We start from the raw sequence: 144,179 nt of genomic DNA, 5'->3' as shown, positions 1-144,179 counted from the left end.
TCCTCGTATCATGTGGTCGCGACCGAAGCCACCATATACCGGGTGTTGGGTGAGGGAGAAGCAGAGAGCACCGTCGCACGCGAACCGCCTCACGCGAACCGCCGCACGCGAACCGCCGCAAAGGAGTCGACTCGACCCGTAGAGCGTGGCCAAAAGTGAAGCGCAGGGTGCATGGAAGGTGCACTACAGAATTCATTGTCGTGGAAGGGCCTAAATCGACGGCAATTCCTCGTCGGAGTGCTCTCCGCCGCGAAGCCCCTTCACGCCGAGGGCAGACTCGTCTCCACTCCAAGCGCCGGTGAGAATCCTATCGAGTGCTTAGTTGTCGTCTCCATTTCGCTTGGGCTGGTTGGATTAGGAGATGGGGGTCATTTGCACGGGGATCGTGTGCTCTGGCGATGGCGCCATCGTGGTGACCCTACACCATCGCGCTCTGGTCATGGGGGAAGACGAAGAACCATGGCCGTGGATGTAATCTCGAATGGCTAGGATTGGGCCCGGGTGCTGGACTCGGGTGGGTGGACGTGGTCCGTCCGATCTGTCGCAAGGGCGTATGGGGGTGAACCCTGGGCCATTTAGAACGTGATCGTTGATGCCCCGGGGAACATATAGGATTAGCTCTCTGGCGTTTTAAATCATAGTCGTCGATCCTAGATCCATTGGCCGTGCGTGCGTACCGGTTGGAAGAAAGATTTTCTAATCCTGGCCGTTAGCACAATCCAACGGTCAGGATGTTCCTGTACCCCTTCGCTATGCAGAATTTATAAAAGAACCCTCGGAATGTAGTGGAATCAATCCGCCGTCCACAACCATTGTTAAATAATTACAACCGCACCCTGGAATTTGTAGATTCAACCTCGAGCTCTCTAATAATTATGTCAGTGGTCCAGAAATTTCGGTTTAATGATAAAATTAATTCTAAAGTGATTTTTAATATAGAAATAATTCCAGAATCTTGTTTAATTCATAAGTAATTCCTTTTAACTCATTTTTATTCATTCTAATTGAATTAATCTTATATTAATATTGTTTATCATCTAGTAACTTTGTATTACCATGAAACCTATGATTAAAATCTTGTACCTCCTTTGTTTTATAGTAAACACCTAAACCTTCGGAAAATCATAACTTTTTAACCGCAACTCCATTTTTAGTGGTTCTCGAACCTAGATCTCGTTACGATGCGTAGATTATTATTTTGCATTCTATTCTGATGTTTGGTGTGATGTTAATTTTGCCTATAACATGTTTGTTTGTATTGCTACGAGTAGCAGCGAGGTTATGTGTCACTGGAAGAGCAAGTTGGTACCTGGGAATCTCAAGTCTAAGGCAAGTTGTGCCCTTGATCACTCTTTACCCAATAATGTTCCTGTCAATCACTGTGACATGCTCAGTTTAATTTGATGGGACCTAATTGGTTTCCCTAGACTTGTTTATCCCACACCTTGTTTACCACTGAACTCTTGGGTAGTTTTGTTATTGCTCTACCTGGTTTTGGGGATTAATATTACATTATGATGATGTTCCAATTATGTTGTTGTTTTAATTATTGTTCATGATAAGATCATCATGTTAATTGGAACATGGAGAACCACCCGGGAAAATAGTGCTATCATAAGGGTGGTATGGGACACCCTTAGTTGACTAATTAGGAAAGCTAGTGGAGGACTACCTTACTCGAAAGGGGCAAGGGCGGTTAAGGAGCTGTGTATAGGGAGGTTCTCGGGTCGATCATGCTACGATGGCTTTTCGGACGAGGGATTCCTATATTTCCCTTCTCAGGAACCGTAGCGGGTTTTCTGAAGCTAGTGGAACCTTGTAAAGGCCTCATAGTGGATCCCTAGCCATTCATCTTGGAAGTGTCTAAGGGCTTTGCAAACCCTAGCTAGACGGGATACACGACTTGTGGGTAAGGATGCGCAACCTCTCCAGAGTGTAAAACTGGTATATGAGTCGTGCTCACGGTCATGAGCGACTCGGACACTCACATTATTAATTTTGATCTCTTACTTATTTGGGTTGGTATCTACTTATACTTAGTAACTGCTAATAAAATTTTGACCAAATTTAAAAGCAATGCTCAGCTTTAACCATCTCCTTTGGTAAGCCTTACACTTCACATGAGCTCCCACCTTTGGTGAGTTCATGCACATTATTCCCCACAACTTGTTGAGCGATGAACGTATGTGAGCTCACCCTTGTTGTACTCACATCTCCCGCAAGGTCAAGAATAGGTTCCACAGGATGAGAAGCATGAATGATGTTGTGATGAGTTTGTGAGTGGTCTAGGCCGTCGTCTCCTAGTCAACTTTGGTTGATGGATCGTTGTCTTCATATGATGTAATTATGTATCTATTTTGTACAGAACTCCGTTATATATTAATGTTGTGACATTCGTTTTTGTACCATGAGTCATCATATGTGTGAGACTTGGTCCTAGCACACATGTGAATCGCGCCCGGGTTTGGCCCCTAAATCCGGGTGTGACAGTACTTAAGAGTTATTACATCATTTGGAGTTCAAAAGCAGTAACCATTGTTTTGTTGCAGCGGAAAATAAACTAAAGAAGATACTGGGTAACGAGGCGAAGCCTGGCCAAGTCACTCCTCTTGGTCCTATCCTGCTGAGGTAGCATCCCATTTGATTTTCCAGTCCGGTGGCATGGTGGATGGCCATGTCACACCAGCAACCATTTCATTCAAGGAAGTACCTATAAAATTATGCCGCAAGCAAGGCTGAATATACTAATACTCAGCTAGACTTACCAGGTATGAGGAGTCTACTCTTCTACCTCTAGACCATGAAGTTGTTTGGCTGAGGGATTTTGTTTGTCAAAAGGACTAGCTGAGTCTACGTCAAATTTTTAGCTTTTCATGTTCTAGAGTAATACTTTTAGACTAGATGAGCACCTAGCTATTCACACATGGTATCAATCATTAAGCCGATCAACATCTCTTTGCAAGTAACCTCATTTCCACTTATTACTCAATGCAGTATAATGGATCAAGCAGTCTCATTAGCTATGAAAATAGACGATTCAAATCGAGTTTTAACCTAGCAAGGTAAACCTAAACACACAACATGTAGGAGCACTCCGCCCCCCCCCCACATCAATCATCCCCATAGATTCTTCGTCAACGGAACATGTCCCGCCTCCCTTGGCATACAATGCTCCACTGACCCTGGCTGTCGCTGTGCAGTGACCGCACTTGTACCCACCATATCCGAAATGGGAACCCAAATGTTTAGAGCAAGTGGGGGATATGTCTGTAGGCAGGTTCAATTATGTACTAGGCTTACCAATTTACCATATTTCTCGGCATGTGCTTAGTACTTTCAAATGCTTGACACAGGTATCCGCATGTTAATCCTTATTCCAATTCCATCTCATAGACAAGGCATCCACCAGAGATCCGTGTCCATAGACAATCATATTCCTATTATCGAAACGAATACACCTGTTGGTACAGTATCTTGCTTTTGAATCCTTCGGGGTATCAAAAACAAGACAACATAAATTAATACGTTGTCTGCTTCTTCCTTCATTTAACCTTTTTCCAAAGGTCATATGAAAGAAGAAGGTGACAAATAAAGAATTTGTACATCTCTAACAAGAATACAAAATGCATATAATAAAGAACAAGCCATCTAACTTAAGTGCAGATTCATCTCAAATTTCATTCTTGGCAAGATGATGAACAATTGCAAGCATACCTTCGGCCTTTACACAAATGAGAGCTCGAAGGTAACTTTTGAAGTTGAACAAATGAGAGTCTTCTCTCTAGACCAAAAGGTGAGGTTATGTATGACCCTGTTCATCTATTTATAGGGAAGAGGTACAACTTTGTATGAAATTACAAGTATGTCCACAAAGCTTGTACATATGGTTTACAAATGTCACAAGGGTATTATTGTCTTCTATTTCTACTATCTTGACATCAGAATCTCATAAACACCTTCTTCTGGCTTTGTTTGACTTCTATCTTTGTCTTCCCATATTGTTATGACAAAGCTAATGCCTTCATCTTTTTCTTGATTTGTTCCGAAGGTGGCTATTGTCGAAGCACCTGCAACATTTAGAGATGCATCAGGAAATAGTGGTTAATTGTGTTTTTAGGACCTTCGAAAGACGAAGGCCCCCAACAGTAGCCCCTCGCAGTATTAGTTCGTTTCCTCGCAACGAACTCAGACTACGAAACAAATGAAGGCCTTGTGCCGAAGGTCTGAAAAAACACCTTCCATCGCTAAACAACGAAATTTCTAAAATGTGGGGCACTCTACAGTGGTAGTTTGCGTATAAATAGCATGGACATCGTAAAATATTTATCGTTTCATTCTGTTGTTTTGTTGCTTTGAGCCATTAAGAGTAACACATGTTTTAGCTACGGTTGTTTTTAGTTTGGGCTAAGATGGCCGAGGGGAGAAAGAGTGAATAGCTTGCGCTTGCTGGGTTTTACGAGGCCATGGAGAAAAGTAATACTGCAAAGATTACTAACGAGATATTGGCCGGGAAGTCGGATGATTCCAAGGATAGTGAGGATTTTGATTTTGAGAGTGATGCTGATGATGCCAAAGAACGACCTTGGAGGCCAAGCCATGTTAACTTTGGGAAATCAACTGTGAAGAGAGATCATATTGAAGCTTGAAAGGTAAATATTTTCACGATGTTTCCATAGTGTGGCCTGGTGGTGAGAGAAGTGTTCCTCTTCTCGAGAAAGATGAAGTAGTTGTTTACTGAAGCTTTTTGAAGGCTGGGTTGCGCTTTCCTCTTCACAAAATGTTGGTCGAGGTCCTAAAAAGATTCAAAATATACCTTCGTCAGCTTACCCCTGAAGCTCTGATTAAGGTTGGGATTTTCATCTAGGTAGTAATGAGTCAGGGCTTGGAGCCAAATGTTGACTGTTTTTGTAATATTCGCGAGTTTTTTATCAAACAAAAGCAACTGGAAAAGGGTAGTATCATAACAACTTTGGTTGTTATACCTTCGTGTACCGGTCAGATGTTAGGCACACTGTCCCAACCTTTCGACAGAAATGGCCAGGTTTATGGATGAAGCAATGGTTCTATGTGAAAAATGACTTGTGCAAGAGGGAGGACATCAGGAGTGTAATTCAGTGGCCAATCCGATCTTGCTTCGGCATAAAAATGCCATCTATTGTGAAAATAGAAAAGTCCCAAGCTTGCATGGTAGCATTTAATGTTGTGTGTAGTTACATTAGCACCACAGATTTGGTCCAAGAGCATATAAATTTTAAAGTTCGGCCCCTTGTCAATGAATGGGAAATGCCGAAGGAGGTTGATGACGGTTCAAGCCAGAGTGCCAGAAAAGGTGGTTTGGTATATCTGAAATATACATATCGATACAGAAATCAGTTTGGTGAACCCGATGATGAATGGCTTGAAGTTATTGAGGAAACTTGTGATGAAATGTTGGGGGCTTATATAGGGATGGCAGCGGGTCAGATTTTGTTCGGGTATAATAATACCCGACCCGAAATTGTACCCGAGACTTCTACAAATATCCATACCCACCAAGCCAATCGGGCGAGAAACTGTACCTGTACCCGTGCCCATCGGGTATCCACCGGGTATCGGGTATCCAGTGGATATGTTATTGTAGACTAAATAACATTCGGTCAGTGTTATAATAAATGCATAAAATATTTTAGTTTCCATCTAAGCACCAATGCAACACGAGAATGACTATATTTGGCTACACGTCGATACATTATCTCAACTCATAGTTATCACATCCATTAAATTTAAATTTGAGTACAGAGAATAAAAACTTAATGAGTTCATGCCAGTTGACAGTCATAACATTGTCAATGTCTCATTGGTCTCGATTACATTACAGTTGACTGTTAACACAACACAAATTAATATTCATTAATCAACAACACATGCGGGTGAGTTTTTCTAGTGAATGTAGCACATTTTTAGTGGATGTAGCACATTTAAAGAGGTATATTGATATTTCGGGTATCCACTGAATACCCGTGGGTAAAGTATTTTACCCATACCCGACCCGATGTATTTCGGGTATCCGACCCGATAGGACCCACAGGTGAGTTTTTCTACCCGTATCCATATCCGCCAGGCACGAAACCCGCGTGTATCCATACCCACGGGTCCAACTGCCATCCCTAGGCTTATATGAAGGCTGAAGATGAAGCTATGAATACCGCTTTTGGTGTTATTGGTTTTATTTATCCTAACTACTGTTTTCCTGTCCAAAGGAAAGGTCAAAAGAGGAAAAGTGCTTTAAAATCCCCTTCGAGTGCTCTAGAGCAGAAAAGAGTGAAAATTTTGGCAAATCGGTCGAAATTGTACTATACCAAAAGGAAGGTAGTAAAACCTGCATTCTTACTACTGAGGCAGATGAGACGAAGCCTGTGTCCGCGAAGGTAACATACCTTGATTTTTACTCTGACTGGCTTAATTTTTATTAAGGTATTTATTTTATTTTGAATTTTTAATATAGGAAACAGAAAAAGTTGAAGGGGAGGAAGTAACTGAAATTCCAATTCGGGATGAAGAACCTTTGGCCAGCACAGAGCTGAAGGTGTCGAGCAGTGCGCAGGAGCAACCGAAGCTAACATCTGCTGCAATAGGGACCCCTCGAAAGGGAAAAAGAATGGCCAATGTGCTGAAGGTTGTTCTGAAACCTACAAAGATGGCTTCGCCCAAGGCGCTAAAGATTACCCAAAGTTCTCTTAGCACTCCTTTCGTTGGAAATGTTGTTAAGGAAAAGGATCAAGAGAAAATTGAAGCTTCTAAGGTTGAAGGTTTGGCAGAGGGAGAGACTTCACTAGTGCCCGAAGAAGTGCTACCCACGCCCCATGAATATATTATTCACCACGCTTTAGATGGAAAACTGACTTCTAAACAAATTGCTAAAGTTCAGCATTATGTCGAGGATTTAAAGTATCCTCCGGGCTCTCTTGTATACAGAAGTAATGATGAGGATGACTATATATACTGCCTACCGGATAGCAGAGAGATTGAAGTATGTCATGAGATGATGGATACAATGGGCTATCCGAAGCTTGGCCTCGGATTATCTGCTATACCTAAAGACCATCTTGCGGACTGTCTAGCATACAATAATTTGAAGGTTAGCATACATTTCTCTCACCCATTTTTATCACGATAACCCAGGCATTTGTTGTGCTACTTATTTTCTCTTTATTTTTCCATTATCATAGACTTATTCTGAGCAAAGTTTTGAAGGCTCAGAAGGACGCCGAGGATGAAAGTACTAGGATAGCCTTCGGGAACTTACGATAAGAGGTCATCGACCTTCAACGACAAGCTAAAGAGAAAGATAATATTTTAATTTCTCTAGTCAGTAAGCTAAAGGAAAGTCGTGCTGAACTTGAAAAAATTTCTAAAGAGGAAAAATACAAAAGTTTTGAAACTAGAAGATGAGAAGAAGGCTAGTGCAAAACGCATTGCCGACCTCGAGTCTCTGTTGAGGACACAAGCTGAGTCACACAAATATGAGATGTTGAAGCTGAAAGAAAAAATGGATGAAGTAAATGGAAATTTTGAAGTTGAAAAAGCGAAGCGTGAAATAGCGACAGAGTCAAGAAAAATGTTGATGAGCTTCGAAAATCGAAGGAGCAATGCTTTTCTTTTGCTACACAATGTTGTGGGAAATTGAAGAGTATGTTTTCTACTGTGGGCACTTTTTCTAGCGACGAAAAGTTTATTCGCGGCGACACCGAAGGGGCAATAAAATTGATTGAAGGTGAAGCCTTTGACGAAGTTTTTATTGGTCAGTGAGATTTTTGTGCTTGCATGGGTGCACGGGGAGCAGTGTCGTTGCTTGAAAAACCTAGTTGCGAGCACGCGAAAGCTATGATTCAACCGAAATTTAAGGTTTCGGCTATTGATATCAAGGACCCTTCGGTAGAAGCCATTGCACTGGGGGGAATTTTATTCCGACATCTGGCTTGCTGGCGGGAGGGAAATAGCAGATAAAGCTATCAAAGATAGTGAGAGAGCTGTTCGTTTTGAATGCTAAATCTTATCCTTCGATTCTTATGTAGTATTTTTTTAACAAATTACATTTTGGTTTTATAGGCTCACTGAGCCGCCAAAGCTACTAAATCACGAAGAAGCTTTGCGGCTGGAGAAACTGATAGGTACACTGTTTTGTCGTGTGAGTTCTAGCTTTGTGACATCTATGATATATAACATGAATAATTTCTTGTACAACAACCCTTTCCCCACCACCAGAACCGTACGATCCTGAAAATGATCCAAAATTGAAAGATATCCTTGCTAAATTAAAAGTGGTATATAACGCAATAGACGAAGCTATTGATAAAGTTCAGAATGAAGCAGCCTAAAAAGTTTTGAATGAAGACTAAGAAGCTTTTGTAAAAACATTTTTAAGTATATGTTTGTTGTGTGTACGAACAATTGTGTGGAATGTATATTCTAAGTAAATATTCCTTGATATTTCTTTATGTAGCGTGAAATAAGTATATGTACCATTTTGAGCCAAAGACAAAAAAACACCTTCCCTTCTTTTCACGTTTGATAGAGAAATGCTCTCTTACCCGAAGGTCTACTTTAGTCAATAATGTGTTGGAAAGATACCTAGCTACTGAAGAAGAAGAATTTTCCCTTCTTTGCCCTTCTGCCTCCACTATATAATTTTTATAATGGTATAAAAATCATATACAAAGCAAAAGGACGTCATCAAATTTAAATGCGGCTTTATCTTTTGGATCTGACTTTGCATTCCGTAGAGCACTGCTTCGGAGTCCTTTTTCACCTGTACTTGGGGGAGAAATTCCCCTTCTTTTTTCTCTATATTTATGAATAATGATGTGCATGATTTTATGATGAAATGGTGGTATGATGCATGATGTTTGGTGCAAGATGATGATGGTAAAAAGGGAAAGAAAACAGGTGTGTCTCTGTAAGATTTTGAATCATGACTCTGCATTCCCTTAGGAATGACTTGAAGTCCTTATCACCTTTACTAGGTGCTTCATATGAGCTCTGCATCCCCTTGGGAATGACTTTGGAGCTTTTAAACCTTTACTATGTGTTTTTATTGAGCTCTGCATCCACTTAGTAACGACTTCGGAGCTTTTGCACCTTTACTAGATGTTTTCATTGAGCCCTGCGTCCCCTTTATGAATGACTTCAGAGCTTTTGCACCTTTACTAGGTGTTTTCATTGAGCTTTGCATCCCCTTAGGAACGACTTCATAGCTTTTGCACCTTTGCTTTTGTTACACTCGATAGTGTAACCTCAGATTTATTATAGAGTGCCGAAGGATATACCTTCTTGATGTTTCTTGGTACAGAAATGTAACGGGAAAACTGAAATTACAATAGATTTTTTTGAACAGCTTTGGTTGTTTGATCCAGCCCCTCAGGCGTTTCAGTAGATGTGCTTCGATTCTGGTACAATACTGTTGATTGTTTTGGCCTTAGATTGTTCCCTTGCGTCTCGCTGTGATTTGTTTTGCGCAAAAAACTGCTGCTGGATTTGAAGTTGTCCTGGATGTTGTTGCTCATATGACGAAGGTGCTGGTGCAAATGGAAGTGAATTGCCGAAGCAACTGAGCCTGAGGTTTGTGAAATTGATTGTTGGTTGCGAACATATTCTAGAATGTATGGGAATAGTACGGAGCAGTGTGAAGGACCTGCGTTGGTTGATTCTGTCGTGCTTCAGCTTCGGTGATTTTCTTCTACTTCTGGATTGTGACTTGACAGGCTCTTGTTGTATGCCCCTTGTCTTCTCCAAAGAAAAGGCATAACATTTTCCTTGGTTGAAAGTTGAATCTTCCTCCAAAACTCCTTCCTCCTCATCCACCTCTTGGGGCTAGTGGTCTGTAGGTATTTTGTGATTGTTGTTGTTCTTAGGTTCCTGTAAGTTGAGGTTGATTTTGTTGTCCCTGAGTGTGATTGTTTTTGTCTTCATTCTGATTTGAATTATGTATGGTCCTGATATGTCTTGGGTTGAACCATCCATCGAAGCCCCTAGTCATCTCAAAATATCTCAAGTCTTCCTCCTTCCTCTGACGAAAGTGATTGTCCGCTCTAATATACTCATCCATCTTCTGAAGAAGCTTTTTTAAGGTCTGAGAGGGCTTCCTAGCAACATTTTGAGCCAACGGTCCTGGACGAAGCCCCTTGATCATGGCCTCGGTAACTATTTCATTTGGTACTATTGGTGCTTGAGCCCCAAGGTGGAGGAATCTTCGAACATAAGATTTCAAGTATTCGTCATGATCTTGTGTACATTGGAAAAGGGCCTAGGCTGTGACTGGCTTCATCTAGAATTCTTGAAAGCTTGTGATCAACATGCCCTTTAATTTCTGCCGAGAGGCTATTGTTCCTAGTCGAAGAGAAGAATATCATCTTTGAGCAGCACTCCTTATTGCCATGACAAAGGACTTGGCCATGATGGTAGTGTTGCCTCCTTATGATGATATTGTTGCTTCATAACTCATCAAGAATTGCTTTGGATCAGAGTGACCGTTATACATAGACAATTGAGGTGGTTTGTACGAAGGTGGCCATGGTACTGCCTGCAACTCTGTAGCTAAAGGAGAAGCATCATCGTAAGGAAAAATTGTCATGATTAAAGGCTTCATACCACATGTCTTCATGATTTTGGCCTTCATGCCGAAGGTATTCCTGATTCCGGTGATGTTCTTGACGCTCAGTATCATGTGAAATATTTCGCATCTCTTCTGTCGCATCATCAATCTTCTTCTATAGTTTAGAAAGTCAAAGCATCTTCTCTTTTTGCTTTTCAACTTGTTGATGGATGGCTTCGAGATTACTGGTCTCATGGTCCAATGTGTCATCATGTGGAATTAGACTGGTGGTCTTCCTTTTTGGGCTTTGTGTCTCTCTTAAGAGAATTCCATATTGGTTAGGATCAAGGGGCGTGAGAATGGGACTGGGTACTGTCGTCTTTTTTGGTGGCATGACGAAACAACTCGTTGTTGTAAATGAGTTCACTGGAGGTGGGCGCCAATGTTGGTCTCTTGCTTTTGAATCCTATGGGATATCAAAAACAGGACAACATAAATTAATACGTTGTTTGCTTCTTCCTTCATTTAACCTTTTTCTGAAGGTCATATGAAAGCAGAAGGTGACAAATAAAGAATTTGTATATCTCTAACAAGAATAGAAAATGCATATAATAAAGAACAAGTCATCTAACTTAACTGCATATTCATCTCAAATTTCATTCCTGGCAATATGATAAACAATTACAAGCATACCTTTAGCCTTTACAAAAATGAGAGCTCGAAGGTAACTTTAGAAGTTGAACAAATGAGAGTCTTCTTCTCTCCGACCAATAGGTGAGGTTATGCATTACACTGTTCATCTATTTATAGGGAAGAGGTATAACTTCTTATGAAATTACAAGTATGTCCACAAATCTTGTACATATGGTTTACAAATGTCACAAAGGTATTATTGTCTTCTATTTCTACTATGTTAACATCAGAATCTCATAAACACCTTCTTTTGGCTTCGTTTGACTTCTATCTTCATCTTCTCGTATTGTTATGATGAAGCTAATGTCTTCATCTTTTTCTTGATTTGTTCTGAAGTTGGCTATTTCTGAAGCACCTACAACATTTAGAGATGCATCAGGAAATAGTGGTTAACTATGTTTTTGAGGACCTTCGAAAGACGAAGGACCCCATCAATAGCCAAATTCCTAACCTCGCACGAGTGCTAGAAAAATCACTCGACTTCTACTGAGATCTTTAATTAGCATATCAACTACTTGACCTAGGATACTAGTATTCATCTCATAAAGGAACCTGAGTTCATGCATCTAGGGTTTCAAACAACTCCTATACTTAAGAGCACAATTCAAGCCTACAAACATAATTGCAGTAAAATAGCATAATAAGGTTTATGCATAAAAATCGGGGCTTGCCTTCAAGTGTTGGTGCTGCGGGGAGATCTTCTGTGGATAGCTTGGGAGCAGGTTCCTGGAGTTCCTCTTGCTCAACTCCTTGCTCCAGAATCAGCACGTACTCTCCGTCAGCGAGGTTGCAATCTAATGAATGCAAAGTATGAGATATATATATATATGCTCATGATATGAAAAATGTTTATTGAGGATGCACGGTGAAGTGACACTAATTTACTTAGCAAAGTGAGGGTTTATACTCATTAGAGTAAGCCTTTATAGGAATTTGCATTTAGGGTGTCCATAATAAGATTTGACCATATGGAGAAGGGTGGATTAAGACTTAGACTATTTTCCTAACATAGTAGTTAGGGATCCGATGGGTTTTGCTGAAATTATTTAACTAACATTAGTTAACCCTTAATCCTCTTTTTCTTATTCTATTAAGCTTCTAAATTATGGTTTGAACTACAACCTTTTTTTAGAAAATTCTAAAAACTATGTAAACCTTTTAGTGACTTCTTAATGTATAAAATAGGTTGTCCGAGAAGTTTGGGGTCAAAAGTAATTGGGGTTAGCCCAGAACAAAAATAACAAAATCTAGGGCAGAGGGGGCACATTACACTACATCTCTTATCTAACAGTGGCAACTACCCCAATGGGTATTGTCGGTGTTTAGAGTCTGACTGCACACCCAGGGTAACCCCTCACGGTGCTTTTGGGTAGGACAGTGTTGTTGACTGTAACTCAATGGTTCGTGCGGGATGCACGAGAGACGATATGCAATTTTCTACAGGTCCGGGCCGCTTGAAGAGGCATAATACCCTACTTCCTAGTATGGATCTTTATGTGGTAGGTTACAAGGGAAGTCTTCGGAATGGAGAAAGACTAATGAGATAGGTAGATGATTGATTGAAATGATGGGGTACCCCCTAGGCCTTATATATTCGAACGTGGGGCTCTACATGCGTATGTGATGATGATGTGTACCTAAATAATAGTGAACCGACTGAACTGATCTTCCTATAATCTTGCCGACTTATCCCTAATCCGTTCCGATATTCAAGGGCGCTGCACGCGGGAAAGTCGGGTGGACGCTATGGATAGTGCTCAAGTCTGATAGGTTGCTTGGGCCTGAGTCTGCTTCTTTCTCGTGTCGGCCCTGAAAGTCGCCTAGAGGGGGGAGGGTGAATAGGGTGAATCTAAAATTTACAAACTTAATCACAACTACAAGTCGGGTTATCGTTAGAAATATAATCGAGTCCGAGAGAGAGGGTGCAAAACAAATCGCAAGCGAATAAATAGTGTGACACGCGGATTTGTTTTACCGAGGTTCGGTTCTTGCAAACCTACTCCCCGTTGAGGTGGTCACAAAGACCGGGTCTCTTTCAACCCTTTCCCTCTCTCAAACGGTCCCTCGGACCGAGTGAGCTTCTTCTTCTCAATCAAACGGGAAAAAACTTCCCCGCAAGGACCACCACACAATTGGTGTCTCTTGCCTCGGTTACAATTGAGTTGATCGCAAGTAAGAACGAAAGAAAGAAGCAATCCAAGCGCAAGAGCTCGAAAGAACACAAGCAAATCTCTCTCACTAATCACTAAAGCTTTGTGTGGAACTGGGAGAGGATTTGATCACTTGGGTGTGTCTAGAATTGAATGCTAGAGCTCTTGTAAGTAGTTGGAAGATGGAAAACTTTGATGACTTGAATGTGGGGTGGTTGGGGGTATTTATAACCCCAACCACCAAACTAGCCGTTTGGTGGAGGCTGCTGTCGCATGGCGCACCGGACAGTCCGGTGCGCCACCGGACACTGTCCGGTGCGCCAGCCACGTCACCTGGCTGTTGGGTTCCGACCGTTGGAGCTCTGTCTTGTGGGCCCGCCTGGCTGTCCGGTGGTGCACCGGACAAGTCCTGTAGACTGTCCGGTGTGCCACCCGCGCGTGCTCTGACTTCTGCGTGCGTTGGCGCGCATTCAATGCACATGCAGTCGACCGTTGGCGCGAAGTAGTCGTTGCTCCGCTGGCTCACCGGACAGTCCGGTGTGCACCGGACATGTCCGGTGAATTATAGCGAAGCGGATTCCCGAAGCTGGCGAGTTCAGAGTCGCTCTCCTCTGGAGCACCGGACACTGTCCGATGGTGCACCGGACAGTCCGGTGAATTATAGCGAAGCGCCTCTGAGAATTTCCGAAGGTGAAGAGTTTGGCTTGGAGCCCCCTGGTGCACCGGACAGTCCGGTGCGCCAGACCAGGGCAGCCTTCGGTTATCCCTTGCTCTCTTTGTTGAACCCATTTCTTGGTCTTTTTATTGGCTAAGTGTGAACCTTTGGCACCTGTATAACTTATAGACTAGAGCAAAGTAGTTAGTCCAATTATTTGTGTTGGGCAATTCAACCACCAAAATCAATTAGGAAATAGGTGTTAGCCTAATTCCCTTTCAATCTCCCCCTTTTTGGTGATTGATGCCAACACAAACCAAAGCAATTATAGAAGTGCATATTTGAACTAGTTTGCATAATTGTAAGTGCAAAGGTAACTTCGAATTGAGCCAATATAAATACTTAAGATACGCATGGATTGTTTCTTTTATTTTTAACATTTTGGACCACGCTTGCACCACACGTTTTGTTTTTGCAAATTCTTTTGTAAATCCTTTTCAAAGTCCTTTTGCAAATAGTCAAAGGTAAATGAACAAGATTTTGCAAAGCATTTTCAAGATTTGAAATTTTCTCCCCCTATTTCAAATGCTTTTCCTTTGACTAAACAAAACTCCCCCTCAATAAATTCCTCCTCTTAGTGTTCAAGAGGGTTTTAAGATATCAATTTTGAAAATACTACTTTCTCCCCCTTTTGAACACAATGAGATACCAATTTGAAATTTACCAATTGAAAATCATTAGTTTTTAAAATGAGGTGATGGTGCGGTCCTTTTGCTTTGGGCCTCATACTTTCTCCCCCTTTGGCATGAATCGCCAAAAACGGATACTTCGAGTGAGATATAAGCCCTTTCTAACTACTTTCCCCCCTTTGGCAAATAAAACATGAGTGAAGATTATACCAAAGCCGGAGAGATGCTCGGAGCGACGGCGAAGGATGAGTTATGGAGTGGAGTGGAAGCCTTTGTCTTCGCCGAAGACTCCAATTCCCTTTCAATATACCTATGACTTGTTTTGAAGTTCACTTGAAAATACATTAGTCATGGCATATAAAAGAGACATGATCAAAGGTATACTTATGAGCTTGTTGTGCAAGACATCAAAAGAAATTCCTAGAATCAAGAATATTTAGCTCATGCCTAAGTTTGTTAAAGGTTTGTTCATCTAGTGGCTTGGTAAAGATATTGGCTAATTGATCTTTAGTGTTAATATATGCAATCTCGATATCTCCCTTTTGTTGGTGATCCCTTAGAAAATGATACCGAATGGCTATGTGTTTAGTGCGGCTATGCTCAACGGGATTATCCGCCATGCGGATTGCACTCTCATTGTCACATAGAAGAGGAACTTTGGTTAATTTGTAACCATAGTCCCTAAGGGTTTGCCTCATCCAAAGTAGTTGCGCGCAACAATGTCCTGCGGCAATATACTCGGCTTCGGCGGTAGAAAGAGCTACATAATTTTGCTTCTTTGAAGCCCAAGACACCAAGGATCTTCCCAAGAACTGGCAAGTCCCCGATGTGCTCTTTCTATTAATCTTACACCCCGCCCAATCGGCATCCGAATAACCAATTAAATCAAAAGTGGATCCCCTAGGATACCAAAGCCCAAACTTAGGAGTATAAAGTAAATATCTCAAGATTCGTTTTACGGCCGTAAGGTGAGCTTCCTTAGGGTCGGCTTGGAATCTTGCACACATGCATACTGAAAGCATAATATCCGGTTGAGATGCACATAAATAGAGTAAAGAACCTATCATCGACCGGTATACCTTTTGATCTACGGATTTACCTTCCGTGTTGAGGTCGAGATGCCCATTGGTTCCCATGGGTGTCTTGATGGGCTTGGCATCCTTCATCCCAAACTTGCTTAGAATATCTTGAGTATATTTCATTTGGCTTAGGAAGGTGCCTTCTTGGAGTTGCTTCACTTGAAATCCTAAGAAGTACTTCAACTCCCCCATCATTGACATCTCGAATTTCTGTGTCATGATCCTACTAAACTCTTCACATGTAGATTCGTTAGTAGACCCAAATATAATATCATCAACATAAATTTGGCATACAAACAAATCATTTTCAAGTGTTTTGGTAAAGAGTGTAGGATCGGCCTTTCCGACTTTGAATCCATTAGTGATAAGGAAATCTCTAAGGCATTCATACCATGCTCTTGGGGCTTGCTTGAGCCCATAAAGCGCCTTAGAGAGTTTATAAACATGGTTAGGGTACTCACTATCTTCAAAGCCGGGAGGTTGCTCAACATAGACCTCTTCCTTGATTGGTCCATTGAGGAAGGCACTCTTCACGTTCATTTGATAAAGCTTGAAGCCATGGTAAGTAGCATAGGCCAATAATATACGAATTGACTCAAGCCTAGCTACGGGTGCATAGGTTTCACCGAAATCCAAACCTTCGACTTGGGAGTATCCTTTGGCCACAAGTCGGACTTTGTTCCTTGTCACCACACCATGCTCATCTTGCTTGTTGCGGAAAACCCACTTGGTTCCTACAACATTTTGATTAGGACGTGGAACCAAATGCCATACCTCGTTCCTAGTGAAGTTGTTGAGCTCCTCTTGCATCGCCACCACCCAATACGAATCTTGTAGTGCTTCCTCTACCCTGTGTTGCTCAATAGAGGAAACAAAAGAGTAATGCTCACAGAAATGTGCAACACGAGATCTAGTGGTTACCCCCTTATGAATGTCGCCGAGGATGGTGTCGATGGGGTGATCTCGTTGGATTGCTTGGTGGACTCTTGGGTGTGGCGGCCTTGGTTCTTCATCCTCCTTGTCTTGATCATTTGCATCTCCCCCTTGATCATTCCCATCATCTTGAGGTGGCTCATTTTCTTGATCTTCTCCTTCATCAACTTGAGCCTCATCCTCATTTTGAGTTGGTGGAGATGCTTGCGTGGAGGAGGATGGTTGATCTTGTGCATTTGGAGGCTCTTCGGATTCCTTAGGACACACATCCCCAATGGACATGTTCCTTAGCGCGATGCACGGAGCCTCTTCATCACCTATCTCATCAAGATCAACTTGCTCTACTTGAGAGCCGTTAGTCTCATCAACACAACGTCACAAGAAAATTCAACCAGTCCTGAGGACTTGTTAAAGACTCTATATGCCCTTGTGTTTGAATCATATCCTAGTAAAAAGCCTTCTACTGTCTTAGGAGCAAATTTATATTTTCTACCTCTTTTAACAAGTATAAAGCATTTGCTACCAAAGACTCTAAAATATGAAATGTTGGGCTTTTTACCGGTTAGGAGTTCGTATGATGTCTTCTTGAGGATTCGGTGTAGATATAACCGGTTGATGGCGTAGCAGGCGGTGTTGACCGCCTCGGCCCAAAACCGATCCGAAGTCTTGTACTCATCAAGCATGGTTCTTGCCATGTCCAATAGAGTTCTATTTTTCCTCTCCACTACACCATTTTGTTGTGGCGTGTAGGGAGAAGAGAACTCATGCTTGATGCCCTCCTCCTCAAGAAAGCCTTCGATTTGTGAGTTCTTGAACTCCGTCCCGTTGTCGCTTCTAATTTTCTTGATCCTTAAGCCGAACTCGTTTTGAGCTCGTCTCAAGAATCCCTTTAAAGTATCTTGGGTATGACATTTTTCGTGCAAAAAGAACACCCAAGTGAAGCGAGAATAATCATCCACAATAACTAGACAGTACTTACTCCCGCCGATGCTTATGTAAGCAATCGGGCCGAATAGATCCATGTGTAGGAGCTCGAGCAGCCTGTCAGTCGTCATGATGTTCTTATGTGGATGATGGGCGCCAACTTGCTTCCCTGCTTGGCATGCGCTACAAATCCTGTCTTTCTCAAAATGAACATTTGTTAATCCTAAAATGTGCTCTCCCTTTAGAAGCTTGTGAAGATTCTTCATCCCAACATGGGCTAGTCGGCGGTGCCAGAGCCAACCCATGTTAGTCTTAGCAATTAAGCAAGTATCGAGTTCAGCTCTATTAAAATCTACCAAGTATAGTTGACCCTCTAATACTCCCTTAAATGCTATTGAATCATCACTTCTTCTAAAGACAGTGACACCTACATCAGTGAATAGACAGTTGTAGCCCATTTGACATAATTGCGAAATGGAAAGCAAATTGTAATATAAGGAATCTACAAGAAAAACATTGGAAATAGAATGGTCAGGAGATATAGCAATTTTACCCAATCCTTTGACCAAACCTTGATTTCCATCCCCGAATGTGATCGCTCTTTGGGGATCTCGGTTTTTCTCGTAGGAGGAGAACATCTTCTTCTCCCCTGTCATGTGGTTTGTGCACCCGCTATCGATGATCCAACTTGAGCCCTCGGATGCATAAACCTACAAAACAATTTTAGTTCTTGACTTTAGGTACCCAAATGGTTTTGGGTCCTTTGCCATTAGACACAAGAACTTTGGGTACCCAAACACAAGTCTTTGACCCCTTGTGCTTGCCCCCAACATACTTGGCAACTACCTTGCCGGATTTGTTAGTTAAAACATAGGATGCATCAAAAGTTTTAAAGGAAATGTCATGATCATTTGATGCACTAGGAGTTTTCTTCTTAGGCAACTTAGCACGGGTTGATTGCCTAGAACTAGATGTCTCACCCTTATACATAAAATCATGGTTAGGGCCAGAGTGAGACTTCCTAGAATGAATTCTCCTAATTTTGTTCTCGGGATAACCGGCAGGGTACAAAATGTAACCCTCGTTATCCTGAGGCATGGGAGCCTTGCCCTTAACAAAGTTGGACAATTTCTTAGGAGGGGCATTAAGTTTGACATTGCCTCCCTGTTGGAAGCCAATGCCATCCTTAATGCCAGGGCGTCTCCCACTATAAAGCATACTGTTGGGGACCATAATTAGGGGTACCCCCAAGACTCCTAATCTCAGCTGGTAACCCCCATCAGCACAAAGCTGCAAAGGCCTGATGGGTGCGATTAAGTCAAGGCTCGGTCCACTCAAGGGACACGATCTCGCCTCGCCCGAGCCCAGCCTCGGGCAAGGGCAGCCGACCCTGGAGGATTCATGTCTCGCCCGAGGACCCCCTCAAGCAACGGACACGCCTTCGGCTCGCCCGAGGCCCAGTCTTCGCCGAGAAGCAACCTTGACCAGATCGCCACGCCAACCGACCGTGTCGCAGGAGCATTTAATGCAAAGGTGGCCTGACACCTTATCCTGACGCACGCCCTTCAGTCGACTGAGCCGAAGTGACCGCAGTCACTTCGCCGCTCCACTGACCAGCCTGACAAGAGGACAGCGCTGCCTGCGCCGCTCCGACTGCTGTGCCACTCGACAGAGTGAGGCTGACAGCAGCCAAGTCCGGCCTCGGGCGCCATAGGAAGCTCCGCCTCGCCCGACCCCAGGGCTCGGCCTCGGCCTCGGCCCCGGAAGACGATGAACTCCGCCTCGCCCGACCCCAGGGCTCGGACTCGGCCTCGGCCCCGAAAGACGACGAACTCCGCCTCGGCCGACCCCAGGGCTCGGACTCGGCCTCGGCCCCAGAAGACAACGAACTCCGCCTCGCCTGACCCTAGGGCTCAGACTCGGCCTCGACCCCGGAAGACGACGAACTCCGCCTCGCCCGACCCCAAGGCTCGGACTCGGCCCCGGCCCAAGAAGACGACGAACTCCGCCTTGCCTGACCTCAGGGCTCGGACTCGGCCTCGGCCCTGGAAGACGACGAACTCTGCCTCGCCCGACCCCAGGGCTCGGACTCAGCCCTGGCCTCAGCCGACGGTCTCCGCCTCGCCCGACCCAGGGCTCAGACTCGACCTCGACCACGAAAGACAAACTCGACCTTGACCTCGGAGGAGCCTCCGCCTCGCCCGTCCCAGGGCTCGGACCGACCACGTCACCGGGGGGGCCATCATTACCCTACCCCTAGCTAGCTCAGGCTACGGGGAACAAGACCGGCGTCCCATCTGGCTCGCCCCGGTAAACAAGTAATGATGGCGCCCCGCGTGCTCCATGACGACGGCGGCTCTCAGCCCCTTACGGAAGCAAGGAGATGTCAGCAAGGACTCGACAGCCCCGACAGTTGTCCTTCCGCCAGGCTCCAGCGCTCCTCCGACGGCCACAACATCTCATGAACAGGGCGCCAAAACCTCTCTGGCTGCCACGACGGCATGTACTTAGGGCGCTAGCTCCTCTCTGCTAGACACGTTAGCACACTGCTACATCTCCCATTGTACACATGGGCCCTCTCCTTACGCCTATAAAAGGAAGGGCCAGGGCACTCGTACGGAAGGTTGGTCGCGCGAGGAGGACGGGACGGCGCGCGCATAAGCCTCTCGCTCCCTCCCACGCGGACGCTTGTAACCCCCTACTGCAAGCGCACCCGACCTGGGCGCGGGACAAACACGAAGGCCGCAGGTTTCCCCTTTTACGCCTGTCTCCCTCTGGTTTTCCCCCCTTCGCGCTCTATCTCGCGCCGACCCATCTAGGCTGGGGCACGCGGCGACAATTTACTCGTCGGTCCAGGGACCCCCCGGGGTCGAAACGTCGACAGTTGGCGCGCCAGGTAGGGGCATGCTGCGTGTTGACGAACAGCTTCCCATCAAGCTCCTGATGGGTAGTCTCCAGCAACCTTTTCAGCCCGGGACGATGCTCCGTTTCGGGAGTCTTGAGTTCATGTCCCTCGACGGCAACTACGACATGATACTCCTTCCTCTGCCGCGCGACAGCGACAATGGCGGCCGACAACCCGCCCGCCGACGGCGGAATCGACGACGTCTTCCCCACGTGGCGGAAGAACAACATTCGGGTTTGTCCCGTCGCCTCCCCCGCCGACGGAGGAGGAGGCGGGGCAACCAAGGCCAAGCAGAAGGCGGCACCTCGTCGGCTGTCGAGCAAGTCGACGGCGCCGGCGCCCCAACGGGGGACACATCGGGCATTGACCTCGCGTCTGAGACGAAGACAAGCGTCGTTTCCCCGCAATACGCCAACTCCAAGCAAACGAACGACGCCAGCACGCTCGCGAAGGACTTGCTGGGCGTCACCCTCGTACCTGAGACGACGGTGCAGTCCGCCCTCGACGTGACTTCGTCACCGTCCGTCGACAAAGAGGTACCGACCGACTCCCATATCGTGCCTTTTGGATTCAACCTCGACCCACCAAGCGACTTCGCTTCGGTGGAAGCCTTCATAGAGGCATGTCCAAACCCTCTGGGGTATCGTATGCGGTCACCCTGGGATCGGCTGACGGCCGTCTCGACCTACGGACCCTCGTGCCATGCGGGACTTTTGTTGGGATTTCTACGGATTTGGTAACCCCAGTGCCATGCGGGACTTCATGACCGCATGCGACTACTGCCTTTCCGACTGTTCCAACGGTAGCCGCAGCTTCGGCGACGAGGACTGCGGCCCAAGTCGTGAATGTTTCCACGTCGATCTAGGGGGTCCCGGCGAAGGCAACCATCTTGGTATACCGGAAAACGGTGATCCCCCTAGGCCTGCGCCTCGCGTTGACATCCTTCGGGAGCTAGCTGTGGTCCCAGTCCCTGCGGGGGGTCAAGACACACAGCTCGAGCAAATCCGCGAGATGCAGGCCAGGCTCGACGAGGGAGCAGGAACACTTGAGCCGTTCCGCCGGGACATCGGGCAGGAATGGGTGGGCCAAGCTCCGGCCGGAGAAGCACGTCATCTACCCCAGGGCATCCAGCACCGCATCGCCGACGACGTCAGGGCAAGGCCGCCACCGGCTTCCAGTGGGGTTGGCCAGAACCTGGCTGCGGCAGCGATACTGCTCCGCGCGATGCCGGAACCATCAACCACCGAAGGGCGGCGAATCCAGGGAGAGCTCAAGAATCTCCTAGAGGACGCCGCGGTCCGACGGGCCGAAAGCTCTGCCTCCCGAAGGCAGGGATACCCCTCAGAGCATCGCGTCGCGACTTCCCGATTCATGCGGGAAGCCTCGGTCCACACCGAGCGCACGCGCAACACAGCGCCTGCGGCCCCGGGTCGCCTCGGCAACGAGCACCACCACCGCAACCGTCGAACCCACCTCGACGAAAGGGTGCGCCGAGGCTACCACCCCAGGCGTGGGGGACGCTACGACAGCGGGGAGGATCGGAGTCCCTCGCCCGAACCACCCGGTCCGCAGGCTTTCAGCCGGGCCATACGACGGGCGTCGTTCCCGACCCGGTTCCGAACCCCGACTACTATCACAAAGTAATCGGGGGAGACGAGGCCATAACTGTGGCTCGCGGACTACCGGCTGGCCTGCCACCTGGGTGGAACGGACGATGACAACCTCATCATCCGCAACCTCCCCCTGTTCCTCTCCGACACCGCTCGAGCCTGGCTGGAGCACCTGCCTCCGGGACAGATTTCCAACTGGGACGACCTGGTCCAAGCCTTCGCCGGCAACTTCCAGGGCACGTACGTGTGCCCTAGGAACTCCTAGGATCTCCGAAGCTGCCGCCAGCAGCCGGGAGAATCTCTCCGGGACTACATTCGGCGATTCTTGAAGCAGCGCACCGAGCTGCCCAACGTCACCGACTCGGATGTCATCGGCGCGTTCCTCGCCGGCACCACCTGCCGCGACCTGGTGAGCAAGCTGGGTCGCAAGACCCCCATCGGGGCGAGCGAGCTGATGGACATCGCCACCAAGTTCGCCTCTGGCCAGGAGGCGGTTGAGGCCATCTTCCGGAAGGACAAGCAGCCCCAGGGCCGCCAGCCAGAAGATGTCCCCGAGGCGTCCACTCAGCGTGGCACCAAGAAGAAAGGCAAGAAGAAGTCGCAAGCGAAACGCGACGCCACCGACGCGGACCTTGTCGCCGCTGCTGAGTACAAGAACCCTCGGAAACCTCCCGGAGGCGCCAGTCTCTTCGACAAGATGCTCAAGGAGCCATGCCCCTATCATCAGGGGCCCGTCAAGCACACCCTTGAGGAGTGCGCCATGCTTCGGCGCCACTTTCACAAGGCCGGGCCACCTGCGGAAGGTGGCAGGGCCCACAACAACGATAAGAAGGAGGATCACAAGGCAGGGGAGTTCCCCGAGGTCCACGACTGCTTCATGATCTACGGTGGGCAAGTGGCGAACGCCTCGGCTCGGCACCGCAAGCAAGGGCGTCGGGAGGTCTGCTCGGTAAAGGTGGCAGCGCCAGTCTACCTAGACTGGTCCGACAAGCCCATCACTTTCGACCAGGGCGACCATCCCGACCGCGTGCCGAGCCCGGGGAAATACCCGCTCGTTGTCGACCCCGTCATCGGCAACGTCAGGCTCACCAAGGTCCTCATGGACGGAGGCAGCAGCCTCAACATCATCTACGCCGAGACCCTCGGGCTCCTGCGGATCAATCTGTCCTCGGTCCGGGCGAGCGTGGCGCCTTTTCACGGGATCATCCCCGGGAAACGCGTCCAGCCCCTCGGACGACTCGATCTACCCGTCTGCTTTGGGACTCCCTCCAACTTCCGAAGGGAAACCCTCACGTTCGAGGTGGTCGGGTTCCGAGGAACCTACCACGCAGTGCTAGGGAGGCCATGCTACGCCAAGTTCATGGCCATCCCTAACTACACCTACCTCAAGCTCAAGATGTCGGGCCCCAACGGGGTCATCACCGTCGACCCAACATATCGACACGCGTACGAATGCGACGTGGAGTGCGTGGAGTACGCCAAGGCCCTCGCCGAATCCGAGGCCCTCACCGCCGACCTGGAGAGCCTCTCCAAGGAGGCGCCAGACGTGAAGCGCCATGCCGGCAACTTCGAGCCAGCAGAGACGGTCAAATCCGTCCCTCTCGATCCCAGCAACGACGCCTCCAAGCAGATCTAGATCGGCTCCGAGCTTGACCCCAAATAGGAAGCAGTGCTCGACGACTTTCTCCGCGCCAACACCGACATTTTCGCATGGAGTTCCTCGGACATGCCCGCCATACCGAGGGATGTCGCCGAGCACTCGCTGGATATTCGAGCCGGAGCCCGACCCGTGAAGCAGCCTCTGCGCTGATTCGACGAAGAAAAGCGCAGAGCCATAGGCGAGGAGATCCACAAGCTAATGGCGGCAGGGTTCATCAAAGAGGTATTCCATCCCGAATGGCTTGCCAACCCTGTGCTTGTGAGAAAGAAAGGAGGGAAATAGCGGATGTGTGTAGACTACACTGGTCTAAACAAAGCATGTCCGAAGGTTCCCTACCCTCTGCCTCGCATCGATCAAATCGTGGATTCCACTGCTGGGTGCGAAACCCTGTCTTTCCTCAATGCCTACTCAGGGTATCACCAAATCAGGATGAAAGAGTCCGACCAGCTCGCGACTTCTTTCATCACACCTTTCGGCATGTACTGCTATGTTACCATGCCGTTTGGTTTGAGGAATGCGGGTGCGACATACCAAAGGTGCATGAACCACGTTTTCGGTAAACACATTGGTCGAACGGTCGAGGCTTACGTCGATGACATCATAGTCAAGACGAGGAAAGCCTCCGACCTCCTTTCCGACCTTGAAGCGACATTCCGGTGTCTCAAGGCGAAAGGCGTAAAACTCAATCCTGAGAAGTGCGTCTTCGGAGTCCCTTGAGGCATGCTCTTGGGGTTCATCGTCTCCGAGCGGGGCATCGAGGCCAACCCGGAGAAAATCGCGGCCATCACCAACATGGGGCCCATCAGGGACTTGAAAGGCGTACAGAGGGTCACGGGATGCCTTGCGGCTCTGAGCCGCTTCATCTCGCGCCTTGGCGAAAGAGGCCTACCTCTGTACCGCCTCTTAAGAAAGGCCGAGTGCTTCACTTGGACCCCTGAGGCCGAGGAAGCCCTCGGGAACCTGAAGGCGCTCCTCACGAACGCGCCCATCTTGGTGCCCCCCGCTGCCAGAGAAGCCCTCTTGATCTACGTCGCCGCTACCACTTAGGTGGTCAGCGCCGCTATCGTGGTTGAGAGACGAGAAGAGGGGCATGCATTTCCCGTCCAGAGGCCAGTCTACTTCATCAGTGAGGTATTGTCCGAGACCAAGATCCGCTACCCACAAATTCAGAAGCTGCTGTACGCGGTGATCCTGATGCGGCGGAAGTTGCGACACTACTTCAAGTCTCATCCGGTGACTGTGGTGTCATCCTTCCCCCTGGGGGAGATCATCTAGTGTCGAGAGGCCTCGGGTAGGGTTGCAAAGTGGGCGGTGGAAATCATGGGCTAGACAATCTCGTTCGCCCCTCGGAAGGCCATCAAGTCCCAAGTCTTGGCGGACTTTGTGGCTGAATGGGTCGACACCCAGCTCCCAACAGCTTCGATCCAACCGGAACTCTGGACCAAGTTTTTCGACGGGTCGCTGATGAAGACAGGGGCAGGTGTAGGCCTGCTCTTCATCTCGCCCCTCGGGAAGCACCTACGCTACGTGTTGCGCCTCCATTTCTCGGCGTCCAACAATGTGGCCGAGTACGAGGCTCTGGTCAACGGGTTGCGCATCGCCATCGAGCTAGGGGTCCGACGCCTCGACGCTCGCGGTGACTCGCAGCTCGTCATTGACCAAGTCATGAAGAACTCCCACTGTCGCGACCCGAAGATGCAAGCCTACTGCGATGAGGTTCGGCGCCTGGAAGACAAGTTCTACGGGCTCGAGCTCAACCACATCGCCCGACGATACAACGAGACTGCGGACGAGCTGGCTAAGATAGCCTCGGGGCGAACAACGGTTCCCCCGGACGTCTTCTCCCGAGACCTACATCAGCCCTCAATCAAGACCGACGACACGCCCGAGCCTGAGGCACCCTCGGCTCAGCCCGAGGCACCCTCGGCCCCCGAGGGTGAGGCACTGCGTGTCGAGGAAGAGCGGAGCGGGGTCACGCCTTACCGAAACTGGCAGACCCTATACCTGCAATATCTCCACCGAGGAGAGCTGCCCCTCGACCGAGCCGAAGCTCGGCGATTGGCGCGGCGCGCCAAGTCATTCGTCTTGCTGGGGGACGAGAAGGAGCTCTACCACCGCAACCCCTCAGGCATCCTCCAGCGATGCATATCCATCGCCGAAGGCCAGGAGCTCTTACAAGAAATACACATGGGGGCTTGCGGTCACCACACAGGGCCCCGAGCCCTTGTTGGAAACGCCTTCCGACAAGGTTTCTATTGGCCGACAGCGGTGGCCGACGCCACCAGAATTGTCCGCACCTGCCAAGGGTGTCAATTCTACGCAAGGCAGACCCACCTGCCCGCTCAGGCTCTACAGACGATACCCATCACCTGGCCGTTTGCTGTGTGGGGTCTGGACCTCGTTGCCCCTTGCAGAAGGCACCTGGGGGCTACACGCACCTGCTGGTCGCCATCGACAAATTCTCCAAGTGGATCGAGGTCCGACCCCTAAATAGCATCAGGTCAGAACAGGCGGTGGCATTCTTCACCAACATCATCCATCGCTTTGGGGTCTCGAACTCCATCATCACCGACAACGGCACCCAGTTCACCGGCAGAAAGTTCCTGGACTTCTGCGAGGATCACCACATCCGGGTGGACTGGGCCGCCGTGGCTCACCCCATGACGAATGGGCAAGTAGAGCGTGCCAACGACATGATTCTGCAAGGACTCAAGCCACGGATCTACAACAACCTCAACAAGTTCGGTAGGCGATGGATGAAGGAGCTCCCCTCGGTGGTCTGGAGTCTAAGGACAACGTCGAGCCGCGGGCTTCACACCGTTCTTTCTAGTCTATGGGGCCGAGGCCATCTTGCCCACAGACTTAGAATACGGTTCCCCGAGGGCGAGGGCCTACGACGACCAAAGCAATCGGGCTAACCGAGAAGACTCACTGGACCAGCTGGAAGAGGCTCGGGACATGGCCTTACTACACTCGGCGCGGTATCAGCAGTCCCTGCGACGCTACCACGCCCAAGGGGTTCGGTCCCGAGAACTCCAGGTGGGCGACTTGGTGCTACGGCTGCGGCAAGACGCCCGAGGGCGGCATAAGCTCACGCCTCCCTCGGAAGGGACGTTCGTCATCGCCAAAGTTCTGAAGCCCGGGACATACAAGTTGGGAAACAGTCAAGGCGAGGTCTACAGCAACGCTTGGAACATCCGACAGCTACGTCGCTTCTACCCTTAAGATGCTTTCAAGTTGTTCATACACCTCGTTCACGTACGAAGTCTAACCATCAAGGAAGGGTCAGCCTTGCCTTGGCAAAGCCCGACCCTCCCTCGGGGGCTAGAAGGGGGGAACCCCCTCTCGTCAAAATTTTCCTCGAAAAAAGTCTTCCATCAAAAAGGCTTTCGCGTCTCCCGACTATATCAGTAACAGGACCCCAAGAAACGAATAAGGGCGCATGTAAGTGGCAAGGCCGACCGAGTCAAGGGACTCCTACGCCTCCGGGATACGGATACCTCACTCGTCACCTACCACGAAAAATGACTCTTACTTGGGCAAGCTACCCAGCTACTGACGGACGGGTCCGGATACGCAAAACGGAAGGAAAAGAAGCACAACCTTATATTACGATAATAAAGTGTTCAGGCCTCGGCAGTCGCCGCTCCGTCAAGGGAAGCACCCTCCGGCGATGAATGGCGGCAACCACTCCCGCAGCGGTGAGCCCTCCTTTCCGCAACTCCTCCAGGGCCTTCAGAAGGGGCTGGAGATTCTTTTGTCTGTCGCGCAGGGTCCCGTAGCGCCAGTTATCAGCGGCGGCAGTCACCACTCGCTGAGAAAACGACGGGAGCCTCCCGTCGTTATTTCGGAGATAGAACCACCGGCGCTACCACCCTTTGTTCGAGGACGCAAGGATGGCGGGGATATACTGCGGCTCCCGTGCCTGCCTCAGCTGGAGGATACAGCCACCAGCCCGCACTGCCGTGCGGACCCTTCTCTCTCCCGTCGGCGAGGCAAAAAGCTCCGCGGAGAAGAGATGAGTCCACAGGTCCCAGTGAGGGTCAATCCCCAAGTATCCTTCGCAAACCGCCGCGAAGATGGCGGCTTGAGAGATGGAGTTAGGACTGAGGTTGTGCAGCTCCACCCCGTAGACATGCAGAATCGCCCGCATAAAACGGCTTGTCGGCACTCCGAACCCTCGCTCGTGAAAGGAGACGAAGCTCACGACATACCCCGGCGGCGGGGACGGGGCGGCTCCGCTCGGAGGGGCCATCCACTCCGGCTGCAAGTCACCGGAGAGAGGGCGAAGCAAACCCTCAGCAACAAGAGCCTCCAGGTCATCCGCCATGACGGTGGAGAAAGGCCACGGGTCGCGCGGCGGAACAATGGTCACCCGGTCGGCCATCACCAAGCAGAAGAGGTGGCGGCGGAAAGGACTGGGTGAGCGGTTTCCTTTCTCTGGCTATTCCCTCGGGTTGCGAAAACCTAAGAAGGAGGCAAGTAGCAGAGTAAAAAACCGTCACCGGTCCCTCTCCCGAATATATAAAGGCCCAGGCGAGACCCATTCAACACTTCGCCCGAACCCGCCGCGGGATTCAAAACTCAAAGCGAAACGCCCGTTCCTCGAACGGCTCGCGCACGTGCAACAACCGCCCCGTGAACCACTCGTCCCGTCGCATTAACTCTGCGGCAGGACAGGCGGCACCTTTGGCAAGCGAAGCAGGCGACGCTTCGCTTTCGCCATAATGACCGCGTCAAAAAAGGTGCGCCACGTCATTCGATTTCGTACCCTTTTCCTTTTCCTCTTTCTCTCTCTTACAACAGGGACCGGGAAAGGGGATACCCCGAAAGGGATCTTTCTCCACGAAGGAAGCGGGCCCCGAGCCCCCCTACTAATCAGAGGTTTGAAGGCTGGCCCCTCGGAAGGGTTCAACAGCCGCCTCAGAGCGCTTTGGCTCCGCGCCCACTACTGGTCAGAGGTTCGAAGGCCGGCCCCTCGGAAGGGCTCAACGGCCGCCTCAGGACACTCGGGCTCCGCGCCCACTACTGATCAGGGGTTCGTAGGCTGGCCCTCAAAGGGTTCGACAGCCGCCTCAGACGCAGAGCGAGGGATGACCCTTGGTATGTTCGATACATAACCAAGGCTCGGGCTATGCTCCCGAGGTACCCTAGGACATTTCCGAGACCAACGGGAATGATTTTGTAACAGAATCCCACCAGAGGGAGGCATCGAGCCCTCGGACCCCGTCAAAAGGGGACCGGGTCCGGCAAATCACCCGTAGGTACTTTTGGAGCGCGCCTCCGGGCCACAAGCCGACCCCTAACAAATGGGGCACGGGCGTCCACTCGGATTACCCGTTAGCAACTCACTGGAGACACCATGTTCGGCGCCCTCCGAGGGCAGCATGGCGCTTCCCCCCTCCTCCTTGCGGAAAGGCGACGCAGGGGCGTATGTAAAAAAGTCGAGTCTGTCCTTGACCGTCCTCTCGCTCTGTACGGAGGCTCGGGGGCTGCTCTCGCAAACCCGGCTCCGGCCAAACCGTTGACAGCGTTAACATACCAGCCCAAGAACTTGGGACTCGATCGTGCACCCGGGCTACGGCCAGTTTGCATGAGGGAACAACCAGACCGGCCGAAGCATCACGAAACGCATTAAGACCTCGAAGGAGTCAAACCACTCCTCCGAGGCCTCGGGGGCTACACCCGGCGGGTGCGCTCGCGCGCACCCACCGGAACGAAACGCAACCGAGAAAGGTCGGTCCCCTTGCAAAAAAGTGCGACAAAAGCCTCCAAGCGAGTATTAACACTCCCTTTGAGGCTCGGGGGCTACTGTCGGGGACCATAATTGGGGGTACCCCCAAGACTCCTAATCTCAGCTGGTAACCCCCATCAGCACAAAAGCTGCAAAGGCCTGATGGGTGCGATTAAGTCAACGCTCGGTCCACTCAAGGGACACGATCTCGCCTCGCCCGAGCCCAGCCTCGGGCAAGGGCAGCCGACCCCGGAGGATTCATGTCTCGCCCGAGGACCCCCTCAAGCAACGGACACGCCTTCGGCTCGCCCGAGGCCCAGTCTTCACCGAGAAGCAACCTTGACCAGATCGCCACGCCAACCGACCGTGTCGCAGGAGCATTTAATGCAAAGGTGGCCTGACACCTTATCCTGACGCACGCCCTTCAGTCGACTGAGCCGAAGTGACCGCAGTCACTTCGCCGCTCCACTGACCAGCCTGACAAGAGGACAGCGCCACCTGCGCCGCTCTGACTGTTGTGCCACTCAACAGAGTGAGACTGACAGCAGCCAAGTCCGGCCTCGGGCGCCATAGGAAGCTCCGCCTCGCCCGACCCCAGGGCTCGGACTCGGCCTCGGCCCCGGAAGACGACAAACTCCGCCTCGCCCGACCCCAGGGCTCGGACTCGGCCTCGGCCCCGGAAGACGACGAACTCCGCCTCGCCCGACCCCAGGGCTCGGACTCGGCCTCGGCCCCGGAAGACGACAAACTCCGCCTCGCCCGACCCCAGGGCTCCGACTCAGCCCTGGCCTCAGCCGACGGTCTCCGCCTCGCCCGACCCAGGGCTCGGACTCGACCTCAACCATGGAAGATAGACTCGACCTCGACCTCGGAGAAGCCTCTGCCTCGCCCGACCCAGGGCTCGGACCGATCACGTCACCGGGGGGGGCCATCATTACCCTACCCCTAGCTAGCTCAGGCTACGGGGAACAAGACCGGCGTCCCATCTGGCTCGCCCCGGTAAACAAGTAATGATGGCGCCCCGCGTGCTCCATGACGACGGCGGCTCTCAGCCCCTTACGGAAGCAAGGAGACATCAGCAAGGACTCGACAGCCCCGACAGCTGTCCTTCCGCCAGGCTCCAGCGCTCCTCCGACGACCACGACATCTCATGAACAGGGCGCCAAAACCTCTCCGGCTGCCACGACGGCATGTACTTAGGGCGCTAGCTCCTCTCTGCTAGACACGTTAGCACACTGCTACATCTCCCATTGTACACCTGGGCCCTCTCCTTACGCCTATAAAAGGAAGGGCCAGGGCACTCGTACGGAAGGTTGGCCGCGCGGGGAGGACGGGACGGCGCGCGCATAAGCCTCTCGCTCCCTCCCACGCGGACGCTTGTAACCCCCTACGGCAAGCGCACCCGACCTGGGCGCGGGACAAACACGAAGGCCACGGGTTTCCCCTTTTACGCCTGTCTCCCTCTAGTTTCCCCCCCTTCGCGCTCCATCTCGCGCCGACCCATCTTGGCTGGGGCACGCGGCGACAATTTACTCGTCGGTCCAGGGACCCCCCGGGGTCGAAACGCCGACACATACTACGAGCAAACTTAAATTTTTCATTTTCTAGTTCATGCTCGGCAATTTTAGCATCTAATTTTGCTATATGATCATTTTGTTGCTTAATTAATACCATATGATCATGAATAGAATCAATATCAACATCTCTACATCTAGTGCAAATAGAAGTATGTTCAACGGTAGATGTAGAGGGTTTGCAAGATTTTAATTCTACAACCTTAGCATGCAATATATCATTTTTACTTCTAAGGTCGGAAATGGAAGCATTGCAAACATCTAATTCTTTAGCCTTAGCAAGCAATTTTTCATTCTCAATCCTAAGGTTAGCAAGAGAAGTGTTTAATTCTTCAATCTTAGCAAGTAAATCAACATTATCATCTCTAAGATTGGGAATTGAAGCATTGCAAGCATTTGAATCAACCTTAGCAATTAAACTAGCATTTTCGTTTCTAAGGTTGTTAATAGTCTCATGGCAAGTGCTTAGCTCACTAGAAAGTTTTTCACATTTCTCTACTTCTAGAGCGTAAGCATTTTTAACCTTAACATGCTTTTTGTTTTCTTTAATAAGGAAGTCCTCTTGGGTGTCCAAGAGATCATCCTTCTCATGAATAGCACTAATCAATTCATTTAATTTTTCTTTCTGTTGCATGTTTAGGTTGGCAAAAAGAGTACGCAAATTATCTTCCTCATCACTAGCATTATCATCGCTAGAGGACTCATATCTAGTGGAGGATTTGGATTTAACCTTCTTCTTTTTGCCGTCCTTGGCCATGAGGCACTTGTGGCCGACATTGGGGAAGAGAAGTCCCTTGGTGACGGCGATGTTGGCGGCGTCCTCGTCGGAGGAGGAGTCGGTGGAGCTCTCGTTGGAGTCCCACTCCCGGCAAACATGGGCATCGCTGCCCTTCTTCTTGTAGTATTTCTTCTTCTCCTTTCTTCTTCCCTTCTTGTCGTCGCCCCTGTCACTGTCACTAGAAATAGGACATTTTGCTATAAAGTGACCGGGCTTACCACACTTGTAACAAACCTTCTTGGAGCGGGGCTTATAATCTTTCCCCCTCCATTGCTTGAGGATTTGGCGGAAGCTCTTGATGACGAGCGCCATTTCCTCGTTGTCGAGCTTGGAGGCGTCGATGGGTGTTCTACTCGATGTAGACTCCTCCTTCTTCTCCTCCGTCGCCTTAAATGCGACCGGTTGTGCTTCGGACGTGGAGGGACCGTCAAGCTCGTTGATCTTCTTTGAGCCTTTGCTCATAAACTCAAAGCTCACAAAATTCCCGATTACTTCCTTGGGAGTCATTAGTGTATATCTAGGATTGCCACGAATTAATTGGACTTGAGTAGGGTTAAGAAAAATAAGTGATCTTAGAATAACCTTAACCATTTCGTGGTCATCCCATTTTTTGCTCCCGAGGTTGCGCACTTGATTCACCAAGTTTTTGAGTCGGTTGTACATGTCTTGTGGCTCCTCCCCTTGGCGAAGACGGAAGCGACCGAGCTCCCCCTCGATCGTCTCCCGCTTGGTGATCTTGGTTAGCTCATCTCCCTCGTGCGCGGTCTTGAGCACGTCCCAAACTTCCTTGGCGCTCTTTAATCCTTGCACCTTGTTGTACTCCTCTCTACTTAGAGAGGCGAGGAGTATAGTTGTGGCTTGGGAGTTGAAGTGCTCGATTTGGGCCACTTCGTCCTCATCATAATCTTCATCCCCTACGGATGGTACCTGTACACCAAACTCAACGACATCCCATATACTTTTGTGGAGTGAGGTTAGATGAAATCGCATTAAATCACTCCACCTTGCATAATCTTCACCATCAAAAGTTGGTGGTTTGCCTAATGGGACGGAAAGTAAAGGCGTATGTTTAGAAATGCGAGAATAGTGTAGGGGGATCTTACTAAACTTCTTGCGCTCATGGCGCTTAGAAGTGATGGACGGCGCGTCGGAGCCGGAGGTAGATGGCGATGAGGTGTCGGTCTCGTAGTAGACCACCTTCCTCATCTTCTTTTTCTTGTCCCCACTCCGATGCGACTTGTGGGAAGAGGATTTCTTCTCCTTCCCCTTCCCTTTGTTGCGGGACTCTTCCAATGAAGCCTTCCCGTGGCTTGTAGTGGGCTTGTCGCCGGTCTCCATCTTCTTCTTGGCGAGATCTCCCGACATCACTTCGAGTGGTTAGGCTCTAATGAAGCACTGGGCTCTGATACCAATTGAAAGTCGCCTAGAGGGGGGTGAATAGGGCGAATCTGAAATTTACAAACTTAATCACAACTACAAGTCGGGTTATCGTTAGAAATATAATCGAGTCCGAGAGAGAGGGTGCAAAACAAATCGCAAGTGAATAAAGAGTGTGACACGTGGATTCGTTTTACCGAGGTTCGGTTCTTGCAAACCTACTCCCCGTTGAGGTGGTCACAAAGACCGGGTCTCTTTCAACCATTTCCCTCTCTCAAACGGTGCCTCGGACCGAGTGAGCTTCTTCTTCTCAATCAAATGGGAACAAACTTCCCCGCAAGGACCACCACACAATTGGTGTCTCTTGCCTCGGTTACAATTGAGTTGATCGCAAGTAAGAACGAAAGAAAGAAGCAATCCAAGCGCAAGAGCTCGAAAGAACACAAGCAAATATCTCTCACTAATCACTAAAGCTTTGTGTGGAATTGGGAGAGGATTTGATCACTTGGGTGTGTCTAGAATTGAATGCTAGAGCTCTTGTAAGTAGTTGGAAGATGGAAAACTTTGATGACTTGAATGTGGGGTGGTTGGGGGTATTTATAACCCCAACCACCAAACTAGCCGTTTGGTGGAGGCTGCTGTCGCATGGCGCACCGGATAGTCCGGTGCGCCAGCCACGTCACCTGGTCATTGGGTTCCGACCGTTGGAGCTCTGTCTTGTGGGCCCGCCTGGCTGTCCGGTGGTGCACCGGACAAGTCCTGTAGACTGTCCGGTGTGCCACCCGTGCGTGCTCTGACTTCTGCGCGCGCTGGCGCGCATTCAATGCGCCTGCAGTCGACCATTGGCGCGAAGTAGTCGTTGCTCCGCTGGCTCACCGGACAGTCCGGTGTGCACCGGACATGTCCGGTGAATTATAGCGGAGCGGATTCCCGAAGCTGGCGAGTTCAGAGTCGCTCTCCTATGGAGCACCGGACACTGTCCGGTGGTGCACCGGATAGTCCGGTGAATTATAGCGAAGCGCCTCTGAGAATTCCCGAAGGTGAAGAGTTTGGCTTGGAGCCCCCTGGTGCACCGGACACTGTCCGGTGGTGCACCGGACAGTCCGGTGCTCCAGACCAGGGCAGCCTTCGGTTATCCCTTGCTCTCTTTGTTGAACCCATTTCTTGGTCTTTTTATTGGCTAAGTGTGAACCTTTGGCACCTGTATAACTTATAGACTAGAGCAAACTAGTTAGTCCAATTATTTGTGTTGGGCAATTCAACCACCAAAATCAATTAGGAAATAGGTGTAAGCCTAATTCCCTTTCAGGCCCACTCCGCTAGTAGTTCTATCCCGGCCCACGAAGGGGTGGCTGTGGGGGACAGATATCCCCTGGGTCCACTAGAAGGCAAGAAGGCCTCGCGGGAGGTTTTAGACCTGTTATCTCGCTAGGCCATCCCTTCGTGGGCCAGGAGGGAACTGCTCGCGGAGTGGGCCAACACGAGAAAGAAGTAGACTCAGGCCCAAGCAACCCGTTAGACTTAAGCGCTATCCAAAGCGCCCACCCGACTTTCCCGCATGCAGCGCCCTTGAATATCAGAGCGGAATAGGGATAAGTCGGTGAGATTATAGAAAGATCAGTTCAGTCGGTTCACTATTATTTAGGTACATACCATCATCACATACGCATGTAGTGCCCCACGGTCGAATATATAAGGCCTAGGGGTGCCCCATCATTTCCAATCAATCACCAACCCATCTCACTAGTTTCTCTCTATTCTGGAGACTCCACTTGTAACCCACCACATAAAGATCCACACCAGGAAGTAGGGTATTACGCCTCTCCAAGCGGCCCGAACCTGTAGAAAATTGCCTATCGTCTCTCATGCATCTCGCACGAACCATTGAGTTATAGTCAACAACATCATCCTACCCAAAAGCACCACAAGGGGTAACCCTGGGTGTGTGGTCGGGCTCCAAACACCGACAGCTGGCGCGCCAGGTAGGGGGTGTGTCGTTGACCCCAGCTAGCTCAATAGCCGTTACTTCCCAGTGCAAGATCGCCCTTCGCCCTAGATCCGTGTTCTGCTTCGGGACCATCTCGTCCGTAGCAGATGAGAAAGGAATTCTGCACCGCATAGCAGATCCGCCGGAGAAGAAGCTTTCCTTGGAAATCCCCAGGAAAGTCGAAACAAGACAACGGACAACGCAACCTCCAGCGCCTCAGGCGAAGATTACTTCTTGCAAGCCGAGGATCGGGAATTCACCTGCCCGAAGGACTCCTCTACCCACTTCGCCCACGAAGGAGTGGACACGGATTACAAGAAAGAAAGAAGCAAGCGTTCCTAGAAAGGGGACGAAAATCCGCCGAGTTATCTTTCTGGCACCTTCGCCCTCAAAGAAGGACGGAAAGGAACTCACCATCACGGCAACTCCTTTCTACCCCAACGTCCTTTTCATCGAGGGGATATTGGAATTGTCTCCCATTTCTGACGATGAGCCGACCATGCCGGGGGAAGAACCTCCCCAGCGAGAAGCTCGACGACGAAGGAACGGACGCCAAAATATTCGACAACATCACAAAGCTAGGGAGCGAGACCCAGCGCAGCCCATATCCCGAGATGAAGTTTCAGAAGTGGGAGAAACCCCCGACGAGCGGGTACACTGAGAAAGGCAGAACTCTCACCGACGTGACCGCCAACAAGCTTAGGACCGAGATCGAGAACAAGCCGAGCAAGGCGCAAGGTTACGCCGAGAGAATCCTCTCTTTGCTCAAAACCGGAACCTTGACTTCGCTCGCGTAATGAACACACCAAGTGAAGTCGGAGGAGTGCTGGCCTAGATAGCCGATGGCCTCCCGCGGACTCCGGATGCTGAAGGCTATCAGCGACTACTTACTCGAGCGGCTAATCACCTTCTACCCATCGCTCATCCTCCGAGCGACCTGCGACACGCCATCAACAGTCGGTGAGACGCGCGGAGCTCCATCAACGCTTCGCGCGACCGACAACACGAAAACAAGATAAGGCGTCGAGAGGAGTATGATCGGGACCATGGTGTCCCGGCTCGAAGTCACGCCACCCGAGTTGAGTCGGTTGCGGCTTCAACTAGTGGCTCGATCCGGGGACGGTCGAGACGACACATCACCGACTCCCCTCCCCGGGACCAACACCATGAATGCCGGTAGGAAGACACGTGTGGAGTATTCGCGCTTACTCCGTGTCTCCGGGCCATCCAGTGTCCCCCTAACTTCAAGGTCTCCAACGTCGACAAGTATGAGCCTAAGCAGGACCCGGGGGGCTGGTTGGTCGTCTACACGACCGCTGCCCAGGCCGCCGGGGCAACAAAAGATGTGATGACAGCATATTTGACCATCGTCGTTGGGCAAGATGCACTGCAGTGGCTATGACATCTGCCACGACACTGCATCGATGATTGGAGCGACTTCAGTCGGCGTTTCATTGCCAACTTCCAGTCCCTCTCTGACAAGCTGGCGCAGCCATGCTTTTGAGCCGACAATTGCTCAACGTCGGATCAATTTAATGGTGAGAATAATTGCTCAAACATGTATTGGTTTTCATACGAATTAATGCTACTAACCATTGAATGCTTTGTAGACTCCTCCACTGCTCTATGATTTTGAGCACTGGGTGGACACAGAAATATCTGAGAAAGATAAAAAAAATGGATGGAGAATCTTAAGAAGTGGGATGTAGAGGACAAGGAGAGGGTAAACAAGAGACGAGAGGAGCTTGCGGTGGGGCAACAATAGATTAAAGAGAAGGAAATGAGACGTGCCGCTGATTACAGGGAGGAGAGGGAGAAGAAGCTTGAGCATGCACGTCATGCAAAGGAGGCAATGGAGAAGAACCCAGAAGCTCTCCGGAAGGGAAAGTGAACCCGGATGCAAAGGAGGCAATGAAGAGTTTCCCCTGTTTTATATCAATCCAACATATACACATGTAGAAGCAATACAAGTGCACATAAGTTTATAAAATTCCATACAAGCTCATAAAAGTCCATACAAGCACATAAAAGTCCATAGAGGTCATACAAGTCCATAAAAAGTTCATACAAGTCTGTAGAGGCCAAACAAGTCCATACAGTCCATACACTACATAACAACTCCATACAGTCCATACCAGCCCATAACAAGTCAATGCCTCCTAGCCTAAAGCGTCGGTGCCTGGATTGTAACGTTGTGGAGAGCTGTCACACCCGTTTCTGTAGGCAGAGCCGGGTGCATAACATATGTGTGCCAGGATCTATTTCCACACATATGTTGACGTCACAAGTGTAATATATCAAAAGAACAATGCATAAAAGTGTAAATAACGATTATATTAACATATTACACTTCGAACAGACATAATGTCTTAACCGTTATTCATCAAAGTACAGCGAAACATGGACATCCATCCACAGGAAGATGACCGGGGGTATCACTAGACTAGCATCCATGGAGCTCAGCATCATAACTTCACCTGCAAACTTCTGATCAAAATTTAAGCAAGGGTGAGCTCACTTATGGTCGGGGCTCAGCAAGTGGGGGGGAAACTAATGCAAGTTTAACAAGGTGAGGCTAAGGTTGAGCAGTAAGCATTTTAGTTGGTCAACATTTTATTAACAACACATGTCTTACTAATAAGTGTAAATCCTAAGTATTCCCATTAAACAAAGGTATAAGAGTATATCAACAACACTTAAGTGAAACCACTTAAGCAAACCATTGGCAGATCATCGGATCTGGATTTATTTCCATCTTCAAGTTCAATTATCATGTGAGGAGTCCAGGCTGCTCATAACCGTGAGCATGGCTCATATATCAGTTTTACACTCTACAGAGGTGGCGCATCTTTACCCATGAGTCGTGATTCCCTTCTAGCCCGGGTTAGCTAGACTTGTATTCACTTTCGAGGTGAATGGCCAAGGTCTCACTACGAGGCTTCTCCCTAGAGTCCTCATTACACAAATGCTGGAAATGGTCAACTGCATAAGGTACACCTACCGTAACCAACTTATAGTCCAGACTATAGGGTAAAGCTTTGGGAACTATGCACGTATCCAATCTGCCTGAGCCAGAACTATAAGCGCTTGCCAGATGCCCCCGATCCGGTCGACCACGACCAGCACCCAATATAAGACTTCCCTAGTTATTTAGCCAAGACCAGAGCCATGATAGTTCTCATGGTAGCACTGTTTTCTCGGGTGGTCACTCCATGTTCCAATTATTATGCAATAATCTTGTTTAACCATCGGGTTAACAACAATAAAGTAAACTTACCATTTGGAACATTAATATCATAAAACAGGAGTGACTGCATAAATTTAAAGTTGTAGCAATAGCATAGCTACTTGATTAGATCATAATCCCAAGTTAAACAAAGGAGTAAGGTTGGAAAGGTTAGGGGTATCTAAATAGGTAACCCATCAAATTATGCATATATATCCAAGAATAAACTTTATTAAATGTATTGTTTGGGATCAAACAGAGTATGCAGAGGGAGAAGTCCACTTGCCTTGCTTATTGAAAACTTGAGGTTCTTCCACAGATAGGAATAGATCTTGATTCTTAACTACTAGTGTTGGGACCATGCTTCGTCGCCGAAGGTCCTGCAAAAAGAAACAGCTTCGGCTAAAGCTACTCGTACGTGACACCGAAGGCATCATTCATGAAGCTTCGGTACTATAACATATCCGAAGATGAAGGGTCGAACCGACTTAAAGATAGAATGACATTTTAGCCCATAGGGGTCTGAGTCATTGTGGTAAACTTTTATGAGGGGCATGATTGTAATTCCTCACAGGCTGTGTTCTGTGCCTATAAATAGTGAACAGTATTCCTTTACTGTTCACGGATTCCTGTAATTGCTAACGCATCACTCGGGAATTATTGTTTATCAAGGCAAAGGTATAAATGTACCTAAACGTTGTATTCAAATATCATTTATTTTTAATGTATTTATCTTTAATGTTCATGTTCTATCTTACTTCGTATTATCTTTATAAGTTTAATTACGAGGGTGAAACCTTCGTAATATTATGCTCGTGACCTTCGTCCGAAGTTCATTATATCCTAAGGGAAATAATGCTTCGAAGGACGAAGGACATTAACCTTTAACATTTTTGTGTTGCCTTGTTCTTAATTCATAGCATTTGAGAACAAGTCCCCAACATTGGCGCCCACCTCCGGTGAACTCACTTCCACTTTTTTGAGCTGATGGCTTCGTTCAACAATCAAGCTGGAGCTGCTTCGGCTCCGAAGCTGGTACTCCCGATAACAGGCGGTTCATGCTCAGAGCCAGCCAACAAGAAGCAAAAGAAGGAGGCACAGAGAAGGGTACAACATGTCGGGGTGCAGGGACCCTTCATCAAGTCAAGATGGTCTCACATTCCAATTACCTTCTCCCAAGAGGATCTTCAACTCAAGGATTACCCACACAACGATGTTATGGTTATCTCTTGTGTGATCAAAGGATTCCTGGTCCATAATGTTTTGGTTGATACAGGCAGCGCAGCTGATATCATATTTGCTAAGGCCTTCAGACAGATGCAAGAGCCCGAAGACAAAATTCATGATGCCACACATCCCCTTTGTGGCTTCGGAGGAAGGCAGATTGTAGCACTCGGCAAAATCACAATGCCAGTGACCTTCGGATTTATCAACAACACAAGGACTAAACAAGTTGTGTTTGATATTGTTGACATGGAATACCCTTACAATGCAATCATTGGTCGTGGCACTCTCAATGCCTTCGAAGCAATTCTTCATCCAGCTTATCTTTGCATGAAGATACCTTCGGACCAAGGGCCCATTGCTATTCATGGAAGTCAGGAAGCTGCCAGAAGGGCCGAAGGAAATTAGACAGACTCAAAAGCAATCCATAACATAGATGGAGCTGAAGCTTGTGAGCAATACAAGTTCAGAAGAGAAAAAGCTGCTTCGGCTGATCAGCCGAAGCCCATGCTCTTATGTGAGGATATAGCAGAGCAGAAGGTGCTGTTGGGATCTTAACTGTCCGAAGAACAGGAGAAAACCTTGATAAGGTTTTTATTCAACAACAAAGATGTTTTTTCTTGGTCAGCTAATGATCTTTGTGGAGTTAACAGGGATGTTATTGAACACTCGCTTAATGTTGATCCATCATTCAGACCCAAAAAGCAGAGGCTTCGGAAGATGTCTGATGACAAGGCTGAAGGTGCTCGGAATAAAGTGAAAAGACTCCTCAGTGCCGGAGTTATCAGAGAGGTAAAATACCCAGAATGGATGGCTAACACTGTTATGGTAAAGAAGGCCAATGGTAAATGGAGAATGTGTATCGACTTTACTGATCTCAATAAGGCCTGTTCGAAGGACGAGTTTCCATTGCCAAGGATAGATTCCCTAGTTGATGCAGCAGCTTCATCAGAGCTTATGAGTTTGCTGGATTGTTATTCAGGCTATCACCAAATTTGGATGAAGAAGGAGGATGAGCCGAAAACCAGCTTCATAACCCCTAGTGGTACATATTGTTACCTTCGGATGCCTGAGGGGCTTAAGAATGCTGGAGGAAGCTTCAGCAGAATGACAGCGAAGGTTCTCCATTCTCAGATAGTCAGGAATGTGCTAACTTATGTTGATGATATCATTGTAAAAAGCACGAAGCAAGATAATCACATTGCTGATCTGCAGGAGACCTTCGCTAATTTTAGATAGGCTGGTTTAAAGCTGAATTTAGAAAAATGTGTTTTCGGAGTGAAGAAGGGGAAATTTCTTGGTTGCCTAGTTTCAACAAAGGGAATTGAGGCTAATCCAAGCAAAATCGAAGCTATACTTCGAATGGAACCACCAAGTACAAAGAAGGGGACTCAAAGATTGACAGGAAGGCTGGCATCTCTCAACAGATTCATATCTAGATCAGCAGAGAGAAATTTACCATTTTTCGAAGTGCTGAAGTCAGCCGAAGTTTTTCAATGGGGACCAGTCCAGCAAAGAGCCTTTGAAGAACTGAAGCAATATTTGATAGATCTAACAACACTAACTCCACCAACGCCAGGGGCTCCTTTGTTATTATATGTGGCAGCTTCGCACTCAGCGGTAAGCGCAACACTTGTCCAGGAGAAGCTTGAAGGCCAAGTCAAGAAGCAGGCCCCAATATATTTTGTATCCGAAGTTCTTAGTTTATCAAAGAAAAATTATACAGAATTGGAGAAAGTACTGTATGCTGTTTTGATGGCCTCCAGGAAGCTTCGGCATTATTTTCAAGCTTACAACATAATTGTTCCTTCTTCACAACCGTTGAAGGATATTATGAGAAATCGAGAAGCTACTGGAAGGATTGGAAAATGGGCTGCAGAGCTCAATGAATTTTGTATTGATTATGTCCATAGATCTTCGATTCAGTCCCAAGCGTTGGCAGACTTCATTGCTGATTGGACGCCAGGGGCTCAGGAGGAAGAAACGAATAAAGATGCCGAAGCATGGACAGTGTTTTGCGATGGGTCTTGGGGAACCTTCGGAGCAGGAGCAGCTGCTGTGTTGGTTTCACCTTCCAAAGTTAAAACTTGTTATGCGGCAAGACTTGATTTCAGTTGTACAAACAATATTGTTGAATACGAAGCTCTGCTCTTGGGTCTTCGGAAGTTAAAGGCAATGGGAATCAGAAGGGCCATTCTTAAAACTGATTCCCAAGTTATTTCTGGTCATATTGACAAGAGCTATAAAGCAAGAGATCCGAAGCTTGAAAAATATCTAGATACAGTCCAAAGGATTGAGGTTTCCTTTGAAGGATTCTCTGTTAAAAGTATTCCTCGTGGAGAAAATGAATATGCTGATCTATTGGCCAAGTCAGCAGCACAGGGGCTGCCTTTACCTTCAGAAGTATTTTTCGAAACAATAAAAGCACCTTCGGTTGAGCTTCTTGAAAGAGCGGTCCTCAACATATCCCCTGTCTATAGTGAAGATTGGAGAACTGAAATCATCTCTTTCCTTCAGGGTAATTTTCTTTCAGACGATGAAGCTTATAACAGGAGGATAGAAGCAAGAGCTCGACCATATGTCATAATAGAAGGGGAGCTATACAAGCGTGGGGTCTGTTCCCCGTTGCTCAAGTGTTTATCCAGATCCGAAGGTATAGAATTGATGAAGGAAATACACGCATGCCTGTGTGGATCTCATATTAGATCTAGGCCTTTGCTCGGGAAAGTTTTTCGTCAAGGATTTTATTGGCCAAAGGCAGCTTCAGATGCAGCGGATTTAGTCCAAAAGTGCGAAGGTTGTCAGAAATGTGCAAGAGATCAAAAACAACCTTCGTCTTTAACTCAATTAATACAACCCACTTGGCCGTTGCAAAGGTGGGGCCTTGATTTGCTAGGTCCATTACCACCAGCACAGGGAAACTTAAGATATGTTGTAGTGGCAGTGGAATATGTTTCTAAGTGGATTGAGGCAAAGCCTCTAGCCACAATAACTTCGGTTACTATTCAAAAGTTTTTCTGGCAAAATATTGTTTGTCGCTTCGGAGTGCCGAAGGCCATTACTGTGGATAATGGGACACAGTTTGATTCTGAAGCTTTCAGAGAATTTTGTGATCAAATTGGCACGAAGATCCATTTTGCATCTATTCGACATCCGGATTCAAATGGACTTGTCGAAAGAGCTAACGGGATCATAATGACAGGAATAATGAAGTCAATCTTCAATCAGCCCAGGGGAAAGTGGCCAGACGAGTTAATCAAAGTGGTGTGGAGCCATAACACAACCATGTCAAGATCAACAGGCTTTACGCCATTCAAACTATTGTTTGGGATGAAGCAATAACCCCGGAAGAGGCCAAAGCAGGATCAATAAGAACAGTAGCTTCGGCAGAAGGCGAAGACGAAGTTGATTGCTCTGTGGAAAAAGATGCTATAGAAGGGATCAGACTTCAAGCTGTGGAAAACATCAATAAATATCAAGCCGAAACAATAAAATGGCGTGACAGGAAGGTTAAGCTGAAGAACATTGAACCAGGACATCTGGTGCTTCGAAGAGTAGCCAACCCTGAGACAGTAGGCAAATTACAGCTAAAGTGGGAAGGACCTTTTTTGGTAGTATCTTCGTCAAGACCCGGTTCCTACAGATTGAAGGATATGGACGGCAACGACATTCCTAGATCACGGAATGTGGATGAGCTTCGGCGATATTATGTTTAGTTTGATGTAATTTTTTCTATTCCTTTTTGTGGCACCCTTTTCCTTTCCAAAGGGGGAGAAAGGTTTTTAATGGGGCCACAACATGTAATTTTTCTTTTCCTTATTTCAATTCTATAAAAGTGATATCCCCCAAAAAATGTAAATGTAAATGCAAAGGGAAAAGAAAAGAAAACAGGGAGAAGCTCAAAAGTCATTCCTAAGGGAATGCAGAGCTTACAGCGAAAAGTAAACGCTGATTCCGCTGAAAGTAAAAGGCAAAGAAGCTCCTAAGGGAGGCTTACAGCGAAAAGTTAACGCTGATTCAGCTGAAAGTAAAAGGCGAAGAAGCTCCTAAGGGAGGCTTACAGCAAAAAGTCAACGCTGATACACCAAAAAGTAAACGGTGAAGCCGAAAAGTAAACGGCAAAAAAGATTTGAATCATTCCCAAGGGGATGAAGGGCTATGATTATGGTTTATGAACATGTGTCCCAATATTCATTTGCACAATACATTTCATCATCTCATTTGCATTCATAAACATTCATTTAGACATATATAGAATCATCATCATACCACACAAAAAAGATAGGTGCTTCGGCAATGAGGAAAGACTTCGAAAAAGGAAAAAAAAATTATGCTTCGTTGTGTACGAAAAGAAGGGAAGGTGTTTTTCGCCTTCGGCTCAAAAAAGAAGTTTCGTCCACAGCAAAGTAGATTGTACACAGATAGCGGAAATAAAATATATTACAAGGTATGTACAAATTTACATAAGTTTTTTCCATAATTATATTACAAAGATCCCTTCGGAAATTTTTGTAGAAAAGTCTATTATAGCAACTATCAAGCTTCAGGTCGTCATGCTTCAGTTTCGTCATACTTCAGCTTCGTCATCCTGCAAATATTAAAGAGCAGAATAAGAAAGGTGCAAATTTCAAGGAGAAGGTAAAAGTAACAAATATAAGTTTCTTACCGGCTTAAGGTGACTTCGAGCTTCGTCACCAGCCATCCTTCGCCCGCCATTTACCCAAATCTGGGTCATAAATCTATTTCTGATGCTTCGGGCTAGGCTCGGGATATCAATCAAGTCTGCTGCTGACAAGCTGAAGTTTGGTCTATTCACAATTTTTCCATGAGTACAGCCAGCCTTCAGAAAAGCGGTAGCTGTGCCCCGAGAAGCTATCAGGGCGCAGAAGTCGGCATGGCCACCAATAACTTCGTCAAGAGCATCAACCTCGCCTTCAATATATTCTAATGTGCTGGGCAGGTTTTCAGTTGAAGGTGTAAATTTTTCAGAGCTGGCTCCGATAGAATGAAACACATCCTTCAGCCGCTGCACGCATCGGCTGCCGAAGCTTAGGCATTTCTCTTGAAGTTCCTTCAAGGATTTTTGCAAATTTGAATTCTTATCCATCTCAGTTTTAAGACTTGCTTCAAGGTGTTTCTTTTCCTGCTCAGATTTTTCTAATTGTTTGAGCAATTCATTCTTTAAACTGTCATTCTCGGCTTGGACCTCAGCCAAGGAGCCTTCCATAGTCTGAATAACAAAGTCTTTCTTTTCTAATGCACCTTCGTGTTCTTTAGCCATGATTTCAAGGTCCTGGATGGCAAAGTCCTTCTTTTTTAGAACAGCTTCGTAATTTTCAACTTTTTCTTCCAAATCTTTGATGATAGTTTTGTTCTTCTCCTCTTCGAGATCTTGTTGCATTTTTAGAACCTTACTTAATAGTATACTCTGCCAAAACAATCTTCGTCAGAAAACGACCTAAAAAAATAAAAAATAAATATAATAATAATAATAAAATTTGTCACCTTAAAATTAGCATAGAGCAGGCTTCCGGCGATATGGTGTCGCTGGTACCTGCAGAGGGTCCACTTCTAGTTTCGGCAGGCCAACGCTTTTGGAGAGGGTTCTAACAACTTTGGCCTCGGTGCGGTTCCGAAGGCATCTTAGCTTCCCTTCGTTGACCCCACCAAATAGCGTAGACCCTGGCTTATACCCGCAAGATATGGCATATTTTTCAACTCTTCTTTTTCGGCGCCTGTTAGCTCTTGTCCAAGAAAATCTTGAAAGTTAAAATTTTCTTCTTCTAAAATGTCGTCGATCTGCTCTTTTCCCTTTTTAGTTGTCATGTTTACCGCAGCCATAGCAGCTTCTTCTTCAGCCATTTTCAGGAGTATATTGTCAATAACTTCAAGAGTGGTTTCCAGATTCGAACCTTCCGTGGTCCCGGCTTTGGCCCCGGTAGCTTCGGCTTCGCCGGTTTCAGCTTCGGTGGTTTCCACTCTGGTAGCTTCGGATGTGGCACCTTCGGCTTCAGCGGTCTCGGCAGAAACAATTTTTGACACTGTCGCCGGTGGCGGCGTCTGATGAATCACATCTGCTATTTGAATAATTCTTCGTTTTTTCGGCAGTGCAGGACTTTCTGCTGCCGAAGCTTCTTTGTCCTTCTGAAAAAACTTCGTCAGTTCCGGCGCCAGCGGACTTAGCTTGACAGGCAAGGGTTCAGTCATTACCTTCAGAATCTCTTCTACTTCGGCAGCAGAAGGTGTCGCAGTAGTTTCTTCTTCTCGAACCAATGTTTTTTGTTCTGGAGATGCAATTTTCCTTTTTCTTGCAGCAGCCACCTTCGGCTCAGGGCTCAGCTTTTTAGAAATTTCCTTTTTCTTTTTGGCCACTTTGGTGCTTTCTTCGTCAACGGCGCTGGCAATTCTTTTTCTCTTCGGGCCTCCAGCATCTCCGCCCAATCGCCCATAATCAGGATATTCAAAGCCTATAGCATCAAGCACTCTGTTTAGCCTTCGTTTCGGCCGGGTGCCGAAGGCTGCTGTCATCAATTGGTCCTCTTTTTAGAGTAATTTCCAAGAATTTCAGTACTCATTATTTCGATTGTTTCGAGCCATTCTTGGCAGGGTGCCTTAAAATATTTCTTGAATTTATAATGATAGGGTAGTCGGACAAGCTCCCCCTCTTTCTTCTCTCCTTTAAGCTTCGGCATAGATCATTCCTTCATAGTTGGAAATATTTTGAAAGCCAGAAATTCCTGCACCAAATCCCTAGTGCCAATGTGCTCTGCAATAATTCTGAATTCAGCCAACGCCGTTTGGGTTGGACCTTCTGGTGTCATACTGCACTGTGGTCGTGTTTCTCCGAAGATTAGTTCAAGCGGACTCTGTACAAGCTTCTCCTTGTCGTCATCAACTTTGACGTAGAACCATTCCGATTTCTAGCCTGCCGGCCACTTGCTTCGGTAGCTGATCACAGGAAATTTTGTAGTTTTCCAATAGGCAAAATTGTAACAACCAAAATTTTCATGTAGCCCATCCTTTCTGGCCTTAGTTTGGTAGTGTAGCTCGTGTACTCGGCAGAAACCTTCGGCAAATGGCTCCACCCCTGGCTTCGGAGAGCCCAAATATAAACACTAAGCCTAACAATAGCGTTAGGAGTTAGTTGATGAAAATAGATCCCAAACTTTTTTAGCACATCGGCAATCATCCTATTCAAAGGAAATCTCAAACCAGCTTTGAGGAAACTCTTGAAAATCACTATTTCATCTTTCTGTGGCTTCGGGGTAATTTCTTCTCCACTGAAGCGAATCAGCTTTTTCTCATCTTCGCTAAAGTAGCCCGACTTCACCATCTTTGGGAAATCAGCCTTCGAGATGGTCGACTTTCCGAAGTCCAGATGAGTAGGCTTGCTTGGTACTGCGATATTGTAATCACCGTCAGAATCAGCCTCCTCAATATCTGCTTGTTCTGCTTCAGCAGCGGGGGTGTCTTCCGATGTCATCAATCCAGATCGCTTCATTGCTTCAGAGATAGGAACAGTTTCCGCACCTTCGGCTTCGTCTCCCTCGCGCTCAACTCTAGCAGTAGAGTGCACTCTGGCCATTTAATTTTGAATTTCTTGAAAAATTTCTTGGATATTAATAACCTTTTCTTCCGAAGCTCTTCTTCTGATGAAGCAAACACCAAACTGGAGCTTCGTTTGAATGCGAAAGTCAAGCTTCAGCTATGGTTAAAAATTTTGGCAGCAAAACAGTGCAATAACAATGAATGCTGTGGTAACTTCACACCTACCCGTCTGTTTATATAGTGTTGCAGGTAAGAAGGTGAATCGTCAGGATTTTTACACCAGGCAAACAGTTGCTCGCACCCGCTGAACGGTGGGCCGCAAAAACCAGAATAGTGAACCTGCATGGTGGGACCGCTACGCGCTCGAAAGCTGTATCGTTTCTCGACAACGAGCTCAGGGAAGGTGTTTTTCGGACCTTCGGCTTCCTAAAGCCTAAGTGACTTTTTTCACGGATCAAGCTCGTTACGAAAAACGATCTAGCACCGCGAAGGGGCTACTGTTGGGACCATGCTTCGTCGCCGAAGGTCCTGCAAAAAGAAACAGCTTCGGCTAAAGCTGCTCGTACGTGACGCCGAAGGCATCATTCATGAAGCTTCGGTACTATAACATATCCGAAGATGAAGGGTCGAACCGACTTAAATATAGAATGACCTTTTAGCCCATAGGGGTCTGAGTCATTGTGGTAAACTTTTATGAGGGGCATGATTGTAATTCCTCACAGGCTGTGTTCTGTGCCTATAAATTGTGAACAGTATTCCTTTACTGTTCACGGATTCCTGTAATTGCTAACGCATCACTCGGGAATTATTGTTTATCAAGGCAAAGGTATAAATGTACCTAAACGTTGTATTCAAATATCATTTATTTTTAATGTATTTATCTTTAATGTTCATGTTCTATCTTACTTTGTATTATCTTTATAAGTTTAATTACGAGGGTGAAACCTTCGTAATATTATGCTCGTGACCTTCGTCCGAAGTTCATTATATCCTAAGGGAAATAATGCTTCGAAGGACGAAGGACATTAACCTTTAACATTTTTGTGTTGCCTTGTTCTTAATTCATAGCATTTGAGAACAAGTCCCCAACATTGGCGCCCACCTCCGGTGAACTCACTTCCACTTTTTTGAGCTGATGGCTTCGTTCAACAATCAAGCTGGAGCTGCTTCGGCTCCGAAGCTGGTACTCCCGATAACAGGCGGTTCATGCTCAGAGCCAGCCAACAAGAAGCAAAAGAAGGAGGCACAGAGAAGGGTACAGCATGTCGGGGTGCAGGGACCCTTCATCAAGTCATCAAGTTAAGGGTTTATAGAATGATAAAACACGTTATAACAATATTAAATATTTTTAACCTTTTAGAAAGGATATATGTTATATATCTAAGGTTAATGGGTTACGAATCACGTTATTAATTTTAGAAGCATTATAGAACATATTATAAATCATTATTAAACATTCACTTATGATAAACTAAGGTATAAGTCTAAATAGGTTTTATGTGAAAAGATCATTATTATTAAACACCTATTTTTATGAAAAACTAGGTTATAGGCCCTTAAGTGGATTGTCATGCAAAATATAATGAACGCATAACCATCTTTTAATTTCATTAGAAAGCACATAGCCTATATTATTATATTCGAAGTCTATATATAAAGTAACATTTAAAGTTATAAAAGAACTTAATCTCTTATTACTTTATTTTATCCTTTAGGAAAAGTTAAGTGATTCGTATATAATGTGGACTAAATTCTATGAAATCATTAATCATGTCATAAATCCAGTTAAGAATAAATTGACTATAGGTTTGATTAATAAATTATGATAAAGGATAATTAATCTATTAATTATCTTTAATGCTATTATAGGAACACATGATCTAATTCATTAGAAAGGAAATTATGTATAAACTATCATTTTAGTTACGACGGTGTGAGTACTTAATTAAGCCATTATATCATTATTAGAAAAGTTATATGACATATTACTATTGCAAAGCATATAATTATGGATACTTAAATATGAGACTAAATGAGTTTTATGTGAGGGATAATAAATGATTATCATTGTATTAGGAAAACACTAAATCTATATTTGTTGAGAAAACTACATTCAAACCGATAGGTCATCATTTTAAAGATATGAACAATTCTATTATTTTAGTATCTTTAGAAAACTCTATTCTTTCTGTTTTCTCCTTTCTTTTCTAAATAGAAATTATACGTGTGGCTAAAATTATTTACTTAATTTTATAATATTAATATTCTAAGAATTAATTGTAAATTACTAAATGAGACTTTTAATAACATATTCATGGTTATTATGACATAAATAAATATCTTACTAATTCTAAGTAATTAAGTGTTATACTTATGAATACATTTATTATGAATAGTAAAATATATATTTTCATCTGATCGAAAATACGTGGCTTAGGATTTCTTCTATTTCTTCATGCAAATAAGTTTACACTTAAAATACTACTAACAATTATCGTTCCACACACTAAAGCGATATCAAATCTGTAAACGTTTTCTAGTATGAAAATCACTGAGGTGGTGAATAGAGACCGTGTTCATTTTTAGAATTATAAAATCATACGCATATTTAAAGTATTGTCGCGGGGTTCGATTTTGGCTACACGTATACATCGAAATCTCTAAAATCATACACGAATCGCCAAATCACATCAATATTACAACAACAATTCACAAGATCCATAAATTAATTCAAAACATGATTTAGAAAATAAATCAACATTTGGGGGTTATCTTCCACCTTGGGTTCATGCTCATGCGCAGGGATGGACGTCGACGAGGGGGAGTGTTCGACGGTCAAGGGAACGAGTGCGATCCTGTGCGGACGGAACTCCGGCGAGTCTCCACGGACTCCCGCGACAATGGTGACGAACGGTTTGGTCGATGGCGAGCTCGAGAATGGGGAGAGCACGAGAAAGAGAGAGAGGGAGAGCTCGGGGAGAAGGGAAGGGAGTCCGGGCGCTTTTATAGAGCGAGAGGGGAGAGAAACGACAGCTGGTGTCTTCAATCAGCCATCAATGGCGTTCATGGAGCTTCAATGAGAGAGTAAATGGAGGAGAGAAGGGGGAAGAAGAAACGTCGCAGTGAAGTTCCTTGAAGACGGACGGCGACACTTGGGCTTCGATCGGTTCTTGGCTGGGCGCGAGGTCGCGGTGCATGGCGTCCGCGGTCGGTGTTGGGCACAGCTCGGTCGGACTTCGGCCGGTCGGGTCCTCCTGGCGCGATAGGTTGGCTCGGGTCGCGCCTGGGCGCGGTCGCTGCGTGGGGCAGGGGCGGCGAGGCGGCTGGAGCGTGCGTCGGGGTGCAGGGCACTGCCTGGGCGTGGGCGCGTTGGAGTCAGGGAAGCAGGGAGCTCGGGCGGCGTTTCCTGGCGGCGCTTGGGAGAGAGAAGGGGAGGGGAGAAGGAGGGATCGGGCCAGGGGGTGGCGGCGACTGCCAGAGGGTGGAGCGGCGACTAGTTTAGGAGGGCACGACTTGCTTCCTGATGGGCCTAATGGGCCAAAGTTAGGTTATGTTTTTTGTTTTTTTACTAATTTCGAAATACATATTTAAATAACCCTAAAATTCATAATAATTATACCAAAACTATTTATAAATAAATATTTATTTTTGGACTAATATTATTATATATATTATTTGGTTTTTCATTTAAGAAGAAATGATATTCAATATCCAAAATCACTTATGAGAAATAAAAAATCATTCCAAATGCAAATAAATGACAAACACTTAAAAAATTCATTACCATAATTACCTTTAATAACTAAATGCATTATTTTTATTTGATGATTTTTATGGTGTTACAAGAGCGGTGTCACTTACTCCGTTCTGGCTGTAACAGATGTGTCGAATGAGCCACTGAATATATGAAGGTTCGATCTCGTCCTGATCATAGTTGAAGCCAACACGTTGTCCTGTGGACGACGTTGCTGTGTGGACACCCAATGAGGGGACATGTACATCCCGTGCAGCCATGGTCCTGCAACCGCAGCGAGCAGCAACTCCACGTAGGTGCCTAGATAAACGTTGTACGCCACAAACATGTTACTTTACAACATATTCGAAAAATTTGAGTGTGGCAAAGAAAACATGTACGCCATTAAATGTTAATGTACAACATATTTGTATCAACCATAAATGCTCCAAGTAGGCTTATCTCCAAGAAGCTACGTGTAACACCCTGAATTTGGGGTATAAAATTTCTTTCTTATGATCATCCAAATTTAGGTGTTACTCTTCTCTATCTCACTTTAGTTTCCCTCTCTCTAGTTTTCTCCCTTTCTTCTTCATTTAATTAGGGTTAGTTGTATTAGTGAGAGATTATTTAATTTGTTTTGTCCAAAACATATGAGTCATGGAATGTTGCATCATATCGAGCCTAAATATTCTTTGAAATGTTGCACATATTTGATTTGGTTTGAATTTGAAACTTGATTTGAATTTGAATTGAAAACCCTAGAGAAAATAAATAGAAAAGCAATTAGAAATTCCAGGAAAAAGGAAAAGCCAATTCGGCCCAAGGCAGCCCACTTAGCCTAGCTCGCGCGCGCGCGCCCGCGCGCCCCCTCTGCCTGACAGGCGGGTCCCACCTGTCGGCACAACCCTGAGCGCTCGCACTCTCTTCCCCCCTCTCTCTCTCGCTGAACCATGGGGCCGACCTGTCGGCGCGGTTTCCCTCGCGTGCGCCCGCTCTCCCTCTCTCTGTCCCACCGTCCCCACATGTTAGCTCGTCCCCAACCTCTCGCCCACGATCTCCCCGCCGTGGATGCGCCCACGACTGCGCATTTTTCGGCCACGTCCGAGCCCCCGCGCCCTGCTCACCCACCTCCCCTCGCCCATTTGCGCCCTCTGCCAGACTCGCTCGCCCTCTCTCTCGCTCTGCCCACGCGTGCAGAGAGCCCCGCCACCGCCCACCGTCAATCACCGCCTGTTCTGCGGCCACCGTCGCGTTCGCGCCCCGTCCAGTGCCACGGTGAGCTCCGCCTCACTGTCAGCTGCTCGGGACACCCTTCGTTGTGCCTCTTCCCTCCCTGGTTCAGCCGACCCACGCTCACCGGAGTGATTCTCGCGCAGCCAGAGCTCTGCCACTGTCGTCTGTCGCGTCCCTGCTCCACCGCCGTTGCCCCGTGACTCCATCAGTTCCCCTCGAGGTGAGAAACATGCCTGCACCCCTAATTTCTTGTGTACTGCCCTGTTGTTCGCGCGATTGCTCGCCGGAGCAATCTAGCGCCGCTGTTAGTCCGTCTCTCCGCGTGCAGCGCCCTTTGGTGCTTCCGCGCCGGTGTGAAGGCCATGGCCGAGTTCGCCAGACCCCTTTGATTGCGCCTAGACTAGTCCCCGAGCCCCTAGTGCCCTACAGTGGCCAGCCTCCTCGTCTTCGGCGAGCTCCCGCCGCGGGACCGAGCGGCGCCACCACGCCCAAGTCCGCCCACTGTCCCGCATTACATTATTGAAACTTAAGGTTTGACTAGTCTGTATTTCCCATACCCTTGTTTACCTTTTTGGGTTAATCAAGGTTAGCTTATGCTATTGCTTTAACTTAATCAATGAACATGATGTGATCTTTTATGATACGATGATGTTATCCCGATGAGGTTCTTATGATTACTTTAGGGGGCTTAGGTTATTTCCTGAGTGCCTCTCCGCAAGGACCTGTTTGGGGAGTGACAACCTGGGATAATAGTGCAATCACGAGGGTGGAATGAGACGCCCTTAGCTGATTAATTAGAGGAACCAGAGGAGTAGTTGGCTTCGCCGTAGGGCCTTCAATGGGGTCCAGGCACAGTACTTGCTCTGCCGAGGCTGGTTGCAGAGGTTCTTTGATTTGGTTTTGTTAGTCACCCTTCCTCTGGGGAGATGTACTGTGTTTATCAAACTGGAGAAACCTAACGGGTGGCTATGACCTCTGGGAAATCTTTGTAAAGACTACGTAGTGAGAACCTGCTGGGTCACCTTGGTAGTGATCAATGGGGAGGCTAGAACCCCAGGCAGAATGGGAATCACAGCTTGTGGGTAAAGTGTGCGACCTTTGCAGAGTGTTAGAAACTGGTATATCAGCCGTGCTCACGGTTAAGAGCAGCCTTGAGATCCTCTTCGATTAGAAGAACTTTTGTTACTTTTGTGATGATGATTAGCAATGATGGTTATAATTTTGATCTCTGGTATTTCCTACTGGAGAGAGTACTCCTGGGTAATAACTGGGTTATTACTAAAACTTGGCTCTACTTATAGTAATAAAACCTGACCAACTAAAAGCAACTGCTTAACTTTAACCCCACATACAGCTAGTCCACTTTAGCCAAACAGGACATTTGCTGAGTACGTTGATGTGTACTCACCCTTGCTTTACAAAACACCCCACCCCAGGTTGTCCCCACTGTTCTCAGTGCTCAGGAGGTAAAGCTAGTAACATGGAGGATTTTAAGGAGTTCCAGGACTACGACGAGTTCTAGTTTACTTTAGTGGCAAACCCCCAGTCAGATGCATGTGTAGGCTTATCTTCTACGTTTCGTTACTCCACACTTTGATGTTAATGTTAAACACTATGGTTATATAATAGACTTTGTGGATGTCTCAGACATCTTGATGTAACTAAGTACCTTTTCGCTATTTAATTCAAGCATTGTGTGATGATGTCCAATTATGTAATCGCCGTGTACGTGAGTTCTGATCCTGGCACGTACATGGTTCGTATACGGTTTACCTTCTAAAACCGGGTGTGACACTACGCATGCTATTGTCGCCCACAGTCAAAAGCTGGCGATCAATCCTATATCGAGCGTCTCAATGTGTTACCCTGTACAACACAATTCATATCAAACATACACTCGATACATGTCAAGTTTTAAAATTGAGTAAAAAAGTTTTAAAACGTACCACTCGATCTAAGATTGGTGCCGCCTCCACCCGGGTTCCGAGTCTAGTGGACTGGTCGTACGCCGTGCCTTCGTCGTCGGAAGAATCAATGTCGACGTAGTCATCCGCTATCCACTGCTGGCGCCAAGATCTATAACGCCTACCCCCGTCACGTGGGCGCCACGACACCCCCACCACCACGTCGGAGACCTAGGCGGCAATAGTATTGACGCCGATCTGTGTTGGCTCGGCGTTAATAATATTGACGTCTATGTAAGGTCCAATTTTTGAAATAAAACTTAAAAAGACATATTTGTAAGAAAAAACCGAAAAAACCAAAAAAAAGCTAAATTGCAAAAAAAAACTGATCACCCCGCCGGCTCGCCCCAACAGGCCAAGTGCACACGACTTCTTCCCTTGAAGCCGTCATCACAATTCACAGGCTGCACAGCACACAAACCCCGCGTAGGGGTAGAGATCACCTCACCCCTCCCGACTCCGGCGCATCCATTCGGTCGCTGCCGGATGCGTGCTTGACCCGGCCATGGATGACTCTGTCCCTTTCAATGACCTCGGTCCCTCCAAGCCCCCGTCGGCCTCTTTCTACGACGATATGTTCGAGTCCTACTTCAATCGCGCGGCCGAGGCCCCCGAGCCCGCGCCTAAGGCTTCTTCCTCGCCGTCGACGCCGCCGCCCGTGTTCGACAAGCCAGTCTTCGACGACGATCCTTACACGGCCGATCCATTCGACGCGATCCCCTTGTTTGGAGGCGGTGGTGGAGGGGAAGAGGAAGACTTGCACGGTGGCGTCCGGAGTGCGGCAAAGCCGGAGAGGACGGAGTTGGAGGTGGTGGGTTTTGATGAAGATTTGTTCCCTGGGTTGGCTGGGAGCACCAATTTTCCCATGGAGAAGCCGGCCAGGGAGGTGGAGCGGGACCGTCAACCAGTGGGGTTCGACGACGAGTTGATCCCTGGATTCGATGGAAGCATGAAGCCAGCGCCGCAAATGGAGCCTGAGACAGTGGCGTTTGATGATGATGTGATCCCTGACTGCAGTGGAGGCACGAGCTATCCCTCTTCGGCAAGGTCTGAGAGTCCTCTAATTCAAAATGCAATTGAACTATTTATATTTGTTGCATACTTGATTTATTATTTAGAAGATGAGGTTGGATTGACAAGATTTTAGCGGTGTTATATCTTACAATTTAACAAATTATGCTTCATAGATTCTGGAAATGAAGCCCTGCCCATTTTTTTATTACTTTTGATACTTGGATTCCGGGTCTTTTGATGCAATGTGGTAGAAGGATAATTTCAAACAGCAGGAAAGAATGGGGAAAGTAAATCAAACCGTCATAGTGACAAGGATGAATGATTTTAAATGGATAACTGCAAGAGAAAACATGAAAACTTATAGTTGAACCACTGGTCCGGTGCTCCCCTAGCACCCCCCAAAACCCTGTTCCTCTGCGCGCACATGACTGTAAAGAAATGATGGCTATTTAATAGCACCAATTTTGGAGACAGCTAGAGAGATTCTGCGCTGAATTTGTCTGCTGGTTTGAGGGTTTGTTTGCTGATATATTGTCTTGGATAGAGTCTCAGTTCATCAGTGCATTTTTCTCTTGAAATTGACTTGATATCTATCGTTTTCTACTATAATTTTCTAGGTATCTTACATATTTTCAAAACTTTTGGGAACATTATGAGTTTTGCCTTTTGCATGCCACTCTTCCTTTTGCAGTAGCGAGCATTGTTGTTGTAGTTCCTATGATGGATTCAATCTAGGCTAATCACTTGAAACTCTGAACTAACATGCCATATTTCTTCCATTATATCCATTGTTAAATCCCATATTGGTGGGTTGGTTGCTTTGTTCACCATCAAAGATGATTTATCTATGACAATGTAAGACCTTCAAATGTTTGTGCCTTATGGATCATACTTTATTTGAAGAAGTTGCATGTGCAATTTAGTGAGGGAAAGCGCAGATTTCACTTTGAAAGTTTCTGGACTAAGATTGCTGATTTCTTAGATGTGGTGGCTGATTCTTGGGTGCAGCCAGTTCAGACCTCCTGCCCTCTAAAGCGTGTATCCTTGAAGCTTCGAAGATTGGCCAGGTCCTTGCAGTCCTGGGGGCACAAGAATGCAGGCAATGTGAAATCCCAATTGGCTTTAGCAAAGGAAATCCTTCACAGACTCGAAATGGCTCAGGATAGCAGGCTGCTGTCTTCTGAGGAACTATGGCTCATGAGGAGGCTTAAGCAACATTGTTTGGCCCTCGCTTCATTAGATAGGACAGTGGCTCGTCTCAGATCCCTTGTTAGATATCTGAAGGAGGGGGATGCAAACACTTCTTTTTTCCACTTGCAGGCTTGCTACCGCAAGAAAAGAAACTTCATCTCTAGTTTGACAGTCGGAGATCGGGTGGTCACCTCTCATGAGCAGAAGCATGAAGCTTTGAATGATTTCTATACCAACCTGTTGGGGGTGGCTAAACATAGAGAATTCACACTAAACTTGGGATCTTGCCACAGGGACATGGGCGATCTAGGTGTATTGGACCTCCCCATCTCAGAGGATGAGGTCCGGTCTGCAGTTTTCTGCCTACCTTCAGATAGAGCTCTGGGTCCGGATGGTTTTACCGGGAGATTCTATAAGTCATGCTGGCATATCATTAAGGACGATCTGCTTGCGGCTATCATTGCCTCCATCAAGGTAATTCTCGGGGGCTGTGGCTGTTGAACTCAGCTTATCTTACCCTCATCCCCAAGAAGACTGATGCCACAACAACGGCTGATTTTAGACCCATAAGTCTCATTCATAGTTTTGCCAAATTGGTGACCAAGGTTATGGTTAACCGGTTGGCTCCTCTCCTGCCAAGGTTAGTGGCTGCAAATCAAAGTGCTTTTGTGAGGGGAAGGTCTATCCACGATAACTATATGTTTGTTCAGCACTCGATCAAGTCCCTTCATCGGCGGAAGGTCTCTAGCTTGTTTTTAAAGCTTGACATTACAAAAGCTTTCGATTCAGTCTCTTGGGCTTTTCTCTTGGAGGTGTTGTCCCATCTTGGCTTTGGTCTGAAATGGTGCAACTTAACCTCCAACCTATTGGCCTCTTCCTCTACGCAAGTTCTTCTCAATGGGGTCCTAGATGATCATATTTGGCATCGGCGAACTTTGCGTCAGGGGGATCCTTTGTCCCCTATGCTTTTTATCATTGTGATGGACGTGCTTGGCAGCTTATTCAGGCATGCGGAATCTAGAGGGATGTTGCATAGCTTGAGGGCTGCAAATGTTAGGTCCAGGCTCTCCATGTACGCAGATGATGTAGTTCTCTTTGTCAAGCCTCTGGATGATGATCTGGTTTGTACCAAGTTGATCCTTGACTGCTTTGGAGAGGCATCTGGGCTGTTTGCCAACATGAATAAAAGTTGTGCAACCCCTATCTGTTGTGCTGCGCCTGTTGTGCATGAATGCTGCAGCACCCTGCAGTGTGTGCCTGCTGCCTTCCCATGCACTTATTTGGGCTTGCCGATCTCCAACAAGAAACTGCGAACAAGTGACCTCATTGTTTGGGTTGATAAGATTGCTGCAAGGTTGCCTAACTGGAAGGCATCCCTTCTTAATCTCGCTGGGAGAACAACCTTGGTTCGTTTCGTCCTCTCAGCCATTCCAGTCTATCTCCTCATTGCTATGAGCGTTCCCAAGTGGGTGATCAAAGCTATTGATAAAATTAGACGGGCTTTCCTCTGGAAGGGTAGAAAGGAGATAAATGGTGGTTGCTGCCTTGTGGCTTGGGAGAAGGTTACTAGGCTGCTGCATCTTGGTGGTCTTGGCCTCCCAAATCTGCTTTACAGAAGCTGGGCGCTGCAAGCCAGGTGGTTGTGGCTACAGAAAACTGACCCTACCAGGTCCTGGATTGGTCTTGATATCCCTGTTCAGCCACAAGTCAAGGCATTGGTTTCAGTGATCTCCCATGTGGGAAACGGTAATGATACTCTCTTTTGGATTGATAGGTGGTTGAGCGGGAATTCCATCAAAGATTTAGCTCCAATGGTATTCTCAAAGGTGGACAAAAAGTTAACCTCCACTAGAACTGTGGCCCAACCCCTTATAAATGGTCAGTGGATCAGAGCTATCAAGTTACCTCTCACTCTAGATGGAATGCAACAATACCTTCTCCTTTGGGACTCTATTAGTGAGGTTGTTTTGTCTCCAGAAACTGATCAACATGTTTGGAGGCATGAGTCATCTGGACATTTCACTTCTAAATCTTGTTACAATGTTTTATTTTCTAGTTCCATCACCTTTGAGCCATGGAAGCGGTTATGGAAATCTTGCCCACCCCCAAATGTAAAACCTTCCTATGGCTGGCCATAAGAAATAGGTGTTGGACAGATGACAGATTACGAAAGCGTGGTATGCCCCACCCGATTGTTTGTCCCCTTTGTGATCAAGAGCAAGAGACAGTTCAACATCTCCTAACTACATGTGTTTTTGCACGTCAGTTCAGGCATGGCATTCTAGCCCCTTTTAACCTAGGACACCTTATTCTTAGTCCTGTGGAGGCCTCCTTTGTGGAGTGGTGGGGAGGAGTGGTCAATCAGATCCACAAAGACAAGAAGAAGGGCTTCAACAGTGCTATCATCCTTGAGGCATGGTGCCTTTGGCTTCATAGGAACCGAGTGATCTTCCATGAGGAGTCCCCTTCCATTGCGAAGGTGCTGAGATCCTTCCTTGATGAGCTCACTTGCTGGGTTCTAGCTGGAGCCAAGCAGCTCGGGAGCATTGGTTTGGCTGACCGTGTTTCTGCTTTGTAGACGTCGGGTCCTGCGTGGCAGGTCTCCCTGTCCTGGTGTGTTCTTTAGAAGTGTGTGTGTGTGTGTTTGGGTGTACGTTTGTGTTCTGTATTTTTTGCCCTTTGTGGGTGTTTTTCTTCTCTCTAATATATAAAGATGCGCAATCCTCCTGCGCATTCGAGAAAAAAAAGAAAAGTGTATGTGGTATCCTGTATCTAACTAAAAGTTAGAACAGGAGGAAAGCTTGTTATTCAGGTCACATGTACTATACACCTACTATAGCAATGGACCATTGGTATGATATTGTATTTTACTTGCCTGTTTTAGTGCTGGTTTTGAAGTGAGTAGCTCACTAATAGAGTGTTTGGTTTGAGGAATAAGCTAGTCCATCTTCTCACTCACTTTTTTTGTTTGGTTTGTGGAATGGAATGGGTTGATTCATCAACACCTCATTCCTTATAGTTAGTTAGTTTTTTTTCTCAAATATACAGGAGAACTGCCCATCATTATATTAAGAGAGGAAAAAAAAGGTCTAAAGAAGGCCAAGTACAACACAAAACACAAAGCAAATAACAAGAAACAGAAAAAAGAAAAAACCAAACAAGAACATAACCTGGTGAACAGCCACCAGAAAAACAGAAAGAGGAACTAATTAAAGAAAGGTAGACAAGGAGAAGAGAGAGGGGGGGGGGACTCTAGATTAAGGCCACAGACCCCTCAAAGCTTTAGCACCAGCCACACCCCACAAATTAGTACTAACGTGAGGAATGGGGTCATTCCATCAAATTTGAGGAATAGACTTATGATACACCACCTTAACTTGGATGGAGTGATTCTTCAAACCAAACATCTCCTAAATGCTTCATAACTTCATGACCGTGTTAATGCAAGTTCACTTCCAATTACCTTCCTATCTGGTTTTCCCCTTCTATTGGTTCATAAGAGCTACAATGTCGATAAGTGAGGTGTTCTGTTGATCTGTCTAATTTCTTTCATTTCGACAACATATATGACTGTTTGTGGGAAATGTAAGAATCAAATGCAATGTAGTCTTTGTGATAATCATGAGTTATTCTTCTCTTGTTTGGTGATCAGTTGTGACTGAAATATATACAGGGAGGAACCTATAACGAGACAAGAAAGTGAATCAATTTCCTCTAGCAAAATTAGCATGAGCATGCCAGAAGATCCTTTCGTTACTTTAGGTGGTACACACAAATCGGGATATTCATCTTTAGGGTTGTTTTCAAATCTTCTGAATAACATTGGCATGCCTAGAAAGGAAGCGGACACAACGCCTGATAATACCAGTGGGATATTTCAGGGTTCTGATATCTTTACTGAGTTTCCAAAAGCCATGCCACCCTTTTCGTTTACATCTGAAAACCAGAGTGATAGAACTGAAAGGAGATATACTGAAAACATAATCAGCACGAGTCACTCCGATCGGCTGCCTCAGGAGAAGACAGTCCAACAAGCATCAACAGAAGCACCTGCCAATACATTGACTGAGATGAACTTCCCTGAAGCATCTGTTGTCCATGAAGTACCTGTTACCACTAGTTTTCAGACATTGAACCCATTTGTTGAGGAAGACGATTTGTTAGAGGTGAATCAATCTTCACAAACGACTAATGATGTGTGGCTAACTGTTTTAGATATTGCTTTAGTGACACTACCTACAAGTGCGCCACCTCCTTCAAGGCCTCCACCTCCACTTGCTGCTAAGAAACCACCTACTGAATCTGTAACTAGTGAAGCATATGCCCATCATTGTAATCAACGCTACCATCACTCCATATGTTCTTCAAACACCTCTAAAACATCCCAAATTGATGAATTGGAAGATTTTTTCTTGACAAAGCCTGCAAATTCTGCCATTGGTCATCCACAAGTTCTAAAGCATGAAGGAAATGGGCATTATCCATCTGCAGCTACTGCAAGTTTCATGGACTGGACTGAGATGGGACACTGTAAAAGGGGGAACCAAGGGGCATTTGATTCTATGTTCACTAGCAGTCAATATCGACAGCCAGAAATAGATGAGAAAGCAGAGGTATGTGCTCATGAAACAGAAAGTACAGATGAAGAAAAGAGATTAGAGAATGAACAAATACAAAGAGAACATAAAGAAGAGCAAATAAGAGCAGAAAGGGAGATGGAAGAAGAGCTTGAGAGGGAAAGAGAAAATGTGAGACAAAGGGAACAAGAGGAGCAGAGGAGGCGTGAAAAAGAAAGAGTGGCCAGGCAGGCTGTAGATAAGGCTATACGGGAGGCACGCGAAAGATCAGCTGCTGAAGCACGCATGCAAGCTGAGAAGGAGGCTCGTCAAAGAGCAGAGCGAGCTGCAGTATGGAAAGCAGCAACAGAAGCTCGTGAGAGAGCTGCAGTGGAGGCAAAGGAAAGAGCTGCGAAGGCTGCTGCAGAAGCTAAGGAAAGAGAAGCAGCAGAGGCTAGAGAAAGGGCTGCAACAGAATCAAGGGAAAGGGATGCCAAAGTTGCCGCAGATGCAAGGGAAAGAGCTGCTAGGGCTGCTGCTGAAGCTAGGGAAAAGGAAACAGCAGAATTTCAGGAGAAAGCTACTGCAGAAGCTCGGGCAAAGGCTGAGCGAGCTGCTGTTGAGAAAGCTGCAGCAGAAGCACGGTGGAGGGCTGAAAGAGCAGCTTTCGAGAGGGTTGCTACTGAAGTTAAGCAAAGGGCTTTTAATGATGCTAGAGAAAGGGCTGCCGCTGCAGCTGCAGCTGAAGCACTGGCAAGAGAAAATCAGCAAAGGAGAGCAACAACAGAACCTGACCTTGAGTCATTCTTTGGCATGCCTTCTCGATCAAGTAGTCTACCGAGATCATACAACAACACAACAACGGTGAGAACTGAACAACTGCATGAGTTATTTTGTATGAAAATTTTCTGTTTAACTTTGATTCTCTGCTGCTTCTATTTTTTTTCAGAATCCTTTCGATGTTCAACCTGGCAATGCTGGTTCTGGTGGTGTAAGGAGGACACCTTCTGGTTCAGGTTTTCCCTTTACTCAGCCTTCATCAAGCAATCTTATGGATGGCCTATCTTCTATATTTGGAGGTACTATTTAATATTTGAACATTTACTATTATTAGCAGTTTTTTCTGAGCTATATTAGGAACTAATTTGCACAAATCAATTATAGCACATGTTGATTAAAGATGCCAACCAATGATGCTAGTTGTGGAGATAGGAGTGGTCATGACTCAGTCACCCTACAGCGTTTAAAATTAATGTTTTTTAGTACAGAAGGACTACCTTAGCACACTTTGAGTATATGAAGCACTAACCTCGTTTTATATTTTTCATATATAGCACCTTTACCATCTGCTGTATTTCAAGAAGTGGATGGAGAGAGTGAAGAGAGAAGGAAGGCAAGATTGGAACGACACCAAAGAACAATGGAGCGTGCGGTATGCTAACCTATAATCAATCTGCAACTACCTGTCGTTTAGTAATTATAAAAGTAACTATCTGTTCATATGATATTTTTCAGGCAAAAGCTCTTGCTGAGAAGAATGAGCGTGACTTGCAAGCTCAGCAGGAGCAAGAAGAGCGACATGTAAGCTCTGTATCTTATCATACTGATTCTGGACTTTAAGTAGATAAATGAATTAGATAGTTTGATTTTTTGAGGTAATGTGGTTTCTTTTTTTCAGAGAATTGGTGAATCACTTGATTTTGAGATAAAGAGGTGGGCTGCTGGCAAAGAAGGCAACCTACGGGCCTTGCTAACAACGTTGCAATATGTTAGTACTCCGTTTCCAGTGTAGATATATGATTCTGTTTCCCTTTCTACTTATAAATATGTTTTTCGATTGCAGTCGCTGCATGCTTGATGGGATCTTACCTAACTTGAATGGGGTGCTAGTGCTCATTATGGAGAAATGCACCTTTTAGTGTTTGGCTGGGTTTCATGGAGTTTCTCATCTGCTTACCTTTGCGCCAAGTGACAGTTGATTTGTTAGTTGAGGTTGTTTTCTAGTGGAAAGCATGTATAAGTGTTGTGTGATGTTTCTATGGGCTCTAAATCCTTTCATTTTTGTTAATATAATGATACGTGTTAGAGATGGCCAACCAAGTGTATTTCCATGCTCAAAGGGACAAATATACAACATACGTATGCAAAGAAGTTCTTGAAGTAGAGGAAAAATACATAAGCATCCTATACATCTAATATTGCCCTCAAACGGGATCTACAACATTGAGTTTGGAGAGTAAGAATCGATGATGGGCTCGTGTCTGTGCGTTGATGAAGAAATCAGCTAACTGAACCTCTGAAGGCACATGGTGGAGCGTCACAACTTGATCATGCATCTACGATCTCATGTAGGAAGCAACAACGCCAATGTGCTTGGTGAGCTCAAGCTTGACTGGGGATCGAACAATACAGAACACAACAATGTTGTCAGAAGAAAGGAGTTAGCGTAGTAGCAGGCACACTGAAATTCTCAAGAAGCCATTGGAACCATGTCACCTCCACAGCTATACTTGCTATGGCAAGAAACTTAGTCTCAACACTCGAGGGGAAACAACTATTTACTTCTTGGTTTTCTAGGCAATCAAGGAGCCAAGAAAAACATAATAAGTCGAGAGAGAGCGATGATCATAGATTCAGAGTGATTGCCCTTGTCGCATCAGAGTATGCCTGAAGATGAAGGGAGCTCAAGTGGGGAAAGAAAAGACGACGTGAGATAGTTTCACAAAGGTATTGCAGAACGCGAAGGAGGTGAGTACAACGAAGCTGTGTAGGAGCCGAGACAAGCTGATTCAAGATATGAACCGAATGTGAAATGTCAGGACATGTGATCCCAAATAGACAAGGCTCCTAATTAGCTGATGATAGTATAAGTGGAATCATTAAGTGGCGCAATGTTGGTAGGGCATAAGTGAACACCAAGCTCCATAGGAGTATCAACAATGCGGTGATCATTAAAAGCAACATAGGAAAGGATGTCCTGAGTGCACTTCTCTTGAGAGGATAATACCATCAGGGGTGGAAGTGACCTCAAGACCAAGGGAGTTACAGAGAGGGACCCAAATCGGTCATCGAGAATGTCTTACTAAGATGCTGCTTTTTCACAGAGGCAATGTGCTAAGAATCGTCACCTACGATGATCATGTGTTTGACATAGAGAAGTGTGCTACCACGAGAAGTGTGGACAAAGAGAGCAGGATCGTGGTCACTAGGCTTGAAGCTAGTATCAGCAACAATAAAAGAGAAATGCTCAAACCAAGCACATTTTGCTTAAGACCATAGAGGGAACGATGCAACCAACAAAACATACCATCAAGAACAGAGTAGCCTGGATGTAGATGCATATAAAATTCCTCTTGCCGTTCACCTATGAGGAAGGCGTTCTGGACATCCAATTGAGAGATAGGCCATTGACGAACAGATGGCACAACGAGAAGGGTTCGAATAGTAGTCATGTAAGCAACAGGAGCAAAGGTCTCCTTGTAGTCACGACTGCACTCCTGCTAGAAACCATGTGCTACAAGGAAAGCATTGTAGTATTCGAGAGAGCCATCTGAGTGAGTCTTAACCTTTTACACCCACTTGCGGGAGATGGGAATGACACGAGGTGGCAAAGGAGTAAGATCTTAAGTGCCAGTACACAAGCCATCTCCTCAACCATAGTGTGCTGCCACTCCTAGTGGGCAGCAAGCTCTTGATAGGTTGTAGGCATAGCCAAGACAACAACAGTGAAGCCAAGACGACAACAGTGATGCCAAACGACCAGGAAGACGAAGTGTGCTACGATCGTAGAGAGCATAGTGAGGGAACTTAGGAGGTGGTCCAAACACGATCAGGGATGAGTCAAGTGGCAGAGCATGTCATGAATGACGAGTGTCGAAGTGAGTGATCTCACAAGGACGCAGTAGTGGTGGAGGAGATACTAGATGGAGATGATGGTGGTGGAGGGGAAGGAAATACTGGTGGAGGGAAGGAGGAGATGGTGAGGGTGGAGGTGAGACATGGGGTTGCGAAAAAGGTGGAGATGACAATGGAAGATACCAATCAGGTAAAGTGAGGAACGAGAGGGACTCTACGGTACATGAAAACCCAAAGGAGGAATGAGGATAGTAAGACCGAGAATGGTCAAAAGTAATATCTTGAGAAATCCTCATTCGTCAAGCAACAAGGATTGTAGCAGCAATGACCCTAATGCTCCGTGACCAGTGAGTTTGGTACGTTCATGAGGTGAAAGCACGTAACAGACAAATAAAACAATGAAGATGGTTATTGGAAGGAGGGGTGCCAAAACACGCTCATAAGGAGTGCAACCTTGAAGTGTAGTGCACGGTTGATGAGAAGACAGTTATAGAAACAATCTCAGCCTAGAAATGAGGAGCGATCTCAAAAGAGAGCACGAGCAATCTCAAGAGTGTGGTGATGCTTACACTCAATAATACCATTTTGAGCATGAGCATCAGGACATGAGAACTAGGCAAGAGTACCCTACTCAGCAACATAGGAACGATGGGTACCATAAATGTACTCACCAATAGAATCTACATGAATAATCAAATAGGAGAGTTAAATTATGTGTAGCTCATAGTGGAAAATTGCTGGTAAATAGAAAGAAATTGACCACAAGAAGGAACCAGGTAAATCCAGGAAAATCTCAAGTAGTCATCAATGAAATAGAACATAATAAAATTATCTCTATTTTAAAACGAAAGGTGCAGGACCCCAAGCATTAGAATGAACAAGATCAAAAGGTTTCTAAGACTTCGACTCACTAGAAGGATAAGGATGTTACAACTGTTTGCCAAGTTTACAACCCATACAATGGAGAGCAGTGTCACCGGAAACAGGACCTAAGACACCACTACAAATTTAAGTGGACAATCTAGACCTAGATAGATGGCCTAGACGACGATGTCACTACATAGGAGAAGTGGTAGATGAAGTAGCTGACACAAATACTAGAGAACTGGTTGACAAGTGGGCCAAATTTCTATATATTAAAGCCGTGTAGCTAGGAGCACAACCAGATAGGGCACGTAGTTTTTTTATCTCCTCCGCACGATCGACATCTAACGGGTTTTAATTTTTCAAGGCAGCTTCGTATCTCCTCGTGCAGTGGCTGCTACTCGCCGCGAGTATTCCAGACAAAATGGAACGGACGAGAGATAAAAAGAGAGAGAGAAACCATGGGTTCTCCCTTTCAGTCACTTTCAACAGTCGTAGTCTAACCTCTCCCGTGGGGTGAAGGCGACCATGTAGCCGCCAGGAGACCTGTCTCCCTCTGACTCCCCTCCGCGGTGGCTACATGGGCAAGGCTTGGGACAACGTTGACGCAACCCCGTCATCTCCGGAACAGGGGCCATGGAGGTGAACATCGCCGTGAAGCCAATGACACCGGAGGAGGAAGTCGGAAGCGTATGGGCCGAGCGGCAGCGGCTGCAGGAGACCAACACGTGGTGGTCAGCGAGCGGAGGCGGGGAGACGTAGAGCATCGGGTCAGCAACGAGGATGAAGGAGCGCCAGCGCCGCCGCGAGCTGGACCTGTATTTGTGGCGGCGCTGCTATGGTAGTTGTACAGGCGACGACTGCATATATTTCATCGCCTCGTCGCTCACCTGCAAGCAAGTACATATGCCATGGGCCTTCGCGGGAGAGTTCGTTTGGAAATTTCTTCTCGGTATGGTTCATATGCTACGTACCTGGTGACTTGAGCAACGCCGTGGAAGATTTGGTAGAGCAGCGGTCTAGATTTAGGCAAAATTCACCCCGAAATTAACATCTTCCTTTTGAGGCAGGCTATGCAAGACACTGTGTAATTGGATCGGGTGAATTTATGACGTACTGCTAGTTCCATGGCGCAAAGTACGAATTTGTTGTCAAAATTTAGCTGGAAGGTTAGATTGGGCTGTGATTAAATTGTACGTTCAAATCTTGATGCTCAAACGTCAAGCATCCAACAACGAAATATGCATGTGTTACATGTAGGCATCCGTAGTTTCTATTTTCTTTAGGTTAATGTCAAATTGATAATTTCATTTCTTTATTAATACGCATGCTAAACTACTGCACACAGACAACACAACTTCATCTTTTTCCTCCAACCATTGTTGCTCTTAGTATATTCATGTCAAAGTTTAGAGGTGCTATACTCACATAGGTACTGTGTAATGCTATTTCGAAAAGATATTGTGTCTACAGTATTAACGTATATAATACTTGGGGGTGCCTCTATCCTTGAAAAAGCTTGGGAAACAGCACCTCCAACCGTTCATTGATAAAATTGCGAATCGTCTACCCAGTTGGAAGGAAGATATGTTAACCAAAGCTGGAAGATTGATCCTTGTCCAGGCTGTTTTGTCTTCAATGACTATTTATTTAACTATGGCCATGTACCTCCCTTCTTGGGCTATCAAAGCAATTGACAAAATCAGAAGAAGTTTCTTGTGGAGAGGAAGGAAAAATGTTTTGGGAGGGCATTGTTTGGTAGCTTGGAAGAAGGTTACTAGACCAAAAGAATTTGGGGGACTGGGCATCTCGGACCTGCAAAAGATGAATTGGGCTCTTAGACTGCGCTGGCTCTGGTTGAAAAAAACTGAATCTGGCCGGCCTTGGGTTTCCTTTAAAATAAATGCTCATCCTTCAGTGAAGGCCTTCTTCTCGGCAGCGGTTTCTTCGGTGGTGGGCAACGGTAAAAACACTATGTTTTGGATAGATAAATGGATTGATGGCCAGAGTCTAAGTCAGCTGGCCCCTCATCTGGTCAAGTCGGTCTCTTTTAGGGCTAAAAAGAGGAGTGTCCACGATGCTCTCACAACAAGGAACTAGGTGCATGACATTCGAGGTGCTATCACCCTAAGTGTTCTATCTGATTTTCTCAAAGTTTGGGACCTCACTGCAGACTGGGCCTTACATCCGGACCATGAGGATAAGCATATCTGGCTGCTCTCAAGCTCAGGTTTTTATTCCACCAAATCGGCATATGCTGGTTTCTTTCTTGAAGCAACAACATTTAAGCCTTGGGAGAGGATTTGGAAAGCTTGGGCATCTGGAAAATGCAAATTCTTCATGTGACTTGTGGCTCATGGTCGCTGCTGGACAGCTTACCGTCTGGCAAAGAAGGGGCTGCCTCACCCTCCTCTTTGTCTGTTATGTGATCAGGAGGAGGAGACCCTAAACCATTTGTTAGTATCCTGCGTTTTCTCGCGAGAAGTTTGGTTTCAGATTCTGAAATATGTCCGATTGCAGCACCTTGCTCCTAGCCATGAGACCTCTTCCTTTGAGGATTGGTGGGAAGGAGTTGTCGCGGTCCCGGGTGATCCAACATATAAGGGGTTGTATAAGGGCCTCAATTCTTTGATCATACTTGGAGCTTGGGCCATCTGGAATCACCGCAACCGTTGTTTATTCAATGGTGTGCAACTTTGTTCTAGCATGGTCATCAAGTGGGTCAAGGAGGAGTCTCACCTCTGGTGTAGGGCTAGAGCCAGTGGATTAGCTAGCATCCTTTTCGCTCCAGCGCACTAATCAGTGGCCTTTTGTTTTTGGGTTTCCATGGTCATGGGTCTAGCTGTTCATACTATTGTTGTATTTCTAACTATCATGTAGTGTGTGCGGGTTTGTGCGGAATTGTAAGAGGTTTCCCCTTTTTACCTTACCTTTTCTTCTTAATATAATGGTACGCAGCTCTCCTGCGTTTTCGAAAAAAAGTATTAACGTATATATTCAATATAACAAGCAAGGATTATTTAGGTTGCCCAGTTAATAATTCACAAAGACCTGATTCAGTAGCAAACCGGTTCTAAATGGTGCTGTTTAAAACTGACAGATAGGACTTTTATAGTTAAAAAACACTGTCCTTCCATGCATGCACATATCTTCAGCATATGCATTTCTCTAGATTTACTGATAGATATTAGTTTCCACTTACTAACCTAATTCCTAAATGATTCTGCATGCCAACCCATCGTGCTGAACGAATACAACTAAGATTTCCAACAATTGCGAGTTTGACAACATGTATGGTTAGTTAACATAAACACCATCCCCCTATTTTATCGGTTGCCTATTGATTTAACTACATGTTGACTTAATTCGTTTTTCATCCTCAAATATACTTCATGCTAAACATATCTATTCTGTGAGAGAGATATGTTGTGTAGGCTATTGTGTATTGAATGGATAGTGCCAGTCGGTTACAGTATTTATAGGAAGAGGAGATCATGTGTGGCTTATAGAAATAGTGCCAGATTGATCTCCTCTATCAATCAGTATCAGGCCTTCCTAGTGTGGGCTCATACAGATTGATCCCCTACACCAATCAGGATCTCCTACCATAACTAGCCTGGTTTCTATCCATAATAGCACATATTGCTATCCTGGCCTAGTACACGGCAGATACTGCTAACACCCCCCGGCAGTCGGAGCGTCGTGGGAATAGACGTTCAGACTGGACCGGAACTCCGTGAAGACCGAGGAAGGTAGCCCCTTGGTGAAGATATCAACATACTGTGACGATGTTGGAACTTGAAGAACACGAAGATCACCAAGAGCCACACGCTCACGAACAAAATGAAGGTCAATCTCCACATGTTTGGTGCGCTGGTGCTGAACAGGGTTGTATGACATGTAGACAGTACTGATGTTGTCACAGTAAACCAAGGTGGCGCGACGCAGTGGGGCATGGAGTTCTTGTAATAACTGGCGCAGCCAGGTAGCTTCCGCGATGGCTTTGGCAACGGCTCGATACTCAGCCTCAGCGCTAGAGCGGGATACTGTTTGCTGACGCTTAGAGGACCAGGAGACGAGACTATCACCCAGGAACACAGCAAAACCTGAAGTAGACCTGCGGGTATCTGGACAACCAGCCCAATCAGCATCTGAGTAAACCACTAGCTCGGTCTGGGCAGAAGGACGAAGCAGCAAGCCCAGATGAAGAGTGCCACGGACGTAACGAAGAATGCGTTTCAGTGTAGCAAGGTGAGGCTCTCGAGGGTCGTGCATGTGAAGGCAAATCTGCTGTACTACATATGCGATGTCTGGCCGAGTGAAAGTGAGATACTGAAGTGTGCCGGCAAGGCTGCGAAAATCCGTAGGATCAGTCACTGGATCCCCAACAATGCTTGAAAGCTTTGGATTAAGATCAACTGGAGTGGAGCAGGACTTGCACTCAGTCATCCCAGCGCGGTCAAGAATGTCAATCATGTACTGCCATTGGGAAAGGAATAATCCACTTGGTGTGCGCTGAACCTGCATCCCCAGGAAATGGAGTTCACCAAGATCCTTCATTGAGAATTCCTTCTGGAGGGATGTGATGGTGCGTCGTAGAAGACTGGTGGACGAAGCTGTCAAAACAATATCATCCACATATAGCAGCAGATATACCATATCATCACCGCGGCGAAAAACAAATAAGGAGGTGTCACACTTGGTTTCTACAAACCCCAGCGAGAGCAGAAACGTGGCAAACCGACTGTACCAAGCCCGTGGAGCCTGCTTCAGACCGTATAGGGATCGGTTTAGTCTGCAAACGAAGTCTGGGTGAGCAGCATCAGCAAAACCAGAGGGCTGAGAGCAGTATACTGTTTCTGACAAAGTCCCATGAAGGAAGGCGTTCTTGACGCCGAGCTGATGAATCGGCCAGTTGCGAGTTAGAGCCAAAGTGAGGACTATGCGAACAGTAGCAGGCTTCACAACAAGACTGAAAGTTTCATCAAAGTCAATTCCAGGATGCTGTGAAAAACCACGGAGAACCCATCGCGCCTTGTAGCGGTCAAGAGAGCCATCAGCATTGAACTTATGTTTGAATATCCATTTGCCAGAAACAACATTGCAGGAGGGAGGGGACGGGGAACGAGGTCCCAGGTGTTGTTACTCTGTAGAGCAGAGAATTCCTCCTCCATAGCTTGACGCCAATGAGGATCAGCAAGAGCAGTGTGATAAGTCCGTGGCACTGGAGACAATGCTGCAGCATGAAATAAAGCGGGTTGTCGAAATCCCAGCTTAGCACAGATCGTCATACGATGATGATTGGCCACCGGGGATACCGGGATCGCCCCAGGTGGCAGCTGAGGAGGAGCCGATGATGAAGAGGTGGCTGTCGGTGGAGGAGCAGTCACCGCCGGTGAGGGGGATGCCGCTGCAGCAGTTCGGCGGGAGTAGACGATGTCGTCGAAACGTCGTGGAGGTAGCTATTGGGTCGTGGTGCGGCCAGTCCCAACAGGTGGTCGGTGCTGGACCTCTGCAGCCCTAGGAGATGGTCGTTGCTGGACCACTGCAAGGGAGGGCTGTTGAAGCACAGTGTCGTCAGGAGGGGATGCCGAGGCTGAGGTGTTCCCAGGGGCAACAGCGGTCGTGCCCTGGGTGTGCTCCAGAGGTGATGCAGGGCTGACAGACGCCTAGGCCTGGGTACGTCCAGGGGTTGAGGCGGGAGCAGGCAACCGGTCAGGACTGTTGGGCGCCGAGGGAGCAGTACTGGCCGCACGCGGCTGTGAGGTGGGTCTGCTGGGAGCCGTGGGAGCAGTACAGGCCGCACGTGGCTGTGCGGAAGTCGCCAAGATTCCTGCAGGTAGAGGAGAACATGCTAGTCCGATGGGAATAGGCACGAGAGGGTTAGTGTCCAGTAAAAAAATCAAAGTTCTCGACAGATGGAGATGCTGGATGCGTTTTTCGTTTCTGGAGTTACTGATGTCGTTTTTCATTTCTGGAGTTATCGTTTTCGATTTCGTTTCCGAGACAAAAAATGTGAAAACGGAAATGGTTTTAGCGTTTATCGATCGTTTCCAACCGTTTTCACCCCTTGTAATGTGGTCAACGACAAATGGTTATTCAAACACAAGTTCAACGCAGATGGATCCCTTGAGCACTACAAAGCTCGTCGGGTCCTCCGTGGATTCACCTAACGTCTTGGTATTGATTTTGTAGAGATTTTTAGTCTGGTGGACAAGCCAGCTGTAGTACGGACTGTTTTGTCCCTTGCTCTCTCACGCTCTTGGCCTATACATCAGCTCTTCAAGGATTCTTCCCATCCAGATTATGTCTGTCGGCTCAACCGGTCTTTGTATGGCTTAAAGCAGGCCCCACATGCCTGGTACAACAAATTTGCTTCCCACCTTTTGCAGTTGGGTTTGATTGGCGCTAAGACAGACAACTCTCTATTTGTCTATCATCATGGTGCAGATATGGTGTATCTTCTGCTCTATATTGCTGACATAGTCCTGACAACCTTTATTGAGACGCTTCATCAGTGCTCTCTAGCAGGAGTTCTCTATGAAAGACCTCGGTCTTCATCATTTTCTTGGCATGGAAGTTCAGTGCCTGAGCTCTAGTCTTTTTCTCTCCCAGCGACAATATATGATCGAGATTCTAGAGCGCGCTAGAGTTCTCTATGAAAGACCTCGGTCTTCATCATTTTCTTGGCATGGAAGTTCAGTGCCTGAGCTCTAGTCTTTTTCTCTCCCAGCGACAATATATGATCGAGATTCTAGAGCGCACTGGGATGTCAGATTGCATGTCTTAACACCTGTGAATATCAACCCAAGCTCTGCCGATGGTCCTCCCTCTCCTACGGATTTCTAGAGTTTGTCTGGTGCTCTTCAGTGTCTCACTTTTGCTAGACCTGACATTGCCTATGTTGTTCAGCAGGTTTTCCTTCACATGCATGATCCGCGAGAGTCTCACCTTGCCGCCCTTAAGCGCATCTTACGCTACATTCGTGGCCCAAGTTCCTTCATGGGAAAATCTAACTGAAGAGCTGTAATGACACGCTAGAATATAGTTGAACTGGATGTAGTGAGGATAATATCATCAACATAAAGAAGTAAGCTGTCTCAGTGCCATTGTGGAAAATAAACAGGGAGGTATATGCTTTGGCTTCAACAAAACCCAGAGACTTCATGTGGGAAGCAAAACAACTGTACCAGGCTCGTGGGGCTTGCTTCAGGCCATAAAGGGACTTGTTGAGACGACAGACATAAGTGGGATGAACAGAGTCAACAAAACCTGCAGGCTGGTTGCAATAGATTGTCTCAGAAAGAGTCCCATGAAGAAACACATTCTTGACATCAAGTTGGTGTATAGGTCAATCCCTTGACAGAGCTAGCGAGAGGACTGTGCGAACCGTAGCTGGTTTGACCACCAGACTAAAAGTCTCATCATAATCAACCCCATGACGCTGAGTGAATCCTCGACATACCTAATGAGCCTTGTAGCGCTCAAGAGAACCATTTGCATGAAATTTGTGACAGAAATGTCATTTCCCTGTGATGACATGGGCACCTGGAGGACGAGGAATAAGTTCCCAGGTATTGTTGGAGACCAGAGCCTGGAGCTCCTCTTCCATGGCACGACGCCAGAGGGGATCAACTAAACCTTGGCGAACTGAAGTTGGTTCGGGGGAGATAGCTATAGCAGTGAACGCAACCGACACATGAAAGCCAACCTTGGCCCGGGTGGTCATTGGATGATCGTTGATCACCACTGGTGTAGGAATGGCGCCGAGAGGAAGACCTAGAGTTGGCGATGGTATGGGTGCAAACTCAGTCAACAACAAAGAAGCACCAGAGGCACCAGCCGCTGGAACACCAGCCACTGGGAGATCTATAGGGGAGGTAGTCTGTTGGCGCCGACGAGTGTACACCCGCAGAGGCTGAGGCATCGGAGCAGCTCCAGGTGCTGGTGCCAGACCACCAGGCACAGAGGGGAGCACCAGGGGCGTCGGAGCAGCTCCAGGTGCCAGGGCTAGGCCACCTGGTGCGGAGGGGAGCGTCGGGGAAGTCGCAGAAGGCACCAAGTCCCGGTCAGGTGATGGCAGGGACGGTGCATGAGGTGCAGAGGCTGTGACGGGCGTGAGTAGCATGGGTCTGGTTAGATGAGCCACTGGGTCAACCTGAACCAGACACCAAAGGGGACGCCATGGTACCTGCAGGAAAGGGCAAAGTCCTAATGGGAGGGGACAAAGGCGCATTCTCAGTATCCAAAAAATCCAAGTTGTTAGTTAGATGGGGCGAGGCAGAGAAGGGAAAATCTGCCTCATCAAAGGTGACGTGGTGGGAAATGATAATACTATTTGTGGAGAGATCAAGACGGTGATAACCTTTGTGGTTGGAAGAATAACGAAGAAAGACACACTTGGTTGAGCGGGGAGCTAATTTGTGTGGTGCCGTAGAAGTGATGTTATTGTAGCAAGCACATCCAAAGACCTGAAGATGATCATAGGAAGGAATGGTGCCAAAGAGAGCAACATAAGGATAGATGGCTTGTATAGTTTTGGTAGGAAGGCGATTCAAACGATAGGTGGCTGTGTGAAGACCTTCAATCCAATATTGAGCAGGAAGGGAAGCCTGGAATAGTAAGGAACGAATGATATTGTTGGTGGTACGAACAATGCGTTCGACCTTACCATTCCGGGGAGTAGTGTAGGGGCAAGGCATGCGTAGAAGAGTTCCACAAGCGAGGAGAAAGGAGCGAGTGAAGGAATTGTCGAACTCTCGCCCATTGTTGCACTGCAAGTGTTTAATGGAGTGACCAAACTGCGTTGTGACATAAGCAAAAAAAGACGAAAGTGCATCAAAAGTATTAGATTTAAGACGCAAGGGAAAAGTCCACAGGTAATGAGTAAAATCATCAAGAATGACAAGATATTATTTATAACCCGACACACTTGCAATTGGGGATGTCCATAGGTCACAATGGATGATATCTAAGGGTTGCTCAGTACAGGTAGACGAACTAGAAAAAGATAATATGGTGTGACGCCTTAATTGACAAGCATGACATAACTCAAGGGAACTACGAGAACATCGAATAGACGAGGAGCTACTGAGTTGGGACAAAATATCGGTGCCGAGGTAACCGAGCCATCGGTGCCAAGTGGAGTAGAGACTGCAGCCAGGGCACAAGTTGTTGAAGGAGATGAACTGGGCAGACGCAGAGTGTAGAGTGGGCCAACACTATTGGACCTGATAATCACGTTCTTGGAGTGGAGATCCTTCACAGAAACACCGAAAGGATCAAATTCCATAGAGCAACAATTATCAGTAGTAAAACGACGAACATATAGAAGGTTTTAAATAATGTGAGGTGTGTGAAGAATATTATTAAGGTATAAAGGTCCTAGCAAAACCGTGTCTCCTACTGAGGAGATAGGGAGAGTAGCGCCATTTCCAACAATGATAGAAAGAGTAGTGAGATTAGGAGGTCGAAAGAGAGAGATGTTACCAACATGGGGTGTGGTATGATTAGTGGCGCCCGAGTCAAGAATCCAATCAGTAATGGTGGCAGGCGGCTGAAGCATCATTGTGCTGAAGGTGTTGGCGAGGGCACGCTGATCCCAAGATCCAGCCCAAGGGGACTAGGACTGAGGAGTTGAAGAGGTTGTCGGAGGTGCTGGAAGGGCCGACAAGGGCACAGGAGGGGGACGGAGCAGACCAGCCTGCAGGGCAGGTAGACCTGGTGCAGCCAGATAGGATTGCGATGGAGCAGGAGTATGGTACTGCTGTCCAGGGCATGGAGAGGAACCTGTAGACATAGATCCAGTCCACATATGGATTGTACCTGTCCACAGATTATAGACGGAGGGCCAAGGAGAGCCACCACCATGACCATTGTCGTGACAACGATTCTTGTTGGGACAACCAGCACTTGAACCCGACGCACCTCCCTGGGCAGGTGGCCGAGTTCCCTGGACAGGAGGACGAGCAGATGAGGAAGCCAACAGAGCTTTAGTGGAGGTGTACAGGGCGCTGGCCGCAGAGTCAGGTGGAGCAGTCCCTACGACAATCTCTTCCAAGACCAAATCATCCCGAACTTTGTGAAATGTCGGGAAGGGAACAAAACGAGTGATGATGGTCTGGAGATTAGCATACTTGGGACTCAGGCCTCGAAGGACATTGAGTACCAGGATGCGGTCGGTGACCGGGGCGTCGAGGTCTGAGAGAGCATCAATGAAGCCTTTCATCTTCCGACAATACTCACCAACAATGAGATCGCCTTGGACGAAGTTGCGGAAGGTGGTGTCGGGATGGAGAGCACGCGTCTCACGATTACCAATGAAATGGTTCTCTAGAGCATGCCAAGCCTGGCAAGTTGTGCCATGGTGCTCCTGCAACTTGATGGAGACGGTGCCAAGGATCCAAGACAAAACAATGTTGTCCATGCGATCCCATGCTGTGTCGTTGGGGAAGTAGGAATCAACAAGAACATGATCTGTCAAGGCATACCATTTGAGGGTACGAAGAAGATGACCGTGTCGGCTTGCAAAGTTGGTGAGGACGGCTCGAGGGTCACTGGGACCAATGAACGGATGTTCTGAACGACAGCTAGGGGTGGTAATGGATTACGATCCAAATGCTTCTTCACAAAAAGTTAAGGCCCTCAAATAATATTAGTTCAAAAATGAATAAGAATAAGGCCCGATCCTAATCCGATTCGACCCTTAAAATTTGCAGTGTAAAGTTTATAGCCCATTACCACCCCTAACGACAGCAGCTTGGACATGCAGATTAGCGACGATGGCCGCCTCATAGTCACTAGAGGGCTCGAGAACCGGCGGAGAAGAGGCGCCAGTGTACTGGGGCGACGTCATCTGCTTGGCGGCGTTGACTGCCTGCTCCTCTAGAGCAGCGGCAGTGGCCCGTTCCTTCTCAAGAACGGCCTCAGTAGCCTTGACACGGGTGCAGGCTGCAGCAGCCTGATGCTCAGCATCCTGAGCAGTCTTGATCATGGCGGCGATTTGTTGTAGGAAAGTAGCTTCGTCATCGGACGTCGCCATGGTAGGTGAGGGGAGGGAGGAGGGAAAAAACAGCTACTGCTCGAGAGGCAGGAGACAGATGGGCGAAAGACTGGGACGAGGAACGGAGAAGCTTTGATACCACATTAGAGAAGTAATTGGGGTTGAATTTTATATTCGATAGAGGAGGGGAGGCTTATAATATATAGGCCACATAGGTGACGCACCAGGGAAGGTGCGGCAGCCTGGTGCCAATTAGATCAAGCCTACCAAAGATAGAAGACCCCTTTCCTATGCTAGTACAACAGATCTGGCTACCTAAGGAATGAACTTGTAGTCACCATAATAGACTATGTTGCTATACTAGCCTGGTCAGATGAGCCTCACGTAGGAGGCAGGTAGGAACGATACCAGAACGGTCTAACACTCCTGTCTGAGTTCCACACTCTGAGGAAAGCCACCTTGGTATATTGTGACAACATCAGCGCTGTCTACATGTCAGCTAATCTTGTTCAGCATTAACGCACCAAACATGTAGAGATCGATCTTCATTTCGTTCGAGAACGTGTTGCTCTTGGTGATGTTTGTGTCCTTCATGTCCCAACGACATCTCAGTTCGTCGATATCTTCACCAAGGGGCTGCCATCCTCTGTTTTTACAGGATTCCGTTCCAATCTGAATGTTTGGTGTTCTGACAATCCGACTGCAAGGGTGTGTTAGACTATTGATATATTCCCATATGTGGTGGATCTAGGATGACCTATAGCTAGCCAACCCCCTTATGGTAGTGTAGATATATATGGCTAGATATGGTCCTGATTGGATATTAATTAGGGGTTTCCTTAGTGAAAGACGCCTAGTGGGGGGGGGTTGAATAGGCGAAACCTGAAATTTATCATTTAATTCAAAAACTTGAACCCTAGTTAGGCGTTAGAACGAGAGACAAATTAATCGGAGTAAGGAGAGGTGTTCTTGCTTAGTATTGCTCTTATGATTGCGGAATTACATTGTAGCAACACAAATGATTTAGAATCAAGCACAAGCAAGAGAACATAGGAGAGGGAAAGGAGAAACAAATCGCAAGCAACACAACACAAAAGACACATGCGATTTGTTTACCAGAGTTCGGTTTTCAAATGAAACCTACGTCTCAATTGAGGTGTCCCTAAGGACGGTCTCTTTCAACCCTTTCGAGCGATTCCAAAGGTCAAGCTCGAGACCTCTCTTCTCAATCGAAAGACCTTAGTCCTCGTAAGGATCTCTACACAACACAGAGTCTCTTGCTAGCCTTACAATGCATGGGAGTTAAAACTTCAAACCCTTTTCTAGCTCAAATCTCTTGAATACAATCTCTCACAATCTCTCACACAAGGCACTATCTCTTTTCTAGCTCAAATCTCTTAAATATGACACCTGGGAGGCTTTGGATCACTTGGAGTTGTTGCTTTGAATGTATGGATGTTTGTTCTAGCTCTTGTGTATTCAATTTGTTGGTTGAGGGTGTATTTATAGCGCCAAACAACCAATATAACCGTTGGCATTGAATGAAAAAATTTGCAGTCTGCAGGCACACTGGACCTTTCACATTGACAGTCCGATGCCCCACCGGACCTTGTCAGACTGCCGTTGCAGGTAATCGTTCTGACAGGGAGCAGTCTTGTCAGAATCATCGGACTGGTCCGGTCTGCCACCGGACCCTGCAACACCAGCCGCCACGTCATCTAGCTGTTGGATGCCCGTTGAGACTTGACTTCGGCCTCTAAAATATCCTCTCTGGTAAACTGGTCTAAATAGCCACCAGATCGGGCCAGTGCGCCAGCTGCCAAATGCCCATTTGCAGACCTCTTTGCGTAGTCTGGTCCGATGCACCATTGGACCGGTCCAATGCTTCGCAGCAGACCGACTTAGCTTCTTTTTGGGCTCTTCAATTTGATTTGATTGTATTTGAGGATGTTCCTATGACTTAGAAAAACATACCTAGAGACTGTCCAATTGGTCTAAGTCATGAAACTTGACCATTTTAATTGTTCTTGTGACTAACCTGGATTAGGCGAGATAATAGCCCCTCGGGTACTGTAGCATATATATATGCACACAATAATATATGGGCCTTAACACCCCCTGTCAAACTCAAGGCGGAAGTGGAGGATTTGAAGCATTGAGTTTGATTAGATGAAACTGATGTTGTGCCCTAGTTTGTGGTTTTGTGAAGAAATCTGCAAGCTGTAATTCTGAGGGCACATATTGAATATCAATGGTCTTCTGATGACAATGAGATCTAGTGAATGAGACATCAACACCAATGTGTTTTGTGAGTTCACGCTTCACTGGATCATGACAAATTTGTATAGCTCCAGTGTTGTCACAGCGAAGAAGTGTAGGCAAGTCACAAGAAACGCCTAGATCAGCCAAGAGCCAACGAATCCAGATAATCTCAGCAGTAGTAGTAGCCAGGGCTCGAAGTTCTCCTTCAGTACTAGATCTAGATACAACAACTTGCTTCTTGGATTTCCAAGCAACAGGGGATGATCCAAGAAGAATACAGTAACCAGTGATGGAGCGACGATCTGTAGGATCACTGGCCCAGGTAGCATCAGAGTAAGCATGAAGCTGAAGTGGGGAATTTGAGTCATAAAATAAACATTGTGTTTTTGTCCCCCGTAAATATCTAAGCACACGAAGTGCCCATAATGAACTGATGTAGGAGCAGAGACAAACTGACTCAAGATCTGAACCGCATGAGCAATATCTGGCCTGGTGACAGTAAGATAAACTAAGCTGCCAACAAGATGTCTATATCGAGATGGATCCTCCAAAGGTGTCCCATCAGTCGGACGAAGAGATAAGTGAAGATCCATAGGCGTGGCAACGGTGCGAGTATCACTAAGACCAGAACGATCAAGAAGGTCTTGTATGTACTTGGCCTGAGAAAGATAAATACCATTTTGAGTCTGCAAAACCTCAATGCCCAAGAAATAACTGAGTGCCCCCAAGTCAGACATTTGAAATTCCTTACTCAGAGACGCCTTCACATGAGCAATATGGTCTGGATCATCGCCTGTAATCAACATGTCATCAACATATAGTAATAGCATCGTGCGTCCTCGTGAAGAAACATGAATGAACAATGCAGGATCATGATCACTAGAATAGAAACCACAAGCCTTGATGACAGAAACAAATCTCTCAAACCAAGCACGAGGAGCTTGTTTGAGACCATACAAGGCTCGACGGAGACGACATACATGCCCTGATGGAACCTCTATCCCAGGAGGTGGATGCATATAGACTTCCTCATGTAAATCACCATGAAGAAAAGCATTTTTGACATCCATCTGAGAGATAGTCCAAGAAGATGAGGCTGCAACAAGTAAAGCTCGGACAGTAGTCAGATGGGCCACAGGTGCAAAAGTCCCATCATAGTCAATACCCTGAGTCTGTTGAAAACCTCTGGCCACAAGACGAGCTTTATATCGCTCAATAGACCCATCAGATTTGGTTTTAACCTTGAAGACCCATTTGCACGTGATAGGTACAGCACCAGCAGGTAATAGAACAACATCCCATGTACATGTGCGATGAAGGACATTTAATTCATCAGTCATAGCAAGCTGCCACTCAGGTATACCAGAAGCCTCTTTATAAGATGATGGTTCAGCAATGACTGCACCAGCACGGGAAAACCCATAACGTTCTGGAGCTGCAATAGTGCCACGGTCACGAAGATGATACCTCTGATTAAAAACAACATGAGAGTCATCCTTGTTAGTACAAGTATCATCAACAGGATCATCATCAGGACTGGCCGTGGGAGTAGAGCGAGGACGACGAATGTAAGTCTGAGTGACAGGTGGTTTGGAAGAGTAAGACTGAGATGGTGTGGAAGTGGAAGGTGGTGTGATGGGAATAAGGACATCTGGGGTAGAAATAGTAGGTGGTGATACTGATGAAGTTTCAGAAATGGGAGGAAGGCTCATGAAGGAGGTAGACTCTGTGGAATAAAAAGAAGAATGAGTGGAAGAGTTGTAAAAGAAGGGACGATTTTCATTGGAGCTCACATCTCGAGAAATACGCATGCGACGAGAAGATGAATCATAACATCGATAGCATTTATGTTTAGGGCTGTATCCAAGAAAAACACACTCAACAGATTGAGCAGTCAATTTAGTATGTTCACGAGGTGATAATAGTACATAACACGTATATCCAAAAACTCGAAGGTGGTCATATCGTGGAGGAGTTCCGAAAAGAACTTCACCAGGTGTTTTGCCAGAGAGTTTGGATGACGGTTGTCTATTGATAAGGTAAACCACAGTAGAAACTGCTTCACCCCAAAATGTGAAGGGACAAAAGAAGATATCAACAAAGTGCGAGCAGTTTCTATAATGTGACGATGTTTGCGTTCAGCCACACCGTTCTGTGCATGAGCACCAGGGCAAGAAAGCTGAGCAAGAGTACCCTCTGAAGTCAAAAACTGGCGGAAATTATCAGATAAATATTCACCACCAGAATCAGAACGAGGTTTTAATGTGAGTGGAAAATTGAGTGTGAATCATACGAGCAAAGGTTTTATAAATAGAAATCAGCTCAGAGCGACGTTTCATGAAATAAATCCAAGTGTAGCGAGAATGATCATTAATAAAAATGACATAGTATTTATATCCACTTTTTGACACAAAAGGTGCAGGACCCCAAATATCAGAGTGAACCAAATCAAAGGGTTCAACAGAATTAGAATCACTAGTAAAATATGGAAGTTGTATTTGTTTTCCAAGATGACAACCCTTACAATGAAAATCAGACTCAACCGAAGTATGACATAAGCAACCTGACTTTATTAGAGTAGACAATCTAGATCCACACAAATGACCTAGACGATGATGCCACTGGGCAAAAGACGCAACAGAAGCAAGGGTAGCTGAAAGCACATGCGCTGGAGATGTAGCCAAGGAAGGAAGCCGCAAAGAGTCCAAGATGTAGAGGCGAGGAGCAGCTCTACGGCGACGGCCAGTCCCAATCACTTCCCCTATGCGAAGGTCCTGTACAAAACAAGATGAGTCATCAAATCCGACAAAGCAATTATGATCCGTAATTTGGCCTACTGAAAGAAGGTCCATAGATAGCTCAGGAACAAAGAAAATATTAGGTACTGTAAAGTGTGGATCTGAAAGAGAACCCTTATGAGTAATGTGGCATACAGTACCATCAGCTATCTGCACGGAAGCACCATCTGTGACAGGTGTAGTAGAAGCCAACTTTGACTGATCAGATGTGACATGAAAGGAAGCTCCTGAATCAATTACCCAGGCCGACTCTGAAGTACAGGCGGACGAAGTGGCAGCAACAGCAACTGAGCCTCTATTAGATGGTCCTGGACCACGACCACGAGCAGCACGTCGTGCACGGAAATCAGTCCACTTATCAGGGAACTTGACAAAGCAAAGCTCAGATCGATGATTGGTCTTGCCACAATGATCACAAGGCTTAAAATATTCTTAGGTTTCTGGGCAGCAACCAACACACTGTGAGGATTACCACCAGTAGAGGACAGAGAATTAAGACGAGTCCCTTCATCAAGTAAATCAGACAATGCCTTAGCCATTGTGAGAGTGTTAGAACCCTGAAGTAAACGAGCACAAAGAGAATCAAACTCGGCCTGAACGCCCATAACAAATCTGTAAGTGAAGAACTTCTCAATAAACTTATGAGCCGGACACGGATCAGCGGTACAAGCAGGCACCATTGATGTCAAAGCACTCATCAGGCGATCAAAGGCTGAGTAGTACTAATCAATACTCATATCATTTTGCTCAATAACATGTGTCTGCTGCATGAGAGTGTGTAATAGAGCACCACTGTCCTGAACAAAACGCTCCTTCAAATGAGACCAGATGGCTTTAGCAGTTTTGAATTTAGACAGACTCATAACCATAGACGGTTTGACGCTGTTCACCATAGCAGCCATCACTTTACCATCATTAAGCTGCCATGTTTTGATATCAACAACATTGCGACGATCATCAGCAAGAATGGGTGCTGCATCAGTCAAATGGAAGACTAATCCATGTCCTCGGAGTGCAGTCTCAACACAGAAAGCCCACTCCGGATAATTTTGACCATCAAGAGTGATATTGACCACAATAGCATTTGTCGCCATATGGAATGCAATCAAAAAATCAGGTAGAATAGGAGGCCTAAACCCAAACAAACCAGAGCAGCCCGATTTGGACGAGTTGACGGAGGTCCTTGGCGCGGAAACCGAGTTGAGCAGCGGCTACCGGCGATGGCGCAGATTTGGCGGGAGCAGCAGATCCGGCGCAGGTAGGCAGAAGCGGGCGATTTGGCGGGAGCAGCAGATCCGGCGCATGTAGACAGAAGCAGCGGCCGGAAGAAGGCGGCGGCCGAGATCCGCCCCTGGCGGCGGACAGTGCATGCGCAGGTCGAGCCCCTGGCGGCGGACGGCGCAGGCGCAGGGGCAGGTCGAGCCCCTGGCGGCAGACGGCGCAGGTGATCCGCCCTGGCGGCGGGATGGCGGCGGAAGGCGCAGGCGCAGATGTAGCCCCTGGCGGCGGACGGCGAGATCCCGCCCTGGCGGAGGACGACGCCCTGGCAGTGGGATGGGGGAAGGGGAAGATCCGCCCTGGCGGCGGAAGGTGCAGGCGGGATCCGCCCCTGGCAGCGGGATGGAGGAAGGAGAAGACCGGCGGCCAGGCAAGATCCGCCCTGGCGGGATGGGGGAAGGGGAAGACGGGCTGGCCGCGATGGCAGCGCAGCAACGATGCGACGACGCCAAAAAATTGGATCAGGGCTGGATTTAGACGTAAACCCTAACCTGCTCTGTTACCATGTGACTAACCTGGATTAGGCGAGATAATAGCCCCCTCGGGTACTGTAGCATATATATAGGCAGACAATAATATATGGGCCTTATGGGCCTTAACAGTTCTAACTCATACTTTGATTCTGGCTCAAACTAACTTTTAAAAGTAGCAAAACTTAAATATGAGCTTACCGGCTTCTCTAGTTGGTTCAAATATGTTTCTAGGGGTCTTTAGAACTTATCCAAGATGCATAACTACCAATAGTTCATCTTTTTCAATATATATACCCCTTTCTGGCTGAGTTTGAGCTTATTCTGTTTTGGAGACTGATTTGTTTGATCTTGTGAACCTGTAGTTATATATTGTACTTAGCAAACTAATTAGTCCATATGGTTGTGATGCTCATTAAGCACCAAAACATTTATAGAAATGGCTTTGCGGAACATTTCCCTTTCACTTAGGATAGGATCTTGATTGTAGTTTCCTTGTGGAGATCCTGATTATGGGTTTCTTTTTGTCCAAGATCTCCGTACCCCTATATATTGTAACCAATGCATCTCTCAATCGACTACAGACTATTATACACAGTTTCATACTCTTCAAAATGAAACCCTAGCTCTTTGATACCATGTTAGAGAGTGGCCCACCAAGTGCATTGCCATACTCAAGGGGCAAATATACAATGTACATATGCAAAGAAGCCCTTCAAGTAGAGGGAAAATACATATACATCCTATACATCTAACAATATGCAGCTCTCCTGTCTGTTTGAGAAAGACTCCTAGCCATGTCTGTTGTTAAGTTCAAGTACATATTTTATTTTGCAAAGAAGGCACTCATGGAAAACATTATTATTGTCAGTTTAATCTTTGGGCACTTGGAATTTTTAGGTAATGTATACTAAGAGATAGTTAATATAGGGTTTTAGTAGTAGACTTATAATAGGGTTAACCCCTAAAAAATCTGTTCAAATGATTACTGCAAATCAGGCAAGTGGCCCTGGTAAGTATGATCCTGTGTCAAATGGCTTTGCGAAACTTTTCAAATTGGCTTTGAAAGTCCCTAGCTCATTCTCCCAACATTTTAAGATATAATGGAGTGAAACCTTTTACTTTGCATATGCATTAAGAAGGTGAAATCTGGAAGAGAGACTGGCTATAGATTATGTTACCATACTAATAGACATCTCTAATAGCTCAAATTTATTTTGTGTCTTGCTTGGCAGGGGGTAATAAGTGTGCAGCTTACTCCTAGAATCACTACCGAGGACTTAACCCTTTTTAAAACTGGATGCCATTTGAGATAGCATCATCCATGATTGAACTCTGCTGAAATACTGTGTTCATAATATGTGGCGGATTTTAAATCATCTTTTATATGCTTGTTGAGAATTCTCCCAGCGTAGGGGTGCTCTGAAATTTTAAATTACAGAAATAAAATGCAAGTGTGACCATGCTGTACTGTGCGCCTGTATCATGTCTATTTGACCCAAGCATTTATTATATATTTTTCTGAAGCATGGAAGACTACGATGGCTTCACTGCCTCCTAGTTGAGTAGAGAACACCATTTGATTTCTAGATGCTTCTTTTGTTTTCCCATGAAAAAAATATGCTATTATTTAATGAAATTCTTACATGGGAGTGAATGATAATACTGTGCATGATTAAAATTAGTATAATGTAGCATAAATTGATCATTGTGACTACAGTGTAGAAAGTAGTTGGTTGAGTAATTCTAATGAATGAAATGATAATAAGTTAGATTGATTTGGTTAGTTAGGATAAGGAAAGAGATACTTTAGATTGATTTGGATAGGATATTTGCTTAGGGTAAGCCTTGCTATATGAGGAGAGGAGATGCATCAATCTAATCAAGTAAGAATTAAGAAGAAAAACTCTTCCCTCTTGCTCGGCCATGGGTCTCCGGTCGCCCCCCGCACTCCCTTAACTCTAGCCACCGTCACCATAACATGATATGATGTTCACTTTGAGGATAATTTCAAAGCATTGTCTCACGGGCAGGATGTTATTTTGTTTGCGACCTTTTTGTATTATACATTGTGCTACAAAGTCTCTGTTTTTTTTCTTCTATATTTTTGCGGAAGATGCTTAAGTATGGTTATTGAGTGCTAGAAAATTAGATTTTCTATCCTTTTGTTCTTCTCCAATTGCTATACTCATGCTTCTCGTTTAACTGTGTAGATTCTTTGGCCTGAATGTGGCTGGCGACCTGTATCATTGACTGATCTGATTACAGCAGCATCTGTCAAGAAAGAATACAGGAAAGCAACATTGTGTATCCATCCTGATAAGGTGCAGCAGAAGGGTGCAAATCTTCAACAGAAATACATTGCAGAAAAGGTATTTGACCTTCTGAAGGTATGGCTACTCAATGTCATTCTAGCCAGTTTTTCCTACATTTCAGCTACAAAAGCTCATTGCTGCTGCTGCGCTTCTAATTCATTGTTAGTTTTTACACTACGAAAACCTTTTCATGATTGACATTCATAGTGTCATAAAATATCTCACGACTTATAAGCAATGGTTTTATTCTGTGAGACCTTTGCTTACATGTCTCTGATGCAAACAGGAAGCCTGGAAAAAATTCAACTCAGAAGAACTCTTCTAACAACTTGTTTAGGAAAATGTTGATCGCAAAACAAGTATTGGGAAGGACAGGTAGGCAAGCTACGGTAGATATTTTTATTCATTTCTATATTTAGTTATATAGTGTTTTTCTTATTTCCTTGTTTCCGATTTCTTGCTCGCTCTATTCATTGGCATATGCACCCTTATTTTGTGTCATGTAACGTTGTATATATATATCTTTCCGTGTGCAGTGTAAGTAAACTTGTGCTCACTCCTTTCTTTTTCATTTGCCGTGTTTTAGTTAAAAAATGAACTAGCGGACGGCAAATATTCGATAACGGAGGTAGTACTCACAGAAAAACAAAGTTTGGGAGCAATGGGAATGAAATTGATTGGATGGGCTAAAACCCTGCATTCCATGGCTCCCAAACAAGTCCTAAAAGTTGCATTTTTTACTAGCATTATCGCATGGATGTCTTGACTCCATTGGCTAAATGAATTTTATCTAGAAATGGTTAAATGGATATCAATTCTGTAGCATTTGGCAAAGCATCACTCAATGCAATCTTCACCGTCAATTTTGGATAATCCGATATTTGGGAGATTTTGGATAACATCGTTGTACATGCGAGTTTAGTAAAGTGTTTTTATGCCAAACTTTATGTTTCCAATGGCTTTGTTATACTTACAAACGATGTTGACTCCATATAATTTTTTGCTCTTGGACAGGGACATACTGGTCCCTGTAGTAATGAAGAAAGGGAGAGTAGCAGGGGCCCTGTTTGGTAAGGTACCAAATTGTTTTTGCTATAGTGTGTGAAGCTAGAATTAGTGAATAAAAATAATACTCCCTCCGTCTCAAATTAGTATTTGTTTTAGCTCTTAGTATTTATGTCTATAATCAAATAGATGATATAAATCTAGACATATATAAAACATATACATCAAGTATTGTATGAATCCATTAAAAACATAAAATGAATTTTAATTTGAAAGGAAGGAATACCATGAAAAAGTTTATCGTGAGTCGTGACAGGGTATGTAGAAGCAGGCACCAGCTCGAGGGGCGATTCCGGTTAGCTCAAGGCCAGATATGCAGGCTAGTCGCTCGTCCAATCTGGAGAAGCAGCCGCCAGCTCAAGGACGTTTCTTGCTAGCTCTAGGCTAGGGAAAATTTAACTATTTGATGATAACTCTCTAAAAGAACTATTTGATGATAACTCTCTAAAAGATACTTTTATAATGTCCATAACAGTTACCATTATTTTTTGAAACATTCTACATTTTTGTCATTTTACCTACATGGCTGGCCACGCATGCCCACTATGTGTCCTTGCCAGCGTGGAATGCTTTGGAAAATGTCCCTTTTGCCCTCCATCTCTCAGCCATTGAGCCGATAGCCTCGCCAGCGACGTCGGGTAGCTAGCTACCCACAAGGCCTAGCTCGTCGGGATTCTCCACCAGTGGCGTCGTTGGCGTCATTCGCCCCACCACGAGCACGTTGACCTTAGATAACATGTTGATGGTCTCAAACACCTCCTTGGTGTACCCTTGCCGCTCCTCGAAGTGCACCGATCCATCCTTCAACATGCTGACCTTCTTGGACTTGAAAGCGTCAACCACTGCATCGTCGTCTTCTCTCTCCGCGTCGAAATGCTAGCGAAACCTTACCAGTGTGACGGCGACACTCGAGTGCTCGACCATGGGTGTCACGTAGGTGAGCGCCTCATGGCACTGGGCCTGCCGAAGAAGAGCATCGCGACAGAGAAGGGCACGTTCTTGGCGGTTGCGTTGGTCACATGTTTTGATTCCTAAGGCCGTCTACAGCAGTTTACCTAAAAGTACTGTTATGCATTGTAGACTGTACTGTTCGTAGAGTGGAGTTTGAATATCGGTATGTGGATGAGTAAGCTGCCACAGATAGCTTCAAAGAAATCAAAATGGGGCAACACAATTAGAAACGAGAGATATTCATTTCTTCGATCTATATAATGGATAGATCAAAGGGAGAAGACTATCATAATTGAAGGACCTTTGTATAATGAAATAGAAATGCTGAAGGGAAACCATGACTGATATGTATCCTTTGTTATTTCTTCTTGATTATAAATAATTATAGGAATACATTCGAATGGTGATACGAAGGTAAAATATACACAACTTCTGAGGTTAAGCAGTTCAGATATCCTCCTCAGGAAAAGGTGTCTGTTTGGATGTCATTGTTTCTCTATTTATAATTGTAAGTCAGAGTACAATTTCGTATAAAATTACAAACATGTCCTCAAATCCTACTCCAATTCTATACATGGAGACTACATGATCCTTTAGGGGCACCATGGTCTTTTCCTTCACAGACGTGCTGACCAAGTCTTCAGGTTTTCTCCCTCGTTTCGTTGCAGTTGCATGCTTAAAGCACGAGGCCGAAGATTCCTAGCTTCACCGTCATGTGCACACTGTTTAACCGAAGGCTTTCAGGCGAAGGCTAGCTTCACTGCTTTGATAGACCTGAAACTAGGGGTGCAAACGGATTGGATCGGAGCGAATATTATATGGTTGCGGATATGGATATTTTAGGATGTCGAAAATGGCGCAGAGTCAGAGCGGAAGCGTGGTGGAAGCGGTTTTCAAAGGTTGCATAATATATGTATACATCTATATTTTATAGCGATCAATAGTTCATAAACTAAAGATTAATAATTGACAAAATAACTTGAATATAGCTATAATAAATAACTAAGTAGGTAAATAATAAACTACATTATGTCACACACAATACGATGTGTGATCCTATCGCTGATTGATTTATGTTGGCTTGTTGCCTGTTGGGTTGGGGGTGGCGATTGATTTCTGTCGTGTATAGTGTTTCATTTCCTGTTCCACCGTATAGAAATTTCAGTTTTATTTGGCCAGTAATTAGTCATTGTTGACTGATTCTCTGTCTCTCTTGCACTTGACAAACTAATAGAATATTATCCTATTTTAAGCATCGGATAATCTGCTCTCAAATATCAGATAATCCATATTCGTTAGATTTTGGTGATATCATACCCTACTCCGCATCCGCACGTAGATCAGATTATCCATATCCGCATGGATATAATAACTCCTACACCATACCCGTATAATTAGGATTTAGATCAGATCGAATAATTATCCACACCACTTGCACACCTACCTAAAACAGACTTGAAAACCATTGATGTTGAAGTGTTTTGAGGAACTTCGGAAGTAGAGGACCCCCAACAGTAGCACCTGGCAGTATTAGTTTGTTTTTGTGCTGAAGGGCCACTTTGTAGTGGGTAACTACACATGGATTGTTGGATTCTGTCCCCTTTTTGTATAAAATGGGACAAAACGTCAGGAGTTAGACACGACATTTTGCTGTTGTTGCCTACTAGTTGCCCCTATTTTCTCTACCATCGAAGCTCCCTTCGAGTTTTATGCTTTCGCACTAGTTTGTGCTTTGCCAGCTTCGTTGTTTGACAACTTCGTTTCTTGATCGATGATGGAGGAGAAATCAAGTATCGAGTTAGCCATTGTGGTAAGAGTTGCAGAGCTATTGAAGATGTCTTTGCTGAACTAACCGAAGAATCTGGTGAAGATAGTGAGGATTTTGAGTTTGAAGAGAATGATGGTGAGGACCGACCATCAAAATCGAGTCACATATGATTCGGCAAATCAACAATGATGAATGGAAGAGTAGCTCCATAATGGCTAGGCAAAGGACTGGTTGAAGCAATAGAGCCTGAAGGTTGTGGCTTTGGCTCCTAATGCTATATGTGTTGTAGAATGTATGGTGAACAATATGATGATGTGTGAAAGACCTTCGGTTGAGTTGTCTGCGCAACAACATCAAACTCTTTTTGCTTTTGGATGGTTATTTGATAGGTCTTTGTAGTATGGCTCTTGTTCTCCCCATAAAAACACAATACAACTTTCTTGGTTGCGAGTTAAACCTTCCTCCAAAGTTTTGACTCCCTCTTCTCTTGGAGCTGGTGGTCGAAAATTGCCTTACAAAGATTGATGTTGCGACCCTGGTGCCTGTGATGAGTCTTGAGGTTGATTCTGGTGCACTTGAAGTTGGCTGGATTTGTCTTCCTTTTGGCCCGAGTTATAGATGGTTTGGACATTTCTAGGAGGAAACCTCCCTCTGAAGCCCCGGCGACCCTGCAATTTCTGCGCCTCTTGTCTATGTTGATGAAAATCATTGTATGTTCTGATATACTTGTCCATCTTCTGTACCCGCTTCTACAGAGAATGAGGAGGTTTCCTGGCAAAGTACTATGATGCTGGGTTTGGGCGAAGGCCCTTAATCATTGCTTCGATGCAATGTCATCTGGCATGCTTGGTGCCTGAGCCCGGATGGAAGGAACCTTCAGACAAAAGCTTGAAGATATTTATCTTGTTCTTAAGCACACTGGAATAAAGCTTGAGCAATTTTTGGTTTCGTTTGAAAGCCTTAGAAGCTTGTGAGGATCAGAGAAGGTCCTTAAGTTTTTGCCATGAGGAGACATGTCCTGGTCGAAGAGAATAATACCTTGTTTGTGCTACATTGTTTACTACCATGATAAAGGACTTCGCCATAACTACTGAGTTACCACCATATGAGGATATAGTAGCTTTGTAACTCATCAAAAACTACTTTGGATCTGTTAAGTCATCATACATTGGGAGCTAGGGTGGTCTATACAGTAGTGGCCATGGTGTAGCCTAGAGATCTGCTGCTAAAGTAGATGTGTCATCATATGATACTGTTTCATGATGATGTCCTTGGAAGTGAAAATTTCTTTGGTGATATGAGTTTTCGAGTTGCTCATCTTGTTGCGTCATGTGACACAATTCTTCTCATGCTTCACCAATTTGCCACTACAGCTGAGAGACTCGAATCATTCTTTCCTTCTTGATGAGGACATCACTCCTATACAAATAATACATAGGCCAACAACACGAGCACGTGCATGACAACTAAATCTTTAGGTTTGTTCTTACCTACTCAATTGTATTTTAGAGCTTATGCTTGTGCCATGGATGTTTTGATGATTAGAAACCTTGGATAGGATCATCAAGGACTTGGAAAATGTCAAGATGTCAAGGAGGAGGAGCTAGAATGTTCACAACAAGAGAAAGCCAAGTCTGACTCAACTTTGTCTCCACCTCAGAGTTCAGGATCAGTCTGCAATAAAATGGACGCCCAAGATGCATCCAAACTCTGATTAGGTTGGGCTTTATATGGATGGAAAGCTAAGGAGATAAGCTTTCCAACCCAACTGAAACCACCTTAAAATTTATTTAGAGTGATCAGAAATCGTCGAAATAAGTCAGTGTTCAAATTTTGTTTTGGTGCTGCAATACCATATGTTGGGATGTTGGGTCGTGTATCGTGTTGGAGCCCATTAGGGGCGCCTGCAGGGGTTGTGCACGCCCCTTACCTCTATTTTATCAGTAGTTGCTGCCACATTAGGGTTTGAGTTTTGCTTAGATCATGTCTATCATCGAACAATATCGTCGTTCATCGGTTTGTGAGACCCTACCTCGTAATCAACACAGTTTTGGTTGTGTTCTTCCTATTCTTGCTTGTGTTCTTGATTGCACTTGTAGGGATAAGCCTTCATGGCGAGGTCACTCATGTGTCACGGGTGATAACCAATGGAGCAGTGTTATAGCGATTGCCAGGATCCTTTTGCTCGAAGCCTTGGATCATCAACGTCGAGATCGCCACCCAATGTAGTTATCCTACGTCATGGAAGTTCGGGTCTTGCCTTCTATCAAGTGGTATCAAGAGTTAGGTTGCTTGTGAGGTGTAATCTTATCTTTCAATTCGTTTTGTTCGTCCTATAACCCACAAAAAAGCCAAAAAAATATGACCCGTCTATCCCGACCTAAAACCAACGTCTTAAACTCTGCACAATTCAGTTTTGGGGTCTGTAGTTCTGAGTTCGTGTCCTAGGTTAAGGTTTTTGTTGTTAGTTTAGATTTGTTTTGGGTCAGTTTGGTCATTATCATCGATTGTCGTCCAACAAACTCAATGTTTATAAATCGATCCCATCCACAAAACCAACCCTGTCCATAAACTGAAACCATTGATTCTTCATTTGCCTCGACAACAACCCTATTTAGGTTGTTGGTTTATATTTGTTTTGGGTCTGCTATATGGTTAAGGCTCAATCAACCATAGAGTCCCAAGCTCAAGGGGAGTTGAAGTCCAGTTTATTCGCGAATCTTGTTCCGACTGCAGGAGTGGGTCTCACAAAAACGGACGCCTAGGTTACATACGAACTCGAAATTGACTGTTCTTGTACTTTTAGGAAAGCTTAAAAAATTATCTACAACTTGTAGCGGATAGACGAGAATTGTTTTTAATATTATTTTCAAACAACCTGTTGTTTCTTGTAGCAGTCTCTTGAAGTTAGAGCAGAAAATCTGTAGCAAACACACAAAAATTGTTTTTAATATTTTTGTGTTGTTTCTTGTTGTTGCGGCTCTTTTGTGGAATAAAGAGAACATAAAAGGCAAGTGTAAGAAAAACTTCGCTCAAAATAAAAGAAAAATATAAAAAACAGAAGTGGTCGCATCCATTGTGACCTTGGTGTTTTATATGCGTGACTTGTTTGCTTAAACTAGTTTATGAATACCATTAATCTGTGCACCTCTGCTGAGTTACCGCCATATGAAGATATAATAGCTTTGTAACTCATCAAAAACTGCTTTGGATCTGTTAAGTCATCATACATTGGGAGCTGGGTGGTCTATATAGTAGTGGCCTTGGTGTAGAGATCTGCTGCTAAAGCAGAAGTGTCACCGCCATATTAAGTCATCATACATTGTAGCCTAGAGATCTGCTGCTAAAGCAGAAGTGTCATCATATGATAAGGCTTCATGATGATGTCCTTGGAAGTGAAAATTTCTTCGGTGATATGAGTTTTCGAGTTGCTCATCTTGCTGCGTCATGTGACACAATTCTTCTCATGCTTCGCCAATTTCCCACTACAGCTGAGAGACCCGAATCATTCTTTCCTTCTTGATGAGGACATCACTCCTATACAAATAATACATGGGCCAACAACACGAGCACGTGCACGACAACTAAATCTTCAGCTTTGTTCTTACCAAGTCAATTGTATTTTTGAGCTTATGCTTTCTGCTATGGATGTTTTGATGATTAGGAACCTTGCAGAGGATCATCAAGGACTTGAAACATGCCAAGATGTCAAGGAGGAGGAGCTAGAATGTTCACAACAAGAGAAAGCCAAGTCTGACTCAACTTCGTCTCCACCTCGGAGTCCAGGACCAGTCTGCACTAAAATGGACGCTCAATATGCATTCGAACTCTGATTAGGTTGGGCTTTACATGGATGGAAAGTTAAGGAGATAAGCTTTCCAGCCCAACTGGAACTGCCTTAAAATTCATTAAGAGTCAACAGAAAACGTCGAAACAAGTCAGTGTTCAATTTTTTTTGGTGCTGCAATACCGTATGTTGGGCTATTGGGCCGTGTATCGTGTTGGAGCCCATTAGGGGCACCTTCATGTCTGTCATCGAACAGTATCATCGTCATCGATTTGTGAGACCCTACCTCGTAATCAACACAGTTTTTGTTGTGTTCTTCCTATTCTTGCTTGTGTTCTTAATTGCGCTTGCAGGGATAAGCCTTCATGGTGAGGTCACTCATGTGTCACGGGTGATAACCAATGGAGTAGTGGTGTAGTGATTGCGAGGATCCGTTCACTCGGAGCCTTGGATCATCAACGTCGAGATCGCCACCCACTATAGTTATCCTACATCACAGAAGATCGGGTCTTACCTTCTATCAAGCGGTATCAAGAGTCAGGTTGTTTGCGAGGTATAATCTTATCTTTTGATTCGATTTGTTCGTCCAATAACCCACAAAAAAGCCAAAAAAATATGACCCGTCTATCCCAACCTAAAACCAACTTCTTAAACTTTGCACAATTCAGTTTTGGGGTCTGTAGTTCTGAGTTCGTGTCCTAGGTTAAGGTTTTGTTGTTGGTTTAGATTTGTTTTCGGTCAGTTTGGTCATTATCATCGATTGTCATCCAAGAAACTCAATGTCGATAAATCGATTCCATCCACAAAACCAACCCTATCCATAAACTAAAACCATTGATTCTTCATTTGCCTCGACAACGACCCTAATTAGGTTGATGGTTTAGATTTGTTTTGTGCTAAATGGTCAAGGCTCAATCAATCATAGAGTCCCAAGCTCAAGGGGAGTTGGAGTCCAGTTTATTCGCGAATATTGTTTCGACTGCAGGACTGGGTATCACGAAAATGGACGCCCAGGCTACATACGAACTCGGAATTTAGTGTTCTTGTACTTTCAGGAAAGCTTAAAAATTTATCTACAACTTGTAGCAGACATACGAGAATTGTTTTTAATACTCTTGTCAAACAGTCTGTTGTTTCTTGTAGCAATCTCTTGAAGTTAGAGCAGAAAATCTATAGCAGACATACGAGAATGGTTTTTAATATTTTTGTGTTGTTTCTTGTTGTTGCAACTATTTTGTGGAATAAAGAGAACATAAAATGCAAGTGCAAGAAAAGCGCCACACAAAACAAAAGAAAAAAATATAAAAAACAGAAGTGCTCGCATCCATTGTGTCCTTGGTGTTTTAGATGCGTGACTTGTTTGCTTAAACTAGTCTATGAATACCATTGATCTGTGCATCTCTATGATTGTTTTGCTCCCAACTTGTTTCCTTGTTGTACCTAGATCCGTATTACCTCCTATCTTGTGCCTTGTCCAACTGTTCTAATACATTTTCTAGGCTAGCAACTAGGATGAGTACTTGTAACACTTAATCAACATTGGTATCTGTTATTGACTTGTGTTCCACAGATATATATTTAGTGAGTGAAAGGGAAATGGACTTAATCATTTCCTATAATCGATTTTGGTGGTTAACGTCTAACACAAACCACGTGGACTAACTAGTTTGTCTAGATGTCACTTATCTCAGGTGCATAAGGTTCAACACAAACCAAGAAAGAAATTCAGTTGTGGGTCATAATCAAATTTGGAAGAAGACTGAGAGTGTGCTACGAAGTGGCGCACTGGACACTGTCCGATGCACCAGACCAGGCAACCAGCGAACCATCCACTCTTGGGTTTCTTCTGGGCACGCTCCACTATAATTCACCGGACGATCCGGTGAGCCAGCGGAGCAACGACTCCCTGCGCGACAACGGTCGACTGCGTAGATGAACAGTGTCAAACAGTACCGCGCAGATGTCAGGGCGCATAAGTCAGAGGTCACCGGACTGTCCGGTGTAGCAAAAAGACAAACGACTGCAACAGTCAACTGCTCCAAACCCTAATGGACACACTGACGGTGGCGCGCACCGGACAGTGAACAATGACTATCCGATGCGCCACCGGATTGTCCGGTGCACCCATCGCCAGCAGACTTTGCCAACGGCTAGGAAGTGGTTGGGGGCTATAAATACCCTCAACCACCTCATTCAAAGCCATCCAAACATTCTGAATTCAACATTCAATACAAGAGCAAAAGACTCCACTCGAAGACACATTCAATTGATCAAAATCCTCTCCAAGTCCCAAAATCAATCCACCGCTTAGTGACTTGAGTGAGAGAGTTCTTGTGTTCATTTGTGCTCTTGTCGCTTGGATTGCCTTTCTTCCTTCCTCATTCTCTTTTTAAGTGCTTGTAAAGCTAAGCAAGAGACATCAAGTGTGTGGTGGTCCTTGCGGGGTCTTAGTGACCTGTTTGATTAAGGAGAAGGCTCACTCGGTCTAAGTGACCGTTTGAGAGAGAGGGAAAGGGTTGAAATAGACCCGGCCTTTGTGGCCTCCTCAACGGGGATTAGGTTCTTTGGAACCGAACCTCGGTAAAACAAATCATCGTGTCCACTTGTGTTTATTTCCATTTGATTTGTTTGCCCTCTTTCCTCTCTCTAAAGTTTCCTTGCCAATATTGATTTGAGTTTGCTCCCAAATGTTATCCGCATCATTTGAGCAACTCGTGGCAACAGATATAATCTTTCACATCGGATTTAATTCTAACGCTAACCCCCTACCTTAGTGTGTGTTCAAGTTTATAAATTTCAGGTTTTGCCTATTCACCCCGCTCTAGGCGACTTTCAGTGAGCCTTCCCAAAGCTCCACCTTTCTCTCGAGCAGAATAAGTACTCCTTTGCAATCACACATACACTCTTTGGGCAGTCACAATGGCCACTACCTGCAGTGCTAGTAAGAAACTTGTAAGAGCGGGGTAAGACACTTTTATAACTTGTGTTCCAGCACTACCCTGAGAGTAGTTGTAGGGTTCACACTATTTGTTTGTTGCCTTTTGTCTTTGTTTTGTACTAATAATGACAGGAGCAAAGACCCAAATGGACAAGGATAAGGGCCATAAGACTACTGATGGTGAGTGTGTATCCTATCTGGAACTGAAAATGATAATGTGCGCATTAACTAAAGCCTTTGAGAGCCACACCATTGATGCTAATCCGTCTCCCTTAGGTTGGATATATCCATCCTTCTCTTCTTTCAATGAAAATATTGCAAATGAGTATAATGAATGAGAATTATCAATTAATAAGATTTTTGCACGACGTCGTAAATGTGATAGGCGAAAAATTAAAATTGTGGCTATTACTTTAACAAATGATGCATTAGTTTGGTGGAATAATTTGCATGATTATGAGAAACCACAAACTTAGACAGACGTGAAAGCACTTACGAGAGAACAATTTGTTTCTATGGATGCTACTAAAAATAATTTGAGTAATTCTACTGATGTCATGCATTCAGATAAATCTGAGTTGCCTTTGTTACAAGAGGATTGTCTTGTTGTTCCTTGTTATAAAGAAGAGTCATGTGATGATAATACTATTATTTCTATACCACAACTAGAGAACAAACTTGATGTTGTTGCTTCTGATCCTATTAATTGTGGTAAAATTAGAACATTCAATCCTATAAATAGTGTGCATGATGAGCTAAAATTTTTATCTTTAAATATTTTGGGCTATGTTGAATTTGATGTTCTATGTAATCTAAATAATTTAGAGGAGAAACTTTCTTTTAGTTCTGATTTGCCATGGTTATCTAAACATACATATCATATTATTGGAAGATATAATTGGGAAGGAGAATATATGGTACGTCGAATATATATTTGTTCAAATATGAAATCTCCCTTTGTCATGAAACAATATGATCAATTAGAGGGTTGTGTTAAAGCTAACCATATCACGTCTAGTTCCACTTGTCCTTCTTTGTATGTTTTACAACAATAGGGTCAACTTCAAGAAGAGCAGCAAGGTTAGACGATATCAAGCACTACATTAACATCTTTTGTAGGCACCGACGAATTTGAGTCGTGGACGACTCAAAACCAAGACGGGGAGAATGATGAATACATGGATGTCTTCTATATCGTCTAGGACCAATCAATCATAGAGTCCTAAGCTCAAGGGGAGTTGAAGTCCAGTTTATTCACGAATCTTGTTCGCACTGTAGGAGTGGCTCTCACGAAAACGGATGTCTAGGCTACATACGGACTCCATTTTCAACGTTCTAGATACCTTAGAAAGCTAAGGATATAAGCTTTCCATCCCAACTAGTCCCACGTCAAAATATGCTCGGAGTTGATGTGAATCGTCGTAACAAAATGACGTCCAGAATCTGCCAGAAATCAGCGACGCCTGTTTTTGGGCCTAAGGCCTTGTACATCTTAGGGTTGCTCGGCCATCCCCTTGGCCACCGCCCGAGTCGATGATGACTCCAATTCAAGTGGGGGAGGATGATGAGAACATCACTCTCATACAAATAATGCATTGACCGACAACACAAGCACGTGCATGATAGCTAGATCTCCAAGTTCGTTCTTACCTAGTCAATTGTATTTTAGATCTTACACTTTGTGCCATAGATGTTTTGATGATTAGGAACCTTGGAGAGGACCATCAAGAACTTAGGAAATGCTAAGATGTCAAGCGGGAGAAGCTAGGACGTTCATAACAAGAGAGAGCCAAGTCTGACTCAACTTCGTCTCCACCTTTGAGTTTAGGACCATTCTACACTAAAATGGACATCCAGGATGCATCCGAACTCTGATTAGGTTGGGCTTTATATGGATGGAAAGCTAAGGACATAAGCTTTCCAATATAGCTAGAAACACCTTAAAATTCATCCGAAGTCAACGGCAATAGTCAAAACAAGTCAGCATTCAGATTCTGTTTTGGTGTTGTGACACAATCTGTTAGACTGTTGGGCCGTGTATTGTGTTGGAGCCCATTAGGGGTACCTCCAGGTGTTGTGCACTACCCTTACCTCTATTTTATCAGAAGTCGCCACCACATTAGGGTTTGAGTTTTCCTTAGATCATATCTATCATCGAATAATATCGTCGTTCGTCGGTTTGTGAGACCCCATCTCATAATCAACACAGTTTTGGTTGCGTTTTCATGTTTTTGTTTGTGTTATTGATTGTGTTTGTAGGCATAAGCCTTCATGGTGAGGTCACTTGTGTGTCATAGGTGATAACCTACAGAGCAATGGTGTAGTGATTGCGATGATCCATTCGCTCGGAGCCTCGGATCATCAACGTTGAGATCTCCACCCAATCAAGTTATCCTAACTCACGGAAGATTGGGCCTTGCCTTCTATCACTTCTACTTTTCGGCCCGCTAATGGATAGCTTTGAGGTTTCAAATCTTCTGATCAAGGTCATCTTGATATGGAGGGTCTATGGCCTTCCTCTTCTCCCTTCGTGCGTCAAGAAGTGTCCCTTTAGACTGGTTCTGATCTATGTGAGAAAGAACAGAACCAACGACTGTAGATTTCTTCGGAGGCATGATGAAGATATGCTTGCAGTCGTGGATCCACCAAAGGTAGGCACCAATGTTGGTCACATGTTTTGATTCCTAATAGAGACCAAAATATGACAACAAAATTAGAAACGAGAGACCTTCGATCTACTAATGGATAGATCAAAAGGAGAAGGCTATCATAATTAAAGGACCTTCGTATAATGAAATAGAAATGCAGAAGGGGAACTATGACTGATATGTATCCTTTATTATTTCTTGATTACATATAACTACAGGAATACCTACAAATGACGATACAAAGGTAAAAGATACACAACTTCGGAGGTTGAGCACTTCGGATTTCCATCTCTGGAAAAGAAGGCGTCCCTCTACATGACACTGTTCCTCTATTTATACTGGCGAGCCAAAGTACAATTTTCATATAAAATTACAAACATGTCAGTAGATCCTATACATGGAGACTACACGATCCTTTATGGGCACGATCGTCTTTTCCTTCATAGACGTGCTGACCAAGTCTCTAGGTTTTCTCCCTCGTTTTCTTGTAGTTGCATGCTTAGAGCACGAGGCCAAAGCTTCCTAGCTTTGCATTTGTGTGCATGTCGTTTAACCGAAGGCTTTTGGACTAAGGCCAACTTCATCACTACTTCGAAAGATCTGAAACAGTCTTGAAAACCATTGATATGAAAAGAGATTGTCGGGTTTTGTACTGGCATGCTTCTCTAGTTGTGGCCATGTCCCCCTTTATTTTGTTTGCCCTGCAACCTCGGGGCAAGTCTCCGAGTCCGAAATTGTAGTGGAGGGTTGCTCGGGAATCCCTGATGTAAAAAGTTGCCATGACTTTGGGGCTTTAACCAAAATATATTCATTACTTTTTTTTCTTTCGGGGAAGAATTACCGTTTGTGCTTCCGTTTGGGAGTCGATGGACTGTAGGGTGGGCAGGATACCCGATACCCGAACTCTGAACCTGAATTACCCAAATCCAAAATACCCAAACCCGAAATACCCTATCACAATTTTAGATTGCAATTGTAAAAATTTGAATTTAGTTTAGGTAGTTCGGGTAATGTTACCTGGTACCTGAACTACCCAAATTATGCGAAATACAAAGAGGTGAAGTGGTTCGATGCAATATAAATTTATTATTTGGAATGAATTAATATAGATTTATGATAACTTAATAATTGGTTTGTTATTAATTAATATGAAGACATGATGTGATTTGAAAAACTATTATTTATTGCTTAAAATGCTACTAGAATTATTTTCAAAGTAGTTCGGTTTTATCAATTTTGGGTACATCGGGTAAAACCTGAACCCAAACCTGAATTATCGGGTACCCAAAATTTTGGGTAGTTTTTTTTCGTGGCGAAAATCAGGTAGCAGTTTTTAGTACCCAAATTATTCAACCCGAATATTTTGGGTAACCCGAATGCCCTAGTGGGCTATGTGTTAGTCTAGCCCTTGCTTATTGGTGGGCCAGGCGTATCACCTCGTCACGCGAGTTACTACGTCTTGGTCAGTGCAACGAGGAGTCATGGGGTGGCCTTTATTTAATTGTGCCATCCCACTCATTGTCCCTACTCTCGTCTTGTCTTCCTCATTGTCTTATCTTTCTGGTTTAGATTTCTCCTTGCCTTCGAGCCTTCGCCATATTTCCCTATGGTCGAGTGGCGTCGATCCTCGGTGGACCAGACACACCATCAGGATCTCGTTAAGCGCGACCTACTAGGTCCTGGTACCGATTAAATTCTAGCCCCTCCCATGGCTATGTGGTCTCATTTGTTCGTTTTCATGAACGTGACCTAATTCTCCCCCTTCAATCATTCGTTGTAGTCCTTCTCGATTATCTGCATGTGCAAATCCACCTGAATTCGAATGGGATTCAACATATCGCTGCTTTCGTTGCCTTTGTACGGGCATTGAGCCCAATTTCAACTTATGGTAGTATTTTTTTTCCTGCATTGAGCTGTAGCGGTAGAGGGAAAAGCGGAGAGCAATGGAGGTATGACCGATTGGGTGCTCGATCATACTTCTCCGTAATGGGAGGTTGCGCGAGTATATCTTGATTCCTCTTTTGTCATCGAACAAAGGCTCGCATCAATAATGGTTTTATTTGCGTAACTCCAGTCAAGGGATCTTACTGGACTTAGGCTTCTTGGCTTCATGTTGGGTGTTTCGCTCCAGGCTTCCCCCAACTGGAGCTACAACGTTCCTCCCGGTGTGAAGGGCCAGATCTCCAATTATCTCGCGACATACTTATCCTTCGGGAGAAAGGCGTCATTGGTGCGGACGTTATTGGTTCGCATCTCCGGTGTGGAGATGTTCGCTATACCTCTGAATCGGATGAGGGTTAGCCTATGTTCCTCCAGCGCTGCAGCTTCTCCCTGTGATGTGGACGTCGCCTGTTGGCTCGGGAAGGCCTTAGAGGCACAAAAAACGATTCAGACAGAGGGGCACTGCCGTACATGTTCGAGAAAGCGGGCCATCCCTCCTGTCACTTTGCAGCATCAAACACCAAATCTGATCGGGAGGGATTGCAGTCCTAGGACCGACAATTTTGTAGACAAAAGTGTTGATGAGGGCATTATGGGCTCATCACCGGACCCCGGGAGGATTCGTCTGACTCTGACCCTTCCTCTAGTTGGCTCGTCCATGTTTCCTTTAAGGATGGGGGCAGGTCCTCCTCCACGAGTGCCACGATCGGTGGTCACTTCGTGGGGAATCCCGTTGTTGACTCCTTTTTGGAGCGCCAAACATTTAACAAGAACCGTGGCGGTGCCCTCTACACAGGGAAGGACGGTCCGCGCGCAGGGGCCGGACGGTCCACGGACTAGTGCGAGGCGCGGCGATGCTCTCTGCACAGGGGCGGACGGTCCGCGCGTAAGGGCCGGACGGTCCGCGGCCTGGTGCAAGGCTAGGGCTCCTGCCCGACGGCCGGACGATCCGCGTCCTGAGGCTGGACGGTCCGCGCGTGCACAGGGGCGGCGGAAGATCGTCGGCGGCGCCTGGATCTCGCTCCCGGGAGGGACCCCGTCGGGGAGGAGAGATCCTAGGAGTTGTCTAGGCTCGGGCCGGCCGAACTAGACTCCTCTAATCGACATAGAGTCGAAGAGAAGCGGAGAATTTGGGGATCAAGAAACTAAACTAGAACTAGACTAGAACTACTCCTAATTGTACTGGAAATAAATGCGAATAGAAGTTGTATCGATTCGATTGCTTCTTACAAATCGGCCGTATACCTCTCTATTTATAGAGGAGGGGGGCTGGACCCTTTACACAACTGAATTCCGAGCTAATTCCGCGAATCTAGCTAACAACCGTAGCACAAAACTCGGAACCCTAAACTGCTCTGCGCATGCGCGGACCGTCCGGCCCCAGGGCCGGACCGTCCGCCAGCTCAAAACGGTGCTCAATATATGCCCCCCTGCCTTTTGGTGGAGTTGAGCAAACCAAAAGCAACTAACTCGATGTGATTACATCGGTTCTCTCAGGCATCTTGCCACATACTAGGATGGTACTGTTTGAGGAAACGCCCATTCAAAGCCTTGGGCAAATCCTTGCCTTATAATGTTTGTAGCAAATAGGAGTTACCAGACATCACCTGTTTTACTTTATAAGGACCCTCCCAGCTTGGCGACCATTTCCCGAACTTCCGGTCTTTATTCCTTAGAGGCAGAATGGTCATCCACACCAGGTCCCCTACTTGAAATGATTTTGCTTTGACCTTCTTGTTGTAGGCCCTGGCTACCATGATCTTGTCCTTTTCTATTGCTCCCAAAGCTATCACCCTCTTGTCGGTCACCTCATCAATATTACCCATCATTGAATTATAATAATCAGTAGCAGTTAGATCATTTTGTCTGGCGAACCTGACAGCATTCAAACTTATTTCCACAGGCAACACTGCTTCCTGCTCATAGACAAGCTCAAAAGGAGATACTTTAGTAGCACTATGTTTAGATATTCTATGAGCCCATAAAGCTTCAGACAAAATCTTATGGCAATGTTTAGGATTATCAGATATCTTCTTTTTTTATCAAATTAATCAATGTCCTATTACTAGACTCAGCCTGTCCATTGGCCTGAGCATAATATGGAGATGAATTAAGCAGCTTAATTCTGTATAATTCAGCAAATTCACGTACCTCCTTTGACATAAAAGAAGTCCCTTGATCTGTAGTCAAGGTCTGGGAAATGCCGAATCTATGAATAATATGCTCAGTTATGAATTCAATTACCTCCTTGTGTGTCATGTTCTTCAGAGCAACGACTTCAGTCCATTTGGTGAAATAGTTAGTGGCAACTAACACGAACTGATGCCCCTTTGATGATGAAGGATGAATTTCTCCAATAAAGTCTAATCCCCATCCTCTGAACGGCCAAGGCTTGATGATAGGATGTAATTCGGCTGCAGGGACCAATTGTGGGTCGCCGAATTTTTGACACACTTGGCAACCCTTGTAGTACTTGAAACAATCAACTATCATGTTAGGCCAATAAAAACCAGACCTTCACAAGAGCCATTTCATCTTTGGAGCCGATTGGTGGGTACCACAAATTCCTTCATGTACTTCGGCCATGGCCAATATAGCGTCATCTGGGCCCAAGCACTTAAGCAGGACATCGTTGACTGTTCGGTGGTAGAGTTCATCACTCATCAAGACATACTTGAAAGATGTACGCCGAATGTTCTTATCTGTCCTAATATTGGGATTTCGTAAATAATTAAGTATAGGCGTCCTCCAATCACTTGCATCGGCTTCATTATCAGCCGATTCAATTAAGAGAAAATTTTTGGTAACCCCGGACGGTCCGGCGTCTCGACGCGGACGGTCCGCGACCTGGGGAATTTGCCCTACACCGGTTATCAGATTTTCAGTGTCGTGGAATCTCCCTCTCTTTATCCGATAACCTGATGCATCTTGTGCCAGATTGTTAGCTCTATGATTCTCAACTCTCGAAATATCCCGAATACTGAATTCGTCAAAAGAATGGACTATGCTCCAACATTTTTCAAGGTAACTATTCAGAGTACCATCAAAGCATTGATATTCTTCTAACACTTGTTGGACGACCAGCTGAGAATCACCAAATGCCTTCACTTGTTTTACTCCCATACAATTTAAAAGTTCCAAGCCGAATAAGAGGGCCTTGTTGGGGTCGTGCTTCGGTGCGCCGAAGGTCTCACACGAAGAAGCAGCTTCGGCTGAAGACGTCTCCAAGAGATGGCCGAAGGTCCCTTTTCATGGAGCTTCGGCGTTTTGAACCGACATAGAGATAGAATGACCTTTTTACACATATAGGTCTGAGTCAATGCTATAAACTTTCGCAAGGGGCATAATTGTAATTTGTCACAGGCTGCGACCTGTGCCTATAAATAGATGAACAGTACCTCTGTACTATTCACGTGAACCTGTCATTTGCTTTCGCATCACACTTGTACTTTTGCCTTCCGCAGGACCGAAGGTACATTTGTAATTCAAAGTCATTTATATTCATTAATACAAGTAGAGATAATTCTATGACAATATTCAAATGTTTATTTCATATTCCATAATTTATGCAAATGCTTCATTCTTCGTTGTTATGCTTACGAAGGTATGTCCTTCGTAACCTTCGTCCGAGATGCTTTATATCCCGAAGGGATATATTGTTATGGAGGACGAAGGACCTTAACACCTAACATTTTTTGTGTTGCCTTGTTCTTAATTCCTAGCATTTGAGAACAAGTCCCCAACATTGGCGCCCACCTCCGGTCAACTCACTTCCACCTTTCTGAGCCGATGGCTTCGTTCAACACTCAAGCTGGAGCTGCTTCGGCTTCGAAGCTGGTGCTCCCGATAACAGGCGGTTCTTGCTCAGAGCCAGCTAACAAAAAGCAGAAGAAGGAGGCTCAGAGAAGGGTGCAGCATGTTGGAGTGCAGGGACCCTTCATTAAGTCAAAATGGTCTCACGTTCCAATTACCTTCTCTCAGGAAGATCTTCAGCTCAAGGACTATCCTCACAATGATGCTATGGTCATTTCTTGTGTGATCAAAGGGTTTCTGGTTCACAATGTCCTAGTTGACACAGGCAGTGCAGCTGACATCATATTTGCCAAAGCCTTCAGACAGATGCAAGAGCCTGAAGACAAGATTCATGATGCTACGCACCCTCTTTGTGGCTTCGGAGGGCGGCAGATTGTGGCACTCGGGAAGATTACCATGCCGGTAACCTTCGGATTTGTTAATAACACAAGGACTGAGCAAATTGTGTTTGATATTGTTGACATGGAATACCCCTACAACGCCATCATTGGTCGTGGTACTCTAAATGCTTTTGAAGCAATTCTTCACCCAGCTTATCTCTGCATGAAGATACCTTCGGACCAAGGGCCTATTGCTATTCATGGGAGTCAGGAAGCTGCCAGAAGGGCCGAAGGAAGCTGGACTGATTCCAAGGCAATCCATAATATAGATGGAGTTGAAGCTTGTGAACAGTATAAGTTCAGGAGGGAAAAAGCAGCTTCGGCTGATCAGCCGAAGCCCATGCTGCTGTGTGAGGATATAGCAGAGCAGAAGGTGCTATTGGGCTCGCAATTATCTGAAGATCAAGAGAAAACCTTGATAAGGTTTTTATTCAACAATAAAGATGTTTTTGCATGGTCAGCCAATGATCTTTGTGGAGTGAATCGGGATGTTATTGAACATTCGCTCAATGTTGACCCATCCTTCAGACCCCGCAAGCAGAGGCTTCGGAAAATGTCTGATGACAAGGCCGAAGGGGCTCGCAATGAAGTAAAAAGACTCCTAAGTGCAGGAGTTATCAGAGAAGTGAAGTATCCAGAATGGCTAGCTAACACTGTTATGGTGAAGAAGGCCAATGGAAAGTGGAGAATGTGTATTGATTTCACAGATCTCAACAAGGCTTGTCCGAAGGATGAGTTCCCGCTGCCACGGATAGACTCTTTAGTTGATGCAGCAGCTTCTTCGGAACTCATGAGTCTCCTGGATTGTTACTCAGGCTATCATCAAATCTGGATGAAAAAGGAGGATGAGCCGAAGACTAGTTTCATAACCCCAAGTGGTACATATTGCTATCTTCGGATGCCTGAGGGGCTTAAGAATGCAGGAGGGAGCTTCAGCAGGATGACTGCGAAGGTTCTCCAATCTCAGATAGGCAGAAATGTGTTGACCTATGTTGATGACATTATTGTGAAAAGCACGAAGCAAGAAGACCATATTGCTGATCTGCAGGAGACCTTCGCTAGCTTCAGACAAGTTGGTCTGAAGCTGAATCCAGAAAAATGTGTCTTCGGAGTAAAGAAGGGTAAGTTCCTTGGATGCTTGGTTTCAACAAAGGGAATTGAAGCTAATCCAAATAAAATCGAAGCTATACTTCGAATGGAGCCACCAACTACAAGAAAGGGGGCCCAAAGATTGACAGGAAGACTGGCATCTCTTAACAGATTTATATCCAGATCAGCGGAAAGAAATCTACCCTTCTTCGAGGTCCTAAAGTCAGCTGAAGTCTTTCAATGGGGCCCAGCTCAACAAAAAGCTTTCGAAGAACTCAAGCAATACCTGATAGATCTAACAACATTAACTCCACCAATGCCAGGGGCTCCTCTGTTGTTGTATGTGGCAGCTTCGCACTCAGCAGTAAGTGCGGCACTTGTGCAGGAGAAGTTTGATGGACAAATCAAGAAGCAGGTCCCAATATATTTTGTATCTGAGGTCCTTAGTGTCTCAAAGAAAAATTATACAGAACTGGAGAAGGTGTTGTATGCCGTCCTAATGGCATCCAGGAAGCTTCGGCATTATTTTCAGGCATATAATATTATTGTTCCTTCTTCGCAGCCGTTGAAAGATATCATGAGAAATAAAGAAGCTACTGGCCGAATTGGAAAATGGGCTGCGGAGCTTAATGAATTTTACATTGATTATGTGCACAGATCTTCGATCCAGTCTCAAGCATTGGCAGATTTTATTGCCGACTGGACGCCAGGGGCTCAGGGCGAAGAAGCGAATAAAGATGCCGAAGCATGGACAGTGTTTTGTGATGGCTCCTGGGGAACCTTCGGAGCAGGAGCAGCTGCTGTTTTGGTTTCACCGTCCAAGGTCAAAACTTGCTACGCAGCAAGACTGGATTTCAGCTGCACAAATAATATTGCTGAGTACGAAGCCTTGCTCCTGGGTCTTCGGAAACTAAAGGCGATGGGGATCAGGAGGGCGATCCTTAAAACTGATTCTCAGATTGTTTCGGGTCATATTGACAAAAGTTGCAAGGCTAAAGACCCGAAGCTTGAAAAATACCTAGACACAGTCCGAAGGATCGAAGCTTCCTTCGAAGGATTCTCTGTTAAGAATATCCCTCGAGGGCAAAATGAACATGCTGATTTGTTAGCCAGGTCTGCAGCACAGGGGCTGCCGCTACCTTCGGATGTATTCTTCGAAACAATAAAGGCACCTTCGGTGGAGTTACTTGAAAGAGCAGTTCTTACTATTTCCCCTGTGTACAGTGAAGATTGGAGAACTGAAATAATTTCTTACCTTCAGGGCAACTTCCTATCAGATGACGAAGCTTATAATAAAAGAATAGAGGCAAGAGCTCGTCCGTATATCATTATAGAAGGGGAGTTATACAAGCATGGAGTTTGTGCCCCGCTGCTCAAGTGCTTGTCTAGAGCCGAAGGTATAGAATTGATGAAGGAGATACATGCAGGCCTTTGTGGATCCCACATCGGATCCAGGCCGTTACTTGGAAAAGTGTTCCGTCAAGGATTTTATTGGCCGAAGGCAGCTTCGGATGCAGCTGAGTTAGTTCAAAAGTGCGAAGGTTGTCAGAAATGTGCAAGAGATCAAAAACAACCTTCGTCTTTGACACAGCTAATACAACCCATCTGGCCATTGCAAAGGTGGGGCCTCGATCTGCTGGGCCCATTACCACCGGCTCAGGGCAATCTGAAATATGTTGTAGTTGCTGTGGAATATTTTTCCAAGTGGATTGAGGCGAAGCCATTAGCTACAATAACTTCGGCCACTGTCCAAAAATTTTTCTGGCAGAATATTGTCTGTCGCTTCGGAGTGCCGAAGGCTATAACTGTAGATAACGGAACACAATTTGACTCCGAAGAATTCAGGAATTTTTGTGATCAAATTGGCACGAAGATCCACTTTGCATCAGTCAGGCACCCGGAGTCAAATGGGCTTGTTGAAAGGGCCAACGGCATCATAATGACAGGAATAATGAAGCTAATCTTCAATCAACCAAGGGGAAAGTGGCCAGATCAGCTTACCAAGGTGGTATGGAGCCATAACACAACAACATCAAGATCTACAGGCTTCACCCCATTTAAGTTGTTATTTGGTGACGAAGCAATAACCCCGGAAGAAGCCAAAGCCGGATCAATAAGAGTGGTAGCTTCGGCAGAATCAGGTCTCGAAGATACTTGTCTCGTGGAAAAAGATGCCCTAGAAGGGATCAGGCTTCAGGCCGTGGAGAATATCAATAAGTACCAGGCTGAAACGGTTAAATGGCGAGATAGAAAGGTCCGGCTAAAAAATATTGAGCCAGGACACTTGGTGCTTCGGAGAGTGGCCAATCCGGATACAGTGGGCAAATTGCAACTGAAATGGGAAGGGCCTTTCTTAGTAGCATCTTCGTCAAGGCCTGGTTCGTACCGACTGAAGGACATGGATGGCAATGAGATTCCAAGATCTTGGAATGCGGATGAGCTTCGGCGGTTTTATGTATAACTCGATGTAATTTTGACTTTTCTTTTCTTTTTCATGGCACCCTTTTCCTTTCTAAAGGGGGAGAAAGGTTTTTAATGGGGCCATCACATGTAATTTTTCTTTTTAGTTTTATAAGAGCAAAATCCCCCAAAGATGTACATGTAAAAGCTGAGAGCGCACCATCGAGTGCCGAAACTGAAAAAGAGAAGAAGCTCCAAAGACGTCCCTAAGGGGATGCAGAGCTTACAGCGAAAAGTCAACGCTGATTCCGCCGAAAGTAAAAGGCGAAGAAGCTCCAAAGTCGTTCCCAAGGGAATGCAGAGCTTATACCGTCTAAGTAAAAGACGAAGAAGCTCCAAAGACGTCCCTAAGGGGATGCAGAGCTTACAGCGAAAAGTCAACGCTGATATTGCCTAAGTAAGAGGCAGGGAAGCTCCAAAGTCGTTCCTAAGGGAATGCAGAGCTAATATGTGGTTGTTTCCAAGTAATGGCTGACAATATGACTTCGGACATATGCTTCGGACATTCATTCGTGCATTACATTGCATCATAACATTTGCATGCATAAGCATTCATTCATAGCATTTGTGTTCCCAAGTGGCTGCTTCGGCAAAAAAGCTTCAGAGAAGTGCCTTTTTATGACTTGTTACGCTATGTTGTGTGCAAAAGTGAAAAGTTTCGTTGCTTTGGCACAAAGAAAAGTTTCAGTGTAGGGGAGAACTGGTTTTTTATGAATCGTTGTGTAAAAGAGTAGTTTTTTATGTTTTGTAAATGAAAGCTTCGGCAGAAAAGAGAAGTAGTCTTTTATGTTTTGTCACGTACAAAAAAGCAAAGCTTCGGCAAAAAGAGGAAGCGACCTTTTAGGCTTCGTTGTGTACGAAAAGAAGGGAAGGTGTTTTTTCGCCTTCGGCTCAAAATACTGATTTCGTCCACATCAAAGCGACTCAAGCAAAGGGCAAGAATATATTACAAGGTATGTACAAAGTTCCTTGAAGATAGTCTAGTTGTATTTACAAGAATATCCTGAGTTTTTCTACAGTACACTTCTACTGATCTTCATTAAGTTTCAGCTTCGACGACATAATTTAGGCATCATCTTCACCTTCGTCATCCTACATAAATTAAGAGATTATGAGTAAAAATCAAGACCAAAGGAAAAGGTAACTCCGAAGTATCATTTCTTACTGGTTCGAGATGACTTCGTGCTTCGTCTCCAGCTTTCTCCCGCCCGCCTTTTGTCCATATCATTTTTATGAATCTATTGGAGATGCTTCGGGCGAGGTCAGGCATATCATCCAGGATTGATGGAGATAAGGTGAAGTTGGGCCTGTTGACAATTTTTCCGTGTTCGCAGCCGGCCTTCAGAAATGCAGCAGCGGTCCCTCGAGAAGCCACCCAGGCACAGAAGTCACCATGCCCAGCTATGACTTCGTCGAGCTCGTCAATCTCCCCCTCAATGTGTTCAAAGGTTTTTGGCAGATCTTCAGCCGAGGGGGTAAATTTTTCGCTGCTAGCTCCAACCGAGTAAAAAATCTTTCTTAATCGTTGAATGCACTTGTTGCTAAACTCCAAGCATTTCTCTTGAAGATTTGTCAGTAGTTTTCTCAAATCTGAATTCTGCTGAGCTTCGGCTTCAAGTTTTTCATTGAGATCTTGTTTTTCTCGTTCAAACTGCTCGGACTGGCGGAGAAGCTTCGAGTTTAGTTCTGATATTTTTGCTTCAGCTTCCGCCAGTAAGCCTTCGGCTGCCTGGAGCTCAAAGTTCTTTTTCTCAAAAGCATCTGATTGCTCTTTTATTTTGTTTTCCAAATTTCCGATTATAATTTCATGCTTTTTATCTTCAAGATCTTGCTGCATTTGCAAGGCTTTGCTCAACAACATACTCTACACAAATACAACCTTCGTCAGTCATGTTTTTATTAGAAGCAATAAAGGTTAAGAAACAAGTCATTCACCTTGAAGTTGGAATAAAATAAACTACCAACGACATGTTGTCGTCGGTAGCGGCTGATGTCTGACTCCAGCTTCGGAAAACCGATACTCTTTGATAAAGTACCGATGACCTTAGCCCCAGCTGAGTCCCGGATGCAGCCCAGTTGTTCATCATCTGCACCCCCAAATAGGAGGGCACCTGACTTGTACCCGCAAGACTTGGCGTAGTCTTTAAGTTCTTCTATTTCCTCCTTCGTCAGTTTTTGCCCAACTAAGTTCTGGAAAGTGTATGCTTCGTCATCCGAAGGGTCTTCGGCTATTTCTTTTCCTTTTTCAGGCACTGTGGCCATGGTTTTTTCAGTAGTAGCACCAGTTTCTTCCGCGGCCATGTCTTCCAAAATCTTGTTGATATTCTTAATCGTGGTTTCTAAGTTTGTATCTTCGGCTGTAGCGGCTTCGGTAGCCGCGACCTCCGAAGCTACGCCTTCAACGATTGCTGCACCTTCGGCAGCTGCCGTTTTTTGGATTGACGCCCTTGGCGGCGTCCTATCGATAACTTCAGTTACCGCAATGATTCTTTGCCGCTTGGGTTTGCTTGTCTTCGTCTGATCCGGCTCGTCCACCTTTCGAAAAAGCTTCGTCAGTTGGAGCCCTAGTGGACTTAGCTTCGTAGGCATGGGTTCAGTCATTACCTTTAAAATTTCTTCTATGTCGCTAGTAGAAGGCGGTGTGGGGGTTCTCTCTTCTTCGGATATTTTCCGTTTCGGAGTTGATATTTTCCTTTTCTTCGGAATTTTCTTCTCTGCTGCTGGTTGCTCTTCATCCTTGGTCAGAATTTCAGCCACTCTTTTTCTTTTGTGGCCTCCGGCACCCTTATTCAACTGTTCATAGTCTGGATACTCGAAGCCCAGGGCATCGAATACTCGGTTCAGCCTTCGCTTCGGTCGGGTGCCGAAGGCTGCTGTCATTAATTGATCCTCCTTTTTGGAGTAATTCCCCAAGATTTCATTGCACATTGTCTCAACTGTGTCTAACCACTCTTTGCAGGGTTTCTTAAAGTACTTCTTGAATTTAAAGTGATAAGGCAGACGAACAAGCTCCCCCTCCTTCTTCTCTCCCTCCAGCTTCGGCATCTCCCACTCTTTTAAAGTAGGGAAAACTCTGAATGCCAAAAATTCCTGAACTAGATCCCTGGTGCCAATATGTTTTGAAATAATTTCGAATTCACCCAGAGCGGCCCAGGTAGGACCCTTTAAATCGCCGATGTGGCAGTGTGGCCTCGTCTCTCCGAAGATTAATTCCAGAGGGCTTTGTACCAATTTTTCTCTGTCTTCGTCAACTTTTACGTAGAACCACTCAGACTTCCAGCCTGCTGGCCATTTGCTTCGGTAGCTGATGACAGGACACTTTGTTGTCTTCCGGTAGGCAAAATTGTAACAGCCGAAATTATCATGTAGTCCGTCTGTTCTGGCCTTTGTTTGGTAATGTAATTCGTGGGCTCGGCAGAAGCTGTCGGCAAACGGTTCCACAGCTTGGCTTCGGAGGGCCCAGATATAAACATTGAGTCTAACGATGGCGTTAGGAGTCAATTGGTGAAAATAAATGCCAAACTTTTGCAACACATCTCCAATAATTCCATGGAGAGGAAATCTCAGCCCAGCTTTTAAAAAGCTTTTGAAAATTACAATCTCATCCTTCTCTGGCTTCGGGGTAGTCTCCTCTCCTCCGAAGCGAAGTAGCTTCTTCTGATCTTCTTTGAAAAAACCTGCTTTTACCATCTTCGCAAGGTCAGCCTTTGAAACAGTTGATTTTCCAAAATCCAGGTGACTGGGCTTGCTGGGTGTAGCCATGTGGTAGTCATCTCCGGAGTCAGTCCCGTCAATGTTTTCTTCTTCGGCTGTTGTCGGGTTTGCTTCGGCACCAGGCCTCTCTTCCGCAGTCACTAGACCGGAGCGCTGCATCGCTTCGGAGATGGGCACAGTGTTTGAACCTTCGGCTTCGTCTCCCTCACGTACAACTTTGGCAGTAGATCGAATTCTCGCCATTTGATTTTAAGTTTGGGAAGTCAGAAACTTTTTACTTTTTTCTTCTCTCCGAAGCTCTTCTTTTTGACGAAGCGGATGTTGAGAAGCACCTTCGTTCGATTTTGGGACTTAAGCTTCGGCTATGATGAAAAATTTCGGCAGCAAAACAGTACACATAGCAATGAATGCTGTAGTAACTTCACAACTACTTGTCAGTTTATATAGTGCTGCAGGTAAGAACGCGAAGCGGCGGAATTGTTACACCAGGCGCGCAGTAACTCGTACCCGCTGCGCAGTGGACCGCAAGGATCAAACAGTAACTCTGCAAGGTGGGACCGACACGCGCTCGGAAGTCGGATCGCTTCTCCGCAACGAGCTCAGGGAAGGTGTTTTTTGGACCTTCGGCTTCCCGAAGCTGAAAAGGCTTTTTTCACGGGTCAAGCTCGTTACGAAGAACGATCTAGCACCGCGAAAGGGGCTACTGTTGGGGTCGTGCTTCGGTGCGCCGAAGGTCTCACACGAAGAAGCAGCTTCGGCTGAAGACGTCTCCAAGAGATGGCCGAAGGTCCCTTTTCATGGAGCTTCGGCGTTTTGAACCGACATAGAGATAGAATGACCTTTTTACACATATAGGTCTGAGTCAATGCTATAAACTTTCGCAAGGGGCATAATTGTAATTTGTCACAGGCTGCGACCTGTGCCTATAAATAGATGAACAGTACCTCTGTACTATTCACGTGAACCTGTCATTTGCTTTCGCATCACACTTGTACTTTTGCCTTCCGCAGGACCGAAGGTACATTTGTAATTCAAAGTCATTTATATTCATTAATACAAGTAGAGATAATTCTATGACAATATTCAAATGTTTATTTCATATTCCATAATTTATGCAAATGCTTCATTCTTCGTTGTTATGCTTACGAAGGTATGTCCTTCGTAACCTTCGTCCGAGATGCTTTATATCCCGAAGGGATATATTGTTATGGAGGACGAAGGACCTTAACACCTAACATTTTTTGTGTTGCCTTGTTCTTAATTCCTAGCATTTGAGAACAAGTCCCCAACAGGCCTCATATTCGGCTTGATTATTAGTGCAATAAGTTTTCAATCGGCTAGAGAAGTCGAAGGAGACATTACTTGGTGAAACAAGTACGATGCCAATTCCTTGCCCTTCATTGCAAACCGATCCATCAAAATATAAAGTCCAAGGAGTAATAGTGAGGTATGACATGTCGAGTTTATGAATATCATTAATCCGATGTTCTACAATGAAATCCGCTACGACTTGGCCTTTCATAGATTTCAATGGTTCATAGGCCAAGTCATATTCTATGAGTGCATAAGCCCACTTACCAATTCTACCACTCATAATTGGGTTATGCAACATGTATTTGATCACATCGGCTTGACCAGAAACAGTGCAATGACTAGACAGTAAATAACATCTACATTTGGTGCATGCGTAAAACAAGCATAAGCATAACTTCTCAATAAAAGTGTACCTTGTTTTAGCATCCACGAACCTTCGGCTTAGATATGTCACCACATGCTCCTTCCCATCAGTTTCTTGTGTCAGAACAACCCCAATGACCTTATCTTCAGCTGCAATGTATAATCGGAATGGTACTCCTGCTCGTGGTGCTTTTAATACGGGAGCCGAAAATAAGTATTTTTTGATGAGATCAAATGCTTCTTGCTGTTCTGCCCCCAAGAGAATTCGACATCATTCTTAAGCTGAAGAATAGGGGTGAATGCATCAATCTTCCCGACTAGGTTAGAAATAAACCTTCGTAAATAATTCACCTTGCCGAGAAACTTCTCTACCTCGACCTTACAGGTCGGAGGTCCCACATTCCGAATAGACTTGATTCGGTCAGGGTCTATCTCTATACCATGTTCATGGATGACAAATCCTACAAACTTACCGGCCGACACTCCAAAAGCACATTTACGTGGGTTCATTTTCAAACCATACCGACACATTTTATCAAAGGCTTTGCGCAAATCAGCTATATGAGAACTAAACTCAGCCGATTTGACTACAATTTCATCAATGTAAACTTCCACAGTGTTTCCTAACAATTCATGGAAGATCAAATTCATAGCCCTCTGATAAGTAGCACCAGCATTTTTCAGACCAAATGTCATGACAACCCACTCAAATAAACCAATGAAGCCTGGACATATAAAGGTCGTTTTAGACGCATCTTCTTCGGCCATGAAAATCTGACTATATCCGCCATTACCATCAAGGAAGCTAATAATTCTATTTCCTGATGCATTATTAATTAATGTGTCGGCTATGGGCATGGGATATTCATCTTTAGAAGTTGCTCTATTTAAATTGCGAAAGTCAATGATACTCTAAGCTTACCTGACTCCTTCTCCACCGACACAATATTGGAGACCCACTCTGCGTATCTGCAAGGTCTGATAAAATCAGCTTCTAGCAGTCGGTGGATTTCGTCCTTGATGCGTGGGAGAAGGTCTGAAACCAGATTTAATAGGCAGCCGATGCTCTACGATCTCTCGGCTTAATCTAGGCATCTCAGTGTAATTCCAAGCAAAGCAATCTGAATATTCCTTCAATAGACCGATCATCTCATCTCTAGGATCGGTCTCCAGGGTCTTGTTTACAAAAGTCGGCCTTGGAGTTTTACCATCTTCTATGTCAATCTCCTCCAAAGGATCGGCCGATGTAAACCCCTGTCCTAGTTTATCAAGATCTCTGAATTCCTCTATCATGTTCCCCACAGAGGAATTAGATGATCTTTGTGTGACGGCGGACTTTCCGGTCTCGGGGACCGGATCATCCGTAATACTGTCTTTTCGCTGCGATAGATGTTCGGTCTTAAAGTCCGAACCTTTTTGTGGAAGACCAGACCATCCGGCCTTGGAAACCGAACTGTTCGTGACCAAAGACTCATGAACTTTGTGTGTATTCATCATTAAACTTTATTTAGGATTTAGCCGATTCTCCATCGTCTCTAGCATTACAGGAATGAAACCTTTCTTATCTATACTTATGAATTTAATATCAGAAAAATCTACTCCTGTGAGACATGTAGCAGTCTCATAAGTCCAGAGTACAGGGGCATCGGCCACAACGATGCAGGCCGATACATCAGCATGTACTTGTTGTATGTCATCGCCTACCCATTGTATTAACATTTGATGTAATGTAGAAGGTATACATTGATTGGCGTGAATCCAATCTCTGCCTAGGATTAAACTGTAATTTCCTTCTACATCAGCGACGAAGAACGCAGCAGCAAGGGTTTTAGTCCCGATGGTTAATTCAACGGACGTGACTCCCCTGGCTTTGATCGAACTATCAGTTCCAACACCGCTGAGGGTCATGTTGGTCTTGACAAGTTCGTAATCTTGTTTACCTAATTTTCTGTACAATGAATAAGGCATTAGATTTACAGCCGCCCCTCCATCTACCAACATCTTAGCAATCGGTATCCCATCAATGTGACCGCGTACGAAGAGCGGCTTTAAATGATTTACCGATTCCTTTGGTTTAGTAAAGGCGGCTTCTTTAGGACCAAAATCAAACTGAGCAACAATAGGTTCATCGTGGCCGATAATAGTACAATCGGCGGAAAATGTAATAACATTTACATCCATACCTAGGCGTTCTGGAGAAGCCTCGTAGTCGACCAGGTCTTCTCCCAGCAGGTCGTCCTCTTCCATTGATGTTGGCATGTCGTTGGAGGCTTCCTGGTGTGGTGCGGACGGTCCGGACTCCAGGGGCGGACGGTCCGCGCCTGGTGCAGTTTGTCCGGCCTTGTTGGCCAGCCTATCTGCCATACCTGCAGGGTGCTGCACAAGTGTTGTTTTGTTTTCTATTTTTTTGGCCGTTTGTTTTTCCTCAACATCTTTTGGTCTCCATTTCTTTTGCGGTGGCGGGTATAGTGGATGTGTGTCATTGAATATCTTTTCTGCCTCCTTCTCCTGGCTCTCCTTTGCTCTTAGGCGCTGTAATTTTCTTTTTTGGGACCATGTCAATCCCGCTGGGCACCATCGAGGCATGGAATATTTTGGATCGGCTGTTTTGATGGTAGCCGTGTCTTCTTTTTTGGTTGTATTGGCCGATTCAACAAAAATCATCGGCCCTTCACTTTCTTTTTGTATAACGACATCTGCCGTACCTATTTTGATAATGTCCTTTTTTGTCGTTCTTTCAGTTGCCGCAGGCATATGCCCCCCTGCCGGATTGGTCGGCCTTGGAGGCCAAGTAGTCCGGCAATCCTGTTGGGTCTGTGCCTGGTGACCGGATTGAGCGGTGCTCAATCGGTCTCGTATTGGTGGCGCCAACCTGTCAAAAACAGATGTTTGGGGTGCCCCCAGGCGGGGTACTGTGGCATCCCAAATGGATATGGTGGCATGCCCCACATTTGATTTGGGACATATGGTGGAGGTAAGTATGTGTATGGATATGGCATAGACGGATAAGGGGTGGAGGTGTCCATGTCGGTATGTTAGGTCTCAATTGTACAGTATGACCTTTTATTTCTTCCGATTGGTGGGGTGGTCCAATCGGTCTGACCTGACGTTGCTCATGAATGGGTGAGCGGGGTCGCTTTGCTGGCTGGTCACTGGGGCCGACCTTCTTTTTCACGTATTTAGACAACAATTGATCGAAAGTCGGGCCAGAATTGACCAGCCGACCAGCTGCTTTAAATGTATTTGTTTTCCACGTACCTATCTCTGGTCGTCGTGGTTTGAAGGTATGTGGCCGCTGCAAGTCCTAAGCATGGCCGGACCGTCCGCTGGATTTCTCCGGACCGTCCGGAGAAGCGTCGAACCGTCCACGTCTGGATGGCAGACTGTCCACGATGCGCAGCATGTGTTCCCGCAACTGTCTCCCTGTCTGTGCTTGCCCCCCAGTGCTAGAGGCTGTGATGGTCACCTTCAGGGTCTCCCCTCCATCGGGAGTCTTCTCGGCCACCACTTTCCTGCAAGAAACTTTACAATCCCCATCGTCTTTTTTAGCATTGCCGATGATTGTTTCTTTGCCTTTGCCTTTATCGGCTGTGTCTGGCCGAACCAGGACTTTCTTGCCCTCGAAGTCGATCATGTTCATCGGAAAGGGCTCTGTATCCACCTGCATTTCCTGAAATTTCAATCGTCCCTCGTTAATGGCCGATTGAATCTGTCGCCGAAACACATTACAATCATTAGTGGCATGAGAAAATGAGTTATGCCACTTGCAGTATGCACGACGTTTTAGCTCGTCGGCGGATGGAACAGTGTGATTTATTTTAATGTTGCCATTTTTGAGTAATTCGTCAAATATTTTATCACACTTACCAACATTAAACGTAAACTTAACCTCCTCTTGCCGTTTCTTTTGAACCGGCTGTAAGGATGAACAAGCCGAAGATTTGGCCTGCTTTGGCCAAACCATTTCAGCAGCATACACTTCTGCTGATTCGTCATCTGAGCTACTTTGGTCGCATTCTACTATATGTACGTTGTGACGAATTGTTTTAGCAGTTTCTTTGCTTCGGCTTTCACAAGCTAAAGCTCTCTGGTGTAACTGTGCTAGTGTAAAAAATTGGATGTCTTCTAATCTTTCTTTTAAATAATATCGTAGACCATTAAAGGCTAATCCTGCTAGCTGTTTTTCTGCTAAATGAATTTGGAAGCATCGGTTTCTTGTATCTCGGAATCTCCGGATGTAATCATTAACCGATTCATCTTTTGCCTGTCGCAATGACACTAAATCTACCAAATCCAACTCATAGTCACCGGAGAAAAAATGATCATGAAATTTTTGTTCTAGATCCCCCCATGATGAAATAGAATTAGGAGGTAAAGTGGCATACCATGCAAACGCGGTTCCTGTTAGAGATAATGAAAATAAACGTACGTGAAATGCCTCTGTGTCGGCCAATTCTCCCGATTGTGCTAAGAACTGGCCTATATGTTCGAGTGTGTTTTTTCCTTGATCAGTCGAAAATTTTGCGAATTCGGGTATCCTAGTTCCCTGTGGGTATGGGTGGTGATCAAATCGGCTGTCATAAGGTTTCCGATATGATTGCCCCCCAAGAACCATGCTTACTCCGAGCTTATCTCGGAACGCCCCGGCTATTTCTTCCCTCACTATATCAATGGCAGCCAGTGCAAGACCACCGGCTCTCTGGTCAAACATAGGTGGGGTTGGTTGGATGTTAGTATGTTGTCTTTCCCCCCATTGGTTTGAGCTACGTGGTGCATTTCCATTTGCCCTATATGGCTCATAGGTTTGATCGTTTCTTTCCGGCCTTCTAGGCGGGGCCGGAAAGCTTTCCTGGGCTCTGGATCTTGAATTAATGGGCTGGTGCATTACATAGTGTGATGGGAAGTGTTGCTGGGACGGGTGAGGATTCAGGTAATAATCCTCCTCAAAAGACTCATGCGCGGACTGTCCGGATATGTACCCGGACCGTCCGTGGTTATACGCGGACCGTCCGTCGTTGTATGCGGACCGTCCGACTAGGTAGTTTGGGTTCTGTGACGTATGTGGTGGCTCGGGTGCATGTCTAGGTAACTCATTAAAAATGGGCTCGGCCGTGGCTGTCCCGGACGGTCCGCGCTCACGGTCGGACGGTCCGGACATGTGCAGATCAGCTGATTTACTGCCGATTTGCGGTTGCTCAGGATACGTGTCCATCGGCATCCCGTAAAGGGGTTGTGACTGGTCGTGACAACCTATAGCCGATGTATTACGCGTGTTACCCCCTAATTCTACCTCGTGTGATGGAAAAATTGCAATGCTAGATTTGTCAAATGGTCGCGCTAATCTCCTATAGTCGTTTTACATACCCCCTATAATGTTTTGCATTTGTTCACGCTGTTCATCTACATAATTCTTAAGAGATTGCAGCTCGTTTGTATTACTTACATTAGGGATATCTGGCGTGGGTCGCAGTGAAGCCGGATCCATCGCCCGATGTCGAACGACTTTGTTGTTCCTGTCCACTTTGAAGTTGGCCAAGAACCTTGCTTTTGTCTCCTGGATAATCTGCTCCTTATGCTCCTCAAACTGGAGCTGTTCGTCAGCCGGCAAGGTTTCCCAAGTCGGCTCTATGATGTTGCTTGGAGAGACTTCAGAACTATCCCTTGAACCAACCATTGAGGGCCGATTTGATAGGTCTAAAAATGTCTTCCCCAACGGAGTCACCAAAAAGTATGTTGACGCGTTTTTGGAGCGCCAAACACTCAACAAGAACCGTGGCGGTGCCCTTTGCACAGGGGCAGACGGTTCGCGCGCAAGGGCCGGACGGTCCGCGGCCTGGTGCGAGGCGCGGCGGTGCTCTCTGCACAGGGGCGGACGGTCCGCGCGTAAGGGTCAGACGGTCCGCGGCCTGGTGCAAGGCTAGGGCTCCTGCCTGACAGCCGGACGGTCCGCGCCCTGAGGCTGGACGGTCCACGCGTGCACAGGGGCAGCGGAAGTGTGACACCCCAGTGTCACCTAGGGTTTCTCTTGAAAAGCCAAACCAAAAACCATCATTTTATGTGAACCAAAGTAAGCATGGGCATCAAATTAACTCAAGTAATAAAGAATTCACCAAGTATATACTTAAAAGTGTCATGATCAAAACAATTGAGACTTTTGAAAGATAAGAATGTGCAACCCTAATTAAGAACCCTAAGTGAGCCCCATGAGCAAAATTCAAGAAAATAAGGAAAAGGGAATGAAAAATTTAAAATTTTGAGTTGAGCCAATTACATAAGTTAAAGTATATTTATTAAGCAACAAGAAAGATTGAGAAAGCTTAGCCAAAATAATTCAAGAAAACCCCCAAATCAAGCTTCTTTTGTTGGGACTCATTGGGAATTCTGAATTTCAGAATTCTGAAATTCAGACCTTGAGCCAAAAATCAGGGATGTTCACCTTGATCCCTAACTCGAATCCTAATGGCCCCATTGACAAAATTGTGTCTAACTAACCCCTCTGTCGTTTGCCAGAAGATGGCATAGGGACGCGAGCCCTAGACACGACAAAACCTGGGATTTGCCTCGGGTTTGGGCAGGGAGACATACCAGATTTCCTGGCTCCATATCTCTGCAACCAGTAGGCAAAATCCTATGACCCCCACACAAGAATGGTAGCTTGTAGGGAGGAGAAGAGGTTTTGTGCACTGACCAAGGCGAGAGCAGGCTCGGATGAGCGACCACACGCGCCAGAGCTTGGGCAGAACGCACGGGCACACGTGTTCGACCCTGGTCGGCACGCCAGAGCTCGCCCAACCCGCGCGCGCGCTCACCCCGGCGTCCGGTCAAGTCCGCCGCGCGCCACGCCCTCGGCCGTGCTCGCCCGCGCCTATAAAGCCTCCCCGGGCGCACCTCTCTTCGCCCCGCACTCACCCTCTCCGGCCAGCCACTTTCCCTTAGCTCCGGCGAGCTTAATTCCGCCCGCCATTGCCGCCAGAGCTTCGGCCGCCGTGGCCAGCCCACTCCAGCCACCCTCAAGCCCAGCCAGTGCTTCGGCTAGCTCCGCCAGTAGCCCGTGAAGCTTGCCAACCCCTCGGACCCGACCGGACTTCACCGGAGGCCCGAGATCGACCTCACCGGACTTCGGTCTTCCGCCGCCGCGCGTGGACCGAGCTATCCAGTGAGTCTCCGCCCAATTCCTTTCGCTCATAGCTTCTCTGGCATCCCGTGGACCTCCCTGACCTATTTAATTGAACTATCTCGCCGTGACCAGGCCGGTCTCCTCGCCACCGACGAGCATCCCCGCCTGCGCGCGTGGACCGACCGACTCCGGCCATCTCCGACGGCGTTCCGCACACCGTTGTGATCCCCGCGACCTCCCCTTCATCCTCGACCACTTCACCGGAACAGTCTCGCCGCCGGTAAGCCCCTCCGCCCTTTTATTCGCCGCGGCTACTGTTTAAGGTAGAAGAAGGACCTCGGGTTAGGTTTTGTAGAACCCGAGGGGTTTTCTGTAATGTCAGCGACTCATGTGAATAGTAACCTAAGGACTGATTCGCGAAGGAAACTTAGAAAACCGCCAGGGACCCCAGTGCAAAGTGAATTTCCATTTAATCAATTCTGTTAATCTTTTTAAAATAACCAGAGAACTTAGAAAATCCATAACTCGATGAAATCTTAATAAAAAGTTGTCAAACCAATTTTGCTAGCTCTGGAATATTATGATCTTTCATTTAAAAATAGTGAACCATATGCTTTCTGTTCTAAATTTTAGAGTTTAAAATTAAAAACAGAAACCCCCTAAACCTTGTTTAATTAAGGAAAATTAGTTTTTCTTTTGTGCTGAGCTTAAGAAAATTTGTAGATGCTTATACCTTAATTAGACACTGTTTAAAAATAGTAGGAACCCCAGCATTAGAGATTATGATGTAGTTATTCATTTAAAGCTATTTTCCCCAAAACTTAGAGAAAATCAGAAAGGCCTTAGGAAGTAATGAACAGTGATTAAGATTATTTTTCCTAGTCTACTTATGTAACAGAGAACCTAGGAAAAATACAGAGACCATTAATTTGGACCAATTTCAAATTAAAATGATTTGTTTAGCCTTATATAGACTGAAAATCAATTATTAGAATTGCAAAACTATAACCAAAGTGATTAATAAAAATCCAGTGAACTTATAACCACCAGAGCCCCACTACAAAAATACAGAGCACCCCAGCCTAACTTTTTAAGTAGGGAAAATAAATACAGAATGATAATAAGGCATTTTTCCAATAATTCATAAACAACCCCTTTTAATGTGACATTGGGCAACCAAAAATTTGCTAAGTCCATGATGAGACAAACCACCAGAGAAAAATGCAAACCCAAGAAAAGGAAGTAAACCCATACCTTTTGCTAGTAATTTATGTGAAAGGCCATTTAATTCAACTAATGTAAACCACCCCTTCCCTTAAGCAAAAAGAAGTCAAACTTCAGAATGATTGCTCTTGCACAAAATACTAACTATGAAAAATAAGAACTCTGTTGTTTGATGTTTTTCAAATATAGTGGTAGTAGAAAGCACCCCTTTGGCTAGAAACCTTAAGAAAACCATAGGAAAAGAATTAAAAAGTATTAATGACTAGAAATTTGTATCAAGTCATGTTATAACACCTAAAAGCCAGCAAAAATAAGTTTTAGGGAATTACCCACTGTTAAATAATAGTTGTAGTTCAAAGCACCCCTTCTGCCCTAAAATTTGGTAATTTTGTCCAGAGAAAACCATTCACTTTCTGACCCCCAAATTTTGTGACAAAGAATCATACACCAGTAACAAGCCACTGTAATTTTTGCAGAATTTTTGGAATTTTATAAAAGCAACTTGTAGTTCAAAACTACTCCAAAACATTAAAAGAATAAAAGAAAAGGAAAGAAGAAATAAACTCCACCTCAATAAGTCTAACTGAGAACTTATCATTTATCACTAAGACTTAAAAGGAGTTCAGTAGAACCCCAAAGATAAACCTACCCTTACCTTAGCTAAGTTTAACCCAATTTACCAAGTATACCACCCAAGGGTTTTGCATAAGTAAAGTTAACTTGTTTAAACTCAAAAGATCATACCCCTTTAAAGTTGTAATTTCTAAAAGCACATATCATACCATGCATATATCTTACGCATTGCATTCATTAGATTGTAATCTTGCCGACGGAGAGTACGTGCTCATCCCCGAGCAAGGATCTGTCCAAGAGGAGGACCAGGAGCAGGCTTCAGAGGCTGCTATTGAGGATCTCCCCGCAGCCCCAGCAATTGAAGGCAAGCCCCGGTTTTATGCATAACCATGTTATTATATGCTACTTTACTACACTTAATGCTTGTAGGATTGCAATGTGCACTTAAGTGTAGGAGTTGCTTGAAACCTCTAGTTGCATGAACTTAGGATTCCTTTTTGAGATGAATACTAGTATGCTAGGTCGAGTAGCTGCTTGCTAATCAGGATCTCGGTAGAAGTCGAGTGATTTTTCTAGCACTCGCGCGAGGTCAGGAATTGATTGTATTCATCTTGATAATGGGATATATGTTGGTCTATGGATTTGGATCCAGGGAGGATGCCTTGTCCATGAGACGGGAAAAATGAACTAAGGATTAATGTGTGGATACCTGAGTCAAGCTTTTGAACGTACTAAGCACATGCCGGGAAAAATGGTAACCGGTAAACCTAGTACCTGAGTGAAGCCGGGCGCGGACTTTATCCCTCATGCGACCTGAGACAGGGTCTCCCATGCTAGCTATGGTGGGTACAAGTGCGGTCACTGCACGGCGGCAGCCGGGGTCAGTGGAGCATTGTATGCCAAGGCGGTGAGGCCTGGACGCGAACGGGGAATCGATGGGGACGGTTGTCATGTGTGGGGTCGGAGTACCCTGACATGACGTGTGTTTAGGTTTACCTTGCAAGGTTTAAAAACTCGATTCGAATCGTCTGCTTCTCGCAGCTAATGAGACTGCTTGATTCCTTGTACTGCATCGAGTAAGAAGCGAAATGTGGATTATATGAGATAACTTGTTGGTTGAACTAATTGATTGTTACCATGTATGCTTAGAAGGAGCAAATCTTGCTAAGTTAATGATGGTAGAATTTGAAAGGCTAAAATTTGATTATAGAAACAGCTAGTGCTTTTGGCAAACCAAACCCCTCAGCCAAACAGCTGCATAGTCTAGAGGTAGAGGAGTAGACTCCTCACACCGGTTAAGTCTAGCTGAGTATTAGTATACTCAGCCTTGCTTGTGGCACAATTTTTGCAGGTACCATGCAGGATTTGGTTGATGGTGTGACTTGGCCTACCACCCTGCCACCGGGTTGGACGGTCGAGTGGGATGTTGCTCCGGTAGGAGAGGAGCATGAGGAGTAGTGGGCTAGGCCTTGCCCATTTCCTCATTACCGACGACATCGATTATCCGCTGCACTTTAATTTGTGAACTTTATTTGCTACTCAAAAACTCCGATTTATGTAATAACTCAGTACTTAATTTGAGGTTTCCTGTTTTATTGTATTTCTTCTGTGACTCACCTTCGAGTGAGATTGTGGAATTTGATCCTGGTTAAGTGGCTTCATCAGACAAGATCTGAGGGACTGACGGGTTATTCCGATTTAAGTGTGTTACGGCCCCTGAGGCGTGCCTTAGGCACTTAAGCTGGAATAATTCGGGTGGTTCTGCCACAGCTGGTATCGGAGCAAATTCCACCACAGAGAAGGACAATAAACCATGAATACCAATTTTCAAAACCTAAAACTTGCTTAGAAACTGTTACGGATCGTCAGGACTAGATCGCTAGACCTAGGACGAAAGGCCTTAGGCATAGAGGGAGAAATAAGTGGCTAATTTATTAGGCCCTGTGGGCCAATATTTATATTTTTAAGGATGCCCTAAAAAGGCACCCTATTTTCTTTTGAGAGGCAACGTTTCTTTCAGCATGCATGCATTATAACACACAAAGAGGAATTAAAATTTGAGCTAACCCCTTTTCTTCGAAACCATCCGGCTCTCTTTTTCTTTTTCCTTCCACCATAATCTTTATCTTTGATTCCCTTCCGCAGATGAATTCACCCACCCCCGCCAGTGGAGGAGACTCTCGTTTCAGTTCTGACTTCCTTTCTCGCGATGGCTTTCCTTCCATCTTGTGGGAAGTGCTTAACTCCGCCGGTTACCCTACGCCCCCTTTGTACACGGTGCAGTTGTGTGAGGAGCATCGGGTACCTCGTTGTCGGGTCTGGCTAACTTTGGAGGCTCATCCCCTTCAACCGGGTTGGCGTTCTCTTGACTCTGAGACGATTGGACTCAGGACGGACGACACCGTTGAGGTAGCAGCCATGAAGACTCTGACGACTTTTTGTGGCTACCATCCCCTGGAGATGGTGATGCACCCCTTGGGACTCTTCCCCGCTGAGAAGAAGGATGATCCCATGTGGTGTAACCGCGTGAGCCATGTGAAGGATGTGTGGGCAATGTATCCTGACTTGGTTGGGAGGGTCACTGTTCAGTGCATGAGTGCGCTGTATCGCCTTCAGGCCCTTCAGAGCGATGCTATGACACTTCTTGCTAACACCGCTCAGGCTGCCAAGCTCACTCTCGACAGTCGGGAAGATTTTGTGGTTGACCTATCCACAGAGTTGGTGGAGAAGGATCTGCAGGTGGAGAGGTTGAGCCAGCGTATCACCACCCTGGAGCAACAAGTGGAGATCCGAGATAACACTATTGATGTCTTGGAGAACCAGCTTCACGACGTGCAGAGGGAACTCGAGGAAGCCAATGACCACTTGGACATGCACCACCTGGAGATGGAGGCCAATGAAGCAGGAAGCGAGGGAGAAGAGGCTCCCGAGGAGCTAGGACCAGCCCCTGGTGCCAATGGGACTACCTCCGCGATGCCTCCTTCACCCGTATCCAGTGTCGCTTCCACCGCTCAGGGTTAAGCAGTCGCTTCGACGTTTTTAGGCGGATAGAAACCTATGCGAGCTTAGTAGTATCACATTTTGGACTAGGCTTGTGGGTACTTTCCCCTGATTAATGTAACCCTGTAAACTTTTGATATCTGTGGGATCCTTGTCACCATGTTATCTTCATTTCGAACCTAATATTATGATTATGGCATTTTCCTTCCATATGAGATGATATCTTGTCGTTCGGAAATGTGAGTGGGATAACAATGGCGACAATCTCTGTTTTCAGATGGCAGCGAGGCAGCGTCGCGGGCAGAATGAGCAAGCTCCCCCGCCACCTCCTCCAGCTCCCACAGTGCAGGAGCTGATGGCCCAGTAGAATGAGATTCTGCGACAGCTCTTGCAGCGCCAGCCCCACCCTAAGCATCATGGTGGAGGCCAGCATCAGCGACCTCCGGCTATGGCAACATACCAGGAATTTCTGAGCACGCAGCCGCCCTTGTTCACCAAGGCAGAGGATCCGTTGGACGCCGACGTGTGGCTTCGCGTCGTCGAATCCAAGTTTCCCCTCCTCACAGGAGACTGCCCTGATGAGGCCAAGGCTCGCTTCGCCGCACAGCAGCTTCGCGGCCCTGCTCGGACTTGGTGGGACCACTTCCGTGCTATGCTCCCCGCTGATCGTGAGGTATCTTGGGAGGAATTCAAGACTGCCTTCAGAGGACACCACATCCCAGCTGGCATTCTTGATCGAAAGTTGAATGAATTCCTGGCCCTCAATCAAGGAACCCGCACGGTACTGCAGTATGCGCAAGCCTTCAACGACTTATGCCAGTATGCAGGGTATCATGCTGATTCTGATGAGAAGAAGAGGGATCGCTTCCGCAGGGGTCTCAATACCAAGCTGCGGGAACGACTCAACACTGTCCGGGCTGATAGCTTCAATGAGTTGGTCAACATGGCCATCTCTCAGGAGGATTGCATTGTTGCTCACCGGGCAGAGAAGAAGAGAAAGACACCAATGGCAGCACCATCCGCTCAGGCTCAGAGGTTCTGGATTGTTTCTCACAATCAGAGCAGGGGTTTTCAGCAGCAGGCAGGCAGATGGGTGATCAGGCCACCTCAGCAGCAGCAGCAGCCGGCACCCAACCGCTATCCAGCTCCCGCCCCAAGGAATAATCAGCCTCCGCAGCAGCAGCAGTTCCGTCAGGGCAATGGGAACAAGTGTTTCACTTGTGGCAATGTGGGCCACTATGCCAAGAATTGTCCCAGGAACCAGCAGAGGCAGATGCCAGCACCAAATCAAGACAAGGGAAGAAAGCAGAAGGTGCAAGTCAGGCAAGGGAAGCTCAACTTCACTGCTCTAGAGGAAGTGCCAGAAGGAGCTCCTATCATGACCGGTACCTTTTCAGTTTATAATCAACCTGCTTTAATTCTGTTTGATTCTGGTGCATCTCATAGTTTCATTAGCCAAAAGTTCAGTGCTAAATGCAAACTGCCATTCTCTCACTCAAAAGGGTCATTCATGATAGTCACACCTGGGGGTAAAATTGCAACTAATCAATTAAACCAAAGTGTGCCTATTCTACTGGGAAGCCACATTATCAAAACCACTCTTCTTGCATTGGGATTGGAAAATGTGGACATTATTCTAGGAGCAAATTGGATGACCTTGCACCAAGTTGTGCTTGATGTAGCCAGTCGTACTGTGGAAGTTAATTCTCCTTTCTGCGGGAATTTCACTTTAATTCTGCCTAGTCAGGGTTCTTCTCAGTCATGTGCTTTCTCTATGACGGAGATACCCCTGAAGAAGATCCCAGTGGTCTGTGAGTATGCAGATGTCTTTCCTGATGAATTGCCAGGAATGCCACCGGACCGGGATATTGAATTCGCCATCGAGTTGCAACCGGGAACGGCCCCAATTTCCAAGAGGCCCTACCGAATGCCACCCGCTGAGTTGGCAGAGTTGAAGAAGCAGTTGCAAGAGTTGCTGGATAAGGGATTCATTCGCCCAAGCACTTCGCCTTGGGGATGTCCAGCACTGTTTGTGAAGAAGGATGAAAGTTTGAGGCTGTGTATAGATTACCGCCCTCTTAATGCGGTAACTATCAAGAACAAGTATCCTTTGCCTCGTATTGATGTTCTCTTTGACCAGTTGGTCGGGGCCAAGGTGTTTTCCAAGATAGATCTTCGCTCTGGCTACCATCAGATCAAAATACGAGCAAGTGATATTCCGAAGACGGCATTCTCAACCAGATATGGGCTATATGAATTCTTGGTGATGTCATTCGGGCTGACAAATGCACCAGCGTATTTCATGTATCTGATGAATTCTGTTTTCATGCCGGAATTGGACAAGTTCGTGGTGGTTTTCATCGATGACATTCTGGTGTACTCAAAGAACGAAGAAGAACATGTCGGGCATTTGCATGTAGTGCTTCAACGTCTGCGAGAGCACCACCTTTATGCCAAGTTATCCAAGTGTGATTTTTGGCTAAAGGAAATCAAATTCTTGGGTCACACTATCTCTCAGGCTGGAATAGCTGTTGATCCTGACAAAGTGCAAGAAGTGATGAACTGGAGGCCACCAACGATTGTTCGCCAGATTCGGAGTTTTCTGGGATTAGCTGGTTATTACCGAAGATTTATTCCGGACTTCTCTCGAATTGCGAAGCCTATTACTGAGTTGCTGAAGAAAGAAGTCAAGTTTGTGTGGAGTCAGAAGTGCGAAGATGCCTTCCATGCATTAAGACAGCATCTGACCACAGCACCAGTATTGGCGCAACCCGACAGCAGCAAGCCTTTTGATGTATATTGCGATGCCTCTGGCACCGGGCTAGGTTGTGTCTTGATGCAAGACAACCGAGTCATTGCTTATGCCTCAAGAGCACTCAGGCCTCATGAGCAAAACTATCCCACTCATGACCTTGAGTTAGCAGCAGTGGTTCATGCATTGAAGATGTGGAGGCACTATCTAATGGGAACCCACTGCAACATCTTCACTGATCATAAGAGCCTTAAGTACATTTTTACTCAGGCTGATCTCAACATGAGGCAGAGAAGATGGCTAGAGCTGATCAAGGATTATGACCTGGAGGTACATTATCACCCAGGAAAAGCTAATGTGGTAGCAGATGCCTTGAGTCGGAAGTTGCAATGCAATTGTATTCTGATGAATTCTCGTGTTAACACCTTGTGTGATGAGTTGAGCAAGATGCAAATTGAAGTGATTCCTTCTGGTTCTTTGTCTCACATTTCTGTTGAGCCAGCTTTGCAAGACCAGATTATCATGGCCCAGCTCAATGACAAGGGAGTGCAGATTATCAAGAAGAATCTCCATCAGAAGGTTGAGAAGTATAATTGTTTCCGCCAGGATGAGAAAGGTGTATTATGGTTCAAAAGCAGATTGGTGATTCCTAAGGACCAGGATCTCAAGAGGAAAATTTTGGATGAGGCTCATCTCTCCAAATTCTCTATGCATCCGGGAAGCACCAAGATGTACCATGATTTGAAGCTTTTGTACTGGTGGACCAGAATGAAGAGGGAGATAGCCCAGTATGTATCAGAGTGTGACACCTGTCAGAGGATAAAGGCAAGCCACTTGAAGTCCGCTGGAGCTTTGCAACCACTGTCCGTACCTTCGTGGAAGTGGGACGACATCAGCATGGATTTCATTGTGGGTCTGCCCAACACCTCTCGTCATCATGATTCGATTTGGGTTATTGTGGACCGATTGACGAAGGTGGCACATTTTCTTCCTGTGCACACCACTGATAAGGCTCAGAAGTATGCAGAATTGTATATTGACCGGATCGTGTGTTGGCATGGATTACCTCGGACCATTGTTTCTGACCGAGGAGCCCAATTTGTTGCCAGATTTTGGGAACAATTGCAAGAGTCTTTGGGAACCAAGCTAATCAGGAGTTCAGCTTACCACCCACAAACTGATGGTCAGACGGAAAGGGTAAACCAAATCCTGGAGGATATGCTGAGAGCTTGTGCGATCGATTGTGGCAAGAACTGGGATAAGCACCTCTCCTTGGCAGAGTTTGCTTATAACAATAGTTACCAATCCAGCCTAAAGATGGCACCTTTTGAAGCTCTCTATGGAAGAAGGTGCAGGACACCACTCAATTGGTCTCAGCCTGGTGAAAGAGAAGTTTTTGGACCTGACTTAGTGACTGAAGCCGAAAGGAAGGTCAAGCTAATCAGGAAGAATCTAGAAGCTGCTCAGGCCAGGCAAAAGAGCTATCATGATAGAAGAAGGAAACCTCTCCAGTTCGAGGTGGGAAGTTTTGTATACCTCAAGGTATCACCCACCAAGGGAGTGCAGAGGTTTGGGATCAAAGGCAAGCTAGCCCCTCGTTACATTGGACCTTATGAGATCATAGAAGCATGTGGACCCGTGGCATACAAGCTGAAGTTACCTTCAAAGATGTCTGCCATTCACAGTGTATTCCATGTATCTCAGCTGAAGAAGTGTGTTCGATTGCCGACTGAGATCATAGCAGAGCCAGAATTGGAGATAGAGCCAGATCTCTCGTACCAAGAGTACCCCTCCAAGATTCTGGATTGCAAGGAAAGATCAACTCGGGCTAAATCAATCAAGATGTTCAAGGTCCAGTGGAGTAATCACTCAGAGGAGGAAGCTACTTGGGAAACCGAGGAGTTCTTAAGATCCAACTTCCCCGATTGCCTACCTAAGGAAGCTGGTATGTAATCACCCCCATCCCCTCCTCCTGCCTTTTGAATCTAATTTCCAAAAATATGATCTTAATTCAGAATGAAGTAACTAAAAGATAAAACTTAAAAGGACTTCCTTCTGAAGTTGCAAAGAGAATGACATTCGAAGAGCAGTTTATCCTAATAATAACAATCATCACCCTTTTTCCTATCAGTCTCACCCTTCGCTTCACCCTGAGAGGACTCTGGCCCGAATCTCGGGACGAGATTCCTTTAAGGGGGGAAGGCTGTGACACCCGAGTGTCACCTAGGGTTTCTCTTGAAAAGCCAAACCAAAAACCATCATTTTATGTGAACCAAAGTAAGCATGGGCATCAAATTAACTCAAGTAATAAAGAATTCGCCAAGTATATACTTAAAAGTGTCATGATCAAAACAATTGAGACTTTTGAAAGATAAGAATGTGCAACCCTAATTAAGAACCCTAAGTGAGCCCCATGAGCAAAATTCAAGAAAATAAGGAAAAGGGAATGAAAAATTTAAAATTTTGAGTTGAGCCAATTACATAAGTTAAAGTATATTTATTAAGCAACAAGAAAGATTGAGAAAGCTTAGCCAAAATAATTCAAGAAAACCCCCAACTCAAGCTTCTTTTGTTGGGACTTGTCGGCGTTTCGAGACAGGGGGGTCCCTAAGCCGACGAGTGAGTGTGCTGCGTGCCCCAGCCCAGATGGGTCGAGCGCATGGGCGAGCGCGAAGGGGGGAGAGGCGAGGTGGCCGGAGTCGATCGTGAGAGAGGTGGAAGTCCCGCGGCCTTCGTGTTCGTCCCGCGCCCAGGTCGGGTGCGCTTGCAGTAGGGGGGTTACAAGCGTCCACGCGGGTGAGGGAAGCGAGTGGCCCCAAGAGAGCGCCTGTCCCGTCCTCGGTCCCGCGCGGCCAACCTTCTCTGAGAAGGCCCTGGTCCTCCCTTTTATAGTCGTAAGGAGAGGATCCAGGTGTACAATGGGGATGTAGCAGAGTGCTACGTGTCTAGCGGAGGGAAAGCTAGCGCCCTAGGTACATGCCAATGTGGCAGCCGGAGAGATCTGGGCATCCTGCTGGCGTGATGTCGTGGCCGTCGGAGGTGCGGCGGAGCCTGATGGAGGGACAGCTGTTGGAGCGGTCGAGTCCCTGCTGACGTCGTCCTGCTTCCGTAAGAGAGCTGGGGGCCGCCGTCGTCATAGAGCTTGTGGAGCGCCATCATTGCCCCTCTGGCGGAGCTGGCCGGATGAGACGCCGGTCTTGTTCTCCGTGACCCGAGTCGGTTCGGGGTGGGATGATGATAGCGCCTCCTGTCGACGTGGCGGTCTGTGCCCTAAGCAGGGCGACGTGGGGGTTCCTCCGAAGCCGAGGTTGAGTCTGCCTTCTGTTGCCGTGGCCGAGCCCGAGCCAAGGGGTCGGGCGAGGCGGAAGTCGTTCGGCCGAGGCCAGGGCGGAGTCCGAGCCCTGGGGTCGGGCGAGGCGGAGTTTTGTCATCTTCCGGGTCTTAGCCCGAGTCCGAGCCCTGGGTCGGGCGGAGCGGAGTTCGCCGTCTTCCGGGTCTTAGCCCGAGTCCGAGCCCTGGGGTCGGGCGGAGCGGAGTTCGCCGTCTTCCGGGTCTTAGCCCGAGTCCGAGCCCTGGGGTCGGGCGGAGCGGAGTTCACCGTCTTCCGGGTCTTAGCCCGAGTCCGAGCCCTGGGGTCGGGCGGAGCGGAGTTCGCCGTCTTCCGGGTCTTAGCCCGAGTCCGAGCCCTGGGGTCGGGCGGAGCGGAGTTCGCCGTCTTCCGGGTCTTAGCCCGAGTCCGAGCCCTGGGGTCGGGCGGAGCGGAGTTCACCGTCTTCCGGGTCTTAGCCCGAGTCCGAGCCCTGGGGTCGGGCGGAGCGGAGTTCGCTGTGGCGCCTTTGGCAAGGCCTGACTGTCTGTCAGACTCACTCTGTCGAGTGGCACTGCAGTCGGAGTGGCGCAGGCGGCGCTGTCCTTCTGTCAGTCTGGCCAGTGGAGCGGTGGAGTGACGGCGGTCACTTCGGCTCTGCCGGGGGCGCGTGTCATGATAGAGGTGTCGGGCCCCCTTTGCGTTAAATGCCCCTGCAATTTGGTCAGTCGGTGTGGCGATTTAGTCAAGGTTGCTTCTGAGCGAAGCCAAGGCCTCGGGCGAGCCGGTGATGTGTCCGCCATAAAAGGGGGGCCTCGGGCGAGACGGAAGTCTCTCGAGGTCGGCTGCCTTTGGCCGAGGCTAGGCTCGGGTGAAGCGTGATCGAGTCACTCGTGTGGACTGACCCCTGACTTAATCGTATCCATCAGGCCTTTGCAGCTTTATGCTGATGGGGGTTACCAGCTGAGAATTAGGCGTCTTGAGGGTACCCCTAATTATGGTCCCCGACAGTAGCCCCCGAGCCTCGAAGGGAGTGTTAGCACTCGCTTGGAGGCTTTTGTCGCACTTTTTTGCAAGGGGACCAGCCTTTCTCGGTTGCATTTCGTTCCGGTGGGTGCGCGCGAGCGCACCCGCCGGGTGTAGCCCCCGAGGCCTCGGAGGAGTGGTTACACTCCTTCGAGGTCTTAATGCTTCGCTTAACGCTTCGGCTGGTCTGGTCGTTCCCTCATGCGAACTGGCTGTAGCCCGGGTGCACGGTCGGGGCCCAAGCTCTCGGGCTGGTATGTTGACGCTGTCAACGATTTGGCCGGAGCCGGTTTTCGCGAGAGCAGCCCCCGAGCCTCTGCACAGGGCGAGAGGACGATCAGGGACAGACTCGACTTTTTACATACGCCCCTACGTCGCCTTTCCGCAAGGAGGAGGGGGGGAGTGCGCCATGTTACCCTCGATGGGCACCGAACATGGTGTCTCCGGTGAGCTGCAGGCGGGTAATCCGAGTGGACGTCCGTGCCCCGTTCGTTCGGGGTCGGCTAGGGGCCTAGAGGCACGCCCAAAAGTACCTGCGGGTGATTTGCCGGACCCGGTCCCCTGGCGACGGGGTCCGAGGGCTCGATGCCTCCCTCCGATGGGATTCCGTTACAAGATCGTTCCCGCTGGTCTCGGAAATGTCCTAGGGTACCTCGGGAGCGCAGCCCGAGCCTCGGTTATGTATCGAACGTACCCCTGGTCATCCCTCGCTCGGTGTCTGAGGCGACTGTGAACCCTTCGGGGGCTAGCCTTCGAACCCCTGATCAGTAATGGGCGCGGAGCCCGAGTAGCCTGAGGCGGCCATGGAGCCCTTCGGGGGGCCGGCCTTCGAACCCCTGACCAGTAGTGGGTGTCGGGCCCACGCGACCTGAGGCGACTGTTGAACCCTTGGGGGGCCAGCCTTCGAACCCCTGATCAGTAATGGGGGGCTCGGAGCCCGGTTCCTTCGCGGAGAAGGATCCCTTTCGGGGTGTCCCCCTTTCCCGGTCCCTGTTGCAAGAGATAGAGAAAGAGGAAAACGGAAAAGGATACGAAATCGGACGACGTGGCGTACCTTTTCTGACGCGGTTATTACGGCGAAGGTGAAGCGTCGCGCGCTCCTTCCTTCAGGGGCGCCGCGTGTTCCGCCGCGGAGTTAATGCGACGGGGCGAGTGGTTGGCGGGGCGGCCGTTGCACGCGTGCGATCCGTTCGAGGAACGGGTCACGGGTGCACCGTCTTCACGCCGTGAGAGGAGGCTCTCTTGCTGTCTCAGGATGGGACGTGAGCCTGGCTGACGACGTGACCGCTGCGCCCGCCCGCCTGCCACCGCCATTACTGCCGGCCCACTTTCGGTCGCTTTGACCGACGCGTGGGCCTGGGTTCCCAAGCTGGCGTGTCAGAAGTCGGAGAAGCGCGTCCATCTGGCGCGGTTGCATGCCGCCTGCATGGCTGCCCGCCCCTTCTGCCCGTTGGTCTGGGCGAAAATGGGGGGTCGCCTGTAACCGCTGGACGGTCGTGCGCACCACGCGCGGCGGTTTGGCTTCTTCTGCCCTAAGCTGGTTTGCATGACATGCGGGACCCAGCCCCCGAGTCGCAGGGGAGGGCCTTGGAGCGTGCTGGAGAAGTCTCAGCCTGCGGCGCCTGGGGGCGCACGTAGGGAGAGTTGCCTTTAAAAGGAGGGAGACTCCTTTCGTAAGGCAACCATGTCTTCTTCCTCCCTTAAGCGTCGTGTCTTCCCATCTTCCAAGCCCCCGGATGGGGGGTATCCGCCGCCTTTCCGCCTCCTCATTGGAGGAACGCAACTCCATGGGAGTTGGTACCTTTCAGCCATCGTTCGGCTTCAAGGATTTTCATCAGGCAGCCCGGTCGCACCCCTTCACCGGCGGTCACCCGAGATGGCGACCTCCAGCTTGATGGTGGGGGAAAGCGAGCCGGGCTGCGGCCTCTGCCCCTTCCTCAGCCTCAAGGATTTTCATCACCAAGGCTGGGGAGGGGAGAGTGCCGAGTTGGGGTCGGCCCCTGCGTGGGTGGTGGCCCGCTCCTCCACTCAGTGATGGGGGGAGAAGCGGGCATTGCCCGTGGCGTCCGGCAGCTGCAGCGTGCCTGGTCTTCAGCCGCGAGTGGCTTCGGGGCCACTTGCGGCGTCGGCGTCTGCCACGGCAGCTGGAAGAGGTTCTTCCGCCGGCGCGGCGGCCGGGACCGGCCACGGGCTGACCTCCAACTTCTACGGCCTTCTGCCCGTCCTTGCCTCACGAGTTTTGGCATAGGCGGGGGCCTCCTGGCAGCGGCATCCACCCTGAGGTCAGTGTTGCCGCTGTTCGGCCCCCTGGAGCAGAAGTCACCGTCGTCGCCACTGCTGGGGCAGGTGACGGCGCGCCGTTCGTCGGCCTTCCGTTGCTCCGCAGGCCTTCCCCCTCGGAGTGGGGTTGTTCGTACCTGCGGAGGGGGAACCGGAGTTCCGTTTGTAATGGCACTTCGAATGCCAGTGTTCTTCGTTCATTGCGGCTGTCGAGGCCTGAACGTGTATGTAATTTTGGCACGGAGCCGTGTTTTTTCCTCATTCTCGAGCACTAAGTCTCGCCTGTTGATTATCTGAACCGCTTTACCAAGCATGAGTTGCCCCGTGTCAAGGTGACAGGTGAGGTATCCGTATCCCGGAGGCGTAGGAATCCCTCGGCCCGTTCGGCCTTGTTGTCTGGGGCTCCTCTAGCTTAGTTAAAGAGACCCCTCGGCTGCCCTTCGGTGGACCGAGGCCAGGGGTAGTGATACCAGTATGAACAGAGGCGGAGTTGGCTCGAGAATGGGAACCTGGTTGGCCGGAGCCTAGCCACGTTGTCCGTCAGCGGAGCCGACGCCAAAGTCGATCAGCCGAGGCCTCTGGTCGGGCTGGCGCCCTTGGAAGCCGGTTGACTGAGGCCCCAGGGGTAACCGGTCGAGCCACCTGCTCGGGCCGGATTCCCGGAGGAGTCCCTGGACCGCGGCGCTGCCCGAGGCTGGGTCGGGCTTTGCTGAAGACGTCGTCGATGCCGAGGGTGCTACGGCTTCCTTCGGCGTGAAGACTCGAGCCTGCAGGACCCGATCATCTTGTAGCGTGTGCTTTCTGCGGCCGCCGAGGCCAGAAGAACACACCCTCGCTGCGCTTGCGAAGCTGCGTCTTTTTTCCTCCTGTCTCGAGCATCTGGACTCCGTCGGTAACAGGGATGTTTGTGTGAGCGAGAGTTGCTTTTCGCGGAAGGGACGAGTGAGGTATCCGTATCCCAGAGGCGTGGGAGTCCCTCGGCTCGGTCGGCCTTGCCGCTTATGCGTACTTTCACCCGTCCATGAGGCCCTGTCCCCGACTTAGTCGAGAGAGCTTGAAGGACTGCTTCGGCAGGAGAGCTTCCGAACGTGATGACTCGTTCGGTCCACGGAGTCGCTTTATCCGAGCGCAAGTTACTTATCGCAGAAAGGGACGAGTGAGGTATCCGTATCCCGGAGGCGTAGGAGTCCCTCGGCTCGGTCAGCCTTGGCTGCTTACGTGTACCTCGTCGTTTCCAGGATCCGCTTTCCGAAGTAGTCAAGAAACACGAAAGAAATCCTGCTAAAAAGAGATCCTTTTTCGAGGAAAAATTTGACGCAGAGGGGGTCTCCCCCCTTTTAGCCCCCGAGGGAGGGTCGGGCTTTGCCGAGGCTAGGCCGACCCTTCCTTGACGACTAAACTTTGCGTAGGTGCGAGGTATATGAACAACTTGAAAACATCTTAAGGGTAGAAGCGACGTAGCTGTTTAATGTTCCAAGCGTTGCCGTAGATCTCGCCTTGATTATTGGCCAGCTTGTATGTTCCGGGCTTCAGAACTTTGGCGATGACGAATGGCCCTTCCCAGGGGGGCGTGAGCTTGTGCCTCCCTCGAGCGTCTTGTCGCAGCCGAAGCACCAGGTCGCCCACCTGGAGTTCTCGGGACCGGACCCCTCGGGCGTGGTAGCGTCGCAGGGACTGTTGGTACCACGCCGAGTGTAGCAAGGCCCTGTCCCGAGCTTCCTCCAGCTGGTCCAGCGATTCCTCTCGGCTAGCTTGGTTGCTTTGTTCGTTGTAGGCCCTCGCCCTCGGGGAGCCGTATTCCAGGTCAGTGGGCAAGATAGCTTCAGCCCCGTAGACCAGGAAAAACGGCGTGAAGCCCGTGGCGCGACTCGGCGTCGTCCTTAGGCTCCAGACCACCGAGGGGAGTTCCTTCATCCATCGCTTGCCGAACTTGTTGAGGTCGTTGTAGATCCGAGGCTTGAGCCCTTGTAGAATCATGCCATTGGCACGCTCTACTTGCCCATTCGACATGGGATGAGCCACGGCGGCCCAGTCCACCCGGATATGGTGATCCTCGCAAAAATCCAAGAATTTTTTGCCGGTGAACTGGGTGCCGTTGTCGGTGATGATGGAGTTCGGGACCCCGAAGCGATGGATGATGTTGGTGACGAATGCCACCGCCTGTTCGGACCTGATGCTGTTCAGAGGTCGGACCTCGATCCACTTGGAGAATTTGTCGATGGCGACCAGCAGGTGCGTGTAGCCCCCGGGCGCCTTCTGCAAGGGACCGACGAGGTCCAGACCCCATACAGCGAAGGGCCAGGTGATGGGTATTGTCTGCAGAGCCTGAGCGGGCAGGTGTGTCCGCTTCGCATAGAATTGGCACCCTTCGCAGGTGCGGACAATTCTAGTGGCATCAGCCACCGCCGTTGGCCAGTAGAAGCCTTGCCGGAAAGCATTTCCGACAAGGGCTCGGGGTGCCGCGTGGTGGCCGCAAGCCCCCGAGTGTACTTCTTGCAGCAGTTCCCGACCTTCGGCGATGGAGACGCATCGCTGGAGGATGCCCGAGGGGCTGCGATGGTAGAGCTCCTCTTCGTCGCCCAGCAAGACGAATGACTTGGCGCGCCGCGCTACCCGCCGAGCCTCGACCTGGTCGAGGGGTAGCTCTCCTCGACGGAGATATTGTAGGTACGGGGCCTGCCAATCTTGGTCTGGCGTGGCCCCGCTCTGCCCTTCCTCGACGTTCAGTGCCCCGCCCTCGGGGTCCGAGGGTACCTCGGGCTGAGCCGAGGGTTCCTCGGGCTCGGGCGCGTCGTCGAGCTTGACGGAGGGTTGATGCAGATCCCGGGAGAAGACGTCCGGAGGGACTGTCGTTCGCCCCGAGGCTATCTTAGCCAGCTCGTCTGCGGTTTCGTTGTAGCGCCGAGCGATGTGGTTGAGCTCGAGCCCGAAGAACTTGTCTTCCAGGCGCCGAACCTCGTCACAGTAGGCCTCCATCTTCGGGTCGCGGCAGTGGGAGTTCTTCATGACTTGGTCGATGACGAGCTGCGAATCACCACGAGCGTCGAGGCGTCTGACCCCTAGCTCGATGGCGATCCGCAATCCGTTGACCAGAGCTTCGTACTCGGCCACATTGTTGGACGCCGGGAAGTGGAGGCGCAGCACGTAGCGCAAGTGCTTTCCGAGGGGCGAGATGAAGAGCAGGCCCGCGCCGGCCCCCGTCTTCATCAGCGACCCGTCGAAAAACATGGTCCAGAGCTCCGGTTGGATCGGAGTCGTTGGCAGTTGGGTGTCGACCCATTCGGCCACGAAATCTGCCAACACTTGGGACTTGATGGCCTTCCGAGGGGCGAACGAGATCGTTTCGCCCATGATCTCCACCGCCCACTTTGCGATCCTTCCCGAGGCCTCTCAGCACTGGATGATCTCCCCCAGGGGGAAGGATGACACCCCAGTTACCGGATGGGACTCGAAGTAGTGTCGCAGCTTCCGCCTTGTCAGGATCACAGCATACAGTAGCTTTTGAACTTGTGGGTAGCGGATCTTAGTCTCGGACAGCACTTCGCTGATGAAGTAGACCGGCCTCTGAACGGGCAATGTATGCCCTTCCTCCTGCCTTTCGACCACAATCGCGGCGCTGACCACCTGAGTGGTCGCGGCGACGTAGACCAAGAGGGCTTCTCCGTCCGCCGGCGGCACCAAGACAGGCGCCTTTGTAAGGAGCGCCTTCAGGTTGCCGAGGGCTTCTTCGGCCTCAGGGGTCCAAGCGAAACATTCGGCCTTCCTTAAGAGGCGGTACAGAGGCAGACCTCTTTCGCCGAGGCGTGAGATGAAGCGGCTCAGGGCCGCGAGGCATCCCATGACCCTCTGTACCCCTTTTAAGTCCTTGATGGGTCCCATGCTGGTGATGGCCGCAATCTTCTCCGGGTTGGCTTCGATGCCTCGCTCGGAGACGATGAACCCTAGGAGCATGCCTCGGGGCACCCCGAAGACACACTTCTCAGGGTTAAGCTTGACTCCTTTCGCCTTGAGACACCGGAATGTCACTTCAAGGTCGGAGAGGAGGTCGGAAGCCTTCCGTGTCTTGACTACGATGTCATCGACGTAGGCCTCGACTATGCGACCGATGTGTTCGCCGAACACATGGTTCATGCACCGCTGGTACGTTGCGCCTGCATTCCTCAAGCCGAATGGCATGGTGACATAGCAGTACATGCCGAACGGCGTGATGAAAGAAGTCGCGAGCTGGTCGGACTCTTTCATCCGGATCTGGTGATACCCTGAGTAGGCATCGAGGAAGGACAGGGTTTCGCACCCAGCAGTGGAATCCACGATTTGGTCGATGCGAGGCAGAGGGTAGGGAACCTTCGGACATGCTTTATTGAGACCAGTGTAGTCTACACACATCCGCCATTTCCCCCCTTTCTTCCTCACAAGCACAGGGTTGGCAAGCCATTCGGGATGGAATACCTCTTTGATGAACCCTGCCGCCATTAGCTTGTGGATCTCTTCGCCGATCGCTCTGCGCTTCTCCTCGTCGAATCGGCGCAGGGGCTGCCTAACGGGTCGGGCTCCGGCCCGAATATCCAGCGAGTGCTCGGCGACATCCCTCGGTATGCCGGGCATGTCCGAGGGACTCCACGCAAAGACGTCGGCGTTTGCGCGGAGAAAGTCGACGAGCACTGCTTCCTATTTGGGGTCGAGCCCGGAACCGATCCGGATCTGCTTGGTGGTGTCGCCACTGGGGTCGAGGGGGACGGCCTTGACCGTCTCCGCTGGCTCGAAGTTGCCGGCATGGCGCTTCACGTCTGGAACCTCCCTGGAGAGGTTCTCCAGGTCGGCGATGAGGGCCTCGGACTCGGCGAGGGCCTCGGCGTACTCCACGCACTCCACGTCGCATTCGAACGCGTGTTTGTACGTGGGGCCGACGGTGATGACCCCGTTGGGGCCCGGCATCTTGAGCTTCAGGTAGGTGTAGTTGGGGACGGCCATGAACTTCGCGTAGCATGGCCTCCCTAGCACGGCGTGGTAGGTTCCTCGGAACCCGACCACTTCGAACGTCAGGGTCTCCCTTCGGAAGTTGGAGGGCGTCCCGAAGCAGACTGGGAGGTCGAGTCGCCCGAGGGGCTGGACGCGCTTCCCAGGGACGATCCCGTGGAAGGGCGCAGCGTCTGCTCGGATGGAGGACGGATCGACGCGCAGGAGCTTGAGGGTCTCGGCGTAGATGATGTTGAGGCAGCTGCCCCCGTCCATCAGGACCTTGGTGAGCCTGACATCGCCGACAACGGGGTCGACGACGAGCGGGTATTTCCCCGGGCTCGGCACATGGTCGGGGTGGTCGGCCCGGTCGAAAGTGATGGGCTTGTCGGACCAGTCTAGGTAGACTGGCGCCGCCACCTTCACTGAGCAGACCTCCCGGCGCTCTTGCTTGCGGTGCCGAGCCGAGGTATTCGCCGCATGCCCTCCATAGATCATGAAGCAGTCGCGGACCTCGGGGAACTCCCCTGATGGGTGATCTTCGTTCTTGTCGTCGTCGCGGGCCCTGCCACCCTCGGCGGGTGGCCCGGCCCTGTGGAAATGACGCCGAAGCATAACACACTACTCGAGGGTGTGCTTGACGGGCCCCTGATGGTAGGGGCACGGCTCCTTGAGCATCTTGTCGAAGAGGTTTGCACCTCCGGGGGGCTTCCGAGGGTTCTTATACTCGGCGGCGGCGACAAGGTCCGCGTCGGCGGCGTCGCGTTTCGATTGCGACTTCTTCTTGCCTTTCTTCTTGGCGCCACGCGGAGCAGACGCCTCGGGAGCCTCTTCCGATGGGCGGCCCTGGGGCTGCTTGTCCTTTCGGAAGATAGCCTCGACCGCCTCCTGGCCAGAGGCGAACTTGGTGGCGATGTCCATCAGCTCGCTCGCCCTGGTGGGGGTTTTGCGACCCAGCTTGCTCACCAGGTCGCGGCAAGTGGTGCCGGCGAGGAACGCGCCGATGACATCCGAGTCGGTGATGTTGGGCAGCTCGGTGCGCTGCTTCGAGAATCGCCGGATGTAGTCCCGGAGCGACTCCCCCGGCTGTTGCCGGCAGCTTCGAAGGTCCCAGGAATTCCCGGGGCGCACGTATGTGCCCTGGAAATTGCCAGCGAAGGCTTGGACCATGTCGTCCCAGTTGGAAATCTGCCCCGGAGGCAGGTGCTCCAACCAGGCGCGAGCAGTGTCGGAGAGGAACAGGGGGAGGTTGCGGATGATGAGGTTGTCGTCGTCCGTTCCACCCAGTTGGCAGGCAAGGCGGTAGTCCGCGAGCCACAGTTCCGGTCTCGTTTCCCCCGAGTACTTCGTGATAGTAGTCGGGGGTCGGAACCGGGTCGGGAATGGCGCCCGTCGGATGGCCCGACTGAAGGCCTGCGGACCGGGTGGTTCGGGCGAGGGACTCCGATCCTCCCCGCTGTCGTAGCGCCCCCCACGCCTGGGGTGGTAGCCTCGGCGCACCCTTTCGTCGAGGTGAGCCCGACGGTCGCATCGATGGTGCTCGTTGCCGAGGTGGCCCGGGGCCGCAGGCGCGGTGTTGCGCGTGCGCCCGGTGTAGACCGAGGCTTCCCGCATGAATCGGGAAGTCGCGACATGAGGTTCCGAGGGATATCCTTGCCTCCGGGATGCAGTGCTCTCGGCCCGCCGGGCCGCAGCGCCTTCCAGGAGATTCTTGAGTTCTCCCTGGATTCGCCGACCCTCGGTGGTTGACGGCTCCGGCATCGCGCGGATGAGCATTGCTGCGGTTGCCAGGTTCTGACCGACCCCGCTGGATGTGGGCGGCGGCCTGATCCTGACATCGTTGGCGACGCGGCGCTGGAGACCTTGGGGCAGATGACGTATTTCTCCGGCCAGGGGTTGGCCCACCCATGCCTGTCCGACGTCCCGACGGATCGGCTCAAGCGCTCCTGTTCCCTCGTTGAGCCCGGCCTGCGCCTCGCGGACTTGCTCGAGTTGTGGGTCGTAACCCCCCGCCGGAGCGGGGACCACAGCTAGCTCCCGTGGGATGTCGGCGCGAGGCACCGGCCTAGGGAGATCACCATCTTCCGGCATGCCAGGATGGTTGCCTTCGGTGGGATCCCCTAGCTCGATGTGGAAACATTCGCGGCTTGGGCCGCAGCTCTCGTCGCCAAGGCTGCGGCTTCCATCGGAACAGTCGGATAGGCAGTAGTCACATGCGGTCATGAAGTCCCGCACGGCACTGGGGTTGCCAAGTCCAGAGAAATCCCAACCGATGCTGGGATCGTCATCTTCCTCGGACCCAGAGGGCCCGTAGGTCGAGACGTCCGTCAGTCGGTCCCAAGGCGACCGCATACAGAACCTCAGTGGGGTTGTACTCGCCTCAATGAGAGCGCCCGCCAAAACGAGGTCGTTTGGCGGGTTGAGGCCGAGTCGAAATGACGCATGATGGGAGTTAGTCGTTACCTTTTGGTCGACGAGGAGCGACGTAGTCACATCGGGGACTGGTTGCGCCGTCGTCTCTGGTTCGAGGGCGACGTCCTGCAGGCTTTCCGCGAGCGCGCCGGCGTCGTCTTCTTGCTCAAGGTCAGCGTGCCGCGGGGGGACGGCGCTTGCCTCCGTCTCGAACGCGAGGTCGACGTTCGGCGTGCCTTCCGTCGGGGCGTCGGGGGCGTCGATTCGCTCGACGGCCGACAAAGCGCGGCCTCCCGCCTAGCCTTGACGGCTCCGCCTCCTCCTCCGTTGGCGGGAGAGAAAACGGAGCGAGCCCGAATGTTGCTCTTCCACCACGCGGGGAAGATGTCGTCGATTCCGCCGCCGGCGGGCGGGTTGTCGGCCGCCATTGTCGTAGTCGCGCGGCAGTGGAAGAAGTGTCATGTCGTAGCTGCCGTCGAAGGACATGAACTCGAGAGTCCCGAAACGAAGCACCGTCCCGGGCCGGAGAGGTTGCTGGAGACTGCCCATCTGGAGCTTGACGGGGAGCTGTTCGTCAGCACGCAGCAGGCCCCTACCTGGCGCGCCAACTGTCGGCGTTTCGAGACAAGGGGGTCCCTAAGCCGACGAGTGAGTGTGCTGCGTGCCCCAGCCCAGATGGGTCGAGCGCGTGGGCGAGCGCGAAGGGGGGAGAGGCGAGGTGGCCGGAGTCGATCGTGAGAGAGGTGGAAGTCCCGCGGCCTTCGTGTTCGTCCCGCGCCCAGGTCGGGTGCGCTTGCAGTAGGGGGGTTACAAGCGTCCACGCGGGTGAGGGAAGCGAGTGGCCCCAAGAGAGCGCCTGTCCCGTCCTCGGTCCCGCGCGGCCAACCTTCTCTGAGAAGGCCCTGGTCCTCCCTTTTATAGTCGTAAGGAGAGGATCCAGGTGTACAATGGGGATGTAGCAGAGTGCTACGTGTCTAGCGGAGGGAAAGCTAGCGCCCTAGGTACATGCCAATGTGGCAGCCGGAGAGATCTGGGCATCCTGCTGGCGTGATGTCGTGGCCGTCGGAGGTGCGGCGGAGCCTGATGGAGGGACAACTGTTGGAGTGGTCGAGTCCCTGCTGACGTCGTCCTGCTTCCGTAAGAGAGCTGGGGGCCGCCGTCGTCATAGAGCTTGTGGAGCGCCATCATTGCCCCTCTGGCGGAGCTGGCCGGATGAGACGCCGGTCTTGTTCTCCGTGACCCGAGTCGGTTCGGGGTGGGATGATGATGGCGCCTCCTGTCGACGTGGCGGTCTGTGCCCTAAGCAGGGCGACGTGGGGGTTCCTCCGAAGCCGAGGTTGAGTCTGCCTTCTGTTGCCGTGGCCGAGCCCGAGCCAAGGGGTCGGGCGAGGCGGAAGTCGTTCGGCCGAGGCCAGGGCGGAGTCCGAGCCCTGGGGTCGGGCGAGGC

General features: G+C 47.4%; 1 protein-coding gene across 8 annotated transcripts; it reads left to right on the top strand.

The window, feature by feature from the left end:
• Positions 1–54,602: 54,602 nt before the first annotated feature.
• Positions 54,603–93,740, top strand: LOC103650168 (auxilin-related protein 1). 8 transcript variants are annotated; one of them, XR_004857152.1, is made up of 10 exons: positions 54,603–55,296; positions 60,128–61,874; positions 61,960–62,089; positions 62,345–62,442; positions 62,526–62,591; positions 62,689–62,778; positions 85,753–85,911; positions 86,141–86,229; positions 86,869–86,929; positions 87,176–87,431. XR_004857152.1 is itself a non-coding variant. In XM_008675809.4 (8 exons), the coding sequence occupies exons 1-8, from the start codon at positions 54,755–54,757 to the stop codon at positions 86,177–86,179; spliced, it is 2,889 nt and encodes a 962-aa protein (XP_008674031.1). In that variant the 5' UTR covers positions 54,603–54,754; the 3' UTR covers positions 86,180–87,415. The 8 variants fall into 8 exon arrangements, 2 of the variants coding, with proteins under 2 accessions (XP_008674031.1, XP_035822118.1); XR_563961.4 differs by having other exon boundaries at positions 85,753–85,929; XR_004857153.1 differs by having other exon boundaries at positions 86,869–86,924; positions 87,176–87,408.
• The last annotated feature ends 50,439 nt before the right edge of the window (positions 93,741–144,179 follow it).

Source organism: Zea mays, chromosome 3 (genome assembly GCF_902167145.1).
Source record: "Zea mays cultivar B73 chromosome 3, Zm-B73-REFERENCE-NAM-5.0, whole genome shotgun sequence".
Taxonomy (NCBI): Eukaryota; Viridiplantae; Streptophyta; class Magnoliopsida; order Poales; family Poaceae; genus Zea; species Zea mays.
This window is presented reverse-complemented; position numbering and strand designations above follow the sequence as displayed.

Excerpts from the sequence above, each read along its gene's own strand:
- LOC103650168 (XM_008675809.4), top strand. The coding sequence starts at position 54,755 with ATGGATGACTCTGTCCCTTTCAATGACCTCGGTCCCTCCAAGCCCCCG. Across the intron at positions 62,090-62,344 it reads CCTATCTTCTATATTTGGAG|CACCTTTACCATCTGCTGTA; the intron begins GTACTATTTAAT and ends TTTCATATATAG. Across the intron at positions 62,779-85,752 it reads TGCTAACAACGTTGCAATAT|ATTCTTTGGCCTGAATGTGG; the intron begins GTTAGTACTCCG and ends TTAACTGTGTAG.